The sequence below is a fragment of the Dermacentor variabilis genome, chromosome 4 (assembly GCF_050947875.1).
Source record: "Dermacentor variabilis isolate Ectoservices chromosome 4, ASM5094787v1, whole genome shotgun sequence".
In the NCBI taxonomy this organism is placed as follows: domain Eukaryota; kingdom Metazoa; phylum Arthropoda; class Arachnida; order Ixodida; family Ixodidae; genus Dermacentor; species Dermacentor variabilis.
In genome coordinates, this window is record NC_134571.1 from 133,831,176 (window position 1) to 133,975,354 (window position 144,179).

The 144,179-nt window shown below is 47.4% G+C and overlaps 1 protein-coding gene across 1 annotated transcript; it reads right to left on the reverse strand.

Moving 5' to 3' along the window:
* Nucleotides 1-26,983: 26,983 nt before the first annotated feature.
* Nucleotides 26,984-104,876, reverse strand: LOC142577952 (carboxypeptidase inhibitor-like). Its single transcript, XM_075687387.1, has 4 exons — nt 104,790-104,876; nt 86,898-87,017; nt 43,945-43,974; nt 26,984-27,054 (listed from the first exon to the last, which is right to left on the reverse strand). Exons 1-4 carry the CDS (start codon nt 104,863-104,865, stop codon nt 27,044-27,046), a joined length of 237 nt encoding a protein of 78 aa, XP_075543502.1. The 5' UTR covers nt 104,866-104,876; the 3' UTR covers nt 26,984-27,043.
* Nucleotides 104,877-144,179: the final 39,303 nt, after the last annotated feature.

Sequence of the window (144,179 nt, forward strand, 5' to 3'; positions counted from 1 at the left end):
TGGAATTACTCTGAAGATAGCCAAGTTTGAAAAAGAAAGAAAAAAAGACGATCAGGTGACATCAGGTGCAGTTAAGACGACATCAGGTGGAGTCAAGCAGATGCACGTCATCATAGAAGAGATATTAACGAACGATTGCCTCCATTAGATGAAGGAAGTAGTCTGTGATGGACAGCTACCCGTTGACGGACATCCATCAGATCCCAGGCAAAGTACGAGTGTAGCTGAGCCGTCAATGTATGGTTGACATTCCGAACGAGTCGGTGCTTCGGTTTCTGCCACTCGCGGCCCATGCGCTGCACGTTGATCCTTGTTACAGAGTCTAAAAATTTGATGCATGACATATTTGGCGATAAGGGATCCGAGAGTATCCGAGTCTTTCTTTCATAGATCCAACAGCTTACGCTCCTTTGTAAGCAATCATAGAATGCCGAAAATCCAAGTGTCCCTGTCCAATGGGTCCCCATATGTTCATTACAGCACCTGGGAGGAACGTTATAGTCAGCAAGGAGGTGACCGCGGTGCGATTTGCCTTTCACCCTCATAACGCACTTGTCGATCTGAATCACATTGCATACACCTCCCATCAGTGTCTGTGCTGAATGATTGCCAGCACCTCCTTCCTATTGTTTTTCGGCCAATCAGTGCATGTGGTGTTCCTCATCTTGAACACTTTCGGAACCAGCGTTCTGGTGCGTCTCAACTAGAGTTCATTCACCAAGGCCTACCCGAGATCAACGATTTCCCTTCGCGAAAATTTCGCATTTGGATGTCAACGTACATATATGCAAGCGAAAAATGAGCTCGTCCCTTGCTGCGCCCGCCCAGCGCATTGGTTCAGCGTAGCTGGGAGACTTCCTTTCATCGTCTGTCGCATTTATAGTTTTAGTCTCCTACCCTTAGCGCACCGGTGATGGTAAGCGACCAGTTATCCGCCGCATGCTGCCTTGCTGGAATTGAAGCCGAGATATTTGCAGATACCAGCACCCCTGTACCTTTAGCGCAGTATGCGGTGCACTCGTGCACACGGTAAAAATCGTCAAATGGCGCTAGTGGCATTGATAACCTATGCGCAATGCATGTAAACCGCACGCTGCACGGCAGACAAGGCAAGCCCAAACATGGGTACGTCGTGGTCAGGTGCATCGATTACCCGTGTGAACATCATCGAGTGCAACAAATACCGAGACGACAGAAAAAAAGGGTGAGAACCAGAAGTTTCCTGCCGAACGGAAACGGTGAATTGTTGCCTTCGCTCCCACCCATGAGTCTTCGCGGAAACTAGAAGAACCGTGTAGCTTGTCAGTTTTTGTGGGTCCCACTACGAAAGTGTTTTTAGTACATCTTGAAGCTACGTCCATCGTACTATGTGACGAGTGTTCCTTATTTGGCCCCAAAAACATGAATCAAAAAGAGACGCACGAGCAGCGACGTAGAAATGTTCAGCGGATGGCTGACTCTTTGCCTAGTGCACTTAGCAAGGCACTCATAAGAAGCAATTTTCGCGTAGTATAGTACGAGTGGCGCGTCCATAGACGCGCACGATGCGTACAGGCATAAGAAAATTCGTAAATAAGTATGATCCATATGTTAAAATGTGGTCACCGTAGACAACGTGGAAACGTTAGCACACGTTTGTTTGCTGACTACCACGTCTCTAAACATCCCTTCCATGCCCCCCGTCAAAAAAGGAGGAAATATGTATGATAATGCGGAAACAATATATGCCCCATTGAGAGAAAATGCTTCATAATGAGCGTGACCGGAAAGATAGCACCGGAAATGTGCGACGGCGCACACTAAATCTACCTAATCCCAGATGGGAGTAAGTGGCTCGTCGCCCAGCGGATTCCCGAATGAGAGTTCAATATACACCATGCATATGGATATTTATTTAACTCCATCTCTCACAAGAACTGTAATGGTGTTCAAATATGAGCAAATGTTAGTTCATCTCCCTCAGCAATTTTGAATATGTTCCAACTGAAGTGAACATTACTTCATTTTCGGAAGTGGTTTTCAAGTATACTAAATGGAATGAGCATTTCTTCATTTCTTGAAGGAGTTTTCAAGTGTTCCAAAAGCATTAAATATTACTTCTGTATTTAAACCGTTTTAGGGGTTTCATAGGGAGAAAATATTAGCTCGTCAACTTGCCGACGACCGACTCTGTTTCGCAGTGAATCCTAAAGGTGCCGTTATGACAGTCAGCACAGAAGCATACACTTTACGTCTGGCTCTCTGGTCCTCCTATGGTCGCCATGCCACCACTTTGGCCTAAACGAGAAGCTCCTGCCACGTTACACCGGGCCGTACAAGGTGCTGCGTCAACTCGGCGACGTCAATTACGAAATTATACCCCTGGGCCCTGCTTCCGCCACCTCGCTACCAAGTGATGCTGTTCACGTCTCCCAGCTGAAGGTCTATTACCCTTCTAGCTCCTCACGTTCCCAGCAAGCGCCAGAAGAGCACTTGTGCCATCGGAGGGTGATCTTACGGAGCGAACGATACCGTGAAGAACGCGAGGTTTGGCAGAGCGATGAAATCGACGATGACGTCGCTTGCTTTTGGGCAGGATCAGATGTCTTACGTTGCCCTAGCTTTGTTTATAAATACTTTCTAAATATATCCTTCGCCTACATCTCGCCTCCGTCACAACATTTTGCAACGTTAATATACAGCGAGCAAAACGACCTGCTGGATTCTGTATACGCTGCAGCCAAATAATCGTCGTATGCTCTGTTTGAACAGTAATAGAGGCACCATCCAAGTACAAGAAACACTTTTTTGGCGCGAAGACAATGGCAAGATATTCGTGCTCAGTTACACTGCATATTTTTATCTACGGGTGTTACATTGTGACTTGCAAACCCAACTAGCCGCCACTCACCCTCGAATTCCTGCAGGAAAACAACGCCTAGACTGTAGTCACTAGCGTGTGTTTGTAGCACAAGCGACTTGCTTAAGTAGGAGAGTTTTACAGTAGTGGTCTCAGCTATTGCACTGGTCAGTGTTCTGAACGCGTAGTGCTGAGGTTCACCCCAACTCCATTTTAGTTCTTCGCAGACTAGTTGAATAAGTGGAACCATGAGCTCTGCGCAGCGTGATATGACAGAACGGAATAACGCAACCATTCCCTGAAAACGCTGCAAGCTCTCGAAGTCGTGCGGACGAGAGTATTCTGCTATGGCGCGACGATTCGCGTCATTAGGACGAAGCTGACTGTGGTTAACAATAAAAAAGGGCAATTATGCTCTTTAGCACGCTAATTGGGCTTCTCTGCGGTTCCCGGTAAGCCCCGCTTATTGCATTTTCTGAAGAACGATGGCAAGGTGTTTTAGGTGTTCCTCAAGATTGCACGAAAAAATGACGTCATCCATCTATGACATTGCGAATCTGTACCGCACTTAATCGAGAACAATATACTTTAGGCGTTGGAAATAACGAGGCCCCTTCTTGAAATCAAATGGCACGCCGGCTAATTCGAAGAGTCCTTTACAGTAAATGAACGCTGTTTCGTGGATGTAAGCATGTTCCATTTCAATCTGCAGGAATTCCCGAAGGCAATCAAGTGTAGTAAACACCCTTGCACTTCCCAGACTTGAATTGACTCAGTTGCGGAAAAGGGGTAAGCATCTAGAACAGTGCATCGTTTAGGAGCCGACAGTCTAGTAAAAGCAAGCTGTGCCATCTTTTTTAGGCGTTTAAACGATAGGAGAATCTCAAGTGCTTAGGGACGGTCTCATCATACTGGTGTCAATTACCACTGCAGGTAACCCCCAGGAGCGCTCGCTTGTGAACACTCAGTGGCCTTGGATCGCAGCTCTACGGTTGTGTTTTTCCTGTATCGATGCGGTGACTCAGAAAAGGAGGGCAGCAGGGCCTCTACGTGAGCATGTCTGCGACCGGCTCCAGCATGCGCAAGAGCTCCCACTTATGCGCATCCTCAAAAGTACATTTCCTGACAGTTTCCAGTATCTTAGGTGGCAAAGCAGAGTTAAAGAGGAACGTGACCGGGTTGGGCGCTGTACACAGAAAGAGAAGCCGGAGGAAGGTGACAAAAGTCACAAGTGCAAGTAACTCGGAAACCCTCGTTTCCCAAATCCACGACTATGTTTCCACAGGCGATAAAGTCCCGGCCCAGTAGCATGGGTACTGCCAACCCCGTGCAATAAATAAAATGTTGTCGACATCTCTTGTTCATGAGAGAGTTGAGACGCATCGCAGCTCGTGTTGCTATTAACGTTCCGTTAGCAGCTCTCAAGTGCGTATTACATTACGTGCGTTGTACTTTACGCGTCTGGCAAAAGAAATGTCATCTTCAATGACAGAGACGATGTCATCAGTGTCCAGAAGTGCGGATGCCTCCGAGCTAAAACATGTATTTTAATATATACTACAGAACAAGCGCTAGCATAGCTGGTGCATTCTATGTGGCCTTGGATCGCAGCTCCACGGTTGTGTTTTTCCTGTATCGATGCGGTGACTCAGAAAAGGAGGGCAGCAGGGCCTCTACGTGAGCATGTCTGCGACCGGCTCCAGCGTGCGCAAGAGCTCCCACTTATGCGCATCCTCAAAAGTACATTTCCTGACAGTTTCCAGTATCTTAGATGGCAAAGCAGAGTTAAAGAGGAACGTGACCGGGTTGGGCGCTGTACACAGAAAGAGAAGCCGGAGGAAGGTGACAAAAGTCAAAAGTGCAAGTAACTCGGAAACCCTCGTTTCCCAAATCCACGACTATGTTTCCACAGGCGATAAAGTCCCGGCCCAGTAGCATGGGTACTGCCAACCCCGTGCAATAAATAAAATGCTGTCGACATCTCTTGTTCATGAGAGAGTTGAGACGCATCGCAGCTCGTGTTGCTATTAACGTTCCGTTAGCAGCTCTCAAGTGCGTATTACATTACGTGCGTTGTACTTTACGCGTCTGGCACAAGAAATGTCATCTTCAATGACAGAGATGATGTCATCAGTGTCCAGAAGTGCGGATGCCTCCGAGCTAAAACATGTATTTTAATATATACTACAGAACAAGCGCTAGCATAGCTGGTGCATTCTATGTGGCAAACAGAATCTCAGTTTCCTCACACCCCACCACGGAAGTAGGCGGCCCGGAATAGTAAAACGGCACTGTCCCAGTATTTGTCTTCGTCGAGGCACAGACTGGCTCGAGGGCAACGTCAGCAGGTGGTGGCGAAGCGTAGTGTTGCTCCCATAAGAGTGTCTGCGTGATTTGTTAGGGCTAGCCTGCAAGTTCCTCAACGAAGGAAAATGAATGGCTAAACGGATATGAGTGAAGCGTGGGTGGCACTATCGCAATACATGTAAGACCATTCTGGTCTCGGTGGCGCTGGCAGAAAGAGTTCCCGCATGGCCCAAGCATATTCTCGCAGACCTTCATCTGGTAGCACAGGTAGTAAGTTTATTTGGCCTCAGAATCTCCATTTCGTTTTTATTTTTGTGAGCCATGTGCGCTGCTAGAATAAATATAAGTATCGCCAAAATAATACATCAGTCGCATCACACATTTCCAGAAAACATTTACGCGAACATATTCCTCCTATTGTTACTGAACGTGTACGGCAAGAGTTGCTTCCGTCGTCTTGGCAAAAGCCTATAAGGTGCTATATCGCAAAAACACTTCACGGCAAGAAAATATATTTCTATTGGACATTGTTTAGCAGTTTGAGTGGGCGCAGCTCGTACGCCTCCAGATGTGGATTTGAAAACGAGCCTGCGGGAAGCAACGCATGTTCTCTTCGACCCAACAGCCTGTACTACAGTTCTTTTTAAGCAATAGCGACACTCCATCACGCTGACTACGCTCTTAGGAGCAACTGTATATATTTCCGCACTGCTTTTCTGCCCGCACTTAACCTTGCCTAGGCTCCATTGTATTGTGCATTCCCATCCTCTGTTGCTTTCTCCTTTGCATGCTGAACTACCGTACAAACTTTTACTCACCCACACCATGACCATTACTCTGTGTCATGTGACACAGAGTAATAGTATATTATACAGAAGCGCTTTATAAGTGAGCTCTACGATGTGACTGCTGGTATTCTTCATCATCGTCATCATCAGCATATTTTAGCCAACGATTGCCAGTTACCTTTGTACTGTGCAAAAGGGTTCCAACTTGCGTCTGCGAAGTTCCTAATTTCATCACTCCGCCTAGTTTTCAGCCATCCGCTAATGCGCTTCCCTTCTCTTCGCACCTATTCTGTAACTGGTCCACCATGTAACCCTGCGTATTACATGGCTTGAACACCTTCATTTTCTTTCTCTTCATGCCATTTAGAATATCCGCTATCCCCGTTTGCTCTCTGATCCACTCCGCTATCTTCCTGACTGTAAACGTTACCGCTTACATTCTTCGTTCCATCGCTCTTTGCGTGATCTTTAACTTGTTCTCGAACATCATCGTCAACCTCCAAGTTCCTGTCCTATATGCTAGCACCGGTAGAATCCATTGATTGTACAGATTGCTTTTCAATGATAGTGGTAAGCGTCCAGTAAGTATCATGGATCCCAGTATCATCAGGATCCCCTGAGAGTAATTGACCTAAATAAACAATATTTTTAACAACACCTAACATTTCTTTTTCATTTTAGGTTTCAAGCGTGAAATGCTTTCAGCTGCCGTTGTCAGCGACCTACAAGGCAGTACGGGCCAGAATCCACAGCCGTTATGCGGGCACTCCAGTGGAGAACGGGACGAGAAGGCAACTAGATTATATGGGCATCGTTGGGAGAACAAAACAAGACCATGCGGGCAACCAATGACAACATTTAAAAATGCAGTATCTGGCCCACAACGTTTGGTACAAGGCCGCATTTCGTAGGCTTGTTGCGGCCCAAACAACTTAGGGAGTAATCGGACGCAATATTTTTCTAATGTTTGTTCACAATATCACTCAAGTGTAACTTCTAGTACGCTGAAGTTTAGTTTGTCATATTAAACAGTGAAGTTCAAAAACCAGATACAGGGCACCATGCACTTTACTGTACTTTTCTTGGTTCTGAGACGAGGATGCCTGTGCTTATTTCAATGCCAGCGGCATGAGCTCCGCAGCGCTGGTTTAGCGTCACCTCAAGAGACTGCGCCACGCTGCGTGACCAGGCTGGCAGGATCCGCCGCCCCGTGGATAGTTGTTCAGCAGAGACGCCCCTGGCAACAAAATTCATCTCAGAACAGGTTCATAATAATAATAATAATAATAATAATAATAATAATAATAATAATAATAATAATAATAATAATCAGTCTGCTTACGCCCACTACAAGGCAAAGGCCTCTCAGATACTTCTCCAAATAACATGGTCATGTCCTAATTGTGGCCATGTTGTTCCTGCAAACTTCTTAATCTCATCCGCCCACCCAACTTTCTGCCCCCGCCTGCTACGCTTCCCTTCCCTAGGAATGCAGTCCGTAACCCCTAATGACCATCGGTTATCTTCTTTCCTCATTACAGGTCCTGCCTAGGCCCCCCATTTCTTTTTCTTGATTTCAACTAAGATGTCATTCTCTCGCGTTTGTTCCCTCACCCAATCTGCTCTTTTCTTATCCCTTAACGTTAGACCCATCATTTTCTTTCCATAGCTCGTTACATCGTCCTCAATTTAAGTAGAACCCTTTCCGTAAGCCTCCATGTTTCTGCCCCGTACGTGATTACTGGTAAGACACAGCTGGTTATGCACTTTTCTCTTGTGGGATAATGGCAACCTGCTGTTCATGATCTGACAATCCCTGTCAAACGCACCCCAGCCCATTCTTATTCTTCTGATAATTTCAATCTCATGACCCGAATCCGCGGTCACTACCTGCCCTAAGTAGATGTGTTCCCTTACCACTTCCAGTGCCTCGCTACCTATCGTAAACTCCTGTTCTCTTCCGCCCCCCGAGACTGTTAAAGATTAATTTAGTTTCCTGCAGATTAATTTTTAGACGCCCCCTTCTGCTTTCCCTCTGCAGGGTGGTGAGCATGCATTGCAATTGGTCCCCTGAGGTACTAAGCAAGGCAATATCATCAGCGAATCGCAAGTTACTAGGGTATTCGCCAGTAACTCTTATCCCCAATTCCTTCCAATCCAGATCTCTGAATACCTCCTGTAAACACGCTGTGGTTGTTGAGTAGCGTTTACGAAAACCTGCCTGGCCCTTTGGTTGACAGAAGTCTAAGGTGTTCCTGATTATATTTGCGATTACCTTAGTAAATACTTTGTAGGCAATGGACAGTAAGCTGATCGGTCTATATTTTTCAAGTCTTTGGCGTCCCCTCTCTTATGGATTAGGATTATGTTAGCATTCTTCCAAGTCGATGAGGATATCAATAGGGGCTTGTCGGTAGGGCATATCTTATTTTGTTATAGCGCAAGCTTGACACGGACAACAGAAGGCACATCTGACACAAACAGCGCTGTGTGTGTCAGATGTGCCTTCTGTTGTCCGTGTCAGGCTTGCGCTATAACATAATAAGTTCTTCCAAGGTTCCGGCACGCTCGTTGTCATGAGGCATTGCGTATGCAGGGTTGCTACTTTTTCTAGAACAATCTGCCCACCCTACTACAAAAAATCTGATGTTACCTGATCCTCCTCAGCTGACTTCCCCCTTTGCATAGCTCCTAACGCTGTCTTTACTTCTTCTGTCATTACTTGTGGAATTTCAAATTCCTCCAGAATATTCGCTCTTCCATTGTCGTCTTGGGTGCCACTGGTACTGTATAAATCTTTATAGAACTCCTCAGCCACTTGGACTGTCTCATCCATATTAGTAATGATATTGCCGGCTTTGTCTCTTAACGCAAACTTCCGATTCTTGCCTATTCCTAGTTTCGTCTTGACTGGTTTTAGGCTTGCTCCGTTCCTGAGAGCATGTTCAATTCTATCCTTATTATACTTCCCTATGGCATATGTCTTACGCTTGTTGATTAATTTGGAAAGTTCTGCCAGTTGTATTCTTGCTGTAGGTCTAGAGGCTTTCATACGTTTCCGTTTCTTGATCAGATGTTTCGTCTCCTGCAATAGCTTACTGGTATCCTGTATAACGGAGTTACCACCGACTTCTATTGCACATTCCTTAAGGGTGCCCATAAGACTGTCGTTCATTGCTTCAACGCTAAGGTCCTCTTCCTGAGTTAAAGCCGAATACTTATTCTGTAGCTTGATCCGGAATTCCTCTATTTTCCCACTGACCGCTAACTCATTGATCGGCTTCTTATGTACCAGTTTCTTCCGTTCCCTCCTCATGTCTAGGCTAATTCGAGTTCTTACCATCCTATGGTCACTGCAGCGCACCTTGCCTAGCACGTCCACATCTTGTATGATGCCAGGCTTAGTGCAGAGTGTCAGGTCTATTTTATATCTAGTCTCGCCATTCGGGCTCCTCCACGTCCACTTTCGGTTATCCCGCTTGCGGAAGAAGGTATTCATTATCCGCACATTATTCTGTTCTGCAAATTCTACTAATAACTCTCCCCTGCTATTCCTAGAACCTATGCCACATTCCCCCACTGTCTTTTCTCCAGCCTGCTTCTTGCCTACCCTGGCATTGAAGTCGCCCATCAGTATAGTGTGTTTTGTGTTGACTTTAGCCATCGCCAATTCCACGTGTTAATCGAAGCTTTTGACTTCCTGGTCATCATGACTGGATGTAGGGGCGTAGACCTGTACGACCTTCAATTTGTACCCCTTATTATGTTTCACAAGACTTACCACCCTCTCGTTAATGCTATAGAATTCCTGTATGTTACCAGCTATATCGTTATTAAACAGGTTTTTAGCACTGTATACGCTTCTTCTGTCCTCCTAAGTTCACTGGGCCCTATTATATCCCATTTGCTGCCCTTTAATTCCTCCAATAGCACTGCTAGACTCGCCTCATTAGATAACGTTCTAGCGTTAAACGTTGCGAGGTTCAGATTCCAATGGCGGCCTGTTCGGTTCATTTAGGCACACTTAGTTTTCAGGCCTCCGTCGCGTCGTGGCGGTATACGCTTCTGCAGCGTTTTTCATTTCAATGACGCCGCCGTCACAAATGCATAAGCCAAAAAAGCAGCCCTTTGATAAGAGAGGTAGGAAGCGTTTTCGAGAAACCGAATGCCAAATCAGCAGACTGCTTGACTGTGCCCACGTCGACATAATTATGCGGCCGTTAACAAATGTAAGAACGCTGCCACGGACCGCGGCTACCTTCCTAAGGCCGCGCACATCCATCCGACCAGATCGAGACGACAAGATCAAAAGCTAGCGACAGACGGTGAGCGCGCTGCAGTATTCGAAGAAGAAAAGCGGTTGAAGGTGGCGGCAGCAGAGGCCGCAAAAGACGGCATATGGGAGCAAATGTTGCAGTGCAGCTGTTAAAACCTCGCTGGGTTTCTGTTTGCGTCCTCAACTTCAAAAAAGCTGGGCTAGAGAGAGCAAAGAGAGAGTGAAAGCAGAGTTTAATAATTGGCCCACGATACCGCTTCTGGGTAACGCGATCTTTTAGCGCAGCTGATGCTTATTTCAACAGGCAACCGCATACAGAACAGGCAGTGCCGAACGGAGGCGCTCCTGCGTTTCGTATTTAGCAGCACACACAGCGATCCGCCGCTATCAAGTGCGCGCAATGGCAATGGCGCCATATTTTAGTGAGTCACCGCCGCGGAGTGGGGATGTTAGCAATTATTATTTAATGTTCCTTCCTGGAAAACCTCGCAGGCTCTATCAATTACGACCGATCTCGCTCACGTCTTGCCTGGGCAAGCTTTTTGAACCAATTGTACTCACTCGAACAGAACAACACATGGAAGAACATGGGCTACACCCCAATTGCATGTACGGATTTCGGAAAGGCATGTCAGCACAGGATGTCTTCCTCCTCCTCAAAAAGAGGTCCTCAACCCACAACCGGGCAACAACAGCAACATACTCCCAGCCCTCGACGGGGAAAAAGCATTTCATAATATAGCACACGAAACCATCATAGATGACCTCGCTACCACAGGATGCGGAGAGCGAGTATACCATTATAGCGTGGCTTTTCTCAGCCACCGCAAAGCCCGCATCAGTATAGCAGGTCTCCAATTAGACATATATGATCTACCGCAGAAGGGTACTGAGCAAGGATCAATAATATCTCACTTCCTCTTCAACATCGGACTTAACAAACTTGCTTTACAACTGGAAAATATCCCAAAACTCGGATGTGCCTTTTATACCGGCGATATCACCCTATGGGCAACCAAGGGTTCATACGGCGACAGAGAAAACACATTACTCAAAGCTATCAGACACATCGAGTGATACCTAACCACAGCAGGAATGAGGTGTGCCCCACAAAAGTCGGAGTACCTTCAAGTCTGGCCCAAGCAAACCAAGGAACATCGAGCCCCGCCAACACATCTCGAGATTGCCGGGCAACCTATAAAGCGCGTCCCCATCGCACGCTTACTAGGTATGCATGTCCAGGAGAACAACGATATAAAGGTAGCCTCAAAGAAATTAAATCGCGTTATGAGAAGCATCGCATCACTCATCGCCAGAGTAGCGCGCAGCAAAGATGGTTTCACAGAGTACGAAACCTTAAGACTGGTACAAGCCCTCGTCATCGGCCGTGTCACGTATGCACTCCCGTATCAAGTCAAGCGCAATAACAACGGCGTACAAAACGGCCTTACAGCTACCGCCAAGCACAAGCACAAAGAAATTACTAGCGCTAGGCGTATACAACACCTTTGAAGAGCTAGCAAGGGCCACGCGCATAGCGCAGAGGGAGCCCCTCGACAATACATAACAGGGAAGGCACCTTCTTCAACGGCTAGGGTGCCCGCTGACACCCCGGAACTGCAAAGAAGAAACACAACTCCTGCCTAACCACATTAGAGAGAACATTGTAGTAGACCTTATCCCCAAGAACATGCACCCCACCCATAATCAAGAGAGAAGAGCAGCGCGTGCCTGCATGTTGCACAAACGCTGTTTCAGAGACCCTGATACATATTAGACAGACGCTAGTCCGTATCCCTCGTCCCCACGTTGCGGGCCCAAATACACACTCGCCGTTGTCAATCAGGGGAACTTGGTAGCATCTGCCTCCATCCGCGCCACATGCAGCGCAGCAGCAGAAGCAGCAGCGATCGCTCTCACACTTCGCGACACCGAGAGCAAGGGAAGGCCTGCCCGCGTCCTTACGGACTGACAAGCGGCGTGTCGCTTATACATGAATGGAACACTCCCTATACAAGCCATTCGAATCCCGTGTCGCTCACTAGAATGGACCTGCGGTATCGTCTGGTGCCTCGGGCGCGAAGGCCTGCGGGGCAACGAAGAGGCGGACTGCGCAGCTCGAGCTCTCACTAGCGGAGCGGCAGACCACACCACTCTTCAGCCCCCGACAGACCGACGAGGGACCCACGAGTTATTAACGACAAGTCAACAAATACTGCAGGGCCAACGTCTCGGAAGAACATAATACGCTCCCCCACACAAAGCTCTCAATAAACTCCAGCGGAGGGACTGGCGCCGCCTGCAAACTAACACATACCCACACTTGTCTCGTGTACACGCAATCTCCCCAGACAGTTATACGTCCCGGACATGTCCGTGGTGTAGCGCACATAACACACGAATGCACCGACCATCCGGGCGACGCAATTTCGCCACAAGTCACAACACACACACACTCACTACGTGGTCTTGGGAGGCGAGACTCTCCCAACTGGACCTGGGAAGCTAACTGGCGACCCTCGAGCCGGCCCGGCGAGCCGCGATTGCCAGTGGAGCTCTGTCAGAGGGAACCACCCAGGAATAAACCGCGCAACGGTTCCTGCAATAATAAAGTTCCTCCTCCTCCTCCTCTGAGGTGGGATCAAGAAACTGCTGAAGAACAAGGGTATTGAGTAGAGTTCATACACACATTCACTCACAGACAGGCCTCAATGCGGCCGTAGAAGGTAGGGCTGGGGAGTGTTAGTAAGGAAACGAAACGCTATAACTCTCTTTTGAGTCGCCGCAACCGCACTGCGCCAGGGCAGAGGAGATGTAGGGCAAGAGTGGAAAAGCGAGAAGGGCAGTAACGCGAAAGCGCTGCCAGAGGAACGCGCCCCGCAAACCCAGAAGCGAGGGACACTACTGAGCAGGGTTGCCAGATTGGGCTACTAATATCCAAATGGGGCTACTTTTTCTACGAGTTGGCGTCCGAATTTTCCTTTTCCTGTGTGGCTATTTGCGGGCTACATCGTTCTCTGTTATTATATATATATATATATATATATATATATATATATATATATATATATATATATATATATATATATATATATTCAAGCGCAAATGAAAAGCACGTTCGAATCAATATGCAGACGACCGCAGGTTAAAGAAATTGAGCGCGTCTGCTACAACATCAAAATTTGCAAGTTCTGTGTGAGAGGACACATATGCAGGGCAACAAATCAAGGATCGCGTCCTTTTGACAATTTTAATTAAGAAAGCTGGCTTCAGGAAACACGTCTCTATCCGCGAACTAACGCTACCTGAGCGCGCACGAGAGTGAACATAGACTGTTGCTGTCTCCACATGTGAGCTTTCGGCGTCCTACGTTTTAAACATGACATTCTTTTAGCTCCCGTTGGCGGCGCGCCACGGGTGACCTCAGCACCAGAACGGAGGGAGAACACCGAGCTGAACCTAACCGACATTTGCCAAATTTTCTGCCTTCCTCACATGGCGCCTTCGTGGCAATTCACGCGGACCCTTCCTGCCCAAATTTACCCTGCTGCAACGTCAACGCAGAAAATATCCTCTTCCGTTGCCCCCAGCCACCACAACCATCCCTTCCCTACACAACTCCAAACCCTCCTCCTGTCTTTGCTATCAGCACCCGTATCAAATGCCGCCGTCGAACAAGTGTTCAGGCAGGTCTGGCTCATTGAAACCGACCTTCGAAATAGAATGTCGAACGAGACAGTGGTAGCGCTCCAGCACGCGAAGTTCACCCTGGCCAGGAACGGAGGCTGCTGCGAGGATTTTGAATCGGGCCACGAATTTTTGTCCCGTTTCAGCTCTGACATTGCGTATGGACTAAGCAGTCTCACTTCGGAATGAGCTCGTGATGCTTAATCATAGCATACTTCTTTATGCCTATATATCGTACTAGAATTTGTACCAACCGCCATCGTGTGTGGTAGACTTTGTCATGCAATCTTTTGTACTTTCTAGTTTAGTGCATTGTGTGGTGTTAAGCGAAATTATCATGAACTGTAATAATACTGAACGCCTGAATGCACGTCAATGCTTAGCGTGTTTAGTGCGCGGTGCTGTTTGTGTGTAGTTGTTCTCGTGATTTTTAGGCGCTCTGGGAAAAGTAAACTAGTGCATTTGCAATGGAGACCGCATTTGCCTTATCATGAATTTGCCTGCATGCCAGCGTTCCTGCACTTCTTGCAATTGTGCAGCCTCTGTTTTCCGTGCCGCATGGCCTAACTGACGGTGGGCGCCGAGGTCATGCGCGGTCAAGCGTGGAAAAACTAATATGTACGTATTCCTTCCGGAAATTATTTCAGTATGCTTAGAAATTGATTCGCAAAAAGACAAAGCTTTTCGGCTACTTTTGGGCTCCCCTATTGTTTTGCTTTTGGCTACATTTGGGCTACTGTGGAGGCCAATTTTTGCTACCTGTAATTGGAGCGATCTGGCAACCCTGCTACTGAGTGCTGTACAGCCATGCGACGCGGAGACAGAGTAGCGGAGAGCCGTGGATCACGCGCGAGGGGACAAGGAGCGCCTGCCGCTGGCACCTCGGCACTGCGAGAAGGGAAGGCTAGGGCGCAATGCACGGTAGTGGCGAGAGTCAACGCAACGGCGCTGCGCGGAGGAAGGGGGCGACAGGATAGGCAACAACACGTGATCCGGCTTTGGAGGACAACTGGAGAGCAAGCCTCTTGCCGCACGGAGCTTAGGCAGCGCGCGGATGGCGGCCTTGGTTACGGCGAGGCCGACGGCGACACGAAACGTGGGAACAGGCGCAAAAGAGCTGCGCTCTAAAATAACATCGCGCAGAATAACGAGGCAGCAAGGGTGGAGGAAGCCTAGCGGGGAAGAAGGAGCACGCGAGTGAGGAACGCGGCCCGGATGCGTGCCCTTTCTTGTGGTGTACGAGGCAGGATGGCCAGGCGAGGGAAAGAGGCGTTCCTCTCCGGAGGCTACTAGGCTGCGTTGATGCCCTCCTCGGCCTCCGCTTCATACAGAGCGCACGGTAGACACAATGGCGGCGTCTACAACGGCGTTGGCCACGCGAATCGCGGACGCCCTAGGGACGCGTTGCCGGCTCTCGTGTGCCTTCTGTGCGCTTTGGCACTCCTTTACTGACCTTCCCCCAGCTCTGCTGGTCTATGGTGTTTGCGATAAAAGAGCCAGTCATATTTTTAACGCGACAGCGTTAAGGAGCTGGTGTCGCAGAAAAGCCGGTGTCGTCGGCGTCGGCCGTGAGCGATAAATCCCAGCAGGCACTTCATGAATAAAAACAACTTGCAAGATGGGCTGGGTGGGAATCGAACCAGGGTCTCCGGAGTGTGAGACGGAGACGTTACCACTGAGCCACGAGTTAAATGCTTCAAAGCGGTACAAAAGCGCCTCGAGTGAACGCGGTGTTGCCTTAGAAACGAGCTGTTTCTAAGGCTCAGGCGTGCGTCGCTTGCTCAGGCGCACATTTCGTTGTCGCGCCGAACGCTGAGTTGCTCGACGCTCACCGCGTCCGTTGCGGGGCGCGTAGTCGCTGCGCCGTAGCCCATTGTCTTACACCCCTTGGCGGGTCGACGGGAACGCTGTCGCGTTCCACTCTTGAAGGCGAAGCTTAAGCGCCCTCCAATTTTTTTTGCCTTGTAACTGTCCATGACACGAAACAATTCTGTATGTATGGGCACAGTATGGTGCGGCGTGGTGTGCCTTTGGGAACATGCACTACACCCATTTTAAGATTGTGGCTAGTATCGGCTTGAACCAATCTGCTTTGGCGGTAGCCATTTAATGCTTACATCTACTGTAAATTTTAGGAGAGCCAGCATTTTATTATGCGAAGCATGCTAGCCGCACAACCAGGCTCTTCCTTGCTGCGCCGCGCGCGGCCGCGTAGCTACCATATGACGTCATAACAGCTGCAAAAGCGGAGGCTCGGGCTAACTCGTGGGCCGCCTCGTTGCCAGGAACGGACGTGTGTGCAGGGGTCCAAATTAGGCTAATTTTTCTGTTCAGCCGTCTACTGGCCAGAACCCTTGCCGCTTCCGGCGAGATCCTGCCCTTTCCAAAATTCCAGATGGCCGTTTTGCTATCGCTAATTATGAAATTTGCTTCCGTTCCCACGCAAGCAAGCGCTATCGCAACTTCTTCAGCCGTTTCCGAGTTGCGGCTTCTAATGGTGGCGGCCGATACGGGGGCACCTCGGCCGTCGACCACCGAGGCGACCGCCGCACCCGACTTGCCACTTGCCGCGTCCACGTACGCAACCGACTTGCTGTTCATTGAATCGAAGCGTTTGATTAGTGCTTCTGCTCTTTTTTCCCTCCTCTCCGTGTTGAATATGGAATGCATGTTACGAGGAAGGGGGGGAATGATTATATTTTCTCGGCAGTCCAGCGGGATGTTTGTCTTGCCTCGTAGTCCCCTATCTGTTTGCAGGCCTACCACTTCCGGGTGGCTGTGGAACCGCCCGACTGCCGGAACATGGCCGAGCGTCTGCAAAATTATACGGAGATTGTCGAAAATTATCGGCTACGCAGGAGACTGGTGCCACCACCGGATAAAAGTCTAAACAATAGAGAGGCAGTCGCATGGCGGCGCCTGCAAGCTGGGAACTTCGTAAACCCGGTCTGGGCATACCATGTTATGCATGATAGAGAAACCGATGAGTGCAAACACTGTGGGGCGAGAGGGACCCTCGATCACATAATCTGGGAATGCGCTAGCTCACCAGGGGCTAAAGCAAACATAAATTGTAGAGAGGCCTGGGAAGCCCTGCTGCGGAGCGAGGACCCTACTCCACAGCAACACGCCATCCGCCTGGCGGAAGAAGCCGCGAAGAGTGAAGACCTCTTTGCTTGCTTCTAATCGCGGAGGTTCCGGCCCCCGTCCCCAAGGCCTGTGTGCCGGGGACGGGGAGTAGGGGCCTCCTTATCCGGCGGTACAATAAAGTTGCTATCATCATCATCATCATCAAAGCGGAGGCTCAGCTCGTGCGCTCGCTTCCGGCCGCGTAGCTACATAGCCGGGTCTCAGCTCGTGCGCTCGCCTGCATGAGTTGTTTCTTCGTCTAGCCGAACGAAATATAGCCAAGCAACAGCAGTTCACCAGGCTAAACAGTGGTTCAACAACTAAAATAAAGGCTAGTATGCTTCGCATCCTGGGCTTAACCTTAGCTAAGCCACAGCCATTTTTTGTGTGCGTGTATTGTCCTGGCTGCAAGCTATCAATACTAACTAAAAAACCAAGAACCTCGTGCAGTTCTTTCTCTTTTCTTTAACGGACACTTTATGAATGCTAGCGAACGTTCCCAGAATAGAATACACGAGCGTGACCAGGTCGAATGTCTTTGCAAAAACAATGAATTTTGCAGCACAAAAGTTCTATAAGTATATCTGCGTAAGCACTTTCATTCTTACATTCTAAGAAACAGAATATACGATGGGGGAAAACACTGCGTGAGTCAGGACCGGGAAAGCAGCACAGTGTGGCTCATGCGGCTTGTTTCTTTTATTGCTGTTCCATCCGCTTTCGTTTCATTGTGCGCAGCAGTGTTCTTGTAGGGAGGGTTGCAACACCAATGCTCAGGAAAGCAATAATAGTTGGAAGGACAGAAACCAAAGCAAAGACGCTGACACATATGTAATAACTACAATTGTAAAGCGATTACTTTCGTCACATCAGTTCGACGTGCCTCGTGATGAGGAAAAGAAAGGTAGTCGAACTATCAGACGTTATTAAAGCTTCGGCCGTCTGTGGAGCTGAAGGCCCACCGTTAAGCATTCGCCATCACGAGTACTGCGGCTCGGAGTGTGGCCAGGCCTACTGTGCAATCCTTGTCGCGAGGATTGCGGATCGCGGACGTCTCCTCGGTCAGTTGTTCAGTAGAGTACCGATCGTGTCCTGTCTAATGGCCGCATACGCGGCGAGCTCTGCGGCTTGCGCGCAAGCGGTTCGCTGGGCAGGCTTACCATTCTTGTAATGTACTCTACGGCTCGGATGCCAGCTGACTACCAAGCGGCTGTCTCCGGTTTGTCAAAAGCCATCATTTCCTCACCGACGAGCATCGAGGTTTCACATCAAGGTTGAGAACGTCGAGGGGGTGGTTTCATTGCAAAGTGGCATGCAGAATGTATCTACAAGGCAACATACCACAAGTCGCCCTTAAGATCATAGGCGACACATTGAAGGATCATGTAATATTATGGTGTCCTGGCCACCAGGGTATCTCGGCAAACGAACAGGCACACGCTCTAGCTCGAAGCTCTACTAACCGAGCTGGAGATACGGACAACGATGAAAACGACGATGGCCTAGTGATCCGCCGTATACTGGAGCACCAGCGAAGAACCCGGCAACAGTAAGCCCCACCACACAAATTACTAAAAGTAGAGGAGGCGCCGAAATATAGAAGAATACAGACACATACCTACCCATATTTGGGTAGATGCAGTAAAGTAAACCCAACCTTGTACACTAACTCTCGCCCGTGGTGCGGGTCATGGCCTTCATTGCCTCACGTAACATGGGAGTGCGTCAAAAGACCTCATGCCATTGATTCACCTTTGGTACTCACCTCACTAAGGGAGCCCTGGGAGGCCATCCTCGCTATTGCTGGCCTCTAGGCCCAGAAGGGCCTCCTGGACCAAGCTGGGCGGGTCGCGATGGCCCCTGGAGTCTTGTAATAGCGACGCACCCTGCACCGCTCCCTTCCGCCATTCTTTTCCCATCAATAAATATTTATTCCTCCACGGACGGCCGCGTTCCTTGGAGCATTGATCACCGGTGTCCGTTACTTCTGCCTGCTCTCTTCCTTGTCGACTGTTTCAGCGCATGTCTTGCCACGAACAATTTCGACATGTGATCGCCATACGTCGCCCAAATATGCCACGAAACATGTTCGGAGTAACGCAGGGTCATCGCTGAATTGGTTAGGTCGCGCCCACGCGTCGTCCAATGATGAATTACACGTGCGAACTTCGTCGTCGAAGGCATGATTGTCTTTCGGTCGTCACAATAATGATAATTTATTTAGTACAATATAAAACAGCAAGCTGACCTTTTCGTATTACTAGAATTGTTGAGCAAAACTAACAAACTTATGTGTTTAAGCATCCCCACTTTCACCCCTTAAAAATCATACTGCCGCATGGCGTCAAACCCTTTGTGAACTGTTCCTTCCCCACTGCAATCGCTGGTAAAGTGGCCTCTCTGACGACGCCGCCAGTAAGTGCTCCTTGCTTTCATTGCTACGTTTAAGCACATGGTGGGGAGGTTGGAGTGGAAATTTCAGTTATCGCAACTTATTGGAAAAACATTTAGTCATGCCTCTGCAAAACTTCACCGCTAAGCTTTTGTTTTCCTCTTTTACATTAACTGTGTCAGTAGGACACAACGACTGGCAACCATGTTGTACTAGGTGCCGTTGTTCCCAAGCTATACTAGAGGATGCTCGATCAGACATCGTAGATTTTATTGAACGCACAACAACGCTGTAAAGTCAAGGAACTATTGCCCGTCAAACGGAAGCTTGGATATAACCTGAAAGGCAAGTCCCTGCAGGTAAAGCATCCGCACATACGAATGGGTTGATGTGCGACAGATGCAAGCAACTTAAAAGCGTGGTTTGTGCGCATTGTTTAGCAGTGCATGTGTCGTGTAATAATTTCGCAGTGGGCTCTAATAAAAGCGTTGGGGTGCTCAAAGTGCATGACGAAGACGATTTCACCATTTAAACATCACGAAGTACACTGACTGAGTGATTCAATCTTCTTCAAGGCAGACTGTCTCTATGGTCAACCGGTTTCATTACTAGGTCTACCAAGGAGGAGGAGGAAATAAAGATAGAAGGCGGGGATGTTAACCAGAAATGCGTCTGGCTCGCTAGATTACTCTGCGGGCGGTACAGAGGGAATAGAAAGACGTAGAGAGAGACAGGGAAGTGGGAGAAAAGCCGCGCTGAGCTCGCGCACGCACGCAGAGGACCTGAGCAAGTAACAGGCGTTCAAATAGGCCAGTCTCCCTCAGGAAAGACACTAGTGCCTTTACAGTTTTGAGCTCTACCGAGGTGCCTCAAGAAATGCTAGTGTGAAGCAAAGTGGGTCGATTCCTAGCGGCCGTCGCTGGCAGGTTATCAAGCGCATGGGCATACGTTGTCTGCAAGTTATTATAAATGACCAAGCTTGTAAGAGTGATTTTTTTTATTGAAAAAAGAAAACATTGCCACATTTACACCATTACTGTGCTAGGCACTGAGCATTGTTCCGTGATCAGTGCAGGTGGGGAGCACCTGAAGCAAGCAAAAAATTGTGAAACGAATTTCAGCAGCTATTTTGTGTCCATGGATTCGTCCATGGATCTTAGAGTTTCCTATTATGCGGGTGCAGGCGCCATCGAGGGAATTGCGTTTTTTTTAATAGGCGTTCAGTCGCTCCCAATCCGGGTATCAAGTTCGAGCTTCACGATCATGATCGCAGGCTGTCCTCAGCACCGTAATGTCGAGTGACGTAAACAAACTCTATTGGTATTGCTGGGCCGTGTAGCCGCGAGTGACCTTGCCTGATTGAAATTGAGAAATTTGATCCGGTCGGGCGCGATCAGGATTGAAAGTGACAGTGTGAAACCATGGTGCTCTAATGTTATGTGCGGCTCGTCGTCGTCTGGCACGGCGCCAAACTAAAGCTTTTGCAGTTTTGAAGCAGTTGTAGCGTGATTCATGTAATACATAGTAAAGTGGCTGGCGTTCTTCGTTGTGGTTCCTGTGACACAAAGTGAGTAGTTCGTTGTCGCACTGTTGACTCTATACATTGTGGCCAAGCTTACATTTGCAAAATTTCGAAACATTATCCTTTTTCGTGCACGTATAACAGGTACTGTTGAGAAATCTGAAACACACAGGTAAATGCTGTCCTTTACATCGATGACATATTCGTTTCGTTTTCTCTTTCGCTGACCACTTTGCTTTTGCGAGGCTGGAATTGGCCGGCGTTTATCTCGTTAATGCTTTGTCCGGTTGCTAGACTTTCTGTTGCCAATGTATGTCTTCTGTTTCTTAAGGCGCTCCATTGTTCGATGGGTAGCAGCATTTCTTTCGTGTCCTGCTTAACCACTTCCATGGTTATTGCTGCCCTGCGCGCGCGTTCCAATGTCGCTTCGTCGTCTGGCATTGCCAATAGACGGCACCGTACGCACTCGGTACGTAAGCCAGCAACGAGCCAGCCCGCAGAGCTTCGGTCAAAAATGTAACAAATTCACATGTTGCAACGAGTTTCTTCAATTCGACTATGAAATATGCGAATGTGTCATGCGCCTCTTGTTTTCGCTGGTGACAGCGACACGATTCCATGACTAGCGAACGCTTAGGAGCGTATTGCTTCTCGAGAGCGCCCATGACTTCTGTGAGGGACGCCTTAGCTGGCATTTTATGCAGCAGCAAGGTTTGCAGCGTCACGTACGCCTCCTCACCTATAGCTGTTAAGAAGACCGGGAGCTTCTTGTTTTCAGCTATGTCGTTGGCCGCGGCAAATAGTTCGAAGCGCTCCAGGTACACCTCAAAGTAGTCTTGATCTGGTTGGAACACGGGTAGCTTCCCAAGAGTGGTGGCCATGCTTCCGTTCGGCCTGGTTTCGTTGGGCATCCTAGAAACGCGGCACAAATCCCATCTTCGTCGGCAGTTGTAACTTGAAACCAGGTACGTGTTAGAAGATACTTTATAATCGAGGCGCACGCTGGCAGGGGTCAACGCCTCAACTCAACAGGATGAAGGAAACACATAACGACACTCGGGCGCGTATATAAGCACACGCTATCTCTCGCTGCGTTAATAGCTTGCGAGCACACAAATGTGCCACGCGAATGAATGACGACGTCACAACAAAGATCGCGTTTTCTCTAACGAAAGGTTTTACTAGAAGATTGTGCCACTACTACATCTAATCAAAATTATATCCCAATAAATACATATGGACTACATAGCTGCGTACAGTTACAGGGTACTGTGTACCAAACAAGCGCATTCATTTGCCTACATCTCCAGGCATAGGAGGATTTTGTTTCAACAGAGTTCTTGGAAAGATGGTCGCTGAACAGAACTTTGTTTTTTGTTCTACGCAAGACTGCCACATATGTACGACAAAAACATTACTAAAATCACATGACTTTGGAATACCTACCCTAAGCAGCAGCACTTCTAGTTGTAGAATAATTATCCGGAGGAGCTGCGTTATGATTCAGTAGAGGGGTATGTAAAGCAAACAAAATATCGTGAAACAGTGAGATATATGCTGGCTATAACTGCATTAAAGAGGCTTGCCTAAATTATGCTAAATCGCGATTTGTGCACGTCGGTGTGGTACATTTCTTGATAGAATGATATTTGAGTCCGCAGTGTGCCGTTGCCCTTCCTGCCGCTGTTAACACATCACAATCTGTTTCAAATTTCTACCTTGCTGACTGCAGTTTGCCGGGAAAATGTAGTGTTGCTGTAAAGGGGCCAAAAATAGTTGCTTTAAAGCACGTAAAACAGCTATTCAATTAATCTATGCACGTACAAATAGCAAATACATATACGACTAGGTTTGTCATATACATTGAAAGAGGTACAAATGCGTAAACATTCCTCAGATTATCAAGGAATACTAGCCAACTGAACTTCTGTCATATTCGAGAAACGGTTCTTGAAAATGTAACAGTGCTGGGTGAAATAGGGGGTTCCATGAATTGAATGTGATTGAAATAGACAGTATACAGCACGAAAAGATGTAGATAAGTAAAAGGGACCACTCGAGCGATATCTGAGAACTAAATTTTATTGTAAATTAGAGTCGAGTGAGTATACGAGACAACAGACCAACCAGAAAGAAGTGGCGTGACAAATTCCACTGTTACAAGCCAAGGTGAAGTTTTGTATTGTCTCAAATCAGCTCCTGCTTAGTTGAAGTGATAGATGGCTGGCGGACGCACGACTGCGCGCGCTTAACAAACTTTGAGGGCTTCGGTCATTTCACTGCTTTGCTGGCCCGTATGCCTCAGGAGTGCGGAAGTGTTAGAGAAATCTGCGGAACAGACGCATGACAGAGAGAGACGTTATAATGACAGCTGTGTGTGCAAATCAGCGAAATAAAATGATCGCTCAGGCACATATTAACACAAAGCACAGTTTCGCATGTGTCTGTTATCCCACATGACAGAGGGACCTTGGAAACGACATCGTTACTGTAACGCATAAAACAAATTGGCCGACGATAATGCTTCTTCGTAATGCTATCGTTGAGCGCTGCTGCTGCCTCATTTCAACAACCGGACACCCTACACAGAACAAGTAGTGCCGAATGGAGGCGGCTCTGCCTTTCGCATTGGGCAGCACACACCGCGATCCGCCGCTATGGAGTCGGTGCTCCGGCGACGCCCCATTTCGTCATCTTATAGTGGGTCACCGCCGCAGAGAGGGAGGGAGATTAGCAACTATTTATTGTTTCTTCTGAGGTGAGATGAGTAAACGGGTGGCGAACACGGGTATTGAGTACAGGTCTCGCACTCATTCACTCACAGACAGGCCTCAATGTGGCCGCACAATGTTGGGGAGGGAAGTAGAAGTAAGGGGACGAAGCACTATAACTGTTTTTCGGATCACCACACCGGCCCTGCGCCAAGTAATGGAAGCTATAGGGCAACAGCGGAGGCGAGAGAAGGACAGTAATGCGAAAGCACTGCCAGAGGCAACAAATGACACTGTGGAACGCACCTGCGAATGGGGAATCGAGGGACACGGCTGAGAGCCGTACAGCCACGCGACGCGGAAACGGAGGAGCGGAGAGCCATGGATCACACGCGAGGCGGCAAGGAGCGCCCGCCGCTGGCAACACTGCAGTGCCGCGACAGCGGGAGAAGGGACGGCGAAGGTGGAGTGGACGGTAGCGGCGAGAGTCACCGCCATAGAATAAAGAACCAACTTCATAGAAGGGAAACTGTACCTTACGCAGGGGTACAAAAATAAGCAGCGGCAGCGCATGGAACTTGCATAGGTGAACGCCAGATGGCGTTGCTCACAGGAAGCGGAAGCGTGTTTTTTTAGAGCAAAATTCGATATGGGGGCCGCTTTTCACCGGTAGCGTATGCTGGTAGGCGCCGAGCTTAACCTGCCGGCTGCGTGGCATGCCTCAATGCCTTGGCTGCCACGTAGATGGTGCGTTCTAATTGCCAGGAGACGAAAGAGCCTCTACTCACACAAATACAAACAATCCCCAAGTGACTGAACAGAACGCACGACTTTATTGGCAGAAGACAACCACTGTGCATTCTCGTGCAAAAGCAGAAGAAAAAGTGCATGTAGAGATACGCTGGAATCTTTGGCGCGAGCTGATAAACGGCTCCCCGTCGTCGTCGCACATGGCGGTCGGGTAACGCGCGACAACGAGCGGCGCAATCAGCTCGGACAGGGTGTCCCACCTGTTTGCGGCGACAGTCGCCGTTGAAGGTGAGCAACTTGCATTGCAAAGCAATCGGGTGGTGCAGCTATCTGCGGCCGCAGCCAACACAGTGATATGGACTACCCGGCATTTTAGCGTTAACTCCTTTCAAACCTGTAGTTTGTTTTTTTTTTCTTTTGGGGGCCTTTAATGTGTGGCTCACACTTGGTGCCCGACTTTGTCCCACTATGGACAAGTCTCTTTCGTGGGCATTACTTTCGGCAGCCGCTTTTGCGGGCCTTTCCACCCATACGGCTGTCAACTTCATACACTTCCAACCATGTAAACACCTATGCTGGTCTCCGTTCATACTGAATCGCGGCCGAGAAAGGTCACAGGCACAATTTTCCCATGGCTGCAGCAGGAAAGGGTGAATGGCGAGCACGGATCACGGTGTGTATAAATTGGGAGTCTATGTCGCTGTGCAGACTGTGAGCAAATGTTTATTTCGAGAGACTGCTTCCAAATGCAACTGATCAGGCCACCATATTCGAGAAACATAACACGGCGACTGTAACCAAGCGAGATAACAGCGAAATTAAACAGCGATCAATCACCGCATGATGTTCACACAATACATTATAAATTTTTCTATGATCCATATGGCAACAGTGAGCATTCACGTACACAGGTCTCTTACGATACATTCAGCCGCCTACTTACAGGCATAGTGCTTGCCTTCGTCGCACGTGGTAGTCTGGTAACGAGTGACAACCAGCAGTGCAAACAGATTGGACAGAGCGTTGCACCTGTTTGAACCGACAGTTGCCCTCGAAGATAAGCAACTTCCATTGCGAAGCAGTCGTTTGACGCAGGCAGCTGCTGGCGCAACCAACACAGCGACATGGAGACGCGGTATTTTAACGTTAACTCCTTTCCGCCCTGCACGTTTTTTTTCCTTGGGGGGCTACTGACGTGTGGCTCGGCCTTCGGGCTCTACTTTGCCTCAATATAGACAAATCGGTTCCGTGGGCATCATCTTCGGCAGCCACTTTTGCGGGCCTTTTTACGCATGTGGCTATCAACTTCACACACTTCTAGCCACGTAAGTACACATGCTGGTCTCTGTTCTCAGTAAATCATGGCCGAGGAAGGCCACAAGCACAATTTGCCCATGGCTGCAGTAGGAAAGAACGAATGGGGAGCACCAGTTACCGTGCGTGTACACTGGGAGTATAAGTCACTGTGCGGACTGCAGGAGCAAATGCTTACCTACTTACCAGCGCAACTGACTAGGCCCCCATCTCAGAAACGTACCACAGCGACCACAACGAAGTGGGACAGCAAAACCAGCTTCTGCAATCAATCACTTTAGTGACGCTTACGCAAAGACCCAGGCTATCAAGGAAGAAAAGCAATCGACGAAACTCAATTCAAGAAGAAATTCAAGAAGAAGCCACTCTGCTCTGCAAGCATTGAAGGCTAAAAACATTAAGAAAAGTAAAATGGTGCATAGCACGCGGTACGTAGGATGATGCAAGAAACACGCCGATGCTGCATCAGCTATTTCAGGAGAGGAATTACGCATGACAACATACACTAGAAGATACTGCAACAGATATGTTACGCTACTAGACATTGACTGGTATTTAGTATGAGCGAAGAATCGGTTGACCTTTATGTTTATATGAGGATGAACGATCTCTAACGAGAATGGGCAATGAAAAGCTTGCATTTATAGAAAAAAAATTCATTTGGCACAAATGGCATTGGCATGACCAGGAAGCTAATTAAAGGCAAACTGACGGAACTCTTTTAGGCAGCGTTGTCCGTGCTTGGTCAGAAGTTGCAGGTACATCTGAACGCGAACAATTTCTAGAAATTCGTTTTTGAGTTACCTGAATGACTCAGCCAAATGTTCGTGCTGGTGGAATGGTGGCTGAAGCTCATTTCAGTCCTGACACAGTCTTCTGCAGACTTGATATCTCAACCAAATTCTTCTGCATGCGCTTCTTTGTTCGTGGCGTAAAAACCTTGCAAATTCGGCTCCAGTCCCTTTCTGTTGGTGTAGATGGGAGCTGCTGTAATGAGCAAGATGTGCTTGGCACAGACTCTGTTGGGGCAGAGCAGTGACACATGAGATAGCGCAGAGATTAGCCAAACTCATGGAGTGTTTTCTTTTTTGTTCGAACGAATGATACTGAACCATGAATGGGAACAAACCTTCATATCTGCTGCAAACAAATGACATGTATTTCATGACTAGCAAGCCAATACAGCATATAGCAAGCACATTTATTTCTGAGCCAGGTGTTGTTTACCTTGCAGCAGCAGCCAAAGTCCATACAATGGTCATGTTGTTGCAGGGAGCAGCTTCTGTTTAGTGCATGGAGTGTGTTTCTTTATACTGGTGCCGTCCTCGTTACTGCATGTCTGTAACAAAAATATCGACTGCATTTGCAATAGGAAATGCAAAAAGGTGTGACATATTAATTGTGATGGTTTGCGACTACAGAACACATGCAAATGTACACTGTCTCTTCTAGGGTGCTTAAACAGCATGTTCAATAATTGTTGCTATTGTCCATAAAATTGGTGTCTGCCCAACTACAATGCATGTCAACAGTTTAAGTATAATTAGGATCAGAACTGAGAACATTTCAGCACTCATTTATTCACTAGAAGAGATCACACAGCTCGTTCCACAAGCGAATGCATGAAAGTCATGAAGCAATTATACCTCATGCATTATATTTCTGCAAGAACGTGATGCACCGCTTCACTGCTGCAAAAAGAAGTGCCCTACGGTAAACCGAACTGACCAGAAGAACATTTGGAACGAACAAGTACGAAATGTGGTTGAATTATCATGCTTGCAACTGTTTAATACATTAAATTATGTGCTTTCACCTGACTTTACCAAAGGATTATTCGGTTTCGTGGACGAAAGAAGTTGCTGGCGGAGGACTTAAAAAAGTTGTGTATATATATATATATATATATATATATATATATATATATTGTTAGCTGTAGAGGGAGGTGCACTGCGGTGGAGAATGGCGTCGTGGAAGAGATAATCTGCGACGTCAGTTGCGCTACTAGTCGGAAACGCCTTTGTTATCGCGTAGCGTGTCACGTAATCAGTAACGACGGCAATGCACTTGTTTCCTCTAGTCTTTGTCAGAAAATCGCCGAGCAGGTCAAGGCCTCCACGAAAGAATTGTTCAGACTGAAATTCAATGGGACGGAGTCGTCCGACAGGTGCCAGGGGAGGTTTCTTCCGGCGCTGACACAATTCGCAAGTTGCGACATAACGACGCACAGAGCCGGTGAGAAGAATCGGTGAGAAGAATCGGCGTCGTAAGCAGTCGTATGTACGCAAAACTTCAAGGTGTGTCGCCGTCGGTGCATCGTGAAGTTGTTCGAGAACGACGGGTCGCAGATGACGAGGAAGGACAAGGAGCAACTCATGGCCGTCAGGGTTGATATTGCGGTGGTAGAGGATGCAATCATGCCGGACGAACATGCGGCACGTGCCGTCGGGGCTGCAAGATTGTACTACGGCGATGATGGACTGTAAGGATGCGTCGCGTTGTTGTTCAGCGCGAATGTCGGTCACGTCAGTCAAAGCCATCACGCTGGTCACTGGATCATGGGCAACAGGGTCGGGAGGATCCACCGGGTGACGCGAGAGGCAGTCAGCTTCCTTGTGAAGAAGCCCAGACTTGTAATGGACTCTAAATGAAATTTCCTGTAGCCGCAAAGCCCAGCGACCAAGCTATCCAGTTCGGTCCAGTAGGAAAGACAGCCAGCAGAGTGTGTGGTGGTCTGTGACGACCACACACTATGTGACGACGTGTAGCCGTACACATATGGCCGGAACTTGGCGACAGCCCAGACTAAAGCCAAGCACTCCCGCAGGGTGACGGAGTAATTTCTATCAGCCGGTGACAGCAGACGGCTGGCGTAAGCTATCGCACACTCGGTACCATTCGGGTGTTGGGCGAGAACAGCGCCGGTACCATAGCAGCTTGCGTCAGTGTGGACTTCGGTCGATGCAGACGGATCAAAGTGGGCAAGTATGGGAGGGGTGGTCAGAAACCCGATGAGAGCGGCGAACGCGTGAGCCTGCTCCGGACTCCATGGGAATGGCGTGTTTTTCGTTAGATCTGTCAACGCCGAGCAACGTCGGCGAAGTTTTTGACGAAACGTCGAAAGTGAGAACACAGGTCAACGAAGCAGCGCACGTCAGAGGCAGAACATGCCACAGGGAAACTGCCTACAGCGTGAACTTTTTCCGGATCTCGTTGGACACCGGATGCGTCAACGAGGTGTCCCAACATGGTGATCTGACGGCGCCCAAATTGACACTTCGTGGATTTCAGTTGAAGGCTGGCTTTCCAGAACACCGCAAGAATTGCAGCGAGTCGGGTAAGGTGGCTTCCAAACGTGGGAAAAAAAACATAAGGTCGTCAAGGTTACAAAGACAGGTGGTCCATTTGTAGCCCCGCAGAAGAGAGTCCATCATACGTTCAAATGCCGCAGGAGCATTACATAGGCCAAAGGGCACGACTTTGAACTGATAAAAGTCATGCGGCGTGATGAAAGCCGTCTTCTCGCGGCCCATTTCATCAATTGAAATCTGCCAGTAGCCGGATCGAAGATCGATGGACGAGAAGTATTTAGCTCCGTGCGAGCAGTGCAAGGGGTCATCGATGGGTGGTAGTGGGTAGACGTCTTTTTGCGTGATGTTGTTTAAGTGCCGATAATCGACGCAAAAACGCCACGTACCATTTTTCTTTTACACAAAAACGACCGACGAAGCCGAAGGGCCGGCTGATGGCTCGATAATCCCTTTGCGGAGCATTTTGTCTACTTCTGATTTGATGACTCGACGTTCAGCATCCGAAACACAATAGGGCCGCCGACGAATAGGATTCGTGTCTCCAGTGTTTATACGGTGGTGAACAACACATGTTTCGCCTAAAGGCCTGTCGCCGAAATCAAAGATTTCACTGTACGATTGAAGCAGGAGTCATATGTCCATGACCTGTGCAGAGGTGATGTGAGGTGAAATCATTTTCGAGAAGTCATGCGTTAAGGAACCAGAGCTGTCGGTTGCAATTGGCGCTAATAAGCCACTCTCGGCATTCAGACTCTCGATGTCAAATTCACAACCACTAGAAACGCTGGCCAAGAACATGCCAGCCGGAAGCACTTGAGGGCACAGGCTCAAATTCAGAAGCGGTAGAAGACGTCGTTAACAGTAACCGCGACCAACGTATGTGGAACAGCAACGTTCCGGTTCAAAAGGACGTCGATGATGGGGTGAAGCACAAAGTCACCGTCAGGAACCTGCGGCTGGGCAGTCAAAGTGACTTAAGTAGCCGCCTGGGGTGACAGACGCACATCTTGAAGCGAGCACAAGCGCGGTGGGGCGGTACTCAGATCATCGGCGAGTAGAGGCAGTTCTAACTGGAGAACGCCGCTCGCGCAGTCGATGAGAGCAGAATGAGTGGATAAAAAGTCCAATCCAAGAATAACGTCGTGAGGGCAGCTGTCAATCATAGCAAAGGGAACAGAAGTAGGGTGGCCGGCTATAATTAAACGCACAGTACACATTCCAAGAACAACCAGGACCCCGCTGTCGGCCACACGAAGCATTCGCGCAGCTGCTGGGGTGAGGATCTTCTTTAAACGTCTACGTAGGCTAGCACTCATCACAGATGCGTGGGCTCCAGTGTCGACGAGTGCTTGGAGAAGTACGCCGTCTATTTTAACCTCAATTACACTCCTCTTTGCGGGCACAAACAGAGGATTTGCTGCACTAGTTGGCAATGCAGCACCACCTCCGAAGGCTGCATTTCCTAGTTTTTCGAAATGGTGCGGCCAAAAGCGACAGGGGACGAAAGTCGACGTGGCTTCGGCGAACGGGAAGATGGGCGACGTGTTTGTTCTGAATGAGGCTGGTGTCGGCGCGGTGATGGTGAGCGGCTGTACCACGTGCTCCGAGCAGAGTTGGCGGCGCTGTTAGATTCGGCAGTGGGCGAAAGATCGCGGGTATTTCCATCAAAAAGGCTCAGGTTGGTCGGCGTGCGAGGTGTTGAGGGCCCCGAGTTGCGACAGCATCGGGCAGCATGACCAATGCGGGGACAGGTGAAGCATGTCGGCTGGCCGTCCGCAATTCTCTACTCATTCGGGTTGCAATAACGTGGAGAGAAGCGTCGGTGTGGAGCAAAAATAGCAGAAAGGCGTTCTTTAGCTCTGGGATTGGCAACAGCTCACACAGACTGTAAACGAATGTTGTCAGGTTCGTGGCGAACGATGGCTTGTACGAGCAGAACTGAAAACGTGGTAGCATCAGAGCTACGCGAACAAAAAGCTGCGGGCGCCATCGCATCCAGTTCACGTTTAACGATTCGCACCACGTCCTCTGATGGCGACGCATGCTGCTGAGCGGGTTGATCTTCACACGTCGACGTTGCGGCAATATTGGAAAGTCTGGCGAATGGTTCCAATACGCGTGGGCTTTTGGCCTGCTCAATATGTCGGCACTTTTTAATGATTGCGTCAACTGTAGAGCAGCTCTTGCACATGAGCAATGCCCTTAAGCACGTGCCCGACTTTCTCAGCTTCTGTAATGTCGTGATCTGCTTTGCGACAAAAAGCCAGCACGCTCTGGATGTACGAGACATAGGACTCCATGGGGGATTGGGCACGGGAGGCCAATTCCTGCTTTGCGGCAGTTTTACGGCCGGCTGGTTTGCCAAACAACTCTGTCAATTTGTCTTTTCGTTGGTCCCAGCTGGTTAGCTTCTCTTCGTGGTTTTCGTACCACACCTTTGCCGTGCCTCTTAAGTAGAACAACATGTTAGCTATCATAAGCGTAGGGTCTCATCTGTCGATTCCAATCACGCATTCGTACGTGGCCACCACTCTTCAACGTCGGTGCCATCGGTCCCGCAGAAAGTTCCCGGATCCTTCGGTTGCACAACGACAACAGAAGGTGACAGCGAGGTAGCTGGCGACGGTCAAGTTAGAGGCGGCAACGACGTTGATCCCGCATGCTCACCGTCATCCGTGGTGCGGAGGGTAATGCCACGTCCACTGGGGAGCTCTGTTTCTTGCCGTGGTATCCCGCACTTCTCACCAATATGTTACAGGGATGCTGCCAGTATCGAAAAACTATATTTGCAGTATACATATAGGATGAGTCAGAAAAGTTAAGCTGGCTTACCACCAACAAAACGCAGCAGCCAGCGTCTCCGATCTTCTTCTTTCTTTCTCTTCTTTCATCATTTCGTAACAATAATATGTATATATATATACATATACATATATATATATATATATATATATATATATATATATATATATATATATATATATATATATATATATATATATATATATATATTGATAAGGCTACACAGTCACCAATGGCCACGGCTGAAGTAAGATGAAAAATGTGACGCGCGTTCCGATATCGCTGTCTTTTTCTTTCCTGATTATGTATAACGACGGCCTCGCAACTAAAGGTTTATTTAGGAAAAAAAGCCATGGAGGTTCCTGACTGACAATATGTAATGCAGGATCTAGTTCGTTAACTTGTCTCCCCCTGTAAGTTAATGAGAGAAACATTATATAACGATTAAAGTAGCGGTGTTAAACTACTCACAGTTATTGCCGTTGTAAGCCGCAGAAGAATCCCGCTCCCGTTGCCATGCAGACGTGTTCCGAATGGCTCACGACCGAATCCTTGCTTTCAGGCTTACATGTCCGCTTGTAAACACGTCACTTCACCCAAAGTTTAATAACGCTAGCGATCTAAGCACAATGAAATGGTTTTAGCAACAGAGAAGCAACCAACCTAAGTGTACGAATGAATGAATGCATACCGCCATGCACTCGAAAACACCGATAAAAATTCAAATTCTAGGTCAGAGATCACGTGGAAGATGGATGATGCTGAACTCTTTTTACGTTCATAATGACCAAAAGAATACATTTACTAATAAAGAGTACAATATCTCATTAGAAATGATAACTTTGTGGTATTTTTATGTAATAGCAATGCTTCGATAATAACAGGCCAAAGTTTGTATGAGAAAATTACGATTATTACGACGCCTCTCGCGGGAGATACTAGAACTAACGCACGCATCCTTAAGTTTTTCTACTATATTGGTTTTAATAGCAGCAGAGCGCGGTCGATTTTTTCGCCTTCTGTGGCCATTTGTTGAACTTGAGAGTGGACTAACCAGGTCACCGCAATGGCGCTCCGCGGAGGAAGCGAGCAAGAGGGTAGGCAAGAACACGTGATCCGGCTTTGGAGGATAATGGGAGAGCAAGATTTGTCCCGCGCACGAGAGATAGCAGCAAGAGCCCGCGCAGCCAGATTAGCGCGCGGATGATGACCTTGGTTACGGCGAGGCCGACGGCGACGCGAAACGTGGGAACAGGCGACAAGGAGCTACGCTCTAAAATAACATCGCGCAGCATAGCGATGCAGTGAGGGTGGGTGGAGCCTAGCGGGGGAGAAGGAGCACGCGAGTGAGGGACACCACTCCCATGCGTGCCCTCTCCTGTAGCGTGCGAGGCAGGGAGCTCAGATGAGTAAGAGGGGCGTTCTTCTCCGGTGGCTGCTAGGGTGCCTCGATGCCTTGCTTGTCCACCGTGCCGTACAGAGCGGCGAGTAGAGACAACGGCGGCGTCTTCTACGGCGTTGGTCTCGCGAATGGCGGACGCCGTAGGAACGCGTTGCCGGCGCTCGTGTGTCTTACGTGCTGTTCGGCACTCCTTTGCTGACCTTCATCCAGCTGTGCTGGTCTCTGGTGTTTGCGATAGAGGATCGAGCCAGGTATATTATTGCGACAGCGTTAAGGAGCTCGTGTCGCAGAAAAGCCGGTGTCGTCGGCGTCGGCGGCGTTGGCCGTGAGCGATAAATCCAAGCAGGCACTTCATGAATAAAGAACAACTTGCAAGATGGGCTGGGTGGGAATCGAACCAGGGTCTCCGGAGTGTGAGACGGAGACGTTACCACTGAGCCACGAGTTTTTTTTTCCTTTATTGCCGGCTTTGACATAATCAAACAATACAGAAAAAGGAAAAATATGTCAACAAGGATTTCGCTGGCACGACATATCAAAATTTTTTCAATGCTGCAAGTTTATCTAGCATGTCAATCCATGTTGGTTGTTCAGGGAGTGCCCGATGGACATCCCTGAACCGTACTACAGATTCAATGAAGTGATCACGTGTAGGTCGCGAATTGACATCGGCATTGTTGAACTGCGTTCTAGCTTTCCACAAACTGTGGAGGCCCAGGAGCATTATAGCGTCATACGGAAAAGCCTCCGTTTCTACCAGTAAGACCTTTCCCAAGTTGATGCCCATATGAAAACGGCGAAGATACGGTGAATTTTTTGGATGTTGATCCGCGAAGCACACAGCACGTTCATGACATACCATATCTTAGATGTAAGAAATAGGTTACAGACCGTGGCGCGCGAGAACATTGACAGCTGTCGCCCCTGCCACGCGTTAGCCTTTTCCTTTACTCTCGCCACTTGTTCATTCCAGTACGGCTCTGGGTCGCGATAAGAGTCGAGAGGCACGCCTAGGTAGGTTGTTGCAGTGGTTGACCACCGAAGTCGAGCGAAGCAGTCTGGCGTTTCTTCCCATTCACCATACCAAAACCCATAACTCTTCTCCCAGTTTATTTGCGCCCCGGTGCACTTGCAGTAGGATTCAACTACCGCCACGGCCTCACAAATACTATTTCTATTTGAACAGAATATGGCGATGTCATCGGCATACGCCAATATTTTCACCTGTGTGGACTGTAACCTGACGCCAGTTATCCGTTCATTGTTTTGGATGGCCTTGCACAAAGGCTCAAGGTAAGCCGCGAATAGCAGGGGCGACAGCGGACATCCCTGCCTGACAGAAGACAGCACTTGCACGCTGTCTGTCAGGTCCCCGTTCACAGTGACCCGAGTTGACCAGTTAGCATACGCCATCCGGACACCATCTGTTATTACGCTTCCCACGTTGCAATGCTCTAATATGGCGAAGAGAACATCGTGGGAAACACGGTCGAAGGCTTTAGCGAGATCTGGTTGCATCATTGCCACTCGATCGCCAAATACATCGCAACATTCTAGCACACTTCGAGCTACGTGTATGTTCGTGGCGATGCTTCTACCCTTTATACCACAGGTATGATGCGTGCCAACCAGCCTCGTTATCACGCCCTGCAATCGTTTGGCCAATACCTTCATAAATATCTTGTTGTCGACGTTGGTAAGGCTTATCGGGCGATAAGACCCCACTAACTGACGTTTTTCAGGTGCCTCAGTTTTTGGGATGAGAACGATGTGCGAAGTTGTGAAGGACAGTGGTATATGTTTTTGCTGATACACTGAGCCACGAGTTCGATGCTTCAAAGCGGTACAAAAGCGTCTCTAGTGAACGGGGTGTTGACTCAGAAACGAGCTGTTTCTAAGGCTCAGGCGTGCGTCGTTTGCTCAGGCGCACATTTCGTTGTCGCGCCGAACGCTGCGTTGCTCGACGCTCACCGCGTCCGATGCGGGGCGCGTAGTCGCTGCGCCGTAGCCCATTGTCTTACACCCCTTGGCGGGTCGACGGGAACGCTGTTGCGTTCCACTCTTGAAGGCGAAGCTTAAGCGTCCTCCTATTTTTTTTCCCTATGACGGTCTATGACACGAAACAATTGCGCACATACGCACCTATGCGCAGTATGGTGCGGCGCGGTGTGATAGGGAGTGGTGTGCGTTTGCGAACATGCACTAGACCTACTTTAATATTCTGGCTAGGATCATCTACAGCCAATTTGCTCTGGCGGTAACCATTTAATCCTTACATCTACTCTCGTCTATGGAAGAGCCAACATTTCTTTTTCTGTATTGTCCTGCCTGAAACTATCAATGCGAACTAAAAAACCAACTTTCTCGTGCAATTCTTTCTCTTTTTTTAACCGACGCTTTATGGACACAAGCGAACGTCCACTGCATAGAACACGCGAGTGCGACCAAGTCGAATGTTTTTGCAGAAACAATGGATTTTACAGCACCAAAGTTCTACAAGTACACCTGCTTAAGCATTTTCATTCTAACATTATCAGAAACGTAGAATATACGCAAGTGGAAAACACTGCGTGAGTCAGAACCGGCAAAGCAGAACAGTATGGCTTATGCGGCTTGTTTCTTTTATTGCTGTTCCCTCCTCCTTCCTTTCATTGTTCGCATCAGTGTTTTTGTCGGCGCGGTTGCAACACCAATTCTCAGGAAGGCCATATTTGAAAGGAGAGAAATGGAGGAACAGGCACCAACACATGTGTAATAACAACAGTTGTAAAGATATTACTTTCGTCACAACAGTGCGGCGCGCCTAGCGATGAGGAAAAGAAAGGTAGTCAAACTCATGTTGAAAATCAAACGAAATTTATCAAAACTACAAAAACCCAACTACAACCCCACGGAACCTTAAGGCACATGACATGACGGCATTATCGGCTAGAAGAAATTAGGTTAACATGAGTCCGAGAAACAAACAATTCTAAGCAGTTCATCGTACATGGAAAGGAGACGAGAGGTTGCCGGAGATAGGGGCAATTAAATCACGACGTAGAATACGCCTCTATTTTGGTTGATGAAGATATGATGGCTCTTGACAAACTCGAGACGACCGCTTAGCATTCAGCCGGCATCCGAACCGCAATGTACTTTGCAAGAATGGTCAGCCTGCCCAGCGTATAGCTTGCACTCAAGCTGCAGAGCACGGTGCATATGCCGCCACTAGACAGGACATGATCGGTATTCCACTGAATAACTGACCGAGGACTACAGCGCTGTAAAGTCAAGGAAGCGTTGCCCATCAAACGAAAGCGTGGATATAACCTTAAAGGCCTTTCTCTGCACGTAAAGCATCTCAATACACGACCGTGTTGATGTGCGGCAGATGCAAGCAATTTGAAAGCGTGGTTTGTGTGCATCATTTAGCAATGCATGTTTCGTGTTTGAATTTTACAGTGGGCTGTAATAAAAACGCTGGGATGCCCAAGGTGCCTGACACAGACGATTTTAACATTTAAACATCTTGATGTGCACTGTTCAATCCAAACCTGATTGACTGATCAACGTGAAGAAGACTGAAGCAATCTTCTTCAAGGTACACTTGGTCTCTGTGGTCGACCTGTTGCAATATTAGTTCTACCAAGGAGAAGGAGGAGATAAAGAGAGAAGGCAGAGATGTTAACTATAAATGTGTCTCGTTTGCTAGACTACTCTAGGGGACGGGAAGGAGGGAATAGGAAGGATGAGATAGAGAGAGACAGGGATGGTGGAGAAAAGCCGTGCTGAACTCGCCCACGCACGTGGAGGGCCTGAGCAAGTCAAAGGCGTTTAAATAGGCCAGTCGCCCTCGAGAAAGACAATAGTGCCTTTACAGCTTTGAGCCCTACCAAGGTGTCCCAAAGAATGCTAGTGTGAAGCAAAGTAGATCGATTCCTAGCGTCCGTCGCTTGCAGATTATCAAGCGCAGGGGCATACGAGTCTGCAAGTTATTATAAATGACGAAGCTTGTAAGAGTGATCTTTTTCGTTGTCAAAACAGGAAACATTGCCATATTGGCACCATCACTGTGCGAGGCACTGAGCGTTGTTCCGTGGTCACTAGATGTAGGAGCACCTGACGTCTGCAAAAAATTGTTGAAAAAATTCAGCAGCTATATCGCATCCTTGGATTTGGAGCTTGGCAGAATTAAAATCGCGCTGAAAGAACGTGCGAGTAAGTGTACAGCAGCAGGTGTGACAAGCACCCCTCGTACTTTGGAAATCTGTTCTACAAGAGTTGCAGCACATCCAGTTCTAAGCAACCGTCTAAGAATGAACACATTTCTTAAGTCCACTGTTCTTTATAGAAAGAAATATTGGCAAGCGACGCACCTACAAACTGCCCAAGCATGTTAAGAAGCGTGTATAGCGTGAACAGTTGTACTTGCACAAGCAATGAAATATTGAAGTAAATTTTTGAGACGTCAGGTATTTGTCACGGCTCAATAGATGTTCGAGCTTTCGCCAAGTTTCGCCAAAGGTCGCCGTGTGCGCACATTGTATGGTGGCCACTGTTTTTCTACTTCCATTCTGAATCACTCCACTGCATGAAGCATTCCAAAAAGGCTTGATCGATGTTCTACAGTATGATTGTTGTTGGGCCATTTCGTGTTCGCTAACCGAGATATTGTAGTACGAAAACACATTTGCAGTGAAGACACACAGACACACATTCCAGGTTCTACTAAGAAGTTTATTCGAAAGACAGCGAGATACAGTATAGATACCATTCCCAATGCGCAGGTGCACAAGCAAACTGGGGCAGACTACCGACAGAGATTATCCGAGCTAGAAATGCCATTTAAAACACGCGAAGAAAGTATGATCCGCGTTGCACAAAACAACACATGTAACCTGATTTATGCAGGCCCCACTCTTTGCTTTCATGAGAAGGGCTTCCAATAGCTCATGTGCCATTTTTCCTTTACTTCTGCCAAGTATCTTCACGTCACAAAACATTGGCTCACAATATCGCTTCACAGTTCGCTGAAAGATGCGCAGTCAAGACATTAGGTTACTCCCATGTTACCTCATTCGATTATTGACGCAGTGACCAGCTTGACATATAACTTTCTACAAGACAGGGAATTTCATAAATCAACTTGGTGGCACACTCCACGTAACACTTGACATTATTTGCTCGGTGGCCCATCTTAGCGCTGCCCATTATGCTGGTACAGGCTTCACCGAATGAATCGGCGGCACCACTGCTCATCAGCGAAGGATGGAGGTATGTTATGAGCGTCCCCTTTGGAACTTTGGAGCTCTTTCTATTATAGCGCCTAATGTCCCACCTAGGTTAAACCATAAAAAAGACAAAAAAAGAAATTATGAACTCCCACGACCAAATTTTCTGATCCCCTATTGCGAACTGTGCTTTTGTACGTCTCCGTTTTTTGTCGTTTCCTTGCTTTTCTTCCACTAATCCTTCAATCGCCTCTTACTAATACCTATTGCAGACATGTTTACTTTTCCACTGCTCTCGCTGAACCCAAGGGCTTCAAGGAGGCCAGTGGTGCCTAAATCGACCAGATGGTAGACGCCGTCACATTCTAATAAACATGCTCCATACTTTCCCGAGTTTTACCGCAGCAAGTACATGCTTCTTCATCCTTCTTATATCGTGCTTTATAGGTGCTTTTGTAAGGCATCCCGATTTCGCTTCGAAATGTAATGAGCTTCCCTTTGAGTTATCATAAATTCTTTCTTTCATCATTTCGTTTTTTTTTCTCTTGAGTAGTTCAAGAAATCTGTTACTCATGGCAGCTTTCTTTTCCGTTGCCGCCACCCATGAGATTATTGCCGCCTCTCTGACTTTTCCAATATAATGCCAAGTATAGAATGGTGTAAAAAAGATAAAGTGGCAACAAATCCACCCTTTGCCCTTAGTGGACGACCGAGGAACTACCTTGGAAGACCAAGGCCAACGCTCTGGGCGAACACTTCGAACATGTATCAAGCTCCACACATTGCACAGAATCATTCCTCAAATATAAACAATTAGCTGAACTTAGGACACTGGATCGTAAATGCGGTCCGGATGAACCATATAACCGTCCTTTTAATACTGCCGAGCTTAAAGCTGCATTGAGCACATGTAGGAGCTCTGCACCGGGAGGTGTTAGAATGAAGTATAAGATGATTAAGAACTTACACGAAGACGCACAAATGACACTTCCGGCACTTTTCAGCTCTACCTGGGCTGTTGGATACCTCCTATCTGCATGGAAGGAAGCTATTGTTACTCCCGTCTTGAAGATGAGTAAAGACCCTTCCTTGACTGCAAGTTATCGCCCGATAGCTCTTACAAGTTGTCTATGTGGGCTATTTGAAAAAATGATTAATCGCAGATTAATACATTTCCTTGAACTGAACAATATGCTTGATCCCTGTCAGTGTGGCTTCAGAGAAGGGCGGTCCACGACTGATCATCTGGTACCCATTGAAGGAAATATCCGCTATGCATTCGTACATAGCCAGTTCTTATCTATATTCCTCGATATGGAGAATTCGTATGACACAACGTGGCGATACGGGATGTTGCGAGACTTGTCGGGAATGGGCATTCGTGGAGATATGCTAAACATACTAGAAAGTCATTTGTCCAAACGTACCTCTCGCGTGAAAATCGGCAATGTATTGTCGCGACCTTTCATACAAGGAACTGGTGTGCCCCAAGGTGCTGCGCTTAGCTGCACGCTCTTTGTCGTAAAGATGAATACGCTTACGGCTTCAGTACCGTCAGCCATTTTTTATTCTGTTTACGTCGATGACATACAAATAGGTTTCAAATCCTGCAACCTTGCAACGTGTGAGAGGCAAGTACAACAGGGCTTGAACAATGTGTCCAAATGAGCAGAACGAAAACGGATTTAAAGTGAATCCCAACAAAAGTGCTTGTGTGCTTTTCACATTGCATGCAGCAGTGGCAGGCTGCATGTAGCTGCACCTGGTAAACTCAAGCAGGCTAGGTGACTATTAGTCACCGCCCCGTTTCACAGCGGATGCCATGCACTCATCATCAGCAACAACAGCAGCATCGTATCATACTGCGTTTCCCAGGGTTACACGTTATGCCGCCTCCTCCCAAGGTGCGAAAAGCTGCTGAAAAAGTGAATCGCGACTCGCGCGGCTCCAACCAGTCAACGTCGGGCTCAGCAACTGCTGCGCAGCACAAGTCGCAACTCGTCGTCCCTTCCAGGCGGACAGCTCAAATCGTTCTCGCGAAAACTTCACGAAGAGACTTGATCACGACGACCCTCTAGTGCAAGCTGCGGAAAAGAGAGTTCCGATGCAGCCGCTCCTCCAGCTTACGTTGGGAGTGTACTGCGTGTGCCACGCCGTCCCGTGATTTTCCTTAAAAATGAGCTGTGCACAGGCCGCTCACAAAGCTATAACTTGTTTTCCGCTTATAGGCAAACGTGAACGTCTTCATCAAGGTGACACAATCAGCCAAAAAAGGATATCAAGCACTAAAGCGGAGAAAAGAGCGAACGAAAGGTACCAGATTAAGAGACTGACTAAATAAATGATGACACTGCTGCCCGTCACGATATCATAAAATTGTGTCAAAAATGCGTGCTTGTACGCACTCGCGGGAGTTGGGCTAATGCCATGTTCTGCACAGTGTTTTGAAAGCACTGCTGTCTGCAATGATGGTGACTGGTCGCCGTACTCCGTACGGCTCGGGGGTCTTGAGGCGCTAGAATTCAAAGCTATTCTAAGCTGTTTTTATGCCACTTCTGCAATCAGCCTCCCACGATTTGTCAAACATCTTTGTGGGCCTCCCCCACTCGTCGGTCTGTCACGCGACGTCACAGAATCTACGAGAACTTCTCATCTGCTGTTACTTACTATGCACGATTGGACAAACAATAGGAAAACACTTTTTTCTAATTATAGGCCTTTTACGCCGTTTGCCCTCCGCCATGGGTCAAATGTTCTCAGACTGCGCCAAGTTCTCCTGTCCGTTATGTGACGCCACAAAACCGCTAAAGCTCACCACGCCGAAGCAACGTGTACGCAGTAAAGATGCTATTATTGTGTCCAGCAAAACAGAACATATTTCCGGAACAGCCGATGACTGTGCCGTTCTGGAAGGAATAGAAGATCGTTGCCCGCCGATCACTCTGGCTACACGGAGCTACCCGGGAGAGAATTGCTTATAATAAAAAGCTGATGCTGCCGTATGACGTTCTTGATCACTTCTGACACGTATACGGCACCACTGTGCCAACTATTCTTCGCTGAGTTTCCGTCTTAGCGGCATTCCCAACCTTCTGTTGCTTGCCGCCGTGATTTTCGACACGCCACCGAGAGCTAAGCATGGGGAAGCGACCCAATCCCAGAAGCTGGCACGGCCTACATCATTCTCTTATTTATTTTAACTCGGGGTAGCCATACCAACAGAATCCCTCCCCACTTCTCTGTGATGTTTGCCTCTTGCCTGTCAATTATATAGGAAGAACTTCTGAAAGTAGGCGATGTTATTCACTATGAAAAAAAAACAAATTTGACCTCCTATAAACGAGTAGAGCGCTTGAGTGGGCTCTGCAAAAATGCTGCTGGTCGCAATCAGACGCTTGCGTTGGCGTTTACTTAAATTTGACGTCAGCAGATTAGAATAAAAACATATTGGAATAGCTTCGTGGTACAGGACCATTGTTCTTATTTAAGCTGTGGGACATTTAGCGCCATAACCACAATCTTATTATCAGACACGCCGTTCTACTGCGCTCCTGAATATTTTGACCACATGGGGTTCTTTGACGTGCGTCTAAATGCTCGCGTACATAGGGCGTGAATTTTCCCGTTCCGCCATAATGCGGCTGCGGCTGGTGCGACCGGGATCGAACCCGCTTTCTCGAGCTCCACCGTGTAACGCCATAGCCACCGCCCTAGTGCGGCGGGCAGGCCCGTGAACATGTTGCTTGCTGCCGTTTGAATTTGTCTCCGGAGCAACTCAGCAGGATACAAAATCCTGGCAGCCTTGTCGTACGCTGACATCCGAGTAGTTGCAAATAATCTTGTGCTTGGGCATTTTCGTCTCCTCATTGCCCAAAGACACAATTACTTGCGAATAGTCGTATACTACGACTCTTGAAACAAGAAAATTATCAAACTACATCTTTTGTGAATGCTATAATCAACAGTAATTTTCCACCACCTTAGTGTTTGTTCTGTATACCAACACGTAACAGTAGGCGCGCAGCCAACGGCAACGTTGATGTGCCTGTCTGTAGCAACGGATACGGCGAAAGATTATTTCAATCCATTGGTGGTAAAATTTGGAACTCCATTCCCTTCGAAATTAAACTTGCTAGCAAATCCCAGCTCTCGTGTGAAGCAGATATTTGAAATGAGTCTTGTGGTAACCAAACTTGCATTTGCAATGCGAATTCGACGTCCTTCGTACCCTATTTCTAGCACCTTAAAACTTTTCTACTGGGAAGGTTCGGGGTTTCGAATGTATATGGCGCGTTGTAGTTTTTGTATGGTCGACATTATCTTGTTAGTCATTTCTATTGTTCCTTTCCGAGCATATATCACTTCTTGTACTTGCAGAGATTTTGACTTGTATTTATAGTGATTTCTATTTTTTATGCTCAGAAAAGCTACGCTCTTATGTTTATGCACACCTATGTCGAACCTCTACACTACTACACCTCTGGTTGCAAACCTGTTTACATAAACTTGTGCATTATATTGAACTGATAGCTAGCCATGTAGGCTAATAGTCCGAATATTTCTCTAAACATTTATTCTCTGTTCTTTGGCAATAAACACCGATTTGAGTTTCAGCGTCAAAGAATGTTTACAGCGTTTCAGGTTTGTCGTCGGTAGTCGTCATCAAACTCTTGTACACTAGCTTTCTTGGCCTGCTGCGCGCGCTACTTTCCTGTCTGGAGCGCTACGCCATGCCAACGAGTGTATATGTTTGTGACGCTAAACTACCGCGTGCACAGTCTGAAAGGATCTATCTACTGTTGGATACTGTTACTGCTTGCTATGTTTTAGTTTTCTTTACATTGTTTTTATTTTACTTAGCTCATTTACTGAAATTCAAGAATATCCATATTGCAGAAGTGAAGAAAGATGGACCATTACCCAGCACACATTACATTTTCTTTCTCCAACGACTTTGCTTCCTGTAGGAAAAGTATCACCTCCGCATATAATAAAACACCGTTAAGTGAAATTCGTAGTCGGCACCTTGCCGTTAAACCATTGTATACTGCCAATTTCTGCGCTTTGAGTCCGACTTCTTAAGTCAAGGCAAATTGCAAGCGACACCGTGCTGTAGGTTTCTATGAATAAAGGGAAGCTAAAGACAAGTCATTAGTAATTATTCTTAGTGAAAGGCATTCGCTCTGAATTGTGAACAACCAAACGGAGTAGCAGAGCACATAATGGTAGTAGCGAAAAACGTTCTAGGCAAACATCTTTTTTAAAATATATGTCCGTTTTAAATACGGTGCATTATGCGCCATATCGAGGCAGCGCAGGAAAGGTAGTAATGCTCATATCAAAGACATGGTTGACATTTAGTTTTATAGCAAATGTGGGATGAACAAGAACTATGAATCAAAAGTTGCCGCCGTAGGACTTTAAAGGTAAGCAGCATTTCTTCTGCCAGGAACACCTCCCGTATATGTTCACAGCTCCTTCACATGTCCCCTTGCACGTACCTCCCTTGTAGTAGCACTGGCCCAGTTTTGCTGTGTTAGGAATGAATAAAAAAAACAATTAGCCACAGCTCAAGACACTATTATTTAGCGAATACGTTTGTCTTAAAAGTAAAATTAAAGGAACATATTTATTATTATTCTACGTATATTTGTTTCATCAGCACACTGGCGGCAGTGACGGGGATTATTACCAAATGTTAACCACGCTACAAAATGAAATAATGTAATCAACTCGTGGGTAGTGACTTGACGATCGAAGAACGCAGGAGCATAAGACGGAATTCCGCCATCTTGCAATATGGCAAAATGGCAGCGGTATTCTTTAAAATCATAGAACTTATTTTATAAACAGTACTACATTGCCGCGAATGATCCATGCACTACTAAATAATGTGCCGGAATAACTAGAGTCAACGGCGTCTTGCACAAAGTGAATGATTGCCCTCCATCAAGAGATAGAGTGCAACATTTCTTGCAGAAATATTTCAGTAGATAAAATAAATCTCTTAAAATATCTACGTTGCTAGGCGGAATCCTGTCCTATCTACATGAAAACTTTGTCTGAATATAAAGGATGCCCCAACTAAGATGCACCAAGATTTAAAGATATGAAAATGCCCCGTAGCTCCACAGAATCAAGCAGTGTCTGCCGTCGCTAGGAGATAGATACTCAGATTATTTTTGCATTCCGCCCAGTTGCATAATTAGTCTTAATTAATTCATCAACTTCTCAATTAATATTGTCACGTGGTGGTGACGTTGAAGAACACCATAGCAATACTGTGAAAGACAAAACTAACTTTTATTGGGCGAACCTGTGCCCACAAAACAGGCTACACTTATAGCGCAACGATAGCGGCGAATGCCGTCGGCGATCATCGAAAATCTGATCAACGGGTCAAGCGCGTCTGCTTTTATACATCAATCGTCGAATGTTCCGGACTAATCACTCGGACCCGCGTGTCTTCCACAAAGTTCTACACTATTCACGTCGCGCATACATGCAATCAGATTACACAAGGTTCGGTGACAGAAAGCGGATGGAACCATCGATAGCATTCCAGAAACTTCCTACACATGCAGGCGCATCCTGCGCTGCGTGATAACACTTGTTAAGCGGTGAAACGTGGTCACCCGAGAAGGATAAAACCCCCCTCTTAAAGAGCATTGACCCGATGCTGCAAACGAACGAAAGTAATGAACAAAAACAGCCGTAGCAAAGAAACAACCAACTAAGGAAGTTCGTCAGCGTGCGTAAAAGGGCTTAAGACGCACCACGTGGACCACTTCAGATCGTGCGCAGCGTCGCTGTGAATGCGGAATGCCCTCTGGTACGACCTCATAGTCTAGGGCGCCAATACGTCGGATGACCCTGTAGGGTCCGCAATTGCGTTGCAATAGTTTCTCACTGAGGCCTCGTCGGCGTATCGGGGTCCGAACCCAAACACGGTCACCGGACTGGTACTCGACGTGGCGTAGTAGTAGGTTCTAGTGTCAGCTGTCGGCACGCTGCTGGTTCTTGATCCTCAGGCGGGCGAGCTTTCGGGCTTCTTCGGCGCGCTGGAGATAGGTAGCGACGTCACCATTGTCTTCGTCAGTGACGTGCGGCAGCATGGCGTCGAGTGTGGCACTGCCGTGTTTCAAGCGAAGGTTACATACGGCAGGACCGCGTCCTACGTCTCGTGATCGACGTCGAAGTACATTGCCAGCATGTCGGCGAGGGTCTTGTTCTGGCGCTTCGTGTGACCATTCGTTTGCGGATGGTAGGCAGTTGTCCTCCTGTGGCTTGTCTGCCTGATTCGCAGAATGGCTTGGGTGAGCTCTGCTGTAAAGGCCGTTCCTCTGTCGGTGATGTGGATTTCTGGGGCACCATGTCGCACCAGGATGTTCTCGACGAAAAATTTCGTCACTTCGGCTGCGCTGCCTTTTGGTAAAGCTTTAGTTTTAACGAAGCGGGTGAGATAATCCGTCGCCACGACGATCGAATTCTTTCCGGATGTTGACGCCGGAAACGGCCGCAATAAATCCATCCCAGTCTGCTGGAATGATCGGCGAGGAGGCTCGATCGGCTGTAGTAATACTGCTGGCCTTGTCGGTGGTGTCTTGCGTCGCTGTTTCGGCATGTCTTGACGTAACGGGCGACGTCAGCGGTCAGACGCGGCCAGTAATACCTTTCATGTATCCTCGACAACGTCCGAGAGAATCCGAGGTGCCCAGCGGTTGGATCGTCGTGCAGGGCGTGCAGTTCTCCTGGTCGCAGCGCTGACGGTGTGACAAGACGGTAGCTGTCGCTGACTGGTGAGAAGTTCTTCTTCACGAGAAGGTTGTTTTGTAGCGTGAACGAAGACAACCCGCGCTTAAATTTTCTAGGGACAACGTCGGTGTTCCCTTCCAAATACTGGACGAGGCCTTTTAGCTACGGGTCTGCTCGTTGCTCTTTAGTGAAGTCTTCCTCGCTTATTATTCCTAGGAAGGCGTCGTCGTCCTCGTCGTCATCGGTGGGGTGGTGATGGGGGCGTGTGATAGGCAGTCGGCGTTAGAGTGTTTTCTTCCGGACTTGTATATTACCGTGAAGTCATATACTGGCAGGCTGCGGCTCCACCGCGCCAGCCGTCCTGAAGGGTCCCTTAAGTTAGCCAGCCAACACAATGCGTGATGGTCGCTGACGACTTTGAATGGCCTGCCACAGAGGTAAGAGCGGAATTTTGCTGTAGCCCAAATGATGGCGAGGCATTCCTTTTCAGTCGTAGAATAATTGCCTTCCGCTGTTTACCACGACTGGCTAGCATAAGATGTCACCCGTTCAAGTCCGCCTTTCCTCTGGACTGGGACGGCGCCGAGGCCTAGGCTAGTGGCGTCGGTGTGGATTTCGGTATCGGCGTCCGCGTCGAAGTGTGCACGTACGGGCGGCGACTGCATGCGCCGTTTGAGTTCTTGAAATGCGTCGGCGGGCAGCGTTTCCCACTTGAATTCGACATCACATTTGGTTAGATGTGTTAGCGCCTCCGCGATGCGTGAAAAGCCCTCGACAATGCGCCTATAATAGGCACACCTGCCAAGGAATCTGCGCACTGCCTTCTTGCCGATTGGCTGCGGGAACTTTGCGATGGCAGCTGTCTTCTGCAGGTCGGGGCGTACTCCAGATTTGCTGATGACGTGGCCTAGGAACAGAAGTTCATCGTAAATGAAGGGGCACTTTTCCGGCTTCAGAGTGAGCCCTGATGACTTGATGTCCTCTAATACTGTCGCAACCCGCCTAAGGTGATCGTCGAAATTTCCGGCGAAGAGAACGACGTCATCCAAGTAAACAACACACGTCTGCCACTTCAATCCTGCTAACACCGTGTCAATGACGCGCTGAAGCGTTGCAGGCGCCGAGCACAGTCCGAATGACATGACCTTGAACTCGTAGAGGCCGTCTGGCGTGATGAAGGCGGTCTTTTCGCGATCTCTGTCGTCGACTTCTATTTGCCGGTAGCCAGACTTAAGGTCCATCGACGAGAAGTATTTAGCGTTGTAGAGCCGATCCAGTGCATCATCTATCCATAGATGGGGGTTTACGTCTTTCTTCGTGATCTTGTTCAGTCGACGATAATCGACGCAGAAGCGTAGGGTTCCATCCTTTTTCTTCACCAGGAATACAGAGGACGCCTACGCGCTTTTCCAGATGGCGTCGTCGGGCAGCATTTTGTCGATTTGTTGCCTAATAGCTTCATGTTCTCACGTCAAAACTCGGTAAGGGCTCTAGCAAAGTGGTAGAGCGCACTCTTCGGTTATTATGCGATGCTTTGCAACTGGTGTTTGTCGAATCCTCCATGACGTCGAAAAGCAGTCTTTGTATCATCGGAGAAGGCTTCTGATCCGTCGCTGCTTACTCCTAGGAAGACTTGGATTTACGTCGAAGTCTGATTCGGGGGCTATGCTCATCGGGGTAGATGCGGCAGAACCTGCGAGGACAAAGGCATTGCTGGTTTCCACAATTTCCTCGATGTACGCTATTGTCGTGCCCCTGTTGGTGTGCTTGAACTGTTGGCTGAAGTTGGTTAGCATATCTTCAACTTTCTCTCCGCGGAGTCGAGCGATCCCTCTTGCGACGCAAATTTCACACTCGAGCAATAGATGCTGGTCGCCCTCGATGACACCTTCTACGTCAGCGGGTGTTTCGGTGCTGACGGAAATAACAATGCTGGAGCGCGGCGGGATGCTCACTTGATCTTCGCGCACACTCAAGGCAAGGTGACTATGAGAGCTCTCCAGCGGTATTGCTTGATCTTCCGGCAGCGTTATCGATTTTAACTTCAGGTCTGTGATTGCGCCGTGTTGGATCAGGAAGTCCATGCCGATAAAGACGCCTCGTGAGCACTGTTGGAGGATAACGAAGGTGGCAGGGTAAGTCCGGTCATGAACGGTAATTCTTGCCGTACTGATTCCAGTCGGCGTAATGAGGTGTCGTCCAGCGGATCGAATTTGAGGGCCTTCCCATGCTCTTTTAACTTTCTTGACTTGGGCGGCAATGTGTCCATTCATTACGGAGTAATCGGCCCCTGTGTCCACTAAGGCGGTAACTGCGTGGCCGTCGAGAAGCTAGTCGAGGTGGGTGGTTTTTTGTCTTGCGTTACAATTAGGTCTTGACGTCGGATCACAGCTACGTCGCGTTGACCTGTGGCTGGTATGTGGCCTCGTCAGGTCATCCTTCGTCGGCGTAGTCTTGGCGTCGTGACTTCGCTGGGACGGTGGTGTGCCGTTATTATATCGTCGAGATGGTCTCTTCGTCGTCTTCGTCGGTGGCGGAGGGCCTTCGCCAGTTCGACGAACAGTAAGCGCACCTCCATAAGTTGCTGCTTTTAGTTTTCCGGATATGGGCTCGCAGAGCGGCCGCAGAGTCTGCGGCTATCTCGCTGGTTCTTGGCGACGTTGGTGTTGTCTTCCGCGTGCGGGCTTGGGTAAGGGCTTTGTGGTGGCGTCCGGTACATGAACGCAAAGCACCTCCACCAGATGTCACGGGGTGGGGACGAAGAACACAGCAGCAATACTGTGAAAGACAAAACTAACTTTTATTGGGCAAACCTGTGCCCACAAAAACAGGCTACACTTATAGCACAACGATAGCGGCGAATTCAGACGGCGATCGTCGAAAATCTGTTCAAGGGGTCAAGCTCGTCGGCTTTTATATATCAATCGTCGAATGTTCCAGACTAATCGGTGGGACCCGCGTGTCTTCCACGAAGTTCTACACTATTCGCGGCGCGCATATATGCAATCAGATTGCACAAGGGTCGGTGACTGACAGCGGATGGAACCATCGATTACATTCCAGAATCTTCCTATAGATGCAGGCGCGTCCTGCGCATTAGTTAAGCGGTCAAACGTGATCGCCAGATAAAGATAAACATGTACACGTGTCAATATACTTAGGTGCAATTGTTTCACGGTGCTCTGCACCGTGAAACAATTTCTGGCTCTCCGGTAATCGAGAGTACATGTAAGCATGAAATGGCAACCGGCAAAGCATCTTGGTTGGAGATGATGCTAACCACAAACTTAATATGGGTGTAATGAAGTTTCAGAACGGCGTACCTCACCACACCATACCGCGCCATTCTGTGCATTGGCCCACATAGACGCTTCTCAACTAGGAGAAAACCTGCTGAAAGTGGCACGACAGGCAGCGAAAGACGCCAGTGACGCCATCCAGCTAGAAAAGAAAGCGCCTGAAGGAGGCGCCACGGAGCCTGACGCTGTCTCTCGAGACGACGCAAAACTAGCGCCGCGGAACTCACGGACCGCTTGCGTTTAAAAGAACACAGGCAACCCTGTCTCAACGCCAAAAGGTGACATGGAATGGTATGGTGCCCTGTCCCTGCCTTTTGAAAGTCGCTATTGTAAATGGCACATAAAACCAGTCAAAAAGAAGTTACAGCTTGAGTGATATACTGAAGAAACATTAGGAAGTACGCGGAAGTAATATTTTTGTAACTTGTTTGGGCAGTAACTAGCTTATGTAATACGGTCCTATGCAAAGGGTTCCGTGCCAGAGACCGCATTTTGTTGAATTTTGACTGGTTGCCCAGATGATCTCGGGTGGTTGCCGCAACTAGTCCAGATGTTCTTGTCTCAGTACCAGGATAACGGCTCTAGCTTTTGGCTCAAGGTCACTTGAAGGTCGCCGACAACGGGAGCTAAAAGCATTTCATGCTTAAAATGCTCGATAATACTTCCTGTTGCTCAGTACGTGCTAGATAAAAGTGCTTTTCCAGGCGTCAAAGAAGCCCGCGAATAGACTCAAAGTGCCTCGAGTGGCCAGTTCAGCGGTTACAATGATGACGACGGACCACGATGGCATCCCACGGCGGTATGACAACGAAAGTATGACGATCATTGTATGACAGCGGAATGATGTATAATCAGAATAGTGTAACGATAATTGTATCGCAAAACCTGTATGACGATGACATGACGACGACTGCATGAGGGCGATTAGATGTTAAAGGTCGATTTACGGTGATGGCATGACCACAATAGTATGAAAAAAGAGGATGAAGCGGGAATGACAACGCAGGCACGACCAAGACGGTAGGACAACGACGGAATGACGAAGAGTACATGGCATCGCCTATGTGATGAGGACGCGATGACGGCCAAGGTGTGACAGCGGCAGCGTTGTCACGATATAATGGCGGTAACATTATTATGATAGAATTACCAGCAAAAATGACATGGTGGTGTGACTAAAGTGGTATGACGACGTCGGTATCACGACCCTAGGATGACAAACTCAAGTGGTGACCACGGTGAAAGGGAAGCGTGATGGCGATGGCTAGATGACAAAGGTATTACGACGATGGTATAGCAATGAAGGGGGCTAGTTGGTGAACGTTCATGGTTATATTGCACTCAGTTTTACACAGACGATATTAAGGAAGGACAGGACGTGGACGGACGTAGCGCGTCCGTCCACGTCCTGTCCTTCCTTAATATCGTCTGTGTAAAACTGAGCGTAATATAGCGCAATATAACCATGGACGACGGTATCATGACGATGGCATCACGGGAGTTGGATGTTGAAGTTACCATATGACGATGGAACGTTTGCGACGACTTCGCGCTACGGTATGACAATAAAAGTATGATGACGGCTCTGTGACGACGATCCATTGACGATGATGGCACGACAACGACACGAAGGCAATGAGAAGACGTCCAGTGTATGATCACAATCGCATGACGAAACTGTATCCGGAAATCTGTATGACGACGACGGCGTGACGACAACGACATACTGGTAGCCGATGTCGAAGTTACAAAATGACGATAAAAGGACCGCGATGGCATCCCGCCGACGGAATGACAACAAATGCATGACGCAAATTTGAAGCCCGACATTTATTGTTGCCCGACAACTTCGGAAAAATCGTTGTAGGTACTACGGCGTGCAGTATTTTGACTGTCGCCAGCCCTGAACTCAAACGAAAATTAAATAGCGTGTTAGTGACGCTGATCTCCACACTCTTTCAGAAAACTCCACCTGCTTGCTTGCGCCGCGGGCGTCAATGCTATGACAATTGCGAGTTCTCTTCACTCTGATGCATGACGCCTTTCTCTATTTGCTGCTTTTGGCAAACGTGATCCCCCGAACCGCGGTACCGCGAGAATGGAGCACGATCCGCGTCGATTCCTAGCGTCACCATGCAAAAAACGAGAAGGCAGCGATGATTCCCGTGCAAGCGAAAGCATGCGCTGCTGTTGGTATGCACTCGCAACGGACAAGATAGAGAAATCGATTACACTGCTGCACTATTCATACTTCTTTTCGTATTGCCATACTAGGCTGCCCTCAGTGCCAAAGTACTGCAGGCAATAACACCCAAGACGATTTCGTTTGGAGAAGTTTTGTTGAGATAATAATACGACTTTGTATGTGATATGAGATATTTGAGATATCCTTATTAATTATTTGCATATCATGCACGTTACCGAGTTCCTAGTCGTCACAAAGGCACATAACCTGACCGAATATAGCGAGATATACTCACAATATTTACCTTTTTGTAGAACTACGTACAGCTGAAACAGGACAGTGTATTTGTGACATGAAGTCACAGAACAACAACAAGAGGAGCAGGTGGACGAGGAGCAAAAGAAGGAAGGAAAGGTAGGAAGGTAAACCAGGCGCATGTCCCGTGTGCTACCCTACGCAGGGGAAGGGGGATACGGCAAGAAAAGAAAGGAGCGGTGGGGAAGAAGGTACTGTCAGCGTGAATACCTATGGTTGTCCATAACTTCACGCCTATAATTGGTCCCTGATGCCAGTCGATTTCATGAAAGGTAGCAGTGTGCGCGTGGCTTTGGAAGCCTGCGATGCGCGGGGCCATGCTCCGAGAATCTTAGTCTCTGAAAATAGTCTGCTATCTAATCGGTTGAACACCCTGCGAAAAACGTCGCGTTCAATCTCATAGTGATTACAAAAACGCAACACATGCTCGATGGCCTCTTCACATTTACAAGAGTCAGAAATCGGTGTGTTGGTCGTTCCCGTAAGGACTGAGTAGGCTTTCGTGCCCTAACCATCCTTGACCACCCCTAACCAGAGGCACCACAGTAAGGTAGCATCATGGCGGCAGAATTCGATGGAATCTGCAGCTTCAATGTAGGATCTGGCCAGTGGAGATGGCTGTTGCGGAAAATCGGGGTGTTCCGCAAAGCTTCATTCTTGGTTTGAGCAAGTAAACGACGCCTTGAAGCGTTTGTCCTTGATTAGGGTATCGGAAGTGTCAGCGTTTCTTTATGGACTGACCGCACGGCATCATCAGCAAGCTCATTTACGGTGATGCCACAATGCCATAGAAGCCATTGGAAGATGCTGTCACGTCCTTTGATGAGGGCTTGATGAAGAACCTCTCTTATCTCAAACACCAGTTGTTCATGGGTCTTGCGTCATGACGCTGACTGAAGACTGAAGGGCTGCCTTGAATCCACGCAAAATTACTAACTTTCGACGTTTGGCTTGTGCGATGTAACTAAATGTGGCACGTGGAGCGGCAAGTTCTGTTGCTGTAAAGATCGTTATATGGGACACTTTGAAAGTAATCCGTAAGATCATAACAGCGCCTGTGAAGCTGGTGGCTGAGACAGATCTGCTGGTGTAAATCTGCGTACTTTGTTCATATGACAGTGCGAACTGACGTAGAGTCACTGTTGAATGACAGGTATTATTGGTAATTGCCCGAATCGTGAGGCGTACTTGTGGCTGTCTTTGTCACCAGAGCAGTAATAGCGGTCTTGCTGCTGGTGTAAAGCCCGAAGGAAGATAGCCTTGATGTGTCGCAACAAGTTTGGAAAATGTGGCTTGATGCGTTTGGGGTGGCGAAGCAGTAATATAGTGATTGGGTAGGAGACACATATGTCGAATTTGTGTTTTAAGGTTGTGAATCATTGTATATGTTGGAACCAAGTAGTCTCTGGCAATCATAATTGTTGAGTGAGTCGAGGCGCATCGCAGTAGTCTAAGACATGGCCGTAGAGCCTGGCCTTGCAAACTATAAGGGGTACGAATGTTTGTTTTACATGTGTTCGCCAAAACCGACAAGCTGTACCAGAAACAGTGCTCTGTACACCTGTAGCATGGACCGTACCGACATGTCCCATGTTTTTCCGCGCAGGAACCTTATTGTATGTACAACAGAAATTAGTCACCGCTTCAGGTAGATGCAGTGGGGGCTCCATGAAAAGTCCTTGTCCATAATCGCACCTAAGAAGCGGTGAGACTCCTGGTATTTTATAGCCTGGCCTTTGAGATAAACAGGATACGGGACCATGGGTTTGCGCGTAAACGCGATAAACGCGTACTTTTTGCTGCGCACACAAATGCCTTGTTCGCGGAGATACGAACAAGTCGGGTGGCTGACGACTGAATTCCTGCGCGCACTCGAAGACGAATGACCGCAGAAGACGAAAGTCAGATAACATCAGTGTGCATTGATAGGTGAATTGTCTTGGGTAATATTATAGTAAGTACATCCATAGAGAGAGAGATGCAGATGAGAGAAAAGCAGGGAGGTATACCAGAGTTAAAGCCTCCGGTTCGGACCCCTGCACTAGGGGAAGAGAAAGGGGTAGTAAAGACGGAAAGAAGAGCGGGGACAAAAAGAAAGGCGTGAAAAAAGAGATTGGATGAGATCATTATAGTCTTTGTAATAGGTCACTCCCATGTAAGGTCAACAAAGCCTTCGCCGACTTTCAGCGCGACGACAGTTCATGTCAGCATTCTAAGACTGTCTCTTCTGAAAGCGGCCTGTTGTCAAGGCGTGCCAACACGGCCGCTAGAGACAGCCGGTGCGCGCTGTATCAAGGACTGTGGCAAAGTACGTGTTCTATAGTCTCCTCGCCGCCGCACTGATTGCATGCCGCGCTCTCGTTCATACAAGCTCGGAAGGCGAAAGATCTTGTGAAAGTGACACCAACCCATAGTTGGCAAAGTACTGCTCTCGCGGTTCGAGAGAGCCTTGATGGGGGTCGTAGTCGAAGGGACGGGTGCAGTCGATGTAGACATGTGCGCTTCAAGCTTGGTGTGTTCCATGAAGATCTCATGGCTTCATTTGCAAGCACAAGAATTTTCATTGCTGCGTTTGTTCTTAAGAATTGAATGAAGTCTTGCAAACCCTCCTCATGTGCAGATCATGCTGCTGCATCAGCATGTTCATGGCCCATTATGCCTCAGTGACCTGGAATCCAGTGTAACGTGATGTCGTGTCCTAGCTCGACGAGGTGGTTAAGCAGCAGTCTGATTTTTAGAGCTAGTTCTTCGTAGTGTCCGCGGCGTAAGTCAGAAACCAAACAATGAAGAGCAGCCTTGGCGTCACTGAACATGCTCCATTTCTTGGGCAGTTCATCAGGAATTACGCGAAGTGCACAAGGAACAGCAGGGAGTTCCGCTGCAGTCGATGTAGTCTTGTGAGATAGTCTAATCTTTACGGTGGAGGATTTTGTGGGAAAGATTACAAACAATGCAGGCCCATTCACCGGGGTAAAATCGACAGTGTATTGCCACGGGGTTAGAGTAGACAAAAGGTATAGAAAATTGTATTTACAAAATATATATAAAGATAGACGGCTGCAGGCTAGATGACAGAACAACAACACTAGCGCTAGTCTGTCGTCTTCACCGTCTTTCTGGCACATTCTTCCATGCTCGGCAGGATGCGTGCTTCAGTGCAAGGGAAGAGAGCGTGACAGAGAACTTCCACCGGCGAGAGCGCCGTCTCGGTGCTTAAGGAAGAGTAGGATGGTTTCCGGCAACAAAAGGCTTAAGCAGGGAGACGTGCGCGATATCATTGGTGGATTCGGCAGATGATCGACTGTTCAATGGAGCGGTTTCGTACGTGATGCCGGTGATCTGGCGTAGGACCTTGTAAGGCCCGGAGTAACGAGAAAGAAGCTTTGACGGCAAGCCAATGTGGCGGCAAGGCGTCCAAAGGTGGCCCGGTGAGTAATTAATCACTCTGTGATGGTGAACGTAGCAGGCCTTCTGGGAAAGTTTGGAGTCATAAAGACGATGCCTTGCAATCTGGCGAGCCGTTGCGGCCCGACAAGCTGCAACGCGGGCATAATCTGTAACAGGGTGCAGGTGATAGTAAAAAGGTCGCGAAGGGCAATCTAGGATGGCGCCCAAACAAGAGATAAAAGGGCGAAGAGCCAGCGGTGTGATGGCGGGACGAGTTGTAGGCCAATGTCACATGAGGCAAGGTGCTGCCCCAATCACGGTGGTCTGAGGAAATGTACAAGGAGAGCATTGTCGTCAGTGTGCAGTTGAGGCGCTCGGTAAGCCCATTGGCTTGCGGACGATAGGCAGTGGTTAGCTTGTGGCGTATGGAAGACAAACGAATAATGTCGTCGACGACCTTGGAGAGAAATGAGCGACAACGGTGGGTCAGCAGCTGTCGAGGAACGCCGTGGTGAATAACGCCGTAAAGGAGAATTTCCGCAACGTCAGTGGCACAGCTTGTCGGCAGTGCCCGCGTAATAGCATATCGTGTTGCGTAGTTAATAAGAGGTGTAGTCCCAGTAAGAGGTGTTGGGAATGGCCCGATGAGATCAAGGTCGACACGGTAGAACAGGACACCGGGAATGTCTATGGAGTTAAAAGCACCGGCTGGCGACAAGGATGGATGCTTATGGCACTGGCTGGAATCACAAGCAGCAGAGTATCGGCACACATAATGGTGGAGGCCTGCCAGAAGAACGTACACCGAACGCGATCATACATGCGAGTTCCTCCGAAATGTCCAGCGTTTGGGGAGTCATGAAGCTGTTCGAGAACAGTCGAACGGAGTGTTTCGGGAATAACCAGGAGAAGCTCTGGGCCATCGGAGCTGGTGTTGTGTCTGTATAAGATTCCGCCACGAGGCACGAATAAGTGTACGAATGGGCGAAGTGATGAGAGGGTAGACGGTGGATAATTGACCTCAAATTCGCATTGGAGCTGTTCACTGCGTATGTCGGTTAAATCGGAAATCGCGAAGATACAGGCTTCCGAATCGTGCGCTGACAAGTCGGGAGGACCCACGGAATGAGGGCAATGGGGGCAGTCCGCATCCTGGTGAAGTTTGCCAGACTTGAATGTGACGTCAAAGCTGTGTTTTCGCAATTTCAGTGCCCAGCGAGCAAGTCGTTCAGTCGGTCCGACTGGGAAGACAACCAGCAAAGCGCATGGTGGGCTGTGATGGCCGAAAATGTGTGGTCGAACAAGTATGGTCGAAACTTTCTGACAGCCCAAACTAGTGCGAGGCACTCGCGCTCAATGATCGAAAATTTGCACTATGAAAAGGAAAGAAGGCGACTAGCGTAGGCGATGATGCGGTCTCGTCCTTGTTGCTGCAGGGCGCGAACAGCGCCGATGCCATGTCCACTGGCGTCGGTACGAAGTTCAATGGGGGCTGACGGATCAAAATAGGGCAAGATGGGTTGTAACGTAAGTAAAGTTGTGAGCGTGTGAAATGCAGTGGCTTGTTCAGGAGCCAAAGAAAATGACGTTTCCTTCTTCAAGAGTTGCGTGAGTGGAGGGGCAACGTTGGCGAAGTTCTTGACAAAACTTCGGAAATAGGAGCCCAAGCCAACAAAGCATCGTACGTCATTAGTGGAACATGGCATAGCGAAGTCTTTGACAACGCGAATTTTTTCTGGGTCAGGTTGAAGGCCTTCAGCACTTACAAGGTGTCAAAGCACAGTGATTTTTCGGCTGCCGAAATGGCATTTGGCAGAGTTGAGCTGAAGGCCTGCTTGCCGGAAAACTTCTAAAACTGCCGACAAGCAGCTAACGTGGCTTTCAAATCTCGGTGAGACGACGATAACATCAAAAACGTAACATACTAATGTTTACCATTTGTATCTGCAAAGGAGGAAGTCCATCATCATTTCCAATGTGGCTGGGGCATTACGCAGTCCGAAGGGCATTACCTTAAACTGGTGAAGTTCATCGGGCGTAAGAAATGCGGTCTTTTCACGGTCTTGATCATCGACGGATATATGCCAGTATCCTGACCTCAGGTCGATACAAGAGAAGTGGCAAAGTCGTCTTGACAGTCGCGGGCGTCATCGATCTGCAGCAGAGGGTAGACGTACATGTGCGTTATATTGTTTAAGGGGCGGTAGTCTACGCAGAAGCGCCAGCTGCCATCTTCCTTTTTGACAAGGACCACCGGTGATTCCCATGAAGGTTCAGTGACGTCCTTTGTGAACATCTTGTCGACTTCACGCTTTATCACTTCTCGATCGGTATAGGACACGCGATAAGGACGTGGTCTGATTGGGCTGACGTCCCCAGTATTATTCTTATGAGTGACTAGAGATGCGTGTCCCAAAGGACGGTCATTAAAGTCAAAGATGTCATGGCAGGACTTCACTATGTACAGCATATCGGCTGTCCTACCGTAACTCTAATAAGAGTTTGAGGAAGAGCGACCTTTTTGGTGGATAAGACGTCAACGATCGGAGTCGATATGTAATGGCCATCGAGAATGAAAGAAAAAGACCGCAAGTTCACATATATAACGGCTTGAGGAGGTAGACGAACGTAATCCACTGAGCACAAGCGCGGTTGGCGTGCAGGAAGAACGTCATGGTAGCATGCGAGGTCTAGCTGAAGCAACCCAGTTCCATAATCAATAAGGAGAGAATGGGCATACAGAAAATCTATACCGAGGATGAGTTCATGAGAGTGTTTGTCGAGCACGGCAAGTAGTACACTTGTAGATTGGTCAGGAACACTTATTCGAGCGGAGCACATTCCTAGCACGGGAAACGTTCCGTCATCGGCTACACGAGTGAACGCTACTGTGGGTGGTGTTCGGACCGTCTTAATGTGGAGACGAAGCTCCGAATTCATCTCTGATATCTGAGCCTCAGTATCCACTAGAGAAACAACATGTTTGTCATCCAGTCTAACGTCTATGAGGTTCCTTCTGGTCTGCAGTAGTGTGGTTAGAGGATTTGGCATGCGAGTTGTCGATGTAGCATCACCTCTGGGAGCTGCATTGTCTAGTTTTCTCGAGGGAGTCATTAAATCGGCGACGGAGGGCGGTGGAATAAACGCGAGCGAGATGATTGGCGACGAGACAATGGTGAACAGGACTGGTGACCACGTGGGGATGGTGAATGACGATAAGGCATGGAGGGTGCGTCATCACGGGTGGTTTGGGGAGGCTCGCAGTAGGGCTGAAATCGGCCATGGTCCATGTCGCGGCGACGGTTGTATCAATAGGGCGCCTGATACCGATTTCACCGGCTGTTGCGATGGCGGGCCACGTGCCCATTACGACGGCAGTGAAAGCAAATGGGACGGTCATCAGCAGTCCTCCACTCAGCTGGACTGGAAGTACGGAACGGCCGCCTTTGACCATGGACGTGCGAAAGTGAGGAACGGCGGTCGATCGGCTGCTAAGGAGTCCAAGCCGGCATTAGAGAGCTCCTGATGAACGACAGCTTGGACTAGTAGCTTAACCTGGCAGCTATGGTCACAGGTACAGCCGCTCGTAGACACAGGAGACGCGGCGCCAAATTCACGTCGGATAATCTTCACGTGTTTTACGGTAAGTGGCGCCGACGACTCTGGTACGTCTTCGCCCGACCTCGTTGCTGCCGCGTTCGGAAGGCGAGCGAAAAAATGGGTTATGCGTCGAATTCTGGCGGCCTCAAAGCGCTTGCACTCTTGGTGATGGCATCGACGGTGTCGCAGTATTTGCAGATTAGCAGATTGAAGGCATCATTTGCTATGCCCTTTAACGCGTGGCCCACTTTCTCAGACCCCGTCATGCCGTCATCAGATTTGCGGCAAAGGACAAGCACATCCTGTATACAAGTCCGGTATGACTCTCGCTGTCTGCGCACGAGATGTCAGCTCCTTCTTTGATGCTGCCTTTCTACCTGCAGACTTGCCGAACAGGGAACGCACCTTTTCCTTGCATGTACCTCAGCTTCCAATTTTATCTTCGTTATCCTCAAACCAAACCTTCGCTGTTCCTTTGAGACAAAATAATAATCCGCGATGTCGACGTTGTAAGTCGCTCAGAATGTGCCTAGGTCTTTTAGCTGAGCCAGGACGACCGTTGTCGCTGCAGTCGCCTCGGTGGGCGCCAACCCCTCTTCATCTATCGTGGAGAAAGGCGAGCGTCGGCCGCTGCGGAGCTCCGTTGTACCGTGCTGGTGCCCCACGTCTCCACCGAAATCCCTCGGCGATGAGAGTTGCTAAAAGGGGTAGGACACTGTTTTTACAAAATATATGCAGAGAGCGACGGCTGCAAGCTACATGGCAGAACAACACGAGCTGTACACTGATCGTCACATTCACCGCCTTTCTGGTGCAGTCTTCCATGCTCGTCAGGATGCCTGCTTCAGGGTGCGGGAATAGTGTGTAACAATATAGATGATGATGCTCGTTGTATGTCTCGTACAGCAAGAACAGTGAAAGCTGGTTGAGTGCTGCAGACGAGAGTTATTCTTTTGTTCGTGTTCCTTGCACAATTAGTCGAACTTTTGCTTGAGCCAGGCACCAGGGGGGAAACAGAAATCTCGCTGGAGCTGTATAACGTGACGCAAGGTATGCACGATAGGGCAGGAATGTTTGGCAAAAAGAGGCACGTGGTTATCCCTCTAGCAGTGAGGCTATATGATGGGCAGGGGCTCGAGCAAGGTGTCTTACCTGTGCTCTGAGCGCTTCCTTGGCTATATGGACCATGGCTGGGACATCGTGTCCAATTGCAATTATTTTAGTCGTTGACAAGCACTGCGGCAGTCCGAGACACACTCGAAGTTCCTGGGCGTGCACGCGTTTGAGTCTACTAATATTAGTTTTGCAGGTGTTGGTCAGTACAAGCAAGCTGTATCGCAAATGCCCAAGAAAGAGCATTCTGTGTAGTTGCATCGTTGCATGTACTGACGTAGCCCAGGCTTTTATTATAAGAAAATAGAACACATTAGAAACGTCCGCGAGGTGCTTCTTTAGGTAGGCCACATGAGTACTAGAGCAGAGGTCACGATCAATGATTACGCCTACGCATGGGTGCGTCCTGACAAAAAGTATGCTGTGACCGTCGATAGAGACATCGTACAACCTCTGGCTTTCGGCTAAACACGACTAATGCACATTTTGCTGCGCATGTTGATGCGCAGCTTTTTGAAGCTTTCCGCGTACCTGCGGCCGTGTCACACCAGATTCCCAGACGGAGATGTCGTCGGCATACATTGATAACTTTACCGTGTTAGGAAGTCGTTCCTCGAGACCTATGAGTACAAGATTGAAAGGTTGGGACTCAAGACACTGCGTTGCGGAACACCATGGTGCGTGTAATACTGCCAGGTTGCGCCAGCTTCCGTGTTAACAAATAGAGTCCGTCTATGTAAATAACTGCGTGCCGAACAATATAACTGACCGCCTAGGCCCACGGATTCCAATTATTGAAGTATGGCGCCCTGAGGAACGTTGTCATGGGCTCCCTTTATATTTAGGACCATTTCTACAGATATCTTACGCGTCTTTTGGTGCTGAACATAGGTTACCAGATCGATTACGCTGTCGATAGAACATCGGTAACGTCGAAAGCCAGCCATGGCGTCTGGGTAGATTTCGTAATATTCGAGGCACAAGTCAAATCTGGCGGGGATCTTTCGCTGCATTACCTTCCCAATGCAACTTGCCAGCGCAATTGGTCGGTGACAATAATCTCTAAGGGAAATTTGCCAGCCTTAAGAAGCGGCAGTAGGTGGCTGATCTTCCTACCTTGAGTAACTTTGCGGTCCTTCCAGGACTCATTATACATAATAATGAGCGAACTTCGAGCCAGTTCACCAAGGTGACAAAGCATTGCGTAAGATATGTCATCCGGACCAGGTGACAACGACCGATCACATAAGGCGAGCGCTGCATCAAGCTCTTGCGTTGTGAAAGGCAGATCCATTCGTGAATTTTGCGAATCTGCAATATGGTTCAATGGAAGCGAACCTGTGCAAGTTAGCTGGCCCACAATCATAGCACAGAAGTCTTCCGCCACATCAATGTGTTGTTGGCGCTGGATTAGTGCCAGGGCCTTAAGCGGAAAGCGCTGTTCCGAAACAGAATGTACACCTCGCACAGTTCTCTATACTTGATATAGCAGTTCGGGAATCTAGCGACATACAAAATTTCGACCTCCGCTGCGCCCCTAATCTATTCATGCGGCATTGTATCTTGTTTTGCATTCCCAGGGCTGTCCTCAGATAGTGAAACTACTTAGCGCGTCGGTATCTTCTTTCAGCACGATGGCAAATCGCACGAAGCTGCTCGAATTCCAGGTCGAATTCGGAATACCTTGGAGAACACGCGAGTGTACGTGTGGCCGTCAGTGCCGCTTTCTTGATAGCTTCTTGAAGTCCTAAAGAGAGGGCCTTTGTGACAAGCATCCTAAATCTGGGCTTTAAAGGTAGTCCAGTCTATTCTGTGTATCGTTGTGGACGTATACGTGTTAGACATCTCCTTAATCTTCAGGCAAGTGGGGATGTGGGTGCTTCCATGCGTTTCAATGTCCAAAAACCACTTAACATGTGCGGCGAGGCACCGGGAAACGAAAGTCAAATCGAGGCAGCTGCTGTACGTCATTCCCTGCATAAACGTTGGAGTCGCGTCATTCAGCAGATAGGGACTATTGTTGGAAACTAATGAAGCGAGTCGTCGTCCCGCCGCGTTAACCTTGGAGCTTCGCCAAATGGTGTGGTGTACGTTGAGGTCCCCGGTGATAATCCATGGACCAGCTTGCGTTTTTTAAGACGTCTTCTAGTCTTTTGGTGCCAAATCTCCTTGATGGGGGCAGATACACCCCCAAGAGTGCAAAGGTGAGTTTTTTATTTTTAACAGTCATGCACACATACTGATTGTCGTCATGAGGTTGCACAGACTGGGCGACGTGAGGTAAAGGCGAATAAACAGGACAATCTTGGTGTTCGGGCTGTCGCTTGATGAGAATATTGTTTCGTGGCCAGATAGCCTTCTTGGATATGATATTCTTGATTCACAGATGATTTGAAATCGGTTAGTGAGAACCAATTGACGAAAGTTGGCGGTACGAGATCTTGTACCTCTCGGGTTCCAGTGAAGGATTGCTGCTTCTCTTACCTCCTTACGAAATGACTGGTGATATCACCTATGGCTTCACTGAAGGCTTACTAGGACAGGACTCAGCACGTCCAGCAGTTGTAGGCCACTTCGAGAAAATGGGGTATTAATGCTTGCCAACATAGCCCTGATGACATTCACAATGGATCGCAGCACCAGAATCATTTGGTTGTCCACTGTTGAAGGCTCACCAACAGAAACGTGCTTCGGTGGGAGCATCAAGCACGGAGGCTCTTTAGAAGACTGGGAGCTGGCGAGCACCGGTCACTCTTCCACGGAGGTGCCTTTTCCGTTTGAGGCCTCCTTGTGCTCTCGGGCGTTCTATTTGAAGACGATGGCGTTGGCGCAAGCGGTGTACAAAGTCCACCCTGTCTTAAGCGTTCCCGTCGATGACGACGTCGACGCCGGATCTTTCCTGACACTTCTGTTTGGTTCGAGTTATCTCTAACCATTTGCTTCAGCACCTCGAACTCTTTTTTGATTCTCCGGCATTATTTAGTTGTTGCTTCATGGTTGCCTTCGTAGTTGCCATGCCTATGTTCGTTGTACGGCAGACATCTACTGTGTGCGACTCCGCGCACCGGCGGTTCATTTTTGAAGCTTTAGCAGCTGCCTTTAACATGCCCGATCCTGAAGCATTTATGGAATTGAAGTGGCTTTGGGACAAAATACCGAAGGACATGTCGAAAAGGACTAACCTTTACGGAATGTCCCACAGGCACGGGCGACCAGAAGTCTGCGACCGCAAGCTCTTCTATGACTGAAGACACCTGTTCAACCACGAGTGAAGGCACAAGAGAGGCTCCTACTCTCGTGGTCATAGATTCAGAGACAATTGCCGGCCCGTCTGGCCAGAGCTCTAAACTGACAAGCTCCTCAAAGAAAGGAGACACCTGGACCAGCACCAGCGAAGACAAAGAGGTCTCCTCAATCACAGGTGACGACTCATCGGATGAGAGCTTCGTGTCGGTGAGGAGCTGAAGGAATAAATGCAGGCTTATCAGGGCATCATCACCAGCGAGTACGTCAACCATGCAGGCAGGAAGTGAACACTGACCGCACACCATCCTGTTTTGGCCAGTCAATTATTCCTTCAGCCTTCGAGTATTGAACAGGCAAGCTTTCTCTGTTTTGCTTGAGGGAAAGGCGCCAAACGAAATCAAGGAGGTCCGGCTGAACACACAAAAGAATGTTCTAGCTGTTGACAGAACTCGTGGAACTACGCTGGAGAAGCTAGGACAGATGCCAGAATTGGGCAACATAAAAGCACGATTTGTCACATCCATGGACGGGGACTGCACTGCAGGTGTAATCTACGATATTGACTTGGCAATTTCAAACTCGGATCTGCCAATTCTGATCGAACCGAAATACCAATGGGTGGTCATGACGCACGCATGCCGGCTCAGAAACAGCCATTGCGTGAATATAGTGTTCAACAGCGATTCCATCCCTGCGTACGTAAAGGCCATCCATAGTTAGGTTAAAGGGAATATGGCTCATTACCACGCTGTGTAGGACGCCACCGTGATAACAACAGAAAATGACAAAGAGACGGTTAGATATGAATAGAAGACTGTGTTTTTATTCAACACCGCGAAACTGATACAAAACTAATACAAAATATACAAAGGTGGAAATAGAACACTGTTTACTTACTGACGACACAAAAACCATCCATGGTGGGACATGAGCGCACCACGCGAGCGCACCGCACATGAAACATTCCCCTAAGGCGAGCACTTTAGCGACCACTTGGCGAAATAAATTATCTCAGCTCTCACATTTGTGCAATTATTACGTAGGGTATTGATAAAGCTGCAACCGACAATTCTGCGACACTACGCATCTGGTACGTGAGCTCGTAGTGCTGGTTACCGGAGTATTCTTTATCATTTACGCCCAGCCAAGCCGGCGGGAAGAGGGGGGTCTTCACACATATGACGCCCCCACCCCCACCTCACCCGAGGCCCCATGGCCCCCCGACCTCCCCGTTGCTACGCCACTGATCACGACCAAGACGGCATGACGGCAATCGTATGACAGAGTATGCAAGATATTTTATTTATTTATTTATTCATACTTTCTATCCTATCAGGGATCATAACTGGAAGGGCATACATAGTTATCTTGCAGTGTAACAATAATAATTAGCGCAATAATAAGATTACACATATTAGACATGCAGTTAGCAGAGGCAGACAATGTAGTAGGCAGAAAAGTAACGTTATAGACTGTAATAATGTTACGAAAAAAACAGGCAATCAAAAGGTAAAAAATTTACAAAGGTGAACAAGATGGTAGGCATAAATTGCACAATAATACATAGCAATAAATTTAAGAGTAACAAGGGGTAATGAGGTAGTCTGTCAAATGTCAATGGTGGTAAGCAATAATTACAAGAGGAAAAGAACTAAACAATTTGCATAAATAAACAATAGTACTCAGTAATGGCAAGTAATACAAGTTATAAAAGTGAAGTAAGATACGTTTAAGGTGCCGTTAAAGAAATTGTGATTATGTACACAATCTAATGAAATAAATGGCGCTAAAATAAATGGTGACACAGGTACGTCATAATTGTGAAGCACGCAATTCATTTTCGGCTAAGGTCAAAAAAGTAGTTAACGATGGGCTGTCTGTAATACTAGGGTCCAGCTTATTCCATTCAAGTCGAAGCGAGCGGACGCACGTCGCATGGGCTCAGCAAATTTTCGAAGTTTTCGACAGGACAATTTTATTAGGCTACCAAATGTTTTGGCAACATCAACGCAGCTGATCGTCAGGACCACGAGGATACCACCTTCGAGCCGGTAGGCCCATTTTTGGACTTCTTATCGGACTTCGAAGATCTCCGACGTGGCCGGGGAGCTGTCTCGCGTTAGGCTTAGCCACACCCGACACCCGGCCGGGCACAAAGTAGGTCGGAGCGACAAGGCATCGACCGAAATGGATCCCCGGGGCGCTACCAACCCTGTGACAAGCAATTTTATGGCCGGGACAGCCCAAAACCCGGCAGAATTCCAAGATATGGAGGAGGCGCCCGCCACCACGCACTCGAGCACGGAGGAAGCGGGCATCGGAGCCGCAGAAGAGGACCTCATGAAGCAGGACGCCACGGGCGAGGCGAGCCGGCAGCAAGACGGGGAAATAAACTGGCAAATCTACCATTCCAGGCGCCAGAAGAAGAATCTCAAGCGCGCTACAGAGAGCGACGTCATTTTGAAAACGAGAGGATCCCAAGCCACGGAGAACAATAAACAAGATGACGCCGGCAGCCACAGCTGGCAGCGGGGTCACGCAAGACGGCGTGACGGGAGCGCTGCAGCAATAACAACAAAAGGTGGGAGCGCCGCGGCAGCCGAGGCAGAGGCGGCCACCACTACCGACGGACGACGCGAAGATCATCATCCGGCCCAGAGGGGGGCTGAAAATCAAGGACATGAAACCATATCATGCAACGAAAGCCATCATAGAGGCCTGCGGGATGAAATTCAAGAAAGAAGACCTTCTGGTCAGGCTACGACTAGGGTCCAACATCGTCATCGCAAGTGCTTCCAACGAAGAAGTAGCGGACGTCATCAGGAAGATCAAGTACCTCCCATACAGCGGCATCAATTACGAAGTAAGCGCTTACGTGGCCATGCCTGGGGACGTAAAGTGGGCGGTAATTCACGGGCTGCCGATAGGATTACCATCTGAAGTACTGGAATCACCCGCAGTGGTTGCTCAGTGGCTATGGTGTTGGGCTGCTGAGCACGAGGTCGCGGGATCGAATCCCGGCCACGGCGGCCGCATTTCGATGGGGGCGAAATGCGAAAACACCCGTGTGCTTAGATTTAGGTGCACGTTAAAGAACCCCAGGAGGTCGAAATTTCCGGAGCCCCCCACTACGGCGTGCCTCATAATTAGAAAGTGGTTTTGGCACGTAAAACCTCATAATTATTATTACTGGAATCCAAGCTGCGACTACGTACTCAAGGGGTGGAGATCCTGGCGGCAAGGATGCTGGGCAAGTCGGAGACGGCGCTAATCAACTTCGACGTCCCCATTATTCCAAAGTGGGTCATCTTCAGCGCAGTAGAATACAAGACATACCCCTACAGACCAACCAGACAGTTTTGCTACGTATGCGGAACGCAAGGACACCGCTCGGACGTCTGCCCAACGCCGGGAGCGAGAACCTGCAGGCAGTGCGCAGCACACAACCCAGTTGAAGGACATCAGTGCCAACCAAAGTGCCTGGTATGTGGAGGCGAACACGCCGCCGGTACCCGGGACGGCCGGATGCGCCTCAAGAACATCGACGAGCTGCGAGGACGAGCCTCGCAGAAAAGCCGAGGGCGGAGCCGGAGCCGTTGGCGCCGTTGGCGCCGTCCCAGATGGCTGAGCTCGGAAGGAGAGCAGAGCCGCTCACGGAGCCGGGGTCGCAGCCAAACGCGGAGCCGGGACCGGAGCCAGTCCAGGGACAGCTCCTTCCCACCTCTGGGGCCACCACCCGCAGCCAAAGGGCAGTGGAAACAGCAGCCAAAACCACAACAACAACAAAAGAAGGGCGGAGTTAAGGTAAGCTGGGGCGCAGGCCCTCCCAAATCACTGTTTCCGCACTCGGACAATAACAATAATGACAATGAACTTAAACAACTAAGGGAAGAAAACAAGGCTCTAAGGCGAGAACTAGAGCAGAGTAGGAAGAAAACAGAAGAACTAGGGGAGAGAATCAAAGAACTAATCAGGGAACTGTGAGAGCAAAGGGTGGGTAGCCTGCCGCGACAGCAGACTCCACCTCCAGCTATGGAGCAACAGCCACAGCAGCCGGAAAAGGGAACCATAGAAATGCAAATGCAATCCTTTATGCAAAAAATGCAGGAGCAAATGAATTTGATGCAACAAAAGATCGCAATGCAAGACCAAAGCTTTCGCAACTACATAAAAAATCAAAATACCCAAAAGATAACAAATGAGGCTAGAGATAGACTCTATCACGAAAAAAGATTCGGCACCGAAAACCAAAGTATAAGAACAACCAACGATAAACCAACATGGCTAGACACAACACATTAGATATATGGCAGTGGAACTGCAGAGGCTACCGCAAGAAGCAAGGCCCGCTGCAGCAATTCATAAATTCACAGTTAAGTCCTCCTGACATAATCGCGCTGCAGGAGACAAACACCGTGCCGACACTCAAGGGATACACGTGCCAAGAAAAAGATCGCACGGCCACCTTAATTAGCAAACAACTAGTCGTCATAGCACACGATGAAATTCCGGACACGCGGATAGAACACATCGTGACAGAGATAATTCCAAAGAAAAAGGGAAAACAAGAAAGCACTTTTATCATAAACTTATACAGTCCACCACGACAAAATGACGGGGATTTTCAGAAACTTTTCATAGGAGCCAGCAAGCTAGCGAAATGCAACACCCTGCTTATAATGGGTGACTTTAATGCCAGGGGGCAGAGCTGGGGATATCAAAAAGACACTAAGAAGGAAACGCAAGTTAGCGACGCAGCAGAAATCACAAACTGCACCCTTTTAACGGACGCAAACCATCCAACGCGCCTAGGCAACAGCGTTAGTCGCGACACATGCCCAGACCTGACATACGTCAGGGGAGCTAGGCAAGCTACGTGGAAGAACCTGCTGGAGAACCTGGGTAGCCACCATTATATTATAAGAACGCAAGTGTCAGCAGAGAACATCAAGCGCAAGATAGGGACAGCCAAAATAACGGACTGGAACGCTTTTCGCAAAGAATGCAAGCACATGGAGGGGGCGATAACCTCCATAGAGGAATGGTGCAAACAACTTAAGGAAATACAGCAACAATACACCCAGGAGGTCGAAAGGTCAGAGCAAACACCGGAGGTGGACTCGCGACTCCTCAGGCTATGGGAGGCAAGGCGTGGATTAACAAAAAGGTGGAAGAAACAACGACTAAATAAGAAGCTAAAGAAGAAGATAGCAGAGGTTACCAAGGACGCAGAGGAATACGCAGCCCAACTCACACGACAAAGTTGGCAAAAGTTTAGCGACTCGCTGAATAGAACCCTCAGCACCGCAAAGACCTGGCGTATCCTCAAGGCTCTAATGGACCCAACCAAGACCAAGTCAGAAAGTAACAAGGCCATCCAAAGACTAGTACACCAATTTGAAGGGACAGAAGAAGAACTATTGGAAAAAGTCCGTGTAAAGTGCTACGGGCAAGATAAACCCGAAGCGTACACGGAGATATACCGAGGCGAAGAAAACCCCGACCTTGACAGACCCATCACCAGGGAGGAAGTTTTCTCAGCAGTTAAGGCAACGACCCGGAACACAGCAGCAGGTGCGGACAAGATTAGGAACGCATTAATCCGCAACCTAAGTGATGAGGCGGTCACACAGCTGACGAGCTTCCTCAACGCACATTGGGAAGCGGGGACACTGCCAGAGGAATGGAAACATGCGGAAGTAGTTATGATCCCCAAGCCAGGGAAAAAGCTACTAGTAGAAAACCTACGGCCGCTATCACTCACTTCGTGCCTTGGCAAGTTGTACAAGCGAATCGTGACAAGGAGGCTACAACAATACATGGAAGATGAAGATCTGTATCCCCACAGTATGTTCGGCTTTCGCACCAAATTATCAACCCAAGACGTCCTACTACAAATTAAAGAGGGGGTTCTAAGCAACATCCCCTACAACCGAGAAAACATAATAATGGCACTCGATGTCAAAGCAGCATTCGACAACGTCAGCCACGCGCCATCCTCAAGGGGCTGGACGATCTCAATAGCGGACGAAGAATCCACGGCTACGTGACAGCGTTCCTATCAAACAGAACAGCCACGGTGGGGTTAGGAGACCTGCGGACAGAAGAGTTCCACACGCCTAACAAAGGAACCCCGCAGGGATCCGTGATCTCACCGATCCTTTTCAACATTGCAATGATTGGGATAGCCCGGAAGCTGGAAGAGATCGACGGCATACATCACGCCATTTATGCCGACGATATCACCATCTGGACTAACCAAGGCTCGCTCAGCCAAAAAGAAGAACGACTACAAGCCGCAGCAACATGCGTGGAAGAATGCGTTAGGGAAAGAGGCCTCGCCTGCTCGACGGAGAAGTCAGAGCTCCTGCGAGTCAGAAGAGGAAAACGCTCGGAAGGACAAATCAGCGTCACCCTAGAAGGACAAAAAATACCAGAAAAAGAAGCCTTCAGGATTCTGGGAATGTGGGTGCAGAGCAATCAACGCTGCACACACACCATAAACCTACTCAAGCAAGCGACGGCACAGGTGGCACGTATGATCACCCGTGTCTCGCAAAAAAGAAGTGGCATGAAGGAGGAAGATACAGTCAAGTTGGTTAAGAGCCTCATAATCAGCCGGATTACGTACGCCCTCCCATATTACAACACAAACAAAGGCGAACGGGACCAGGCCGACGCCATCATAAGGAAAGCGTTCAAAACAGCGCTTCACCTGCCGGCCAACACCTCGACAGAGAAGCTGCTGGCCCTCGGACTCCACAACACGTTCGAGGAGCTCAAAGAAGCGCAATTAGGGTCGCAGCTACTCAGACTCCAGCAGACTACCACGGGCAGAAAGCTCCTAAATAAACTGGGGCACAAAGAAATTGAAAGGGAAGAAAAAAGAACGGCAAACCTACCCGATGAGTATCGCAGTACCATCAAAGTAGGGCCCCTGCCAAGAAACATGGACCCGAAGTTACACACAGCCAGGCGGAACGCTACGGCAAAGTATGTAGAAAAATACCTAGCAACCAAGGCGAACACGGTATACACGGACGCCGCGGTACATCCTCGAGAACGAAGGTAAAAAGAACAAAGAGTCGTCGTGGCAGTAATAGGCTCGGACTATAGGGAAATCGCTTGCGCGTCGGCACGAGATTCTACGATAACCGAGGGAGAGGAAATGGCTGTTGCTCTAGCAGCTGTGGAGGGCTACCGCACAAATAATTCTGACAGACTCCAAGGAAGCATGCCGAAACTACATTAACGGCAGAATCGGTCTAAAAGCGCTCCAAATCTTCCTCCGCGCTGGCCAACAGAATAAACGCATTAGACACACCATCTTTTGGGTACCGGGGCACACTGAGATTGAGGGCAACCAAAGGGTAGATAGGATCGCTCGCGAGCATAGAAACTGAGTGGACCTAAACAGAGATCCTGAGGACTTCATGACAGTGATGCCAACGTACTCTGACATACTAAATTACCATAGAGGGACGAGGATCAAATATCCCCCGCCTCACAATACACTCACTCAAGAACAGGTAGTTTACTGGCGAAAGCTGCAGACAGGAACTTTCCCAAATTTACATAAACTATACAAAATGTTCCCAGGTCAATACAGGGACACATGCCCGTGGTGTGGCGCAATACCCACACTTTATCACATCACATGGGGGTGCAATACGAATAAGGCATTCCACAAAATAAAAAATCCGAGTGCGGAGCAGTGGGAGAGCGTGCTCTCCAGCGGCGACCCTAGCCTCCAACGGAGGCTGGTGGATCATGCCCGACGAGCAGCCACGCTCAGTGGTGCCCTGGAATAGGGGCGCCAACCATGCAGGCCGGAGATCGGCATCAACCAATAGAAGATGGAGACATCCGGCCCGACCGCTGAATTACTCTTTCTAGGGCAATAAAGTTTACTTCCTCCTCCTTATTCCATTCACGTGTCATTAAAGGGAAAAACGAATGCTTATGGCTTTCCGTATGAAATGGGTGTTCGTTTAATGATAGTGAATGTTTATGTCGGGTGAGTCGTGTTCGTGCTAAAGATAAGTATGTGGAACTGTATATTTTCAATTCATTATGAATCAGTTGATGCATAAATTTTAATCGTGCAAGCTTGGCTCGTTTTTGTAAGGTCAGTATACCGGCCTGTTTTAGCAATTCTGTGGGTGAGTCTGTTAACCTATGTTTGTTGTAAATATATCTTAGTGCCTTCCTTTGAATTGCTTCAAGTTTGTTAATGAGTTCTTTGGTGAAAGGAAACCAAACAACGTTAGCATACTCTAGTACAGATCTGACAACTGTGTTATATGCTAGTAGTTTTGTGTTTGGGGGCGCTAGTCTAAGACGTCTGTTCAGGAAAAACAATTTTTCTTGTGCGGTCGAGGTAACATTGTTAACATGGCGCTCCCATCTGAAATCTTGTGTTAATGTTAAGCCAAGGTACTTGTACTCCTTCAGTTTGTTAAGTGTGGCGTTATTTATACTGTAGTTAAATTCTGATGCGACCTTTTTTCTAGTAATTGATAAAATAGCTGATTTTTTAATATATAAAGTCATTTGTCATTGGTTACACGATTTCTACACAAGTGACAAAGCGTCGTTCAAGGCCACTTGGTCATTATGAGAATTGGTTACCTGATACAGAGCACAATCGTCAGCAAAAAGTCTAACATTGACTGGAATATTAGAAGGCAGATCATTAATGTATACGAGAAATAAAACTGGGGCCAGAACCCTTCCTTGTGCAACTCCGGATCTTACGCTAGATTTCATGGAATATTGCTGGTTAACTTCTACAAACTGAGTGCGGTTAGTAAGGTAGTCTTTGATCCAGTTCAGAATAGGGCCCTTTCCCAAGGTAAGTTTGAGTTTATAAATTAATTTCTTATGTGTTACGCGGTCGAAAGCTTTTGAAAAATCTAGAAAGATTGGGTCGATTTATTTCTGTTGGTCAATACTTAACGATACATCGTGGACAAGCTCAATTAGTTGTGTGACTGTGGAAACTCCTTTGCGAAAACCATGCTGACAAACCGTTAGTATTTCTTCCTGTTCAAGGTGTTTGGTTATGTGCTTTAAGATGATGTGTTCTAGTAGTTTACAAACAGTGCATGTTAGTGAGATTCGTCTGTAGTTAGCGGGTTCTGTTTTACTTCCCGATTTATGAATTGGTTTCACTTTAGCTGTTTTCCAATCCTTAGGGAGGGTACCTGAGGAGATTGATTTGTTAAAAATTATTAAGAAGTACTTGGCCGTCCACTCAGCGTATCTGCGAAAGAATGCGTTTGGAATATCATCAGGCCCTGGTGATTTCTTTGGGTCTAAGTTAAGCAGTAGGTTAAGTACGCCTGTTTCGGTTGGTGTGAGTGGCTCTAGTGGCTTATTTCTAGAGAAGCCTGCTTGTGGTAGTGTGCCGTTGTCCACAGTGAAACCGGAGCAGAAATAGTCGTTAAGCAAGTTAGCAGAGTTCCTGTTATCTTCATTTCAGGCTTCGTTGTCGTTACGATTCTTTTGGTTAATGTAGCTCCAGAACTTTGTGGGAGCAGTTTTCAAAAAGTTTGCGAGTGTATTAGTGAAGTAGAACTGTTTGGCTGTCTTAATTGTTGATTTCATAAGTTGGATAACTGCGCTGAGATTTTCACGCGTAAATTTTAATAGGTTAGTTTTCAGCAAATTTCGCATTCGGTTTACTTTACGTTTCGCATGTATAACGTCACGCGTTATCCATGGATTACGCCTAGTAAGTTTCCTTTTTCTAGTTGGTATGTATTTGGTTATACAATGAGATATAATGACGGAAAATGCGAGCCACAATGTATCGATGTCTGTAGCGCTGTTACGGGAAAATTGCAAAAACGTGTGGTATACATTAATCAGTTAATCAAGTATACTAGTGTCGTTAGCGTTACTATAGTCGGGGTAAGCGATGATTTGCTGAGGGGTAACGCTGCCATGAAGGGGTATTGTCCAATGGGTAATTTTGTGATCCGAAATACCATCTAGTAAGCTTAATCTGGCTTCGTCATTTATGAAGTGATTGCTGAGGAATATTAAATCTAGTATGGAACAGCTGGATCCCTGTACACGTGTAGGTTCAGTTACAATTTGTGTAAGGTTGAACGATAACAAAAAGTCAAGTAACCCATCCGCACAGGGTGAATGATGCTGCATTGTTTGCCAATTCACTTCAGGAACGTTAAAATCACCTTCGATTTCTAATCTGGACCCTGATGCATATTGCTCAGCATATTCATGTAATCGGCGCACATTGTCGAGGCCGGAAGGACTGCGATAGACGCAGCCTACGACAACAGTATATGATGCGAAGCGCAGTTTACAAAAGATAGCCTCAACGCCCGCAACATCCGGTAACACTAAAAACGCGAATTATTTCTTTACTAGAATGGCCACGCCACCTCCTCGTGTTGTCCCGTCTTTCCGGATGATAGCGTAGTTGGTAGGGACTATCTCAACATCTTTAATATCAGCTGTTAGCCAGGTTTCTGTTAGTGTTAGAAAATCAGGTTCATATGCAAGAGTCAAGGCTTCAAGGAAATTCGTTTTTTTAATATGCTACGGGCATTTATGTTCAAGAAGGATAAGTCGGATATGAAGTTCGGCGTGAACGTAGGCTTCGAGGGCCGTGTTGCTGGTTTTTTGGATCAGGATTGACGGAACCTGGTTTCAAAGGAGCTACATTATTATTTTCTTTGTCCCAGTAGAACATTTCGCCATTGATTCGCAGTTTGTCATAAATTAGATTAATTTTATCTGCGGATTCCGTCCTTGGTTTGGCAGAATTCCATAACTTCCTTCTTAAGTCTCGTACGCGAGGCGAAAAATCTTCGGAGATCGAAAAACTTGACCCCTTTAGCTTGAAACAGTTTCTCAAGATTTTAGTTTTGTTTCTAATGTCGAGAAGTTTAAAAATTATTGGTCTTGTTTTAGTGGTATCCGGCCTGCCTAATCTATGAATACGTTCGATATTTACAGCTTCGAGTTTCAGGACATTTTTGATAATTTTTTCATTTACTGTAAGCTGTAATGTGTCTTCATTTTCCTTTTCCTCTTGTGGCACACCATACACAATTAGATTTGATCGTCTGGAGTGGTGTTCAAGGTCGTCTAGTTTTAGTTCCTGCGTTGAAACGACTTTCTCTAGTTTAGTTACCTTCTCCGCGCAAGACGAAATCTTTTTGTCTAGGGTTGTAAGCTGCTCCAGTTTCTTGTCTATTGCGGTTAAACGCTGTTCCTTAATTTCTTTTAAATCCTTCAGAATTTGTTGTAGTTGCCGCGAAATTTCGGGTGTATCAGGACCCGCGTTTGTTTCGATATCTCCAGCTAGTAGCAATAATTTGACGAGATCCACTATGTCAACGATTAGTTCACACAACAGCCCAGGGCACGGCAGCACAACTAAACAAAGTCCGTTCGAATGCATGCAATCTTTAAAGTGCTTTCTTACCTTCACGATGAATGCAAAAGGGTTATCCATGTGATATTCAAAGATATTGTGTATGTGACGATAATGCAATGAAGATAACGGCAAGACAATTGTGGCATAATCACGACTGAATTGCGGCCGTCTGATTACGAAGGAATGGTGAACAAGTAATAGCGTCGATGCCTCAACGAAGGTGTTTCGACGATTACGGCATGTGGATACTGAAGTCAGCAATAACACGACAACAACGGTATGCCGACGACGGCACGATTAGAGTGGGACGTCGACGTTACGATGATGACGATGGAGCGACCAGGGCGGCATCCCGACGACGGTTAACAACGAATACATGATGATTATGCAGCGATAACCATAGCATGACAACAGCATGAGGACAAAGGGATCATGATGGGTGTACAGCGAATATAGCGTGATGATGAGTACGTTATGAAACCTGCATTGCTACTACGGCATGAAGAGATTTGGATGAGGAAGCAGCAGTGACGATGATGGCAGAACTGCACCGGTATTACTAGGATGGTCCAACAATGGAGGCACGATAGCGACTGTCTGACGACGATGATTTGACAAGGGTGGCATAATCACGATGAAATGAGAGTATGATTACAATACAATCACGAAGAACAATTGACTATGATGAATTCGCGAAAATAGTATGACGACGACGGCGCTCAACTGGATGACGATAGAGAAGATATGACAAAGATAAAACCAAAGTGTGATAACTATGGCATGTCGACGACTGTGCAACGACCATGGTGTGATGACGACGGCATGACGTGTGTGAGACGAAAAAATTCACCGACAATAACGATAGTCCCTAACGCGAAATTTGAGTGCATTTCTATACTATTTCCATTTTGCTTGTCAATATTTTGTATTTTAATTATAAATGTACAAGGTTCATAATAGGAGGAGAACGATGTGAGTAGCGTAGCTGGCGTAGCCAGTCTCACTCGTGCGGCACATTGCAAACGGAGCGCAGCGTGGTGTTACTGCCTCGCTAATCAGGAGATCGCGAGAAGCAGTGCGTGGGTGACGTGTGGGCGAGAATTACAGCAGCCGCTGCAGACAGACATCCGCTCATGCAGTCCTTTGTTTCTATAAAGACGACATGCGGTACTCTGGCGCCATTTCTTACCCATCGTCGCCGCAAAGCCCGCCTATCGCGGCACTACTCTTTTGTTCTCACGCTTTAGTTCTACCAACGACGATAGAGGCCCTTCGTCCAGGAGAAATCTTGCAGCAGCGTCACCAGCGACAACACCCAAGGCAGCGTCTCGAGCCTTATTCGTAGCCACTCGCCATCACCCCTTGCAGGAACAGTGACACCCGTCACACACTCTGTCAGTGCAGACTTATCTCAGCAGCTGATGCGGCGGACCGAGCGTAGCCCTCCCTACCTCACGCCACCCTGGCCAACTCTCGGAAGCGCAGATAAGATGCGCCTGCGGATGCCGTGGCCACTAGTAACACAATGCATGCACAGGCCGTCTCCCCTGCATTCTTTCCCCGCTTTCCATCTGAAGTTTTCGTTGTAGCTTCCATTTTTATCGTCGCGCTCTCTTCATTCATCTCCCACTGCGCACTGCGTTCGCTTTCACATTACTGCGCTGCACTTTACCCCAACCTTTCCTTCCCATATTCAAGAATCTCCTTCTCTCTCTCACATTTTCGTATGCTCGTTTGCTTGGTTATGAGGTACGATGCTGAGGGACGCCAACGCTCAACGCTGGGACGGGCGCCTAAGAGCGGCGCTCTAAATGATGAAATGACAGCGGTGCAACAGCTATGACGCCATCAGAACTACGAGACATGCCTTGTGGACCAAGCTATTAATCGACTTCGGTCGCTGGGTCGGTCTAGAAGGCGTGACGACGACAGCTTGAAGTGAGTGAAGTATCACAAACTTGGAATGACGACTATTGAACGACCGCGGCGGCATCACGACCAGGAGCGCGTAACCAATGGTTCAAGAGGGTAGATAACGTGGGACACTGGATTGGCGTAAGATTATATATATATATATATATATATATATATATATATATATATATATATATATATATATATGTTGGTGGCGAGGAGTTATGGAGTCGCCATCTATCGAAAGCGCCTCGCTGGCGTAGTATGAGGGATCACGCGGCGCGCTCCTCATAGGTTTTACTGTCAGCGCTCACTGAAAACACCGCGCGCGACCTCTCCCGGACATTCCTGTAAGTACTTTCGAAACGAGAGAAGTTTTTTTACTGTCTAAATAATAATCTTGGGCAAACAAAGCACAGAATCGTTTACAGACATCATCTCTCTAGCGAATACGTACAGTGAACGCCACTGCGCGCGGTCGCCGCGATGGAGTCTCGCGAACTGGCTTCTTGCGTGAAAGGTAGGTAAACGCTGATAGCAAACTATGTGAAATATGTTCTTATAGTGTTTGTATAACTAAATGGAGTGTAATAGAATGAAACTTCAGTGCAGCGATCGCACAGATTCGCAGCGACCGACTGCGCGTCTGCATGCTTACCCGCGCACTGTTTCGCTTTCGCCGCGTGCGCGCTTTAGCACTGTGCCATTCGCTTTAAGCCGCAGAATATGAGCATTTGACAGTATACAAACAACCATTGTTGCGTGGGTGCTATCAGAGCTGTTAAAAATTATTTTCATTGTAGAGACTTCGACGCCTAACGAGGGCTGTGATGTACCGTCGCAACGATTCAATCTTTTTTTTTTCTGCTAAATTTTCGGACGTTTAAATATTATTTCTCCAGTTGCATCGCACTGTATGTTTATCGGTGTTCTCAGCGTGCGATTTCCCGCTGCTTCGTCTTTGTAATCCAGTGCATTAATTCATAACACAAACATGACCACATGCCATGCCTTTTCTTTAATGTGCTTCTTACCGTTCCCTTTCCACTCCAGTGAACCTGCCAGTATCTATAGCATCGACAAGCTCATAGACCAAACCGTCATGACATTAGTCGGGCAGCGGACTCGGGCGAGTGTCTCGAACATCGAACATCGCATACCCGGCGCCGTAGCAGAAATCTACCTCGCGTCTGTCCTTGCTGCATACCCGAGTTGTTGCAGATGGTTGTTTGCCGGTTTTATGTTTCGCGAGCCAAGCTTCACGCAGCTTCTTGTCCTGCGGCTACGTGTGAATAAGGCTGACACCGGGCTCCGTTGCGTACGTCCGGCACTGGGGCACCGAGCAGTAGCCTACCACGTTGCGCGCCTTCAAAGGCAGCCACTACCTATTGTAGTGCTTTCAAGCGTTGTAAAGGAGACACTCGAAGCGGTAAAATCTCGCCACTAAATGAGGACCGCAGCGTACGAGGGAATTTAAACTCTTGTTTTCATCTCGCTTCGGCGCTCCCGAAGCAGCCGACGCGGCCGCTATGTCCACGTGTTCCCTAATAGCACGTAACGCCGACTGTGGCGCCAGCTTTTCCATTGCTGGAGCTAGAGGCCAATATATATATATATTGTAAGGAAGATGACGAACGTGCGCGCAGTCAGCAGCATCGGCAGCATCAAGCGCGCAGCAGAGGCTCGAGCTGGGGGACAGTGCTCGGTGCATCGTAGAACCGGCGGTCGCTACGAACCACAATAAACCTCCTTTATAAGTGGTGTAGGTGCGGGGTATAATGATACGTAAGCCAGCTTGTTCGAGTCATTCCATTTGTTGTGAACGCTGACCCGTTCGTAGGACGACAGCCACTCTTCGACGTCGTTGTCGTCGGTTCCGCTGAAGATGGGAGGCTCCCGCTGGCGAACGGTGCCAGCGCAAGGGACGGGTGGCGATGAAAGCAGCCTCTGCACCGCCCTCCCCCTCCCGTCCCCTGGACCACCACTGCCGTCGCTAACCCGTGGGGTACGCCGGACAATCGCCCTATATGCTTCGCATGTAGGTATCCCGGTCATGTCGCAAGGTTCTGCCACCGCCGATCGCAGGTGTTCGATGACGATCGCCGAGCGCCCTATGTGCCGCCTGATGCAAATGTGCCTTACGAACCCTTCGACCCTTCACCAGCTCGCTCCCAGAGTGATCGCCGTCCTCGCTTCGAACGCCTCCGGTCACCCTCGCCACGTCGTCGATCGCTTTCCCCTATGCGTCGACGACCCGTCTCTAACGAAGAGGGAAACTAGACGACGCAGTTCCTGAGGCAAGAACTACGCAAGTGTCGACATGCCGAAGTCCTCCTCCTTTACCTGCAAATGTGTTTATCGAAGACGTCGCTACAGTCGCCTTAGTCGATACCGGTGTCGCTATTTCAGGTATGGATGTCAGGTTCTGCCGTTCGCTTAGTAAAATGACGACGTCTTTGTCTGGATCGCCGCTGCGAACGGCGAGTGCTCAACCCATTCGCCCTACCGCTGCTTGTACTGCCCGTGGGATCATAGAGGACGTTTTGTGCACAATTGAATTCATAGTTCTTTCATCATGCTCCCACGCCGTTATTCTAGGATGGGATTTTCTCTCACGCCACAATGCCATTATCAATTGCGCTCGGGCTGAGATTGAACTTTTCCACCTTGGTGACCTGGCCTCGGTCGATGCTCATCCTGCCGCTAAAATTGTCGTGAAAGAAGACACCTGTATCCCCCCGTGCTCTTCAGCATTCGTACCAGTCTTCTGTAGTACCATATACGATGGGACGGTCTTCTTCATGCCCTCTCATCACTTTGTTACCCGAAAAGCGCTTCCTTTGCCCTTTGCACCTCTTGACCTTGCCGCCGGTGTGAGCACGATGCCCATTTACAATCATCTTTCATCGCCGCTATCACTGCTCCGCCGCGAATGCCTTGGTTACGTCGAGTCGGTCGATTCAACACGAATTGTCTCCTTCCTCGACGAAGTGTCTTCTACTGCCGCCCATGAACCGAGTGCCCTCTCCGTACCCGACTCAACATGGACTGGTGTGTTCAGCCCATTCATCGCCGAAGATCTAACGCCTTCGCAGCTTTCTCAACTTGTCGCAATCCTTCAGCACTTCCGCCTTTCTTTCGACGTTGCGCAAACCTCTCTTGGCCGTGCATCGACAGTCAAGCATTACATCGACACTGGCACTCACTCACCCCTGTCACAACGACCATATCGCGTGTCCGCTACGGAACGTCGCGCCATTGCAGACCAGGTCGATGACATGCCGCGTCGAAGCGTCATTCAACCTTCCCAAAGCCCGTGGTCCTCTCCCGTGGTCCTCGTCACAAAGAAAAACGGTTCCATCCGATTCTGTGTTGACTTTCGACGGTTGAACAAATTACGCTGAAGGACGTCTACTCATTACCACGCATCGATGATGCTCTGGACTGTTTGCAGGGAGCCGAGTTCTTTTCTTCGCTGGATTTGCGGTCAGGCTACTGTCAGGTTCCGATGGCAGAGGCTGACCGCCCGAAAACTGCCTTTGTTACACCAGACGGCTTGTATGAATTCACCGTCCTGCCTTTCGGACTTTGCAACGCACCTGCTGCGTTCGAAAGAATCATGGATAATATTCTGCGTGGCCTCAAATGGAAAATTTGTCTTTGCTATCTTGACGACATTGTGGTGTTCGCCCCTGATTTCCCAACACACCTGCTCCGCCTCCAGCACGTACTCACTTGCTTTACCAACGCCGCGTTGCAACTTAACTTCAAGAAGTGTCGATTTGCTGTTCGTCAGCTAACAATTTTAGGCCATGTCGTGTCAAAGGAGGCCATTCGCACGGATCCCGAGAAGCTACGTGCTGTTACTGTGTTTCCAAAACCTACTACTATGAAGAGCTACGCAGTTTTATCGGCCTCTGCTCTTACTTCCGGCGATTCGTTCGAAACTTTGCGTCAATTATATCGCCTCTCACGCAGCTCCTTGGTGGCGCTAGAGATCTCTCATCATGGTCTCCAGAGTATGACGACGCCTTCACAACCTTGCGCCGTCTTCTCACGACGCCACCCATTCTCCGCCATTTTGATCCACAAGCGCCAACCGAAATTCATACCGATGCAAGCGGTGTTGGCCTTGACGCTGTGTTGGCACAGCGTCAACCTGGCCACCCAGAATACGTCGTCGCATACGCGAGTCGCGCGTTAACCAAGGCGGAAACCAATGACAGCGTTACAGGAAAGGAGTGTTTGGCCATTGTGTGGGCGCTTCGCAAGATTCGCCGATATTTATCCGGCCGATCTTTTGACGTAGTGACCGACCACCACGCACTATGTTGGCTGTCGAAGCTCAAAGATACATCGGGCCGCCTTGATCGCAGGGCATTGCGAATCCAAGAATACGACATCCGCATGGTGTACCGTTCCGGGCGAAAGTACTCCGACGCTGACGCGCTATCCCGATCACCGCTTCCTAAGGCCAGTCAAGACTGCCCTGGCGAGTGCACATTATCCTCTCTGGACGTTGACACTATCGCTGCTGCACAGCGTAATGATCCCTGGATTGCATCTCTGCTCGACCTCCTCTCAGATACGTCGAAAGTTCCAGCGTCACGTACGCTTAGGCGCCAAGTGCCTCATTTTGCGATTCGCGACCAGCTACTATATCGACGCAACTATGCTCCAGAGGGACGCACCTGGTTACTCGTCATTCCGAGAGTCTTGAGATCAGAGCTCTGCTTCTCGTTCCACGTCGACCCTCAGTGTGGCCATGCGGGAGTCTTCAAGACCTACGAAAGACTTCGACACCGCTATTACTGGCGGGGAATGTATAGTTTCGTTCGAAAATTCGTCCGCTCTTGTCATGAGTGCCAACGCCGGAAAGCGCCACCGCACAACTCCGCCGGTGAACTCCAGCCTTTACAATGCCCAACCCGACCCTTTGATCGCGTGGGCATAGATCTATACGGGCCCCTTCCGTTGGCTCCTGCCGGTAACAGGTGGATAATCGTTGCGGTAGACCACTTAATCCGTTATTCGGAGACTGCTGCTCTACCAAATGCTACAGCGCAGGAGGTCGCCAGTTTCCTACTTCGCCGGTTTCTCCTTCGTCATGGAGGCCCACGCGAACTTTTAAGCGATAGAGGCCGCGCCTTCTTATCTGAAGTCATCGAACAACTGCTTGCTGAATGCGCTATTGTTCATCGTAAATGCACTGCTTATCACTCACAGACTAACGGTACCACGGAACGCTTTAATCGAATTCTTGGTGACATGCTCGCCATGTTTGTCTCACCTGAAAACTCTAATTGGAACCTCGTTCTTCCGTTTGTCACCTACGCCTACGACACCGCGACTCAGGCCACTACCGGATTCTCGCCCTTTTACCTTCTTTACGGCCGTCATCATTCACACACCATCGACACCATTCTGCCCTACCGGCCGGGCCCATCCGAATGCCTGCCGATCTCGGAAGCCGCCAGACAAGCAGAGGAATGTCGCCTGCTTGCCCGCCGATTCACCTCGGACGACCAGAACCACCAAAAAGCCGTTCACGATGTCCAGAACTCGACTCCCACATTTCTCCCGGGCGCTCTCGTCTGGTTGTTAGTGCCACACCGCACGCCTGGGCTCGCTTCAAAATTCCTTCCTAAGTACGACGGTCCAAACTGCGTTCTCGAGAGAACATCACCCGTTAATTACCTGGTTGAGCCGCTAACGCCGCCGTCCGACATGCGACGTCGTAACCGCGAAGTCGTTCACGTTCAGCGTCTCAAGCCGTATCACAATTCCACCGTCGTTCCAGAACACTAAGTCGCCAGGATGGCTCCTTTATTTCCGCGGGGCCATTGTAAGGAAGATGACGAACGTGCGCGCAGTCAGCAGCATCGGCAGCATCAAGCGCGCAAGAGAGGCTCGAGCTCGGGGACTGTGCTCGGTGCCTCGCAGAACCGGCGGTCGCTACAAACCCCAATAAACCTCCTTTCTAATATATATATATATATATATATATATATCGGATCTTACGCCGAACTAGGTAGCTAGATAGATAGATAGATAGATAGATAGATAGATAGATAGATAGATAGATAGATAGATAGATAGATAGATAGATAGATAGATAGATAAAACGGCTCGAAACGGCTGAAGTAGGCAGACAATGATATTCGCAATAATTGCCACATTTTGATGGATGCACTGTATATGTGCATAAAGAGGGGAGAATTCATTCAAGAAACGCTGAGGGATTGGCCTGAAGTAATATTGTCTAGCATGTTACTCTGCTTAGGCAGCAGAGAAAGAAGAAAAGGAGGCACATTAGTAATGATCATGAGGATATGAAGAATAGGATACGAAAATACAAGTATACACATTTGTGTCCAAAGAGCCTGTTCATAGTCACGAATATAGACCGCAGTAAAAGTAAGAACAAGCCCATATAACGCTGTCTTATAGAACGGTGCATAAATATTGCATGAGGTGGTAAATAGGGCGGAACATCAAATGCAACCCAACGATCTTTGTGCAGCCAATGACTGAACACGCCCTCGTCTCCTTGCAACCGTGTCTGCCGCAGCCTATTAACCGTCGGATAACGAACTTGTTGCGATACTAAGGAAATTCATGGAAGGTTAGCATTATTGGTTTTTTCACTGCTCCGCTCTAAGCTTTCCATCCGATGGGCGCTGATTATTAGCGCCAAATATATGCGACTGGGTCTGTACAGAATAATCTGTTCACTTCAGTACCATCTGCATAATTACACGAAATGGCGGAATCAGTTGCGAAGCATATGACAGCGATGCCTGCTTTAGAAATTTTCAGGAAACCTTTACGAAAACTTTAGGAAATTTATAAGTTTTTTAAGCTATGTAGTATAGCAAGGGCTGCATGTCTAAAAACCAGCGGCGGCCTTAAACAGGCCCCTCAGAGACCCAGGCGTGACACGTCTTAGCGAACTATTTGACGCCTTAACTTTGCGAAAACGCAGTCTGGTACGATTCTGTGCTGTACCCGACAGATCTTTCAATTTCACGTCATGCATCAAGGTTGAAGGCAGAGCTTTTTCAGAGTCAGCCAAGAAAACGGTGCTTCCGACGAGAGACGACGGTTTGAAAAAACAAATTTTTTAATATTTATTATCTTTTTTGTTATTTGTTCTGCCGGGTTTCTTATGAAAAAAAAAAAAGCGGCCGATGCTTTTGCCGACTTCTTTGTAACTTCAAACAGCAATGGATCTGACTGCAGCTTACCGGAATCTCATAGTCGCTGTCTACTGGCGTCACCAAGAAAGCGTCACGAGACTAGTCGTCGCTTTGTGCGTTATCTTGCAATGACATGTAGCGCCACTGTAATCCGCTAAGAGATCCACGTTTCCTGAAGATGTTTTCATGGGCATAAATTTTACCGTTAAATATGAAATTTGGAATGCTAGAAATTATAAAAAAATATTTGATTCCCATTTCAGAGTTTAAGTAGGCTGGTATCAACTGGGCAAACAGGATGTAAAAAAACCGGGGGACACCTAAGTGCTTCTTATGATTTGCGAATGTCCAATTGAACGCAACACTCGGCGCGCTACTGAGCCAGCAGGTTCCTCTTTTGCCCGCTCTGCTCCGTCGAGGCACACTTGTGCCACGGCGTCGAAGGCAGTTGGAAATCCGTCGAATCGCGCTTGTTAGGTGAGGCAGAGCTAATGGGAATCTATGACCCGTTTCCCTGCTGCTACAGACGTCGCCGACTTTTTCGCTCAATGGGCCATTTGACGCGTTTGCATCAATAGATTCACCTGCAATACTTGGTCATTTTTTACTAGCACCTTAAACTGTCGTAATGAAGTGCAGCATAGCATTTGGGAGGACCTTGTGAAAACCATTGCTGTGGTTCGCACATTGCTTCAGACGCGTGGCAATTAGTCAAGGTTAGGAATTAAGGCGGACACGCTAAACAAAAGCATAGGCTCACGTGCGTTACCATACCCGAATATTCAGTTAAACGGGATAGGAAAGCAGATAACTTTGATTCGTATATGGACGCTGCAATATTATAGCTGTCACGGTGTTGGTAACGTGGCGAATTTGTTTAATGGTACTTCGCTTTTCTTATGTAATTATACAAGAACGTGTACGTACGCTTCAACACCCGATTTGTTTCATTATGCCTCACGCCACCAGCCATTCATGCCGTGGATCGTGTTTGACGCCAAGAATATAATTTTTATAATCATATGGCTCTGATTACTCTGATGCTCTGATTGCAGTACCATCATAGCATACAAGTCTAAAATTTGCCACGTGCCGTTAAAGGCTGCTTGCGGGCCGCATCCGTGCCGTTGATCGCATATTATGCATCCCTCATTCAATGTCTGGAAGACATGGCAAATTGTGGCAGGCATGCCAAAAGCTTGCTATAAGATCAACGTGGCTCGGAAGTCAGAAAAAAACAAGTCAGTGCGTTTGTTCATGTCATGTCCCCTCCCCCCCCAAAAGAAAAGAACAAACCAAGTAAAATTTAGGCAGCCAACACGCGCCATACTTAGATTCATACTTTACTCCAGTTCACATCACGAAGTAGAGCGCACTGACTTTCGCGAAATTAACGAAAAACTGGAAGAAGTCCAAAGACGCGTGCTTTCCTTTTAGCTATAGTTGAATGTACAGTAATGGTTGTTCCACGTGCCGGGAGAGAGAGCCTACGAATATTGTAACTTTCCTATTGGAAGTATATGTTCTCAAGAACACAATGACTGTTATACGCGACGGTGGTTCGGTAATTGGAAGCGTAAAACAGACAAAAAAGCATCGCGATCATGGCCTAATAATCAAGTTCTATCCGTGGTCCATCCCGTGGCAAATGGCTTAGCCGAGTCTGCCATATGTCAGGCAATACATCAAGATGTGCCAGAATTTACGAGGTGGCTGGAATTGTCCTTGAAGGCCGCTCTTAAGCACCGCAAACGGCACTATTAAAATTTGTCTGGCTGTATTCCACACTTTAGCGGCACAAGAGAAACCCCGGTTCTTCAGTCTCGCCAGGAGTTTAGGTTTATTATGGGAACCTCAAGCTCACTGAAGTGTACAAAAATTAAAGCTAAATTCTGGGGTTCCACGTGACAAATCCAGTATATGATTACGAGGCGCGCTGCAGTGGGGGACTCCACAATGATTTAGAGCACCTGGGGTTTTTACCCTGCTCCAAATGCATGTTACGCGGGCGTTTTTGCATTTACGCGTATCATTGCTTACAGTAGTTCGTTCTGTAATCCATTCATCCCGTAACCTATATTTCAATGTTAAACACCGATCAATCTCCAGTCCATCAATCGTTGCATGAATGCTTGCTTCTATAAATAGCGCCCTTAAATTTTTGTGCACTAGTTGTGATCACATTGAATTTGGTACAAAATGTACTATTGATCTCAAACATTCTTAACTGCCGTGCAAAATTTAGCAGAGCCCGGCAAATGCGATCTTACATTCCTAACAGCCCACATGCCCAATTCAAGTTCGTAACCAGTGACACGGTTAGGGAATTCTGACACCCCCCAATATTACCGCACCAGTAATAAAATCTTTAGCGCAGCTACAGCAAAATATATAATAGCTTATACAGTTATGCATTACCGCTCTCCTCGTTTCCGTCGAAATCAATAGTCAATATTTCAGAATGACAGCCCCGGTTCAACACAGAATTCCTCCCTAAAATAATTCCTAGCTAAGGTAATACCGCAGGTTCTGCGCCCAGAAAAAGTGGCTCCACTAAAACCACAAGGTCAGCACCGAACACAGTCGGCGATTGCCGAAATCTGATTCTGTGGGTCAAGCTCGTGGATACAGGAGTCATCGAAGGTTCAAGAGTAATCGCTGGTGCCCACGTGTGCCCCAGCAAGTACTATAGAATTGGCGTCGCGCATACAATCAGATCACACAAGGTGCCTTGCCAACAGATAGCGGATAGAACCATCGATAATACTCGAGAAACTTCCGATACGTCAGGCGCGTCCTGCGCAGAGCGATGACGTTTAACATTTGTTAGCCAGTTAACGGCAGTCTCCCGAGAAAGATCGAGAAGTAGACTTGTCAATATCATTGAGTGTGCAATATTCACTACAAATTCGATTTTTACTAATGAATTGTAAATGATGCGTGTTGTCATTTACCGTTTAGAGTCTACCAGACATAATATGCATCTAGTCGTAATTCTAGTAAATAGAACATTATTCACGGTTCTTACCTATTTTGCAGCAGGACTTAAAGCCAGAGCAACCAGCATAGGGTAGATAAAGCTTCTTCGGGCAATTTGTGTGATACACGCACCCATAACCTTTTTCGTCACACACTGAAGGTTTCTGAGCTGCAAATATTTTATTTACAGAAAGGGTTACTCAAAAGAATCCTGTAAATTTACTGTGCAATTTTAAGGGGGATCGCACAGTGCCTGAACAGGGATTTTCCTGAACAGGAAATATCCAGCCGCATTCTTTTCCTTATTATTATAAATTATTCTCTCTTCAGGCCACTACATTACTGGGCGAGATGCTAATGCACAGCTTAGGAGTGAGCACTTTCCACCTTAAAGATCCCCTCTACGCATTATTTAAATATTACATAGCATAGATCGTTTCCATCAATTGCGCAAGGTTGTCGTTTACACCTGTTAATATTATACGGCTGACAAAAACATCCCTAAGTCCTTCCTGCAAAAAAAGTTTTTTTTAACAGATATGCGCAGAAAGCAACAAAACAATTGTAGGAAAGCTATTCTAAGTTGCTTTACAATCTATAACAAATACAGCACACCTACAGCTCTGGGAAATCGTTATTTACAATGCTGCAGACGTATTCCCGAGAACAGCTTTTGCTATAATCCAAATTTTGTAATGTTTCTCTAATCTGGAGTACCCTTGTTTTATATTCGTTTATAATTTACAGCGCTCGACATGAACTCATCAACCAGCTGTCTCTTAAATCACTTATCAAGTTTAAACTTACGCGTAACATAATTGAAATAATTATCATCATTACATGTATCCAAGAATTCTAGGGCTCCGAATTGGCCATACAACCACTATACTCGTAACATTTATTAGAGTAAAGTTTACATCTTTGCTCTCGTAGCTTTTCAGTGTGCCTGAAGGGGCACAATATAACAAGCACCATTAGAAAATATAAAATCTAGGGTACTATGTTTGTTTTGAATGTTTTCTTTGCTGAATAAACTTCAATATGTTGTGTATTGCGAAGTTACAAAAATGCAGCGCGGCGTTTACGAACTCGGGGCAGGAAAGCACAAGCCCATTGGACGCGTTTCGAGGTTTATGACAGCTTTCTCTGCGACGAGCACATCCTCTATACTTCAAAGCGGCCATGATGTAGTGCCTAAAATAATAAGCGGAACCAGCGAAAACTGTGAAGTTGAAGCACACGTTTGCCTTCACATATTTCAAAAAAAATTAAACACCATCATACAATGAATGCAGTTTCGTATAGTCCAAATGAGAGTCATCATGATTCCCAACTGTCAGGCAGCTATTATAAGAAGGTCGTACGTCAGTATGACAACACGCAAGAGCAATTGATCCTGCATGCTGCGCAGAAGAAGTTTACGTCTTTATAGCACATGCTAGTTTAGAAGGGATTTTTGAAAGCTTGCATAACGTGGGATCAAAACGACATGTTTGCTAGCTCTTCTAACGCGCTCGTGAGTGTATTTGCTGAATAAAGCTGTCCATCACAAAATGGCAGAACAAATGCCGTTGACTTAGGGCGAAGCATTGCTGGTACGTTACATGTGAAATGAAAAAAAGGTAAAAACAGAAACATGCATCATAAATTTTAACATCAAGAACTCGTGTTATGCCTTATATACACCGCGTCTCCCGCAATGTCTTAAGCGTTATAGTGAAGGGTGCAATAAATCGTCGGGGTGAAGGGTGTACCTCCAGCTTTCGGGATCTGAGGGCCGTCCCATGCAGTCTTACCTCTCTGCAACTAGGTGGTGGGGGATTCAATAAAGATAAAGTAGTCGACTCATGTGTTTACTAAAGCCATGATGGTTTCACTGTCGAGAAGCACGCCGGGGTCTGCGGATGTTGCTCTTGCATTGCAGTTAGCTCGCGGCTTCAGATCATGGCTGCGTCGAATATTCATGCTCTTGCTAAGTCATGCCGTTAGGCTTTCTTTCTTTGGTGTTTAGTATAGCGCAGCTCCTCAGCGCCTGCTCCTGCCGCGAGCGTCGGTGGTGGCGCAACCGAGGCGAACAAGCACAGCGAACGATGAAAGCGAACGCGGAGCGCAGTTGAGGATGAAAGACGAGAGGAGGAAAGCGGTGCAGGATATTGCGAAAGCGTGAGAAGAAAAGCGTAGAGTGGCGACGATGACTGAGATGGCACTAGAGTAGCGCGCGTCCTTTGGGAGGTCTGTCAGCGGCGACTGCTGCGCATCGCGCCCTCGCGTCACCCACCCGCTCATTCTCGCGATCTCCAAATCAACGAGGCAATCACGTAGCGATTCGCCTTATTAGCAACTTGCCAAGCGAGGCAGATTTTCCGCGCCAGCCAGTACTTCGCGAGTTGAAAAGATGTGAAGAGCTGCGCTCAAATTTCGCATTAGGGAGTATCGTAATCGTCGGTGAATATTTTTCTTCAAAATTGTGTCACTGCTACGTCGTCATGATCATTCTTGCAGCGTCTCCGTCAGCGGGAGGGTACTTTCAGCATTTTTTCGAATAGCAATTAACCGCTAATCTATCGAGTGCTGCTTTCTGATTTTCAGACAAGGGCTATCGCACCAGCCACGCGCTGGGCCAGTATACGGTTGACGCGGCAGAGAGGGCTCGTGGTCACATGACGGTGAGCCGAAAGTCGTTGGCTGGGTTCTCCACTGCGTTCATGCAAGGTATTCGCCGCTGTTACTAAGTCGCTCGCCTTGCTGTAGACAAAACGTGTGTACAATAAAGCCTCGCAGTTTGACTACGCGGTATGAAAATTGGCTTTAGACGTGGCTCATTTCTCCACGGGGATAACATAGCGGATAGTTGTAGGATGCATGCCAATCGTCTGTCACCCACAAGTGGCTCCATATGCCGAGAAGCAAGCATGTGGGTGGCGGCAGCGGCTGGCGACAGGCGCCGACGTGAAGTGTTAATTGGCAATGATGTCATATTTCTCAATTCTGCTGTCGGAGATAGTCCTACGCGATTCACGGAAAATAGATGGCTTCTTGGGCGGTTGCCACGTGAGAGTTCGTGCTTAGTGGGCAATCTTAGTTCCATGAGCCTACTTTCATTGTCTTGGGCGACGTATATTTTGTCTTCACGCTTCGGCTATGCTGATGGCTAGGCGGGCGCGTCCGTAGCATGAACGCAGAAGCTCCACCAACAAATGTCATACTTTAGCCACGGCGAAGAAGCAGACTGTGCCAAAACTATCATTCACGAGTCTAAGTATATAGGGAGCTTGTGCGCATACAAACAAGTAATCGTGAAAGCGCAATAATAGCTGCTAACACAGCCGTCCATCATCGAATTCTTGTCTACAGTTCAAGTGTTTCGGTTACTTATCCGTTATTATTAAGATAGCAATTTCATGGACACTATAGGCGTATTTCTGCCGTCGGTGTCGCCGTGAGGTTCTTCATGAAGTCCAAGGCCGCAGGACATCGACGGCATGCAGACATTGAGATGACGATTACGAAGTATTTGCGCTGTTATAAGGACGAAGGAGTCACGCGAAATTCATGATGACCATTTGAGGTAGATGATTGCATGTGGACGATGACGCGCCGACAACGACATGACGAGAGTCAGAAAACGAAGGCAGGATGACAACAATGGTATGACCGCTACAGCGCCACGACGATAGTTCGACAACTAACGTCTTAAATGGACGAGAAGGCATGTCGGCGTCTTGATTAACACGGCACAGTGGCAACGATGAAATGACAGAGGCAATAACATCCATAGAATGACGAAGGCGGTATGCCGATTGCGGCATGGTGAGACGAGATGACGATTGGGAAATCAACATGGTGGTATGATGACTACCTCATGATAACAAGCCAGCGACGAGTCTTTGACCACGATGGCGTGACGACGACTGTAAAAAGAACACTGCATAGCGTGAGGACCATGGCTGATCAAAACGGCACAACGAAGCTGGAATGGCATCGATGGAACGCGCACGACAGCATGACGATGACAATAGGATCACGAGTGCATGATCACGACTGTCTGATGACAACACAATGATAAATATGGCCGTACAACTGAAGCATGATCACTTGGAAGACCAGCTTGATTGCGACAGAATGGCTAAAAAAAGTGACGTCGATGGAACACCGAAGGCATTATGACGGCAATGTCTGAAGACGATTGTATAACGACCTCCTTGTGACGACGACTGGGTAACGCTAACGGCATCGCGACAGACAGGCGGTGAAGTTAATTAATTTAATATTTGGGGTTTTACGTGCCAAAACCTCTTTCTGATTATGAGGCACGCCGTAGTGGAGGACTCCGGAAATTTTGACCACCTGGGGTTCTTTAACGTGCACCTGAATGTAAGCACACGGGTGTTTTCGCATTTCGCCCCCATCGAAATGCGGCCGCCGTGGCCGGGATTCGATCCCGCGACCTCCTGCTCAGCAGCCCAACACCATAGCCACTGAGCAACCACGGCGGGTAGGCGAAGTTCAAGTGACCAAGAGAGAATGACCACGATGGCATCAGATCGACGTATGATAACTAATGTATTACGACGACTGACTGTGTGAGGACGACGCAATGATGGCTATGGCATGACAACGGTATCAGAGCAATGAGATGGCTACGAGAGCAGGACGACGGCTTTATGACAGCCACTCTAAGACGACAACGGTGTGATGGCGACGGTGTGACGAGAATCTGATGACGAAGTAGGAAACAGGACCGTAAAATGACAACGATGGTATCACAAAAATGGTGTCAGAAACAATTATGTAACGACTTCATAACACTGATGGCGTGACGGGAGCCAAAATACGAAGCTTGATTAGCGACAATGTAATGACCACAACGGTATCCCGATCACGCGCGCATTACCTATAGCTCTGCAAGCTATCATGTAACTGGTGTAGCTTAGACGGCGTAAGACGCACGACAACGCCGGTAGGAGGAAAGTAATGTGACGAAGCTGAAATGAACATGGTGTAAAGACCATGACGACATTACAAGCATCTCCCTAGTCGCCCACGCTAGAAAGCGACTTTTCCCCTATGATTGGCGCAAGAGGATAGATAGATAGATAGATAGATAGATAGATAGATAGATAGATAGATAGATAGATAGATAGATAGATAGATAGATAGATAGATAGATAGACAGGTAGATAGATAGATAGATAGATAGATAGATAGATAGATAGATAGATAGATAGATAGATAGATAGATAGATAGATAGATAGATAGATAGATAGATTCAGAATGCCTAAGGTGAGCATAAAATGGTCGGCTCATTCAAGATTTTGATACTTGCAGGCAGGTACTACGCCTAACGATAACCTTTTACCGGTTGTTAGCCCGCAAAAGAAGTGGCAGTTTCTCCCGACAGGTGGAGCACTGATTCCGTTAGAAAATTAGTAGATAGCTATAGTAACTAAGGATAGCAGTTTTATCGCTTGCATTTACTTGTAAACATTCGTTTACTGACTAAACTAGCACACACAGTGTAACGCGCGCACAGCTACACATGAAAAGATCTCGCCACAAGAGGGTGAGCCGCGTTCGATGGCTCACTCTCGCAAACCTTCACTCGCACATACAGCATACGAGGCGCGGCGACAATTTTATAGTCCTTGGAATCAATACGGAACCTCACGGCGACCGTGACGCCAATGGTTGAAATGCACCTGGAGTGTCCATGTAATGTTCATATAATTGCTTTCGCTCTAAAACGGCCACCGAAAACAGGTGATCGATGCACGAATGTTGGTACAGTACAGTGCTGATTGCTCTTGCTCGCAACCTTGCACCTCCAAAGAGCAGTGCATATCGATTCATCTCTAGCTGTGCCATAATGACGAAGCATACTCGTGTCACCAAGAAAAGGTCACGAAATTTCTATTCGCTGCGTGCGGATGGCGCGCTGATGAAGGTTCTATGCTACACGTGCTACAACAGCCGGTAAACTTTTCCGGCGTTTAAACCGTCTGTGTAGATTGCCGACAGCTTTGGGGCAGCGCACCAATGCTGAACACCGCATCACCGCTTACGTTCTACGAGGAGGCATGCAGGAACATAACACTACAGTTGTTTGCCCGGAAACGTACTCACTGGAACGCTGAATGCAGCTTAGCAAAAAACATACTCGCCAAAGAACATTTTCAACACAAGGAGATGCTAATACTTCGCCTTCGTTCGCGTGGAAAGCAGTGCTTGCACCAGCGTTTTTTGCTTCTTGGAGAGGCCGGCTCTTCGCAATTGGCTCCTACATGTAGTATGTACAAGTATGTACGTACGTGTAGTATGTACAAGTATAAACCCCTTACAAGTGATCTTGCACGCGACAGCGACAGCGCTACAAGCGAGGCGATGGCTGTCGCGTTCACTCGTCGGCTGCAAGCCGAACTCCACGCCAGCGAAGGCTTTGAGCGACGACTTCCCGGTATGAGGCCAGCAATATACGCGCCGAAACTAGCGTGACGCATACTTTATCAATTTAAGTTGACGTATTTTACTTGGAAATACCCTTGGCTACGCCTTGGTTCGGCTGATGGTGTGGACATGGATGCCCTTTGTTAAACTTATGGCTATACATCATCCGACATAGCGCAAGGCAGCACCCAACCACTGCGAGAAGCCGAGCTGTAGCCCCATTTATCCTCCTAGCGTGACGTCACACCAGCGAGCGCCCTCTCTCGGTAGTGCCGCAGCAGCGGCGCGCAAAGCTTCGCCTCCACCATCGATGCCGCGAGCTGGGGCCCCATCTCTCGGTCTGGCATGACGTCACATGGGCACGTGACGCGCAGCTGTGTAAGGAGGCGCCACGACTACCGATGGGCCGAAAATGCGAGCCGTATTGCTTTCTCAATAAAACATTTATGAAAAGAAAGGGAAAGGACAAGGAGGTGTCTTTCTGCGGGAGGCGCCCTTAGTCCAGGGCTTAGTCCAGTCTTGCTGTCTCCCGGGCCCGCCGTACCAGTTGTTGCTGGTTACGAGGGTCCGAACTAATGAGCACGGCCTCCCACTGATCGGGTGTGGGGTTGGGTATTTGCGGGGCTGCCTTGACGTTGGGGCACACCCATGTGGTGTGATATAGGGAGGCGTAGTCGTCACATAGGGGACATTTATACGTATATAGTGTAGGGTGTATTGCGTGTAGTCTGCTTAATGGGTGTATGTATTGGTTCGTAATTGTCGCCATGTTACGGCGTCTTCACGTGAGAGGGTCTTGTGTGGAGGTGGGTATTGTCGTCGGTTCAAACTGTGGTGTTGTACCATTGCGTTGTATTGTGAAGGTACGGGCTCCATAGATGCGGCCGTATCCCCTCTTGTGTTTCCCGGGAGGCATAAGCTCGGCTACAGCGTGCGCACGCTGATTTCCATGGAGGGACTCGTGCCCTGGAATCCATACTATTTCAACATCCGGGAATTGGGATGCTTGTTTGAGGAATCGGTGGGCGATTGAAGATATTCTGCTTCTCACGTAGCTACGGGAAGCTGCCTGGGAGTCAGTAAGAATTGTGACGTACTCGTTGGTCAGACTAGAGGTGATGGCCAAGGCAATGGCTGTCTCCTCCACTACGAGGGCGCTGGCAGTGCGGACCGTCATCGAGACCACCTCTTCAAGGTTATGGTCGACAACGCTGGCCGTCGTGGCTTCTTTTTGGGGGTACTGCGCGGCATCTGTGTATAGTGTGGTTGGGAGACTGCCATATTTTGTCTCTAAAGTCTTTGCGGGAGATTGGCGACGACCGACATGTTGTTCCGGGTGCATGTTTCTGGGGATAGGGGCTACCCTGATGTGCTCCCGGAAGTTGGGGGCCAGATGGAGCCTAGGTGCGCTAGGACTGTTCTTCCTATTGGTGTGAGGGCTAGGCGTTCTTGTTCGCTTGTGGGGTGGGCGTCTATAATTTCTCTTATTGTATTATGCACTCCTAGAGCTTCAAGCTTGAGTGTCGCTCTTCCCGGTGGTAGGCCGAGCGCTTGCTCGTATGCTTTCCGAATAAGTACATCTAATTGATCTATCTCCTTGGGAGTGAGGGGTGAGTGCGCGGTAGCGTAGGCAATTCGGCTGATTATCAGAGCCTGGGCGAGTTGTGTTATGTCGTCTTCTTTCAGTCCCTATTGTTTGACGGTGATGCGGCTGATCATTCGCATGACTTGGAAGCTGGTCTGCTTGAGACGTTGGATGGTGTACTCGCCTCCGCCGTCCTGTTGTATGTGGAGGCCGGGAATGCGGACGTGGTGTATTGTGGGTATTTCTTTCCTGTCGAGGGTGAGTGTGTTGTGGGGTATTTCATTAAGTTTTCTTCGTTATTTCTGTCGAATGACTAATAGTTCCGACTTCTCGGGGGAGCACCGCAGATCGCTTGCTTTTGCTTATTGCTGGACAACGTTAGTCGCTTGTTGAAGCGCGTCTTGATTCTCTCCTTCGGAACCAGTGCTTGTCCACATAGTGATGTCATCCGCGTATATTGCATGTCTGATTCCTGATATTGCGTTGAGTTTGTCAGGTAATCTTATCATAGCAGTGTTGAAAAGGTTGGGTGACAGAACATCACCTTGTGGGGCTCCTTTGTTGCGGGTAGGTAACGTCGGAGGTCTGAGTGAGCCAATGCCTTTTGTGGCCGTGCGGTTGCATAGAAAGGTGCGTATGTAATTGTAAGTTCTACGACCACAGTTCGTGAGACTTAGGTTTGTAAGGCTGGTATAGTGAGGCACATTGTCGAAAGCGCCTTTGAGATCGAGTGATAGAATCGCTCCGGTGTTGTGCGGTGAGATGTGTTCAATGACTTGTTCTTTTAGCTGAAGAAGGATGTCGTAGGTAGAAAGGTGGGGCCGGAATCCGAACATTGTTTCGGGAAAGAGGTCGCTGGATTCTAGGTAAGGTTGAAGTCGGTTCAGAAAGACATGTTCGAGAAGCTTGCCTAGGCATGAAGTCAGTGACACCAGTATCATTTTTTCTAAGCTGGATATTTGCTTGGCTTAGGAATGAGTATGACGTCCACGTGCTTTCAGTCTGCTAGTAGCGTACCCGCTTCCTAGTGATGATTAAAGAGGTCAGTAAGAGATTGAATGGTGTCATCTTCCATATTGTGCAGAAGCTTATTTATTTTTTCCTTTCCTGGGGGGTGGTGTTTCGTGTGCGTGCATGGAGTGCTTGTTGCACCTCAGTGATACTGATCGGCTTGTTGAGGTCAGAACTGTCGCTCCCGCTGTGCGTTGTAGATTGCCCTTGTGCGGGTTCGAAATTGCCTATGTACCACGCCCGCAGTTCCTCCACGATTTCATCATCAGAACCCAGATAGTTGTGGAGGATACTTTGGATTGTTTGCTGGCTGACTGCCTTGCTTTGTGTGGGGTCAAGAGGTTGGCGTAGCAGCGACCATGTTTCCGCCGTGCTAAGATTGCCCTGCAACTTGCTGCATAGTTGTCGCCAGTTGTGACGGCTGAGCTCCACAACATAAAATTGCCCGGTTGCTGTGAGTTTCGCTATACGCAGTTTCAGTTTACGATTATGTTTTTGGCGCTTTCATCTCCTAACAAGGCCTCGACGTGCTTCCCACATGTGAAGAAGGTGCGGGTCTACGGCAGGTATGTCTATGGTGAGTGCGATTTGTTTTGAATGTCTGTCTACGTCTAGTTCGAGCTCTCGTACACATTGCTCGAGATCCGTAATACTCGTTGAGGAGTCATCCGCTCGCTCTTTGCGAAAAGCTGTCCAATCTGTGAGTGTTGTCTTTTTATCAGGTGTCGTGCATGCGTGACGTTCGATGTGGTGGCAAGTGTACAGTGGTCAGTACCCAGAGTTTCCTCCATGTTGTGCCAGGTAGCTTGTTGTAACCCTTTAGTGAGGGTGAGGTCCGGGCATGTATCTTGGGAGACGCTGTTTCCTAGACGTGTGGGGTAGGCGGGCTCAGTGAGGATGGTCAGACGGTGCTGCTGTGTCGTGTACTGGAGTGCAGTACCTTTTCATGTGGCTGTCTACACGACAGCCACAGCCCCATGTCTGGTGACCGCGCTGAAGTCGCCTACAACCCGCAGCCTATTGCTTTGGGCTGTGCCAATCGCTTTAGTGATCAAGTAGTCGAATTTGGCCTGCTTCTGCTTGGGTGGGCTGTAGGTATTCCTTATGAGAAGGCTCTTCCGGCCTCGTTGTAGCGGTAGGATCTCAATTAGGTGACGGTCGACGTCACTGCCGTCCATCGTGTGTTGTATGGTTGTGAGGGTTTTAGCTGTAAGTGTGGCCACACGGCTTTCAGGCGTGGTGATATGTGTGCTGTAGCCAGATCGAGTTGGATGTGTGCCTTTTTCCTGCAGTGAGATTACGCTTGGTGTCGTTTTGGCGGATCTCAATGATCCTTGCTTGAGTTTGTAGCGACGTCAATTACATTGCCAGATTAGGGGTAGGTTATCGTTGCTTGGTTTGGTTTTTCTATTCATCCTGGCTTACGGGTGGATCGGCAGGGTGTCCCTGCTCTACTTCCTGTTGTGCCAGTGTTCTCACGTTCTTGCGTCGCTGATCTTTTGCGAGTCGCGTTTCTTTAATTACACTTGCCATTTGCTGGATGCTTTGTTGCATTGCTAGAAGCTGCTGTTGCAGTACATCGACTTTCTCCTCGACTTGTGCGATTTCTGTTGGCTTTGCTGATTCCGCGAGAATCATGGGTTCAGAACGTTCCGAAGATGATGGAATTGAGAGTGCGGTTATTGGTGTGGAATGCTGAGTGGAAGTATGATTGGCATATAGTTCTGCAATGTGCATGCGAAGTTTGTTGTTTTCTTCATGAAGGCGTTTGTTTTCGTCTCTGAGAGCCTTTAGTTCAGCTAGAATTTGCAGTTTAATATCAGTATTGTGTATGGGTAAAGAATTTTGTGGGGTGGGTGTTCTGTGCAGACGTGATGAGAGGGTGTTGTCTTGGTGGACTGTGTGAGAGGAGAAAAGCCGCGCTGGCCAGCTCACCGCTTGTGATCCCGGCGCAGCAGGTCCGCTGAGGGTCCGGATCACACCTTGTTGGTTCCGCGAGCAGGAGTGAGACCTGGAGCGGGAACGCTTGCGTTGCTGCTGTGTACGTGACCGAGACTTCGATCGTGAGTAGTCCCGGCGACTCGTCCTTTGGCATGCTGAGGATGCCTTCTTCAGTCGATCAGGGCACTCCTTCGAAGCCGTAGGATGACGCCCATGGCGTAAGGCGCACCGGGGGTTACAGAGGCGGTCCTGAGTGGGGTTCCGTGTATTACACTGGGGGCATACGTTTGCTTCTGGAGTTGGGCATACATCGGTCCGGTGGCAGACTTGGTGGCAGATGCGGCAGAAATGCGTGGTTGGTCGGTATAATTTGCATCATACTTCACTGCTGTAGTATCGCACGCAGAATGGTACAGCCTTGCCACTGATTGTGATCACTGCCGCTGTGGTTTGCCCGAGCATACGGGCGTGTAAGATTTCTCAGGCAGGTGCATAGAGTCCGCTAAGGAGGAGTTCTGTGGGAGTTCCTGCGGGAATGCCGTGAATGACCTCTCTTACGGAGCTGTCGGGTGCCGCCACGTATTCCGTGACTGCGAATTCTCGACCGCCCAGGTGAATTGTAGTGATGTGACGGATGCTCATAGCTAGCTCTTCATTTGGTGTGCTAGCAATAGCGATGTTTTGTACTGGCTCAATTCTTACAGTAAAGGTCTGTACGTGCTCAGTGGTGGGGTGTTGACATGCCAGCTTCATACCTTCAGCAACCTGTGGCGTGGTCCAGGTGGCAAGGTCGAGTCCTTCTCGGGGGCGCATGGTTAGCTTGAGGTAGTGTCGGGGCAGTGGTGGGAGTCGGGGTTGTCGGGAAACCAATGGGTGTTGGGGTTGGAGGGGTGGATTGCTCGGAGTCGATGTATTTTTCCGACCGTACTTAACAGTGAGCCAGTCTCCGCCGGCAGGTTCATCAGGAAGTGGAATTCGTGGGTGGTCGTGAATAATCTCGGTGCCATCATTGGTGTCCATTGGTGCGCCGACCTGGGTCAAGGTCTTCGGCTAGGCCGCACCGAAGGCTTAGCTGGGCGGACGCCTCTTGCAAAGTTCAGAATCGGGTAATTCGTGGAACAAGGGACTCACAGTATAGATTTGGGTGTCCACATGTTCCGCTCGACATATGTAGTCGATTGATGCTGGTTGTGGCGGCGCTGACGGGAATTATTCAGGGTTTAGCGATGTAGAGGCAGAACCCATGTGCGGTGCAATCGTGTGCAGCCTATTCTTCTTCAATTCTTGTATGATGTCAGAGAAAACCCTGGCGCGCGCCCCAAACACGAGAATGGGCTCGCAGGTACTATTATCCACAATTATGTAGGTTAAACATGTAGGGAAGACAGCTTCGTAATCAGTTCAACTTCACCATCTGACGTTCGTGATGATGCCCTAGTTAGGCCTCTTACGCCATTCGAACGGCCGAAGTTACCCGATGAGTTGGGGCACATAGGTATGTATTCATAGTCGTGATGGCGTCGGGGTCAGCGCTATGTCACCAGCCAAGCCTCGTCTTCCGCCTCTCATCACGCCATCGTAGTTATGCGGTGGTCATTCATTCATTTTCATACCGTCATTGTGATAGCGCCGTGGTCGTTCCATCGTCGTCTAACTTCTTTCGTCATCTGATTCTCGATACGCCACCCTCATCTAATCATTGTCCCTTTGACTTCACCGTCCTAAAGCCGTCATCATGTTTTTGTATTCATTTAGAACAGAGAGTAGGGCTCATTGAGATTTAGACAAAGATGTGTTTCATGCGTTTAAAAAAATGAAACTTGGTGCAGAGGCAATAGGAAGACAGCGAATGTTGTGGGCTGGTCTTCGACTCCATAACCTTGTAAGAAATGGCATCAGGTCACGTGGTTACAGGAAAGGCTTAATGTAGACGCATGCATACAAATGATGGCCAAAGCACTTGGCACAACTTAGGTATAATGCCACTAAACATCCCACATAACAAGAAGCCACTTGCCAAGATAATTGAGTTTCATTTTTTTTCACCAACGCAGTAGAAGGAATCTTGACGAACTTAGACTCATTTGATGCACGAAACGCTTCATAATTAAACTACATTTTCCCGCTTTGTATTTCCCACGAACGCGTCCGTTGTCGAATAAGGCGTGCAAAAGTATCTACACTAGTAAGAGTTAGCAAAATGGCCCGATCCCACCAAGCCTACAGAACCACAACTAACAACAGCGGGAACGCGGCCTTTACATAGGAAATGTTTGCTTGCGTAGACGTATGGGTGCCGGTGACCAGTTCTTTCTTTGCCGTGGCCTTTCGACCCGCTGCTTTTCCGGAGAAGTCGCGCAATTCATTCTTCTAGGCGTTCCAGCTTCCCAATGCTTCCTGATTTGTCTGAAACCATACGTTTGCCGTCTCTCAAAGATAAAATAGCATGTTTGCCAACATGAGCGCTGCATTGTTGTAGTGACTTACATGTTCATAATAGGTCAAGCAATTTTTAACGTCGGCGTCATCCGAACTGCAAATTGTTCCTGTGTCTTGAGGACACATAAGAACGATCACTAAACGTTGTCGTTCCTGGTGCTCTTGCTGTCGCCCACTCGTTGGGCATCGTGCCAGCGCTGAAGTGACGTCAGCTCTGTCGTCGCACGTCTGGCACCACGCGCATCCACCAAACTGTTAAGGGGATCGCACGTATGTAATAGGAAGCCAGTACATGCAATATATGTACTCGTACTTCGGGTAGAGCACTGAACAAACGTGCGAAGGGAAGAACTGGATAACACGATAGAAAACTTTTAAGTTGTATGTTTATTGAGGCAACATAATCTATCAAAATCTAACAAGCGCCAACTGTGTGTACAAGAGCAAAAAAAATCAAGACATAATCCAAACAATGCTAACCTGCTGGCCCTTTGTAGCAGTCGATCCAATGACACGTGCTACACAGATATGCAATCTCTTTTTTGTCACCAAATAGACGACAAACACGCGAAAATGTCTTCCTTCTTTCTAATTCGAAATGCCTATATATATATATATATATATAATTATTTGCCTCCACAGTATTGACAAAATGCGAGTGTCCTTATAGAATTGCCTGCAAACGCGACTACGGCAGTGGTGTATCAAGTCGGGGCAAGCGGAATGGGCAGGGAGAGATCGTGTCCCCGCCGTCTGTGGTTCATTCATCTGCCGCAGATGACTATTAAAACTACCACCAAAATCAATGGGGAAAATTTATCTAGTTGCTGCCATAGCAAATTGGAGAATTAGGAGTTAGGATAAACGACGAATATATCTTCACCGTGCAATTTGTGGAAGTTTCCATGGAAGCTATTTCTTTCGACCTGTTGCAATAACAATTTCAGTGGCCTGTCATTAATCATATAATTTAAACCTGTGCCCTATATCAAGGCTTCATTGGAAGCCCTGACACGTGTAACACCTTCGAGCGCAGCATAACAAATTTTTATGAAGGCGGTAATTCGTGCACCATGATTTTAATTCGCCAGAAAATTGGCCATAATGCTTCCTTTTTCTTGAGGAGTTCCGTTTACAGTCTTGCATAGGCAGCTGTTTAAAGATTTTTCTATTTCGTGAAATGTAGCTAAAACGCTTCGGGTCACATACATTTGGAGTTTACTACAAAAATGCATTTTTTTCGTATTTTTGGAGAATGTGCTTTTTAGAGAATTTATTAGGGTGTTGGTGATTTAGTGATTTGTAGCTAATTTATGTTCATTTATTATTTATAATATAAGCAATTTCATGCTTTGATGTTTGTGCACCTATATTGCAGGTGGCTCAGATCTCCATGTTGTATATATCAGACACTTCTAATAGATTGAAAAATGCTGACCTACGAGCAGTGTTAGCTCCTATCACCACTGCTCATCTCTACTGTGATTATGTTTCACTTAGGTTTCTTGTGTAATATTGCGTGGGTTCTGGTGAATAAACAGTTGGAAGTTCCAATCCGTATCCATCGTTTGTATCTAACCTTGTTCTAGTCTATTTAGCGCCATAAGTTTTTTTTTCTCACGAAAGTTCTTGAAGAACATTTGAATTTCAATATAGTGGGGAACCTTCAGAAATATAATCTCCTACCCACTAATAAGTATGGTTTCCAAAATGAAATATCCACGTAATCTGCGTTAGTTAAGATTCGTGATATTGTTATTGTCAATAGAAAAACAGTTATGCCCAGTGGAATTTAAATACTACAGGTTTGAATGAGCCTTCACTTCAGTTACACAGGACATATTTCTGTTTAAGCTATAGTTAGGAAGTCAGAGGTATTGCAGTGGACATGTTGAGTAGTGTTTTATCAAACAGAGATCACTTAGTAAAAGTCAGTCACACTAAATTCAGTTTACCTTGCAATAAATACCTTGTGTCTCAGGCTTTTATCTGAGGACCTACATCTTCGTTTTTACTTGACACGAGTGAAATTGTTGCGACTCCGCAAGTACTCTATCTTGAGTTACAGGCAGAAGATACAGTGTTGTGATCTCCTCTGACCGCATTTGTTCTCTGACTCCTGTCGTGAAGAAGTAGTAAATAACTTTCGAAGTGGCTGTCTCATAACCAATTAAGCTTGAAATAAAAAAAATCAATCTATGCCGCTTTCGCTCTAAATAATAAATCAGTAAGCCTTGCCGATTCGCTAACATTTAACGCGCAAGAACTCCGATAGCGTTTCAGAAGACGTTCTGGAATTCCACGAAAACATCCATAGACACGTATCATATAAGTTCAAGAAATACGAAGGAAAACACAAATATTTCACATGGTTACTACTACTTAAAAACATCTGGAATGCCAAAACTAAACGTCAAGTACAACTTAGAGATGGGCGAATATTGAAAGCTTCAAATGCGAATCAAACATTACAAACTAACTATAGGCATAAAAATTAACCATTTCTCATGAAATTAAATATTCGGGCTAGAAAATGAAGTCTTTTAGAATTTCGAAAAAAAGAAATACTTTGCAACAGCCGACTAATAAAATGAGCTGACTCTTCACCGTTTGCTAAACAAAGTATCTTAAGTTATGAAACGTCAAGCTGCTACAAAAGCTTAATCAATACAGGAAGAAACCGTGTAATGTAAGCTTAGTTTTTCATTTTGCGGCTCGAGCATACATGTTGACGAATATTTTTGCTTTTAATATCTAATCTCGTGTTTCTTGCGGACTATATAGTCATGTTACAGTTATCTGTTTACGCTACATTCAGTAATGTTTTATTCACCGCGGGCCCTTCTATATGTGTCTTAGGCACACGGATATTTAAACTGCTGCTCCTTTTCTTTTTTCCGAACTTCTAATCTTTCTTCAGCACGAATTACGCAGTACTTTTCGAAATAATATGGATATAAAGCAGCCTTACTATGTGCCTTTTCCTTCTAATTCAAAAGTTTGCCCTGCAGCAAACAAGCGGCAACATACAGTACATACAAATAATATGTACACGTTTTTATGGTTATTAGGAATGCTTGCTTACATCCAAGCTCTAAAGATTTTGAGAACCTCTTCATGCAGACCTTTAGAGATCTCGAGTTAGGATGGTCCCTGATTGTTAGTTATATTTAGTTGTCTTCTTTTGACTAGTCCGTGCAAGCGTCGTACCTAATTATAGCGACAAAAATATTCAAGTTGTAAATATATGCATCGGCGTTTGTATTTCTACGTGCTATACGATATTCAATATTTACCATTATTGTTCGATGTATATTAGAAAGAGATAATATTCCCACAACTTATATAGAAAGAGTTTTCGAAGTGGCAGACCAACAATCATGGTCATCCTTATTAACAGCCTATTTTTATGTCCACTCCATGAAGAAGGCCTACCCGCCGTGGTTGCTCAGTGGCTGTGGTGTTGGGCTGCTGAGCACGAGGTCGAGGGATCCAATCCCGGCCACGGGGGCCGCATTTCGATGGAGGAGAAATGCGAAAACACCCGTGGTACTCAGATTTAGGCGTGAGTTCGGTGAACCCCAGGTAGGCGTGCCTATGGCGTGTCTCATAATCAAAAAGTGATTTTGGCACGTAAAACCCCATAATTTTTTTCAAAAAGGCCTCTCGCAGCGATATCCAAGTACCCTTGTTTAACAATTGAATACGGGTAAGCGTAGTTCCAAGGCGGGACAAAAGAAAGACACAAAAGCACAGGACAAGCGCTTGTCCTGTGAATATGTGTCTTTATTTTGTCCCGTTTTGGAACGGCGCATACCAGTATTCAGTTGTTAAGCATGAACCAACTTGCCCAGCAACGAATTTTCTTAAATACTCCTGTATAGCGCTTGCTCATTACAACTTGCGCCTACAAATATCCTCATTTCATCACCCCACCTAATTTACTGCCGTCGTCGGCTGTGCTACAATTCCTTTGGCACCCATTGTTTAATGCTACACTGGCAATCTGCCCTACGCATTACGTAGCCTGCCACGCTCAATTTTTCTTCTAATGTCAGCTGGAATATCGGCTATACCCGTTTGCTCTCTGATCCACACCGCTCTATTCCTGTCTCTTAAAGGTACGCCTAACATTTTTCGTTCCGTCGATCTTCACGTGGTGATTAGCTTTCACTTGAGCTCCTTTATTAACCTCCATGCTTCCGCCTCATATGAAAGCACTGGCAGAATGCAATAGTTGTGCACTCTTCTTTTTCTCTCAGATAATAATTTCTCGTTGTGTTTAATCATCATACAGGTGACGGAGAAATTTCAGTGGGAAAACGCGTAATATATATTTAGCCACAGATCTGTCTACTCAAAATGTATATATATATATATATATATATATATATATATATATATATATATATATATATATATATATATATATATATATATATATATATATATATATATATATATATATATATACGATCAAATAATTAGAACCTTATTGGTCATACCTATAACATACTTACCTATGATGACCGAAACTATGGAAGAGGCTACTAATGCTGCTCTGTAAAGAAAGTTGTTGGGCCGACGTTGCCTCATATCGAAAGTCTTGTGGATAACGTTAGACAATTTTTAGAATGTGCGAGCTGTTTTTATCCTCTTTGCAGCGAACATTTCAAACCCTCGTAACTGGTCACATTTCCATAACAATGCACGTACAGCAGCTGTTGTGCTGAATATTGCCTTTCGGTATCTACGCAGCTGGCTGCAGCCGCCGTTTTGGGATGGGACCATGCTCCCTTTCTGGTACTGGCGTATTGCTTTGTTCATAGATGCGTTCTAAGTTTACATTTGTATTCTACATAAAAAAATTTTCCGGCATGACCTAAAAAGGGAATACGTATGTATTATAAACATTTCTATGATACTGTGCGGATGCCTCTTCCAGTAAGAACTTGAAAGTTAGCATAGTTACACCATTACATGAGCATTGCCTTTTTATTAGCAGAACACAAAATTTAACATATCTATTGCAGCATAATAACCAGCCATATAAATAAATTGCATGCAGCGAACAATAAGTACATCGCAGTTATAGTATTTAGGTGTTGTTTACTACTTTCTATAGAGCCGAGATTTCAAGTGTGTGCTACAGCAACGCAAACTGACTCACTACAGCAATGTGAAGCAAAAAAACAGTGTGAAGGATTGTTCTTGAATATCAAAAAAAATAATAGCGCAATGTTATAGATATTTATATGACGACAGTACGCATGCGTTAGCATCATGTAAAGGCTGAAAACGCTAATTCAACATGGCGTCTAAAAGATAATGACTAAAAGTGCATTGTACTTCTCGTGGTCAAATACATCAGTTCGTGCATATGTTCATACACGCTCGCTGCTTGCAGTTAACACATGCGCTTATATTCTACCGACGCTTCACTGCAAATAAATAAATTAAAGCAGCATCTTGATTCCCACTGAAGACGCCCTACATGTTAAAGCGTTTCCTGATTAATAAAGAAGCTTTCCAAAGGCCACCTGATGTATATCCCTAATATGTTCTTTACAGGGGAGCCCTCAGTGAAGACGAGCATCGTAATTCCCTTGCTAGTGTAGCTCCCATGGTAGCTTTTTGGTCTTTTTTGCTCGTGAGGGAGTGCTTCTACACATTGTGGTTCGCAGAAATCCCAGAAGTACGACAGCTACGCAAACGTGGTCTGTTTCTGCAATGTGCAGGGTAATTAGCTCAAATCAAAATTCGTCTCCCTTTGAGATCCCCAGTAGCAGTGGCTGCTTATGGCCGAATATGTCACTGGCGGTACCAATCAAATATGCTGAAGGGACCTCAAGCACTCCAGACTTGCAGAATTTCATCCCGGTTTGTTTGCTGAGTGCCCATGGCTTTTGTTATGAGTTAATATTGTTGCGGATAGTTTGATGCCAGCTATTTTACTTCATCACCGTTTCTGTACCTGCGCGCTATAAATTGTGAGTCTATTCCAAACCACCCGGTTTTTCATTCTCTTTTTATCTGCCAAATTTGTTTCAGCGCTGGTAAATATTAGGCAGTATGTCCCTACCGAACGAATGGTTGTGCATGCCAAAGAAACGTGGCAGACATATCTGCCAAAAGGAGCCCTTGTCGACAACTACTGCGGTGCTTGCATCGTCCTTTGAAATTGAAATTTAGATACACTGTGTGGTTCAAGCTACGTCAGCCGTTTAATTACGGTGGCAGATAAGAGAGAATTATGGGGAATGTCAATCAAACATGTAGCACACCACCGGCCACAAGATCGGTCAGTCCAAAGTGATTCCCTGTCAACAGGTTAGTTGTCGGTGTTACATATGCTGATCGTACCTTTGCGTCTGTGTTCTGTAGCGTCTCCAAACAGCAAACGCATTCTTGGTGCGCTTCCTACTACTTCACTAGAACCCACCAAGAGGGTGACGAGGGCCGGCGCTGACTATGCACGCTCAACAAACAAGCTTCCTTCGAGATGAGAGTGACCGCCACGTACTGTGCGAGCGGTGACGACGTTGGTTCAGCTGACCCTCACGAAGAGCACAAAGATCGCGGCAAGGAGCCAACGCATACGACTCTGTGGAAACAATATCGGCTCTCACTTCCCAAACACGTCTTGGTCGCGCCGTGTGCGGGAACGAAGGTGCAACGTCAGAGACGGAGTCCTGCAAGGTGCGGCCACCATGAGCGTGCTGTCAATAGTTTGTCCCCTCTGAGTGGCCGTCACAAGGTCGTCGAATTTCTTCGCCTAGGGACGTAAGGAAAATAACTACTTTATATAGAACTGTTGATTATGTCTAAAAGTGTTATTATAGGAACCGGAATACTTGCTTCAATAAGTAGATAAACAGCGAAAATTTCGCATTCGGATGTCAACGTGCATATATGCAAGCGAAAAGCGAGCTCTGCTCGTTTTTCGCTTGCATATATGCTGTGGCCGCCTACAGCATATCACACAGCACACAGCTGTGGCCGCACAGCGCATTTGTGCAGCGAAGCTGAGAGACTTGCTTTCATTGTATCTCGCATTTATATTTTAGTTTCCCACCCTTTACGCTGCAGCGATGGTAAGCGACCACTTCTCCGCCGCGTGCTGTAATGCTGGGATTGAGGCCGATATATTTGCAGATGCCGTCACCACTGCAGCTTTAGCACACAACGTGGTGCACTCGTGCAGTTGTGCACCCTAGCTAGAACAACACGGTAAACAAGCGGCAAATGGCGCAAGTGGCATTCATAACGCATGCGCAATGCATTTAACCGCCACGCTGCATGGCAGACAAAGCAAGCCAAAACATGGGTGCGTCGTAGTCAGCTTCATCGGTTTCCTGTGTGAACATCCTCGAGTGCAACAAACACTAAGTTGACAGAAAGAAAGCGTGAGAACGAGAAGTATCCCGCCGAACTGAATCGGTGAATTTGTTGCCTTCGCTCCCGCTCTTGAGTCCTCGCGTGTAACGAGTAGAACCGTGTTGCTAGTCAGTTTTTGTGGGTCCCACTACAAAAGTGTTTTAGTATGCCTTGAAACATCGGCGATTGTACATATGTGACGGGTGTTTCTTATTTCACCCTAATATCATCAATCAAAAAGAGACGCACGAACACCGACGCAGAAATGGACAGTGGACGGCTGACTCTATGCCTAGTTCTCTTAGCAAGGCACTCGTAAAGAAGGAAAGTTCGCGTAGCAATGTACCAGTGGCACCTCCATCGGCGCACACGATGCGTATTGGCATAATAAAATCGGTAAGTAATATATGATCCATATGCTAAAATGTGGTCACCATAGACTACGTTTACCATCTCTTACAGTGCGTTTGTTAGCTGACTGCCACGGCTCTAGACCTCTCTTCCATCTTCCCCGTCAAAAAAGGAAGAAATAGATATATTAATGCGTAAACAATGTATGCCCCATTGAGAAAAAATGTATCACAATGGGCGTGACCGAAAGATGGTTCCGGAAATGTCAGACGGCGCTTGCCAACATATACAATCCGAGATTGGTGTAAATAGCTCGTCGCCTAGCGGATTCTCGAATGAGAGTTTAATATAATACATGCATATGGAGATTTATTTAACTCCATCTCTCACAAGAGTTTTAATGGTGTTCAAATAGGACTAAATGTTAGTTCATTTCTCTGAGCAGCTTTGCAGATGTTTCAATGGAAGTGACTATTACTTCATTTCCAGAAGGAGTTTTTAAGTATACTAAATCGAATGATTATTTCTTCATTTCTTGAAGAAGGTTTCAAGCGTTCAATATCGAGTGAATATTACTTCTATATTTAAATTGTTTTAGGGGTTTCGTAGAGAGACATATTATTTCATTTATGGAAAGGTTTCCGGAGGTGGTTCAAGTGGAATAAGTACTACTCCATTTCCAGAGAGCTTGTCGAAGTCCCACTATATAATTTATAATTTTTTATACAATTAATTGAAGAAACAGCTCTTGTTTTGTGGCTTTGCGACATTTATTGAACGATGAAGTACTGCGGCTGCTTTCGTCTCTGCCGGTAACAACTTTTACCGTGCTTAGTTTTTGTACCATCTTTATAGCTATATTTGCTTAAATTTTTAATTTACTGATAATCATTCTGTGGATATTAACATAGAAGGGAAGTATAGTAAGAGCATTTATCTGCCCATCTAGTGAACCGCGCTTTCTCGACTAGGCAGCTCTGTACAGTAACCATATGTCGAAACGCCACCTCAGCACAAATAAGATGCCCGTATTTCCGCTTTCACGTGCGCGAGAGCATGACATTGGTAAGATTAAAGTTTGCACAGTGAATTTTTTTTCCTTCACACCATTAGAAAATGAAACCTTGACAGGAGTACATTCTCGCCTATAAGTTTCTTGTTAGCATTTGAACGTACGTTATGATTTAATAAAGAGAATAAAACTGGGAATTGTTGATATAGGTGTATGATGTGTATTTTATTATCCCTAGGCATCACAACTTCACAGGCAAGACCAAACATAGAGGAAAACAGCATTCGAAGAAACTAAGATGTAGTAAGTGTGCGTTATTTGAATTAATACGTATATTACCCATACCATAAAGTGTTTTCCATACATCAAGAAAACCAAAAGATGAACGTATTGCACACTCATTAAACAAAGGCGCACGAAAACAACACAATGCCGATTTACTGAAAAAAGGATGCGCAGACTACATAGAATGACAGAACGACGCATAGTCAACTACGAGAACAATTACTTGAGTAAACCATATACAGTATCGTACTCCTTACCTTAGGGGAAACGTCATTTAAAACAAGAAATGGAATCCCCTTAGACAGTACTTCTTTAAAAAACAGTCTATCACGGTAGCCGACCTACAAGCTATCGCAAATGGCTTTTATTCAGTATGAGGCATTGTGAAAAGTTCATACATCTTCCCGCATTTAAAAATTTGACAGCCTAACCGACGTTCCAGTTATGCATCGTGCCCTTTGACCCTAACACTATTAGAGTGTCAGCATGACTTCCTCCTCACCAGTTGAGGGCGAACGTGCAGGCAACCTCGCGGCAACGAACTCACCGCACTCCGGTGAGGTCAGTGTCCCCCAAACCTACCAAACGTGTGTCGGAGTGACGAGAGGCGAGGATTGTTCGCGTCTCCACAACTTGCTCGCTATCCCAATGCATCGCGTCGCCTTGGAATGAGTCACGCATCTGCCAAAACTGATGTCAAAACCTCACAAGCAAGTGCATGCAAGCGCTGCTGCAACGCAAGTACATGCACACGGACTTACACATGGAAGCTTCCAGGCGTAAGCGTCCACGATAAAAGCGCCTACGTACACACACGTAGTAAAACGCGCGCGCTCACACAAGCGCACATACGCTCAAATAACGTGCGCTCGCCTTCCTTCTTTCTGCACACGCCAAGAGGCACGGACACGCCATTTTTTCGTCATGAAATGTGCCCACTTGCTCTTAACCCTTACAAAAAATGTTGTTGAAAATCCATTGATCCTCCATCGCTATTTCCTTGTACCATCAGCAGAAAAATTGTGAAAATTTCATTCGTATTACATGGAGGATTTGTTGAAAAGTCATGGAAAAGTGGCCACCGTGAATACATTGCAAGTTCATTGGAGTATTATTGTTATGTATTTCGGTGGAGTCTTCATTGCATTTTTATGGCGATGTTTTTTCATGGGATCTTCATTGGATTTGCATTCTACGGTTTTTCAATTGGTTTGTTATTGTATTGCGCCTTGTCTCCATAAAGTTGTGATTGCATTTATTCGTCAGTGCAATGACTTCATGTCATATAACGCTTACTGAGGCTAAATGTGAGGTGTAGCCAGCCGTAGCAAAGAAGAAGGCATATGAAAAGGCATGGTCTTAGTGCATGTTATTTATCGCGACAGAAACAAGGATAGGATGTTCTTAATGTGCGGAACACTGGCTCCCGGAAACTAAGCAGGTGTATCCTGAAAAACATATAAGTAAATGAAACAATGTAACAATGAATCAAGCAAAATAAATTAGCAGGCAATAATGCTTATTTAATCCACAATAAATATCTACTACAAGCTTTCATGTTTAATCTATGAAGTACTGATGTTCTGTATAAGGAGCTATAACAACAGCAGAATGAGTCACGGTAAATGTGGCATGAGCATTGTGCCAGCTGCTAGACAAAATATACAACTAAATGAGCATCTATGCAGAATAAGCTAGCTTCATGCTCGAATTATCTGCCTGAAATATCCTGCAATATTTTTGTGTTATCCTTGACTCAATGATTACTGCAAATATCGTTAACGTTTAAGTTATCTGATCGTCTATGGCGATGCAAAGCTTGAATATACCATATGAAAACATTGGAACTGCAGCGCACTACTTTCTCTCACTGTTTATTTGCTTTAAGACAAAACATTTAGCATTATTAAATCAGGTGCAGCCTGCTGCTTACACATCAGAGCAGTGCTGATGAGAGACACGCCAAATGAACTAAATCAGCTCCATGCTCAACGTGACTGTCACACCAATGTGATGGGGCTCTTCCTCTCTGTGCATTCACTAAGGTCCTGCTAGAGTGAGCCCTTCATGCAACATATATATTTGACAGTTTGTAATAGCAAGGAGCGCTAAGTTAATCTAAGAAGTCCTGAAAAGTATTGAAGTTTTTTTTGAGTAAAACAGCTATAAAATAGCTAGCAGATAGCAAATCAGGGAGCATGTTTTAAAATTTGCCATGAGAAACAGCGGGTGCAGAAGTAGACCCTAGGAATATAAGTACGCTATCGGTCCAGCTATGATCTTGAAGCAGCACACTTACATCTAAGACCTACACATAAAAAGGGACTACACAGGCGCCGGAGAGCAACTACTGCTTTATTGCTGAAAGACCTATCTTTAGTAGTGTCTCTTGAAAAGTGCACATGCTCTAATTGCAGTGAGGCGTGACAAGAGGCGGAGCAAAAGAAAAAAAACACAAGTAAAGATGACATTTTTGGATTTCCATTTTATGAATAATCGAAGTCCAATATAACGGCGTGGTTTTTCGGAGCATGATACCGAGGGCCAACTGATACACCTATCTTTCCATTTGTCAACTTCTATTGCTTCGAAAATTTCCCCGGTTTCATTTCTTGTGTTCTCTGTGCACTACTTCCGTATCTTTCAGGATGGGTTTGGAGCCACAATGCTTGCAATGAAACGCTATATTATCTGAATCTTTAGCCGTGCAGTGATAATTGTACTCAGTTAGCCTAGTATTCAAGGACCTGCCCGTCCTCCCAAAGTATACCTTGTTAGAGGACAGAGGGATCTTATAAACCACTTTCTTTGTACAATTGACGTAGGGCTTTCGGTGGTAGATTGCACAAGGAATTCTTCCTTTTTTGCGCCATTCACCTTTTTGCACAGGCTCGACAATCACACAGACGCGGAAAACACCACATAAACGCCGGCTCTTTGACCTATCTTTCACAGATTGTGGGAAATTGCATGCACATTAGGCATGACCACCTTGTCTTGACAGTACTTCTGACTGCGCGCTGATCCACTTGTCTGTTTTGTTTTCTTTAGTGCGCATTCTGCAACTGATATCAAGAGCTTCAAGGTATACCCAGAGCTGAGGCAGAGAACGTGGTTTATTAAGCTTGTTTCAACTTTGTGATGGCATGTTTTTTGCTGAGCGTTAAGAAAGCAAGAGCGGACAATCGCCTCTTCACAAGCTTTGAATGGGCTGAGTGGTAGAGAAGGACAGTTTTGTTGCTCCTTGGTTCATAAGACCAACACATATGATCAGAGAATACTTACGCATTAAGGTCTAAAAACATAATAAAACCACCGATAGGTAGCTTATTCGTTAGTAACAATGGCGCGAGGCATTTAGAAAACGCCGCCTTTGTGTGTATGTATCCGCTGATCAGGTATGTCGGTCTTATGAACCAAGGAACAACAAACCTGTCCTTCGCTACCAATCGGCAAATTGAAAGCTTGTGAGGAGGGCGATTTTCCGCTCTTGCTTTCTTAACACACTGCAAAAATCATGCTATCAGAAACGTGAAACCAGCCTCACAAACCAAGTAACCCGTTTCAAGAGCTGTGGGTATTCATCGAAGGTCTTGATATGTTTTAGAATTTAGACTAAAGACAAAAAAGCGAGCGGATCCAATCGCAGTCACAAGGACTCTCAACACAACACAGTCATACCTTATGTACACACAATTTTTCACAATCTGCGAAAGATGGTTCAAAGGGCCGTGGTTATGTTGTGTTTTCCGCACCTGTTGCGGAGCTACAGAACAAGAGCTAGCAGAGCTGGTACATTCTATGTGGCAAACAGAATGTCAATTTGCTCACCGCCCGCTACCGACGTTGGCGGCCTGGGTAGTACCACGGCACTGTCCCAGTATTTGCCATCGTCTAGGCAAAGGCTGGCTCGAGGGCAACCTTGGCAACTGGTGGCGGAGCGTGGTGCTGCTCCCATAAGAGCGTCTATGTGATTTGGTAGGAGAAGCCTGTGCAAAAAGATGAATGGTGCAAAAAAGGAACGAGTCTCTGTGCAATCAACTATCCAAAGCCCTACGTCACTTGTGCAAAGGGAGTGGTTTATAAGATCCTTCTGTCCTGTAACAAGGTATAGACTGGGAAGACAGGCAGGTACTTAAATATACGAGGCTAACTGAGCACGATTATCACTGTACGGCTAAAGATACAAGTCAAATAGCCTTTAATTGCAAGGGTTGTGGCTGCAAACCCGTCCTCAAAGATACGAAAGTTTTGCAGAGGGAACACGAAAAACAAACACGGGAAATTCTTAAAGCAATAGAAATTGACAAATGGAAAGATTTGTGTATCAGTTGCCCCTCGGTATCATTCTCTGAAAAAGCGCGCCGCTATCTTGCACTTTGATTATTGACAGAGTGGGAAATGCAAAAGGCCATCTATATTTATGGTTTTTGTTTGTGTTTTACTCTGGCTCTCGTCATATCTCACTACGACCAGAGCACATGCGCTTCCGCAGGGTCACTGCAATAGAGCGGTCGACGTTGAGCAATAAAGCAGTAGAAGCAGTCCAATGCCTGTGTTTGTCTTTTCTATGTGTACGGGCATGTGTCAGATGTAAGTATGCTACTTTAATACGAAGGCTCACCAACTAGCCCATCAGGATATTTTAAGCAGCTGTAATCAATCCATAGCTCAACCAACCATTTGTTTTATTAGGCCTCTAAAATTTGTTAATGACATGGTGGCCGTATTGTTAATAATAAAAGAAGTTAACTATTTTTTCTACACTAATTATTAAGAACACTTACTATACTTCAGCTAGTTGCTAACAGTACAGTTGGTATAATTAGCCTTCCTTCAACCTATACGCATGTTCGGATTTCATTATTTAAGTCCAAATGACTGTAATACAATAGCGTACACACCTATCGGTCTCCTCACATACGGTGTTGAGAGCCTCCTCCTGAACCGTCTCACTCCGAAGACAGTTCTCACCGCAAAAGAGCGACTTGCCGTGGAGCTCAGCATCAGGAAAGAAGTAGTGCAAAAGTGCCCTGGCAAACTTTACTCGGCCACTGCTACTGTCACAGGCCTGGCTCAACTGATCGAGGATGCTCTTATCAATAAGCGCCCCGCTGCCATCGTCAACCTGTACACAGAAAATTAAGCGACACTTTAGAAGCTCACTTTTGATCACACAGAGCACAATGGTGAACAGTGTATCTTGAAATTGACTAGCAACAAATGACAGCAGAAGAAATACAAGTGTCTCGCAGCATCGTTGCATGGTTTGCATTGCAGAGGCATTTCTTTGACAGTTACTTGCAGTTACGGACATATTTTTTACCCACTCGCCCAAACTGCCACGTTTTTCGGTTACTGACACTGCAGCACATGTGCACGTGTGCGAGCAAATATAAATTGTTCAGAGGTGTACTCTGTTGTTCAGACGTCTAGTCACCAACAGAAACACGGGCTGTTGTCAGTGAGCGTGATCTCGTACACGATCATTGTTAATGATTGCTAAATATCGTACAGTACTAGCAACTTTCCTACGACGGCTTGCTACCGGCTACCATGACGGCCAGATATCAATTTTAGTCATAGTGATACATCGCAAGATCAACTTAAAATCCTTAAGTGATCCGCACAGATCCCTTTCACCATCTCAAGTGATTTCAGGGGTCAGCAATTTGGAAAACACTGATTTAACCTTGCTTTGCTCACAGAATGATTTCAAGTGCACTGTACAGCCAAAAAAAGAAAATGAAAATAAGAAGGGAGAACAACTGGTAGCGTACAATAAGCGTACCTCTGCGCTAGCTATTACTGGTTCTTCTGGCTTCCTCTCTATGTTGTTGAAGATTTTTTGTAGCCTCCTCACCCTCTTGCCAGTTTCTGCATATTCAGAAAGCAATACAACCACTGAATAAAAGTATAAAGTACTTCAGTCAAATAGCATCAAGGACTAATTCTTTATGCAGCGAAATATCTCGCACTTAATAATGAATTTCGCGACACTTCCGTTCTTTTTGTGCATCAGTCACTGATGCGTTATTTGGTGAGCCTGGCATTTAACATGAGTTGGGTGCATGACACTTTGTGATAGCTGAGGAAAACCTAGAAGCCTTCTGCTAAAGTGTTGGAGGTCTATAGACATGCTGCACAGATAGTTTTTTATTTTAAGAATAGGCATTTATATTCACAAAACTAAAACAAAAAATTGACGGATATATTTTTCAAGCTGCAAAAGGAAGGGACATATTGTTACGATAAATACATTTCAGGTTTTTTTTGACGATGCTGCAGTATTTAATATTCCTCATAAATTCTAGTATGTATTGAAGACTAACAGGCCCAAACACTGCTGCAGTGTTCCTTTTTGTCCCGAATCATGGAGTTCCTTACATAAAATGGCTACAGGGCCTCGACACCTACACCCCTATAAATATTACAGGGCACGTACACCGGACCTTCTTTGTGTGGAAGGGCATGTTCAACTGGTCCTTGTTGTGCTACCACTCTTTATTCAGTGTGGCAAAGTACAGCCGCGCATGCAGCGAAGGGCCTTAAATATCCTTTTTTGTTTTCACAGAAAGTATTAATCAGATGGTGTAAGAATGTCGCCTGTTGTTGATGTGTCATGCAAGTTTGCACGAGTATCAGACACAATGTGCCCTGTCCTCTTGTAAAGATGCTGTGGATGTCACTATTTAAAGTATTTTATAAATGCAGTACTACATATCAGCTGCACATTGAAATGTCATGAAGAATAAAAAAAAATGTATATAAGCGCGTAATGCTTATGTAACCAAGTGTTTCTGGCTACCAGCTGCTGTGTTAGCAATGTTTTTGTGTGACTGAATGAATTAGTTGAATATTTTTATTGTTGACTGCATATGTTTTAGGTATATTGACATAGGAAGAACCAAATTCTTTTACTAGCACCTTTTCACAGAACATTTAAGAGAAAACTTCAAAAGAAAGTGCCTGATATTACGACATCTTTAGGACAAGGCACTTTTCTGTGTGGAGAACATAAAAGTTATAATTTGGGTCAGTCCTCCGAAGGGAAAAATGCCCCAGATTTGATGTAAAGCATGCACTTTTTCTTTCTTATTCAGAGGCTTGCATGCTTTAACAATTTTTTTTAGCGCGAAGGCATATATATACAGTAACACTTGATTAGCATGTCTTTTTCTGGGATACGCCACAGCTTTCTGAGTAAAATCTTGTTCTTTAAAATATCCAGAGTGCACAAATAATTTCGTGTAAATAATTTTTCAACATGAAAAAGATATCCAGTGCTGGGAGAGAAACTGGTGGCGTCTATCACATGCGCTTTGGGCATTTTTTTCTACTTTTTTACAATACGGTGGCAGTCGATTGGCGAACGATCCAACAGCCTGTTTTATAGGACGATCCGCGTTTATCAGACATGACACGATATCAGCCACGAGATTTCTGCATGACTAATTATGACGATACAACAAAAAGACAAACCACAAATTCGATGGTCATATAAACAGCTGTGGCATGGGCCCTGCTGCAACAGTAACACTTAAAACGGGGTCAGGAGTCAAGTTAAACATTCAAATTCGGTGATTTTGCTAAGCAAAGCCACGATCTCATTACAAGGCATGCCGCAGTGTACGGCTGAATTAAATTTGATGATGACCCCGAACTTTAACAAGTACCCATATACAAGCCGGAGCGTTTTTTTGCATTTCGCCTTATTGAAATGCGGCTGCTGCGGCCGGAGTTGCACCCGCGGCCTCAAGGACAGTAGCGCAACACTAAACAACCGTAACGGATGGGGAAGAGCATGGGAACACAGGAACAGGCACCCTTGTTTTAAGCGGTTTCGCGCATTTCAGTTCTTACCCGCCGTGGATGCTCAGTGGCTATGGTGTTGGGCTGCTCAGCACGAGGTCGCGGGATCGAATCCCGGCCACGGCGGCCACATTTCGATGGGGGCGAAATGCGAAAACACCTGTGTACTTAGATTTAGGTGCACGTTAAAGAAACCTAGTGGTCGAAATTTTCGGAGTCCTCCACTACGGCGGGCCTCATAATCAGAAAGTGGTTTTCGCACGTAAAACCCCATAATTTCATTTTAGTTCTTAAGTCGTTCGATCGCGATAAACTTGCTTACCGTACAGTGCAGAGGAATAGGCGAGGCTGTTAAATACACCGCTTGAACAGAAGACATGACCCCACCGTGGCGCTAGATCGACCGAATGCGCATGCAACACGCTATATACTCAAGCACCCCGGAGCGGCCCGTCAGAAAATGTTTTGACGCCGGCGCCATGCAGCACGTGTAAATAAGACATTCAGCTCGGAGTGGTTGTGACTGACTCAGCACGAGGGCTGCAGGCGCAAGTCTGCGTGACGCACGCCCTGCAAAGAAAAAATTGCCCCGCGACTTCTACAACACCAGCCAGAACACTGCCGATCACTTATACACACAATACAGAAACGTGCTTAGCATCAGGTCAGCCGGCGCTCCATACTTCGTGCACGCTTACATGCAGCCCAGTCGGTGGCATACCTCCGCGTCAGCCAATGGACGGACGGCTATATTCTGTTTTTAGTCTCCTACACTCTTGGCTAAAATGTTTGTTGTCGCGCAAGAGCAGATGACAACACACACATATGTTTAAAGCTCATATCAAATCAAATCAATCAATCAATCAAACCTATCAAAGCTGCGCCTTGATCTTCTAGACATTTTCCCTATGTCCGTTTCAGGAAATAAATTTGCTGTGGTCGCATCAAATTACGTCACGCGCGTTGCAATCACCTGGGCATTGCCGGCAAGCATTTCCAAAGACGTCACTGATTTTCTCCTCCACAACGTAATTAAACATCGTGGCGCCCCTTGGCAGCCCCTCACCGGTCGTGGCAAGTACTTCCTCTCATGAATGATAGATGACATACTTCGTGCCTGCTGCAGTGAACATATGCTCACCACCGCGTATCATGCAGAGACAAATGGACTGACCGAGCACCAGAACCGAACGCTGACATACTGGCCATGTATGTTTCACCTGATCACCGTGACTGCGACAGCACGTTACCATTTGTTACCTTCTCGTAGAATTCGTCACGGCATCACAACGCTGAAACCACCGCGTTACTTAGTGTTTAGCCGACATCATGCATTGCCATTCGAGACTCTCTTTCCGTCGGTTCCTAACTCGCCTACTGAATACGCCAGTGACGTCGTTGGTCGAGCCCGTGCAGCTCGTCAACTTGCCCACGACCGACTCTTTGCTTCGCAAGACTACCAAAAGTCCCGTTATGACAGCTGACAAAGAAGTATGCACTTCACGGCTGGTTATTTGCTCCTCCTATGGTCTCAATGCCGGCGCGTTGGCCTATCAGAGAAGCTCCTGCCACGTTGAACTGGGCCCTGCAAGGTTCTGCGTCAACTCGATGACGTCAGTTACGAAACTATACCCCTGCACCCTTCTAGCTACTCACTTTCCTAGCAAGCGCCAGGATGGCGAAACGAAGAGGGAAGCGATCCAAACAGGGAAGAATGCGAAGTTTGGCAGAGCGATGAAGACGAAGATGAGGTCACTTGCTTTTGGGCCGGATCAGACATCTTGTCTTTCCCTAGCTTTCTTTGTAAATATTTTGTATATATATTTCCCCCCTACATATCGACTCCGTCACAATATTTTTTCACCGTTAATATCCAGCGAGCAAAACGACCTGCTGGATTCTGTATACGTTGCAGCCAAGTAAGCGTCATATGGCCTATTTGGACAGTAATAGAGGCATCGCCAAAGCAGAAGACACATTTTTTTTTTAGAGCGAAGACAATGGCAAGATATTCGTGCTACGTTACTGTGCAACTTTTTATCTGCCGGCGTTAAATTGCGACTTGCAAACCTAACAAGCCTCAACTCACCCTCGAATTCCTATAGCAAAACAACGCCTACGCCGCAGTCGCTAGCGTCCGTTTGTAGCACAAGCGACTTGTTTAAGTAGGGGAGTTTTAGAGCTGTGGTCTCATCAACTGCAGTGGTCATAGTTCTAAACGCGTAGTGCTGAGATTCACTCAAACTTAGTTTCACGCATTTGCCCACGAGTTGAATAAGTGGAACCGTGAGCTCTGTGCAGCGTGATATGAAAGAACGGAATAACGCAACCATTCCCAAAAAAGGCTGCAAGCTCTTGAAGTCGTGTGGGCAAGGGTATACTGCAATGGCGCGACGCTTCACGTCATTAGGGCGAAGCTGACTGTGGTTAATAGAAAATCGAACAAGTCTGCCCCTTAACGCACTAATTGGACTTTTCTAGAAGTCGCGGTTAGCCCCGCTTATTGCATTTTCCGATGAGCGATGGCAAGGTTTTTTAGGTGTTCCTCAAGATTGCGCGAAAAAATGACATCATTCATGCATGCCATTGCGAATCTCTACAGCGCGTCATCGAGAACACTATCCATTAGGTGCTGGAAAGGACGAGGTGCGTTGTTCAAGTCAAATGGAATGCGGACAAATTTGAAGAATCCTTTATAGCAAATGAATGCTCTTTTGTGGATGTAAGCGTGTGCTATTTCAATTTGCAGAAATTCCCGAGGGAAACCGAGTGCAGTGAACAGCCTTCCACTTCCCATACTTGATAGAATTAACTCAATTGAGAAAAAAAGGGATAATCTTACAACCAGTGCATCGTTTAGGCATCGATAGTCTACGCATAAGCGAGCTGTTCCATCTTTTTTAGGCGATATAACAACAGGAGATGACCAAGGGCTTTGGGACGGTCTCACCACACCTGTATCAATCAGTACGGCCGGCAACACCCATGAACGCCCGCTTGTGAGCACTCAGTGGCATTTGGTTGCAGCTCCAAGGATGTGCGTTTCCTGTTTACTCTATCGATGCGGTGACGCAGTAAATAAGTGTAGTCGGTATTTTCGGTGAACATGTCTGCGAACGGCTCCAGCGTGCGCACGAGCTGTAATTCCTGCGCATCCTCAAAAGTGCATTTCTCGAAAGGTTCCGGTATCTTAGGTGGCAAAGCCGAGTTAAAAAGGAACGTGTCCGAGTTGAGTTCTATACACGGAAAGAGAAGCCGGAGCAAAGTCACACAAGTCGAAAGTGCAAGTAACTGGCAAGCCGCTGTTTACCACGTCTAAGACTATGTTTTCACGGGCAATAAAGTCCCGGTACCGCAGCATGGGTAGTGCCAACCTCGGGCAATAAATAAAATGCTGTCGACATCCCTTACTCAAGAGAGAGCGTGAGACGCATTGCAGCTTGTGTTGTTATTAATGTTCCGTCAGCAGCTCTCAAGTGCATATTACATTGCTTGCGTTGTCTTTACGCGTGTGGCACAAGTGAAAAAAAATGTGATCTTCAAGGACAGAGATGATGTCACCAGTATCTAGAAGCGCGGATACCTCCGTGTCTAAACATGTACCTTAATGTATACTACAGAACAAGAGCTAGCAGAGCTGGTACATTCTATGTGGCAAACAGAATGTCAATTTGCTCACCGCCCGCTACAGAGGTTGGCGGCCTGGGTAGTACCACGGCACTGTCCCAGTATTTGCCTTCGTCTAGGCAGAGGCTGGCTCGAGGGCAACGTTGGCAACTGGTGGCGGAGCGTGGTGTTGCTACCATAAGAGCGTCTATGTGATTTGGTAGGAGAAGCCTGCAAGTCCCTCAAGAGAGGGAAATGGACGGCCAAACAGATATGGCCTGATGCGAGGGGGGCACCGTAGCAAACCATGTAAGACCCATTTAGGTCTCGGTAGTGCTGGCAGAAAGAGTTCCTGCATGCATAAAACGCATTCTCCCAGACGCTCATCTGGATGTTGCGTTCGGGCGTCCAGCTCGCGTCGGTTGCGGTAGTTGTAGACTACCGGCAGGAACTCCGGTTGGAACGCCGCGAGAAATTGGTCCCAGGGGAGGAACGGAGGCTGCACGAGCAGCCATAGTTGCGTGTTACCTCGAAGAGCAAGCGGCAAGACTCATTCGATTAAGTCAGGCTCCGAGACACCCAAAGCGGTACTGTAAAGGGACAAATCATCCAGAAAATTAGAGAGAGATTTCTTGGCGTCGTGCTCGATAACCGTTGGAAAGTCCATCGTCAGCTTCGTCAGTACCAATGGTTGCGCATGCTAGTCAGTCGTGAGCGTGGCGGAGCCCATCTCTTCAAGCCGAGCCGATAAAGTCTGGCACAACGCGGTGATCTGACACAAAGGTGACGAGGCCGTAGCTTCTTGTTGCTCACCGGCTTCATCACAGTCGAGAAGCCGTATTCCTATCATCGTCTTTCAAGACTGCCTTGCGTGCCGAAAAGCATCTCTCCATGAAAAAAATAGGCAAAATAAACACGGAAAACAAGAAACAAAACATACGTTCACACAAATAAAGCCACACAAGAAGTGGTCACCCAACCACGAAAGATCCAAAACCACTACCCTGACACGGGTGCATGAGCCAGTTAAATATGGTGACGATGGCGGCAAAGCGGCGCAACTATGTAGTCGGCGTCCCCGTAATTTATAGAACATTGCAGTTTAAAAACCCGTTGCTCCTGCAAAACTGTTAGATCTGGTCATGCAAGTGCACTCTGTATAGTGGACGTTCGCTGGTGTTCATAAAACATCGCTTAAAGAAACGTACCATGGAGAAAAAATGCTAGGGGGAGGGTTAACGGTATCAGCAGAGAAACATCAGAAAACTCCCTTATGAGGCGCTTCTGAAGGATAAACTGTTACTCGGTGTCATATAATCATAAGTAATACTGATGGTGTGGGTAAATAATAGTTTATGCCGTAGGTTAGCGCGCAAGGCCGAAAGCAACAGATGGCATGGGCGCGCAGCAGAATCGAGCCTTTGAAACAAGAACTGCGGGCAGGACAGAAGTACGAAAAGACATCCAGTTGGTCCAGAGCGGATATTCCGATGTTGCTTGGCTGTGTGAGAAACACCTGTAGGTGTTGTGGTGTGGTTGGTTGTAGGCGTCGTTTCATTGAGCTATGCGGTTGTTTCTCTTGTCTAAGTTTGATTATTGAGAGTTACACGTTTTGCCCTGACTTGCGTACGATAAATGTGACTAAATATTAGCCATATTACTTCATGTGTTACGCGCATATGACTAGCCCAGTTAACTTGCTGGTAACACAGGTAGTAAGATTGTTGAGCCTCAGAATCTCCATATTGTTTTTATTTTCTGTGAACCTTGTGTGTTACTAGAAGAAATATAAGGATCGCCAAAATAACACACGTGTCTGGGAAATGAAGAACCACGAAAACATTTACGCGATCATATTCCCCCTATTGTTACTGAACATCTACGGCAAGAGTTTCTGCCGACATCTTGGTGAAAGCCTATAAGGTGCTATATCGCAAAAGCACTTCACAACAAGAAAATAAATTTCTATTGGACATTGTGTAGCAGTTTTAGTGGGCGCAGCTCCTACGCCCGCAGATGTGGATACGAAAACGAGCCTGCGGGAAGCAGCGCATCTGCTCTTCGACCCAAAAGCCCGCACTACAGAAGTTCTCTTTGCGGAACAGCGACATTCCATCGCGATGACTATGCTCTTAGTATTAACTGTATATATTTCCATACTGCTGTACTGCCCTCGCTTAACGTTGCCTAAACTCCATTCTGTTGTGCATTCCCACCATCTGTTGCTTTCTCCTTTGCATGCTGACCTACCGTACAAATCTTTATTTACCCACACCATTGCCATTACTCTGTGTCATATGACGCAGAGTAATAGCATATTTTACAGAAGCGCTTAATAAGTGAGCTCTACGATGTGACTTCGCTCATATTGTTTATTATTGTCATCATCAACCTATTTGAGCCCTCAATCGCCAGTTATCTCTGTCCTTCGCCAACTGATTCGAACTTGCATCTGCGAATTTCATAATTTCATTTCCCTATCAAGTTTTGTGCTGTCCACCACTGCGCTTCCCTTTTCTTCGCACACTTTCTGTAACTCGTCCATCATGTAATCCTGCGTATTACATGGACTGAATAGCTAAATTTTTTCTATTGATGTCAATTAGAATATCCGATGTCCCCGTTGCTCTCTCGTCCACACCTCTCACTGCCTGACTATAAACGTTACCGCTTACATTCTTCGTTACATCGCTCCTTGCGTGGTCGTTAACTTGTTCTCGAGCTTCATTGTCAACCTCCAAGTTTCTGCCCTCTATGCTAGCACCAGTAGAATCCATTCATTGTACACATTGCTTTTAGATAATAGTGGTAAGCTTGCAGTAAGTATCCAGCAACGTCTGCCGTATGCACTCCAACCCATGTTTATTCTTCTGTAAGTTTCCTTCTCATGATCAGGGTCCCCTGAGAGTAAATGGCCTTCATAAGCAATATTCTTAACAACACCTAACATTTTTTTCCGCTTTACGTTTTAAGCATGAAAGGCTTAAAACTTTGCTCCCATTCTCAACTACCTTCAAGGCACTTTGTGCTAAAATTGAGAGCCGTTATGCCGGACACTCAGGACGAAAACGGGCGAGAACGAAACTAGGTTATATGGGCATCGCTGGGAGAACAGAACCACGTCATCCGTGCAACCTATGAAAACAAAAAAAAATGCGGTCTCTGGCCCCCATCATTTTGTACAAGACCACATTACATGCGCTTGTTACTGCCCAAACAAGTTACAAAATTATTGCTTTCGATTAATTCTTAAAGTTTGTTCACAATATCACTCAAGGTGTAACTTCTAGTACGCTGTCGTTTAAATTGTCATTTAATATAGCGACGTTCAAAAAGCAGATACAGGACACCATGCACTTTTATTTGATATTTCTGACAGAAGGTGGCCTGCGTTCTTTTCAATGCCAGCGGCCTGAGTTCCGCAGCACCAGTTTAGTGCCGCCTCAAGAGACTGCGCCACGCTGCGTGACTGGGCCGGCAGGGTCGGCCGCCCCGCTGATGGTTGTTCGGCGGAGACGAGACTTGTAACGAGGTTCATTTCAAAACAGGTTCATTTAGGCTCAACTAGTTTTCAGGCCTCCGCTGCGTCGTGGCCGTATATACTTCTGCAGCGTTCTTCATTTCAATGACGTCGCCGACACAAATTCATAAGCCATAAAAGAAGCCCATTAATTAGAGCGGTAGGAAGCGTTTTCGAGAAACCGATCGCAAGAGCCGCAGACTGCTCGACTGTGCCCACAACGACATAATTATGCGGCCGTTAACAAATGTGAGAACGCCGCCACGGCCGCGCATTTCCATCCGACCACTTCGACACGAGAAGAAAAAAAAAACTAGCCACAGACGCTGAGCGCGCTGCAGTGTTCGAAGAAAAGAAAGCGGCTGAAGGCGGCGGCATCACAGGCCGCAGAAGACGATATATAGGCGGAAATTTAACAGTGGAGCTGTTAGGACCTCGCTGGGTTTCTCTTTGCGTCCGCAGCTTCGTAGACCTGGGGGAGATAGAGCTGAGAGAGAGTGAAAGCCGAGTATTAAAAATTGGTCAACGATTACGCTTCATGGTAACGCGATCTTTTAGCAAAAATGCTGCCTTATTTCAACAAGAGGCAACCGCATACAGAACAGGCAGTGCAGAACGGAGGCGGTTCTGCGTTTCGCATTTGGCAGCACGCACCTCGATCCGCCGCTATCAAGCGGGCGCTCCGGAGACGCACCATCTTATAGTGAGTCACCACTGTGGAGTGGGAGGGACATCAGCAATTATTGTTGAATGTTTCTTCTGAGGTGGGATGAAGAAACAGGAGGAGAACAGGGGTATTTAGTAGAGGTCACACACTCATTCACTCACAAACAGGCCTCAATGTGGCCGCATAAGGTTGGGGTGGGGAGTAAGGGGTCGAAACGCTGTTACTCTCTTTCGAGTTACCGCAACGGCAGTGCGCCATGTAAGGGGAGGTATAGGGAAAGAGTAGAGGCGGGAGAAGGACAACAATGTGGAAGCGCTGCCAGAAGCGACAGATGCCACTGAAGAACACGCCCCGCAAACGCTGAAGCGAGGGAAACTTCTGAAAGCCATACAGCCACGCGACGTGGAGACGGAGTAGCGGAGAGCCATGGATCACGCGCGTGGTGGCAAGGCTCTGCCACTGCCTGCACCGTGGCAGGGCCGTGGGAGCGAGTCACCGCAACGGCGCAGCCCGGAGGAAGGGGGCGAGAGGATAGGCAAGAACACGTGATACGGCTTTGCAGGACAAGGGCAGAGCAAGATTCCGGCCGAGCGCGAGACATGGCAGCAGGAGCGCGCGTAGATGATGACCTTGGTTACGGCGAGGCCGACGGCGGGCGACGGGCGCCGAAGAGCTGCGCTCTAAAATAAGATCGCACAGCATAGTCATGCAGCGAGGGTGGGTGGAGCCTGGCGGGGGAGAAGGAACCTCCGAGTGACGAACGCGGCCCGAATGCTCTCTTGTGGCGTGTGAGACAGGGTGGCCAGGCGAAAGCGGAGGGGCGTTCTTGTCCGGCAGCTGCTAGGGTGACTCGATGTCAACCTCGTCCACCGATTTGTACAGAGTGGAGAGTAGAGCAACGGCGGCGTCTACTACGGCATTGGCCAACCGAATCGCGGACATCTTAAGGACGCGTTGCCGGCACTCGTGTGTCTTGTGTGGGGTTTGGCACTACTGTACTGACATTCTCCGATCTCCGCTGGTCTCCTGTGTTCGCGATAGAAGAGCCAGGCATATTTGTTTCCCTGTGACTCTCTATGAGACAAAATAACACGAAACACGAAACAATGGACCAATGCACAGTATGGTGCGGCGCGGTGTGGTGTGGCATGGTGTGCGTTTGTGAAGATGCACTATACCCATTTAGAGATTGTGGCAAATTGTACCTCCAACCAATCTGCTTTGGCACTAACCATTTAATGCTTATATCTACTCCCGAGTACGGGACAGCCAGCATTTTCTTGTGTATTATATTGTCTGGAAGCTATCAATGCTAACTAAAAACTAAGTTCCTTGTGCAGTTCTTGCTCTCTCTTAAACCGACCTTTTATGAACGCTAGGGAACGTTCTCTGCGTAGAACACACGAGCGTGACCAGGTCGAATGTTTTTGAAGAAACAATGGGTTTTGCAGTAGCAAAGCTCTATAAATATACCTGCTTAAGCATTTGCATTCTTACATTCTAAGAAACATAGAACATACGCAGGTGGAAAATACTGCCTGAGTCAGAACCGGGAAAGCAGCACGGTGTGGCTTATGCGGCTTGTTTCTTTTATTGCTGTTTCCTGCTCCTTCCTTTCATTGTGTACTGCAGTATTCTTGCTGGGACGGTTGCAACACCAATGCCTAGGAAAGCCATATTTGAAAGGAGAGAAACGAAAGGAGAGGCGCCGACACATCTTTAATAAGAATTGAACAGAGATCACTTTCGTCACATCAGTTCGGCGTGCCTCGCGATGAGGAAACGAAAAGTAGTCGAACTCAGGCTGAAAATGAAACTACATTTATCTAAACTACAAAAACCGAGCTACAACCACACGGAACCTTAAGGCGCATGACATGACGCACATAATTGGCTTGACGAAATTAGGTTGACATGAATACAAGAAAAAAACCAATTCTAAGCAGTTCATCGTATGCGGAAAGGAGACGAGAGCTCGCCAGAATGAGAGGCGATGAAATCACGACGTTGAACACGCCTTGATGTTGGTCGGTGAGGAAATGACGGCTCTTGACAAACCGGAGGTGACCCCTTAGCAGTCCGCCGGCATCCGAACCACAGTGTCCTTTGCAAAAATTGTCAGCCATGTCAGCGAACAGCTTGCGCACAAGTAGCAGAACGCGGTGCATATGCGGTTATGAGACAGGACGCGATCGGAACTATGCTCAACAGCTGACCGAGGAGACGTCCATGATCCACAATGCTCCCTGCGAGGAGTTCCACAGCAGGCCTGGCCACACGTTGAGCCGCAGTACTCGTGCTGGCGAACGCATAACGGTCGGCCTGCAGCTCCACGTACGGCCGCATTCCCAGGAGCATTGATCACCGGTGCCCCGTACTTCGTCCTGCTATCTTTCGTCTCCACTGTCTCGGTGCATGCCTTGCCACGAAGCATTTCAACACATGCTAGCCGTACATGGCCAAATTGTGCCACGCAACATATTCGGAGTAACACAGGGCCATCGCTGACTTGGTGAGGTCGCGCCCACGCGTAGTCCAATAATGAATCAACCCGTGCGACCTTCGTGGTCGAAGGCATTGAGCGTACTACAACGCTGTAAAGTCAAGGAATAATTGCCCATCAAACAGAAGCATCGATATAACATGAAACGCAAGTCGCTGTAGGTGAAGCATCTCCATATACGACTGCGTTGGTGCGCGACAGATGCAAGCAACTTAAAAGCGTGGTTTGTGCGCATGATATAACAATGCATGTTTCATGAAATAATTTTGCAGTGGACGCTAATAAGAACGCTGGGGTGCCCAAGGTGCATGACGAAGACGATTTCACCATTTAAACATCACGATGTGCACTGACGGACTGATCAACGCGAACAAGATTGATGCAATCTTCTTCATGGTAGATTTAGTCTCCGTGGTCGACCTGTCCCATTATTGTGTTTACCAAGGATGAGGAGGAAATAAAGAGAGAAGGCAGGTATCTTAACCAGAAAATGCGTCTGGTTTGCTGCACTACTCTGGGGGACGCGAAAGCAGGAATAGAAAGAAGAGATAGAGAGACAGGGAAAGGGCAGAAAAGCCGCGCTCAGCTCGCGAACGCACGCGGAGGGCCTGCGCAAGTCAAAGGCATTCCGATGGGCCAGTCGCACTCAAGAAAGACAATAGTGCCTTCACAGTTTGAGCTCTACCAAGGTGTCTCAAGAAAAAGCTAGTGTGAAGCAAGGTGGATCGATTGCTAGCGTCCACCGCTGGCAGGTTATAAAACACATGGGCATGAGTAGTCTGCAATTTATTATAAAGGACCAAGCTTGTAAGAGCGACTTTTTCATTGTGAAAAAAGAAAACATTGTCATCTTGGCCCAATTATTGTGTGAGCCACTGAGGATTGTTTCATAATCAGTGGATGTAGGAAGCACCTGAAGCACGCAAAAAATTGTGAAACAAATTTCATCAGCTATTTCGCGTCCTTGAATTTGGAGCTCGGCAGAATCAAAATCGTGCTGAAAAAACGTGCATGGAAGTGTACGGCGGCAGCTGTGACGAGCACCCATCCCACTAAGGGAATCTGTTCTAGAAGAGTTGCAGCACATCGAAGAAGCGAGAGTTTTGAGCAAACATCTAAGAATGAATACATTTCTTAAGTCCACAGTTCTTTATAGGAACAAATATTTGGAAGCTACGCGCCTACATAGAGCCCAAGCACGTTAAGAAACGTGAACAGCGCGAACAATAGTACTTGCGCAAACGATGAAATGTTGAAGGAAATTTTGCAAACGCCAAATATTTGCCACGGCTCGACAGATGTTCAAGCTTCCGCCAAGTTAGTTCACGCAAGAGCTCGTAAAAGGCCGACACGTGCACACATCGTTTGGTGGCTACTGTTTCTAGACTTTCATTCTGAGTACTCCATTGCCTGAAGCATTCCAAAAAGCCTTGATCGATATTCGAAACATTCACTTCTTCTTGGGCCATTTGGCGTTTGCTAAACGACGTATTGTAGTACGAAGACGCATTTGCAGTGGAGACGCAAAGACATACATTCCAGGTTTTACTAACAACTTCATTCGAAAGACAGCGAGATAAAGTATATATACCGTTGCCAATTCTCAGGTGCACAAGCCAACTCGGGCAGACTACCGTCGGAGTCTATCCGAACTAGAAATATCATTCAAAACACCTATAGAATGTATGATGTGCGTTGCACAGGAGAAACCATGCCTCACCTAATTTAAGCAGGCACCTCTTTCTTCTTTAATATAAAACACTTCCAATACCTCATCTGCCGTTTTAACTTTACTTCTGCGAAGTATCTTCACGTCACGAAATATTGGCTGACAATACGGCTTCACAGTTCGCTTAAAGATGCGCAGGTAAGACCTTCTTTAAGTTATTTGCGTGTTCCCTCATTATATTATTGACACAGCGGCCAGGTTGACAGAGAACTTTGTACAAGACAGGGAATTTAATGAACAAACCCGGTAACGCCCTCCATGTAACGCTTGACATGATTTGCTTGGTAACCTACCTTAGACCTGCCCATTATGCGGATAAAGGCACCATCCAGTGAATCGGCAACGCCTCTGCGCAGCAGCGATGCTGCGCTGCTCAGCGCCGCCTGTGGCGAGGGGCGCGACACTGGATGTTGGGAAGACCGCGAAATTTAATTATCGTACATATGTCACCGAAAGCCGCACGTATATCCGTGATTAGCCGTTTTTTGTGTACATGAAGGTGCAAGCGTGGTCTTCGGTAATGTCTCAAATACCTCTTGCGGGTTTAAGCATATTAAAGGAGTAGGAGAATATATCATGCTGCTGCGGTAAACAGCAGAGACAAGCTGTGCGCTACTTGACATGTTTTCTCCGCGGAAACAAGCGGCCGGCTTGGATGTTAACGCGCAGTTCCGTTCGCAGCAGGGAAAACAACTGTACAAAGGCATCCTGCACGTAAGTAAAGCCTACTCTGATACTAACAATTAAGTCACTGAAGTGGCACACTGAAAACGTTCTGCTACTGATAATCTGAATATACATAATCGAGGCTTTCTTCATAATGAGATAAGGAAATAGGTCCGTTAGCAGGCCGTCACTAGCTTTAAGTGACAAAGAAATGTCGTTCTTAAATGATAGCCTATAATCGCCGCTTAACTTAGAACGTGCAGTCGCATCACTTGGTTGGATACTAGGATTAGGCCTGTAATGCATCCGTGCTCATATGTACCTGCCATGTTTATTGAGTACAGGTCACTGGCCTAGGAGCAGTGTTCGCTCCTATCATTGCCTGTTTATGCCTACTGCGATTACTTTTCACTTACGTTTTTTGCTATTAAATTGCGTGGGTTCTGGTGAATAAACAGTTGGAAGTTGGCGCCCGTATATGTCGTCTGTGCGTCTCTTTACCTTCGTCTGCTTAGCGCGGTAACCTTTGTTTTTAAGCTTCTAAAATGTTGACCGGTTTTTAATCGACGTCTCGCTGTTGATGATGCATGCCTCATTTCTCTCCGACGTGTTGTAAGCCGCGGCCTATCATTTGATCACAATGGCACACCGTTAATTTAAGTCACCATACAGCTCGATCAGGACTAGGTAAAGCTGCACTGTCACGTTGGGTCAAGATTGTGTTAATATGCGTTCAGTAGGTCACGATCCGCGTATCGAGCTATAGCGTCACGATCGCGATAGTAGGCTGTCGCCAGCACCGTAATGTCGAGTGAGGAAAACAAACTCTATTCGAATTGCTGGGCCGGGTAGCAACGAGTGACCATGCCTGAATGAAATTGGGAAATTCGATCCAGTCGGGCGCGATCTTCATTGAAAGTGAGTGTGTGACACCACGGTGCTCTAATGTTATGTGCGCTTCGTCGTAGTCTGGCACGGCGCCAAACTGAAGCTTTTGCTGTTTTGAATTAGTTGGAAGCGGTCAGTCAAGTAATACAGAGTAAAATGGCGGGCGTGACTTATTTGTGGTTCGTGTGACACAAAGTGAGTAGTTCGTTGTGGAACCCTTCACTCTCTATATGGTGGGCAAGCTTAGATTTGCACATTTTGGAAACATTGCCCTTTTTCGCACCTGTCTAACAGGTACTGTTCATAAATCGGGAACTCGCAGGTAAATGATGTCATTTACATCAATGACACATTCGTTTCGTTTTCTCTTTCGCTGTCCAAATTTGCTTTTGCGAGGCAAGCTAGATTTGGCCGGCGTTTCTCTGGTTGGTGTTTTGTCCGGTTGCGCGACTTTCTGTTGCCAACGGATGTTTTCCGTTTCTTAAGGCGCTCCTTTGACGATGGGTAGCAGCATTTCTTTCGTGTCTTGCTTCACCACTTCCGTGGTTATTCTATGCTGCACGCACGTTCCAATGTCACTTCGTCGTTTGGCATTGCCTACAGCCTGCACCGTACTCTCTCGGTACGTAGCCCAGCAACGAGCCAGTCCCGCCGACCTTCGGTCAAAAAGGTACCAAGTTCGCATGTTGCAATGAGTTTCTTCAATTCTACTATGAAATGTGCGAAGGTCTCATGCGCCTGTGGCTTTCGCTCGCGAGAGCGATGATTCCATGACGAGGGAACGCTTGCGCTCGTGAGGCTTCTTCAGAACGCCCATGACTTCCGTGAATGACGCCTTAGCTGGTGTTTTAGACAGCAGCAAGGTCCGCAGCATGACGTATGCCTCCTCACTTATAGCTGTTAAGCAGATTGAGAGCTTCTTGTCTTCGGCCAATACTTCGAACCGCTCCAGACACACCCCAAAGTGGCCTTGATCTTGTTGGAACACCGGTAGCTTTCCAAATGTGGTGGCCACGCTTCCGTTCAGCCTGTTTGAGGTGGGCCTCCTAGAAACGCGGTGCGTGTCCCATCCTCGTCGGCAGTTGTTGTAGTTTGACACAAGGTACGAGTGAGAAGATACTTAATTATGGAGGCGCACACTGGCACGCTCAACGCCGCAACTCAACAAGAGGAAGGGAGCACATAACGATACTCGGGCGCCTATATAAGCACACGTTATCTCTCGCCATATGCGTAGAAAGCAGTAGGTTGCGAGCACACAAATGTGCAACGCGAATGACTGATGACGTCCCTGCAGAGATCACGTTTTCTCTAACGAAAGTTTCTGCTAGAAGATAGTGCCTCTATTACATCTAATCTAAATTACATTGCAATAATTACACATGGAGTGCATAGCTGCGCACATATATAAGCACTATGCTTCAAACAAGCGCATTATTTTGCCACAGCTCCCCCCGTAGGAGGATTTTCCTTCAACAGAGTTCTTGGAAAGGTGGTCGCTGAACAAAACATTGTTTTTTGTTCTACACAAGATTGCCACCAATGTACTACAATTACATTACTAAAAATCACGTGCCTTTGGAATATCTACCACAAATAGCAGCACTTCTTGCTATAGTATAATTCTACGGAGGAGCTGCACTATGGTTCACTGGGATGCTTTGTAAAGCAAAGAATATATCGTCAAATAGTGCGAGATATGCAGGCAAGAATCGCATTAAAGAGCGTTGCCTAAATTAATGTTAAGTCGTGATTTATGCATTTATGTGTGCTGCATCTATGGATACAATGGCATTTGAAGCCGCAGTGCGCCGTGGCCGGTCCTGCAGCTGTTAACACATCACAATCTGTTTCAAGTTTCCATCTTGCTGAGTGCAGTTTGTCGGAAAACTAAACTGTTGCTGTAAAGGGGTCGAAATGGGGGCTTTAAAGCACGCAAAACATCTTTTCAATGGACGTATTGACGGACAAACAGCGAATACAACTGGGCTTGTCATTTAAATTGAATGAGATACAAATGAGTAAATATTCCTTAGATAATCAAGGAATGCTAGCCAACTGAACTTTTGTAATATTCGAGAAACGGTTCTTCAAAATGCAACAGCGCTGAGTGAAATGGGTTTCCATGAATATTAGTATGATTGAAATACATAGTTTACAGTACGAAAGGATAGAGGCAAAGAGACGGGACGATTCGAGTGATATCCGAGAACAAAGATTTTATTAGAAATTGGAGACCTGTGTTTATACGAGGTAGCAGACAAACAAGTATAGAGTGGCGGGACAAATTCCACTGTTACAAGCCAAGGTGAAGTTATGTATTATCTCAAATCAGCTCCTCATTCGTTGTAGCGATAGATGGCTGGCGGACGCACGACTGCGCGCGCTTAACAAATCTTGTGAGCTTCTGTCATTTCAATTCTTTTCTGGCCCGTATGCCTCATCAATTTGGAAGTGTTAGTGAAATCTGTTGAACAGACGCATGACTGACAAAGACTTTATAATGACAGCTGTGTGAGACTGTCAGCGAATTAAAATGATCGCCCAGGCGTATACTAACATAAAGAACGATTTCGCCTACATCTGTCATGCCGCATGACAGAGGAACCCCTGAAACCACATCGTTGCTGTAGTGTATAAAAAAATGGCCGACGATTACGCTTCTTGGCCTTGCGATCTTTGAGCGCAACTTTCGCCTTATTTCAGCAACCGGCAATTTTATACAGAACACGAAGTGCCGAACAGAGGCAGTTCTGCGTTTCGGATTGAGCAAATGGGTGGAGAACAGAGGTATTGAGTAGAGGTCACACATTAATATATTCACAGACAGGACTCAATGTGGCCGCACAAGGTTTGGGTGGAAAACACAGACAGGCCTCAATGTGGCCGCGCAAGGTTGGGGTGCAAAAAGAGAAGTTACCAAGTAACACCAAGTTCCGCCTTTTCACAGCAGCAAGAGGCCGTCTTGTAGCAGCTTTTATTTTCCGGACCGTTCCCTTCTGAACACTGGCTGTGGTGTTGGGCTGCTGAGCACCCAGTCGTGGCATCGAATCCCGGTCACGGCGGCCGCATTTCGATTGGGCAATATGCGAAAACACCCGTGTAATGTATTTAGATGCAGGTTAATGAGCCCCAGGTGGTCGAAATTTCCGGAGTCCCCCAATACGGCGTGGCTCATATCAGAAAATGGTTTTGGCACGTAAAACGCCATCATTTAGTTTAACTTCGAAATACACGCTATTGAATTGTAGAAATTGTCGAAAGGACCTTGGCTAGGGTTTGAAATGACATAAAACTTATAATGACGTATTGTAACTGCTACCGGTCCTTTGTCAACAATGAAGAAGGGCGCAAGTGCATGCGAATAGTTCAGTGTTCGTTGGATATTTTAACGTTGCAGTGATGATCCAGGACTCAGTAGCAGAACTGTGAATGAGAAAACTAAATAGTGGACGAAGATGTGCCCCGAAAAACAGGCTACGCTCAAAGCGCAACCATAGTAGCGAGCACATTTGGTTATCGTCGAAAATCGGTTCATGGGTCAAGTGCATCAGCTGTTGTACATGAGTCATCGAATGTTCGTGAGTACTTCCTAGTGCTCGCTTGTCTTCCAGAAAGTACTGGACAATTCGCGTCGGTGCATACAATGAGCTTACACAATGTTCAGTGACAATGGAGAGCTGGTAGAAGCATCGATAACACTCGAGAAACTTCCGATACATGCGGGCGCGTCCGGCACTGCGCCGCAACATTTGTTATTCAGTGAAAAGAGGTCATCTGAGAAAGATAAAAACAAGTACACGTGTCGATTCCTCCGCCCCTTTAAAAATCATCATTCTGATGCTACGAAAACGAAAATGAAAATAAAACTACGCATAGTAAAGAAAACAACTACAAAGCTGCACAGAAAGAAAGTGCCAAAGTTTGTAAGCGGGCGTAGAAAGGCCTAAGACGCACCACGTGAACGTCTTGAGGTCGTGCGCGGCGCCGCTGTGATTGCGAAATGCCGCCTCGCGCGATCACATAGTTGCGTGCCCCAATACGTCTGCCGATCTTGTAGGGTCCGAAAAAGCGTCAAAATGGTTACTCGCTAAGACCTCGGCGGCGTATCGGAACCAAGACCCAAACATCGTCTCCAGTCTGGTACTCCACATATTGTCGTGGAAGACTGTAGCAGCGGCGGTCTTTTCTCTGCTCCTTATTGATGCGCAGGTGGGTGAGCTGTAGGGTTTCTTCAGCGCACTGAAGATAGGTGGCGACGTCGAGCTTCTCTTCGTCGGTGATATACGGCAGCACAGCATGGAGAACCGTTGTCGGGATTCTTCTGTAAACCAGCTGGAACGGCGCGCTCTGCGTTGTTTCTTGCACCGCCGCGTTGTAAGCGAAGGTCACGTACGGTAGGAAGGCATCCTACGTCTTGTGCTCGATGTCGACGCACAATACAAGCATGTCAGCGAAGGTCTTGTTCAGCCGACATGCTTGCAATGTACGTCGAGGTCGAGCAAAAAGACGTGGGATGCCCTCCTGTCGTACGTTATCTTCGCTTACGACACCTTGGTGAAAGAAACAATGCAGATCACGCCGTTCAAGCTGGTATGGAGAGGAAACCAGGCGACGACTGTCAACGCCATGCCGCCACACATTACCGACGGCGAGAATCTCGACATCACTGCCTATCTCGAGCGCGCCGAAAAAGCCTGACAGCTCTCCCACCTGCGCTTCAAAGACCAGCAGAAGACCGAAAGCCAGCACTACAGTCTTCGACCATGCTAGGCGGACTTAGCGAGAAACTGTTAGCAAGCCTCCAACACAGTCGGCGATCGTCGAAAATCTCATCACGGGTCAAGCACGTCGGTTTCATGCATGAGTCATGTAATGCTGGTGCTAATGCTAATTGAATAATCGCTAATGCCCGCCGTGTCTTCCAATAAGTACTACACAATTGGCGTCGCGAATGGAGCCAGATTACACAAGGTCAGGTGACAACAAACAGCGAATAGAACAATCGATAACACTCGAAGAACTTGTGATCCATGCTGGCGCGTCCGGAAATGAGCGGAAGAACAAACGGTGAATAGCGAATACCAAAGAAAGGTAAATATAGACACTTTCAATATTACGCAGGGTACGGGTAGCCATGTGCATCATGTCCTACGCCCCTTGGTAGGACGCAAATCCGCCTATGTCAACGATTGCATAGGCTTTATTGAACTCTAGGAGATGTCACAATCGATGCCGACGAGGCGATGAGTGGTTTAGATACAAAGTCAATGTCTATGCGTGACTCCATCGATTACGTGGTGCAGTGTTGCAAGGAACTTCTCGAGAACGAAATTTCGCTACCTTCAGGCTCGCCATTTAGGGAGCAAGACTTATGCCGCTGCCTGCAATTCAGCATAAACAACATGTATTTTGCCTTTAACAAAGATGTTTACGAACAAGGGATGGGAACATCAATACGGGCTTTGGTACCCATCACCTGTGCAAAGATTCTTCTAAAGGCACTTGAAAGTTGTACGATAGCCTGTTAAAAGATATCTTCAAATTTTTGTTAGATACACATACGTCTGTGTTTAAGCAAAGCTTGTTATTGCTCACAAATTTCTGAAGCGTTTTGGTCACGCAAAAACCCAGTTGCTCTCGCTGTAGAGCAGCTACGGGGAAGAGCGGTTTGATGAGTTGACATTTCCGTTGGCACCGGAGTGTGAGTAATTAGCAAGGATTCTGGCTGCATAGGCGCGCTCTCACTCATAAGCGCAATCAAGCAGAGCTGTTGCGATTCTGTCGAGGAGGGAAAGGGCAGGAAAGAGTGTGACGCGTGCTACGGTGGCTTCGTTTCGGTTCTTTTCAGTATCGGAAAGCGGATGAGACGGCCACGCGTTGTGCGTTCCCAGAGGAACAGGCAGCCTTTGAAGAGCGGTGGCGAGAACTCGCCCGTGAAAGGGCTCGCCGTCGGGTTACCGATCCAGCCGTTTAAACCGTTTCGCGGGGGCTGCGCCAACTTCATTTTCGTTGAATTCTGTCACGGAAAACGGATGGGACGGTCACGCGATGTGCGTTGCCCCGAAGAACAGATGGCCTTCGGCGAGCGCTGGTGAGAACTCGCCCGTGAAAGGGCTCGACGTAGGCGCACCGATCCAGCCGTTAGAGCCACCCAAGCCCAGTCAATCCGACAGCAACGAGAAGATCCCGTGCTGTGGGACCGGGAGCCTGAAGCAATCCGGCACTGTTAGCCGTGGGTTACTTAACCATGACGAATGTCAGGCGCATACTGGACAAGCTTCGTTTACTCCCATTTTCCGGTAGGCGAAGGCCTGCTCATTTTTTTGTACAATCTGTCGCTAGGAGGCGCTGCCTTTTCTTGAGCCTCTGAACTCTAAGGCAACACTTCAGAGTCTACATTTTGCCTTTTACCACAGGACTCATGAGCAGCTGGCATAACAGATAGGAGAGGATCAACATCAAGCTATTGATAATTGGCATGAAATTATTGTTCAGTGCCTCTATATGCATGCAGGCATTGCTGCTAATCACCCAGCTTACGAAGCCACCTGGTCTGCCTATGTAGGAACTCGACCAGAAACGATCTTCTTGTTCAGAACCGACGCCATAAGAAAGTGTCATTTTGCGGTTACAGCTATAGCATACGAATATCAGACTTCTCTCAACACGCGGAAATATCATCGTCCTGCACTCTATACTTATCTAACGATACAAGGGCTAGCAAAAGCATACGGCTTTGAGGCGACGTTGTGGTGCCACCTGTTGCTCTGAGTGACGTTTATAAAGGGCTACGCCATTCCGTATCACAAGGAGGATGTGCCAAAGTACAACTGCTGTGGAAGAACAGATACTATCGGACAGATGTAACTGCTTAAATATGTCACATGTCAACGTGGTCAAATTGGCAGGTCCATTAACTGCAGCGCCTTGCTCTCAGGTTATATCCATGCCTCAGTTTGATGGGCAATACTAAGATTTCATAGGTATGTTGTCACTTCAATAATGTCCAGAACTTCTCGTCTGTTTGGTCCTAATTTGTTTTGTAGCCTTCATAAATGTAGTTTGGCTTTCAACCTCAGTTCGGCTCCCTTCCTGGTGCCATTTTCTCTTCGCTTTCACGCACCAGTGTGACAAAAGTCCCCTAATTTCCTAACAGTTGTAGTTATTGCAGATGTTTCGGTGCGGCTGCTTCCGTGTCTGTCCTTTCAAATACGGCTTTCTAGAGCAGTGGCATTGTGACCGTCCAGACAATAACACTGCTACGTAAAATGCAGGGAAATAGAAGGGAACAGAAATAAAAGAAACAAGCAGCAAAAGCCACATTGTCTTTCTTTCCCTGTTCTGAAGCACTGCAATGTTTTCGACCCATGCACGTTTTGTCCTTAGAACGTAAAAGAAAAACCGAATACTGATGAATGTATTTTTACAGCACTGTCCTGCAGTAAAATTCATTGCTTGTGTAAAAACATACGACCCAGTCACGCTCGTGTGCTCTGTGCAGTTACCGCTCGGTAGCGTTCATAGAATATAGGTTAAAATTACCATGGGAGAAATTGTTCGGGGATGGTAAGAATGTCCACGGAGGCTCGTCTTGAAGCTCACTTATTAAGTGTTTCTGTATAGTATTGTTACATGAACGGGGGGTTGAGCACTGAAAGCTATCTACAATGTATTTTTACAAAGCAACTGCGGCGCTGGCCAGTTCAGCTGACAGCTCAAGACCCGGGAACAGTTCGTTTTCTGCGCCGAGGCGCCCACGCGCATTGTCCAAAATGAAAAAGCAATATGCATGTAAAACTATCCCCGGCGGCAGAAATACTGTTGAGGTGCGTCTAAATATCTGTGTTAACAGGATAGATATAAGGTCTCAGGAGTGCAACATGCACAACGTCAGTGAAATGTGGGGCAGGTAAGGCACCGGCATGTTCTGGGACGATATATCCAATATGTCAGTGGAGCCACAGCACGTAGCACTGGGTACGGACCTGTTTACCGGGACAAGAGTCTTTCTGGCGGCCCGACATGACGGGTCGGGCACCGCAGCACTAGAGATGCAGGTGGAAAGGGTGGTCTCTGTGTTGGCGATCGCACAAACGCCGCTGCTTCTTTTGGGAGGTCAGGAGGCGAGCGTGGGTAATGTCGTGTGCTAGGCGTTCCCTAGGGATGGCATCAAGTGGGTATTCACTTGTATCCACTGCAGCGGATGGATACGATGTGTCCAGTGACAATGTTGGTTCATGGCTAAACAGAAAACAACTGGGAATAACCGGCCGTGTCATGGCGCGAGGAATTAGTTGCAAATGTGGCAAATGGTAGAGTACGGTCGCAATCAGTATGGTTCGACAAGACACACTTTGCAAACAAGTGTGTCAGCGTTCGATTGTGACGCGTTCCCTGGGGATAGCATCAAGCGTGTAATCACTGGCATCCGCTGCAGCGGATCAAAACGATGTGTCCAGTGACTATGTTGGTTCGCGGCCAAACACAAAATAACTGGGAATAACCGGTAGTGTCATGGCGCGAGGAATTAGTTGCAAATGTGACAAAAGGTAGAGTAAGGTCGCAATCAGTTTGGTTGGACAAGACATACTTTGCAAGCATGCCTGTCAGAGTTCGATTGCGACGCTCCGTGGGACCATTAGTTTGCGGCTGGTAAAACGGAGTCCGCTTGTGCGTGGTTGAGCAGGACTGCAGGATGTCGGTGATGACTTTTGAAAAGTAGGTCCGGCCGCGATCATTGAGCAGCGGCGTGGGGGTACATGTAAAATCACGTTGTGTAAAAAAAAAATAGGCAGCATCTTTGACGCAGCTTGTTGGCAGTTCTCTGGTAATTGCGTAGCGCGTGGAGTAATCTGTCTCCACAGCGACGCACTTACTACCAGACATTGATAGAGGTAAAGCCCCAAGTAAGTCCAAGCTAACGCGAAAGAAATGCTGTGATGAGACGTCGAGCGGTTGAAAGCACCTGGCAGGGAGCGTTGCGGGTGTTTTCCGGCGTTGGAATTTCTCAAACACCCCAAAGTATTGCTGGAATGAACGCGCAATGAACGCGCAAGTGCGGGAGACACCGAGGTGACCGGCGGTCGGTTTGTCGTGAAGTTCATGAACAGCTTAGCGGACTCACCATCACTCCATCATTCAGGCAGCTGCGTCGCAAGAATTTGCCAACCTTGGTTTTCTTGCCGGCTGCTATGCCTCGCGACCTGACGACAGACTGGTGCCGTCAGATGTGCCTCGCAGCGACCTGTATTGTTATCCCGGATCACGCAACCCTTCTGGTTTGGAGCTCCGTAGGACAAGCACGTCGCTTTCCGTTGCCACTGACTTGGCCATGCAGTTCGCCACTGCCGCGCCTCCTGGACTTCCCCATGTTGGAGCTACCTTTCCCCCTCTCCGCCCATATGCCTATCCTCGCAATTACCCGCCTCGTCGTGTATCTCCTACATGTTATATATATGTTCCTGTTAACGACACTCTTCCCGCTCGCCGTCTCCTCGCGCCATCGCTTCCCGTCGCTCCATCCACGCCGCTATTCGTTGCCTCCCGGACGGAAAGCCTGACCATGGAGCTCGAGGGTGTAGTGCTGCATTATTTTCGATGTGCCGAAATTTTCCATTGACGCTCCCAACGAACCAGATCTTACTCGATGTTCACGTCCATGGTGTTCTTTGAGGGCGTTGATTCTATAGCACCGGCATCTATAATGAGTGCTAACCTACGCGTCGACTGCTACTTCACGAGCCGTACGTGTCGCTGATGGCCGCACTCGTATCCAGTTTTTCTGGACATGAGGGTTTCGTTCGCATGAGTGCCACCACGTGGCGTTCGGACCTTGCAAGTTTTTGAATTCCTGCGGTGATGTATTCACAACGTCAAGAAAACAAAAATCAAATAATTAGAAGCAATCCCTACGCGCTGAACTTCGCTACAATGCTTATCCCGCCGGCGTTGTCAGTGTTCTTGTTTATCAAAATGACTTATCATCCTAGGAGCGTTTAGTCACGACGAGCGATGACTGATTCTGGGCTTTTGTTACCGTTCCTTCTTTTTCTTTTTTTCTTTTGTTATTAGGGACTAAGCAAGCTAGGGTAATCGTGAGAAGCACTCTGCCACAACATTTCTTCTGCCGGTGCACATTCTTAGCGTCCGAATATCGCAGAACGTCTAGGAGAGACGCCATCGGCGGCTGCTTTTGATTTTCACCTGTCGATTTCGTTAAGGTGCCACCAATTATTTCTCTAACGACTTTGCCATTCGCATTCATGGGCTACTGCAGCAGCTGCAAGTCGAGATTTGTCTAAGTGTCAAGGTGGATACATGGATGAGCTGCTTTTCCACCTTGAACCAAAAGACACAACAGAAGAATTATGCTAAATGTATTGGTGTCGTTGTCGATTAGGATGCTATGGACGAAGCTGCTCGCAATTTTACGACTTTGTATCCAAATGGCCCATCGCCTCACCGCCGTCGGTTGTAACATTTCTTTGAGGTTCAATAATATCTACGCAATCGTTGATATAGGTGGATGTGCGCCCTACCAAGGGGCGTACGGCATGGTGCACACAGTTGACAGGACGCGGGGTAATATTGACACGTATGTATGTTTATCTTTCTCGGGTGTCCGCTTATCCCATTTACCGGCCACTGGCCCAGGTACACTTTTGGATGCGACATATATTACAAGTACTTACTTGCAGTTAGATTCCAAAGCAGTCGCCTGTCGTAATTATCCACGCGCGTGAAGGAAAAGCGCTATTTAGTTGTTTTGCAGTATTATATGCCGAATTTGTGTGTTCTTCATATTGTCTATGATGTTTCGGTTCCACGTTTATAATGTAGCCGCATGTAGACTAGTAGATATCGAGCGTCATAAAGCCTGCCTACACCCTCGAAGACCTTGCGCACAACTCCTGACACTGGCATTCAAGGGTTGTCCCACTGCCAAGGACATCCTTAAGGTATGTGAAATAATAAATTATGTGGTTTTACGTGCCATAACCACGATCTGCTTATGAGGCACTCCGTAGTGGGGGATTCCGGAATAATTTGGACTCCCTGGGGTTCTTCAACATGCGTCTAACTCTCAGTACACGGGTGTTTTCTCATTTCGCCTCCATCGATATACGGCTGCCGTGGCTGAGATTCGGTTCCGCACCGACGTGATTAGCTGCTCAATACCACAGCCACTGAGCAACTACGGCGGACAAGGAATCTTGGCAGTTCAATGAAGGTGACAGTCGGCACGGGAGACAATCTGCTGGACTCCTCACTTTGCGAGAATCGCTGCCAGCTGTCGAAGAATGAAACCGCGTAGTGCATTATATATAATATGATGGATGGCGCGTACGAAATTTCAAACTCGAATCACTCTGTAACGACTGACGACCAGGTATCTCGCTTATATGTGCAGTTGACAAACAGTTCGCGGGCGCTGGCGTAGGCCACCGGATCTACATGACCTCTGTTCAACACTTACTAACGTTCTCGCCTTATTTCGTACCTTCGGGTTTCAGCTGAACTCCTTCCACAGCCATTTTATTTGTTCCCATATTAGACCACCCTGTAAACATTGTGGTTTTTTATGTTTGAGTTAAAGTTTATACATAAGCTAATGCTGGCCTCAGATTTACAACGCTTTCACCTTTCCCAAACTGCCTGTAGTTTTGCCTGGCTCTGTCCACATCTTGGGGGATTTTTGATTGACATTGAAACCACAGCATGGCCTCAAGACCATGCTGCTCAAGAAGTCATATTATTTTCCTGAGGACTTGTGCAAGCTTCTGCCTTCTTGCCGTTCATCAACATCTTTATTTCTCTCTTAGTTGTATCGCATTGGGACGACTACAATCCCACGGAAGTCGGTAATGATGTAATGGCCGCGGGAGTTTAGCCGTATTAATCTATTCTGCCGGGGACACGACAGCTGCATGCGCTCATTGTTAATGCAAATGTAGCAAAAATAACCGCCCTTTTTAACCATATGAATTCACAGTCTAAAGATTATGGGTGCACCGGGGGACTGAATGTAAGTGATTTACTTCATGCGTCAATGTAGGCCCGTAGTCCAGAGGCCAATTCCGCCACTCGCACTGTGTCAGAGCTGATATTTCACGTTACTTCAGATATGTCAGCCATATTTGTCACAAAATCACGGTATTTTCTTCAGATCTTAACATTAGACAGCCAAAATAGAATAGACAACGAATAGAACAGAGAGCAAATACTCATCCTAATACTTCAGTACTCTTCATTCTAACGTAGATGTCCGGGCTCCTCCATCTCTTACAAAGTAGTAAAGAATATATCCAACACTTCCCCCAGGCCGTTGTTTTAACGCGAAAGTGTTAAAGGCGTTATGTCTCAGAAAATCCCGTGTCTGCGTCGGTGGCGTTGTCAGAGCACGAAATTTGTCGTATATATTATGCGAACTGCGGCATCGCAGTCAGCAGTCGAAGAAGTGCAAGACAAAGTGACCCGTGAGCGTGGGCGGTGATTCGAGGCTCGGCTGAGCGCTCTTGGGTGCGGCCAGCCAGGACTGGGGCCTGCTGGCGGGGACTGAGGGACCGTGCCGTTCCCACATAGGCGCCCGTAACGTGGGGTCCCGGCTGCGTTCCGAAATGGACCATGATCACGGGGAATGCGGGCGGCATCCCTTTCCACGCCCAGTGGCGACGCCTGCCTGTCCTGGTGCATGACCATCTCCGTGGTTCAAGTTGTAGCCTCTGGCGTTCGCTGAGGGGAGTTTCATCGGCTCCTCCTCCGTCACCGCCATCGGGTCTTGCATCGGGCACAACGGTCTCCCACGCGCTGCTGAAGCTCCCAGCGCGGCCATTGGAGAAGGTAACTGCCCGCACGGTTACTGTATCAACACGATGCAATCCTGCATCAATGGGACAAGTTATCAAAGCAGAGACCACGCGTGGGTCCACACCCGGCAGTGCAGCCGTGTCGAACGACTCGGAGACGTCGAACAGCGACGATGACTGAACCGTCGACGGTAAGGGAGCCGCGAATGCACGCAATGCGAAGCTGTTGAAAAAGACCGGCTCGGAAAGACCGCTCGTCGTGTAGCAAAGCCGAGAAGAGCGGCGCGTCGTCTTCGCCCGAGCCCGAGGAGGGCGAAGTCTCAGACTCTGGCGGCAGTTCCTCGGCGCCGGCTGGCGGTAGTGGCAGCGAAATCGACGATGATGATGATTCCGAAGAGGTGTTCAACGACGGCTACGAGAACCTCATAGGTGCTTGAGATCAGTTGCCAGCGGTAGTGGAAGCGGTATCGTTCGGGCAAAAATAATCATCATCTACGATCTTCCTCTTCTGCTGACTGCATGGTGCGGTGCCGTGTGGTCTCTGTACGGTGAAATGGCACTGAGTGGACCGCTGTTACTTTCGGCTACCTGCTGCGTTTACTCATCAGAATGAGGTCGAGGAGGAAGACTGGACCAGGTGTGCCTCCTGAAATCGTTTAGGGCCTTCTGGTTCCGGCAAGACATC

Coding starts and splice junctions, on each gene's coding strand:
- LOC142577952 (XM_075687387.1), bottom strand. CDS start 104,865: ATGAGGCAACGTCGGCCCAACAACTTTCTTTACAGAGCAGCATTAGTA. Junction 87,018..104,789: donor CATAGTTTCGGTCATCATAG/GTAAGTATGTTA, acceptor AAATATTTGCAG/CTCAGAAACCTTCAGTGTGT. Junction 43,975..86,897: donor TAAGTCCTGCTGCAAAATAG/GTAAGAACCGTG, acceptor TTCCTAACACAG/CAAAACTGGGCCAGTGCTAC.